This window comes from Hydractinia symbiolongicarpus, chromosome 5 (assembly GCF_029227915.1).
Source record: "Hydractinia symbiolongicarpus strain clone_291-10 chromosome 5, HSymV2.1, whole genome shotgun sequence".
Classification (NCBI taxonomy): domain Eukaryota; kingdom Metazoa; phylum Cnidaria; class Hydrozoa; order Anthoathecata; family Hydractiniidae; genus Hydractinia; species Hydractinia symbiolongicarpus.
Window position 1 is genome coordinate 19,356,978 of NC_079879.1, and position 144,179 is coordinate 19,501,156.

The 144,179-nt window shown below is 32.8% G+C and overlaps 9 protein-coding genes and 2 long non-coding RNA genes across 14 annotated transcripts; 6 read left to right on the forward strand and 5 right to left on the reverse strand.

Moving 5' to 3' along the window:
- The first annotated feature begins 14,856 nt into the window (after window positions 1–14,856).
- LOC130646289 (uncharacterized) lies at window positions 14,857–15,720 on the forward strand. Its single transcript, XR_008982773.1, has 2 exons — window positions 14,857–14,975; window positions 15,047–15,720. It is a non-coding gene; the product is annotated as an uncharacterized LOC130646289 (long non-coding RNA).
- A 3,721-nt stretch (window positions 15,721–19,441) lies between these two features.
- LOC130646315 (uncharacterized) lies at window positions 19,442–20,540 on the reverse strand. The gene is made up of 2 exons (XM_057452487.1): window positions 20,289–20,540; window positions 19,442–20,203 (listed from the first exon to the last, which is right to left on the reverse strand). Exons 1-2 carry the CDS (start codon window positions 20,295–20,297, stop codon window positions 19,721–19,723), a joined length of 492 nt encoding a protein of 163 aa, XP_057308470.1. The 5' UTR covers window positions 20,298–20,540; the 3' UTR covers window positions 19,442–19,720.
- Window positions 20,541–39,336: 18,796 nt separating this feature from the next.
- LOC130645160 (probable serine/threonine-protein kinase DDB_G0271682) lies at window positions 39,337–54,807 on the reverse strand. 2 transcript variants are annotated; one of them, XM_057451051.1, is made up of 3 exons: window positions 54,455–54,807; window positions 46,167–47,852; window positions 39,337–41,908 (listed from the first exon to the last, which is right to left on the reverse strand). In XM_057451051.1, exons 1-3 carry the CDS (start codon window positions 54,656–54,658, stop codon window positions 41,708–41,710), a joined length of 2,091 nt encoding a protein of 696 aa, XP_057307034.1. In that variant the 5' UTR covers window positions 54,659–54,807; the 3' UTR covers window positions 39,337–41,707. The 2 variants fall into 2 exon arrangements, with proteins under 2 accessions (XP_057307034.1, XP_057307035.1); XM_057451052.1 differs by lacking the exon at window positions 39,337–41,908 and adding an exon at window positions 41,937–45,988.
- LOC130645162 (uncharacterized) lies at window positions 48,323–54,448 on the reverse strand. Its single transcript, XR_008982685.1, has 2 exons — window positions 50,682–54,448; window positions 48,323–49,587 (listed from the first exon to the last, which is right to left on the reverse strand). It is a non-coding gene; the product is annotated as an uncharacterized LOC130645162 (long non-coding RNA).
- Window positions 54,808–54,946: 139 nt separating the features above from the next.
- LOC130645161 (uncharacterized) lies at window positions 54,947–78,843 on the reverse strand. Of its 3 annotated transcripts, none has more exons than XM_057451055.1 (4): window positions 77,720–77,919; window positions 76,019–76,563; window positions 74,752–74,789; window positions 54,947–57,944 (listed from the first exon to the last, which is right to left on the reverse strand). In XM_057451055.1, exons 2-4 carry the CDS (start codon window positions 76,512–76,514, stop codon window positions 57,660–57,662), a joined length of 819 nt encoding a protein of 272 aa, XP_057307038.1. In that variant the 5' UTR covers window positions 76,515–76,563; window positions 77,720–77,919; the 3' UTR covers window positions 54,947–57,659. The 3 variants fall into 3 exon arrangements, with proteins under 3 accessions (XP_057307038.1, XP_057307037.1, XP_057307036.1); XM_057451054.1 differs by lacking the exons at window positions 54,947–57,944; window positions 77,720–77,919 and adding exons at window positions 72,737–74,236; window positions 78,359–78,843; XM_057451053.1 differs by lacking the exon at window positions 54,947–57,944 and adding an exon at window positions 72,737–74,236 and having other exon boundaries at window positions 77,720–77,878.
- Window positions 78,844–82,163: 3,320 nt separating this feature from the next.
- On the forward strand, window positions 82,164–84,350 carry LOC130646033 (uncharacterized). Its single transcript, XM_057452166.1, has 3 exons — window positions 82,164–82,461; window positions 82,510–83,018; window positions 83,250–84,350. Exons 1-3 carry the CDS (start codon window positions 82,164–82,166, stop codon window positions 83,598–83,600), a joined length of 1,158 nt encoding a protein of 385 aa, XP_057308149.1. The 3' UTR covers window positions 83,601–84,350.
- Window positions 84,351–87,311: 2,961 nt separating this feature from the next.
- Window positions 87,312–88,430, forward strand: LOC130645164 (uncharacterized). The gene is made up of 2 exons (XM_057451057.1): window positions 87,312–87,693; window positions 87,789–88,430. The coding sequence occupies exons 1-2, from the start codon at window positions 87,392–87,394 to the stop codon at window positions 88,327–88,329; spliced, it is 843 nt and encodes a 280-aa protein (XP_057307040.1). The 5' UTR covers window positions 87,312–87,391; the 3' UTR covers window positions 88,330–88,430.
- Window positions 88,338–90,191, reverse strand: LOC130645163 (uncharacterized). Its single transcript, XM_057451056.1, has 2 exons — window positions 89,669–90,191; window positions 88,338–89,581 (listed from the first exon to the last, which is right to left on the reverse strand). The coding sequence occupies exons 1-2, from the start codon at window positions 89,803–89,805 to the stop codon at window positions 88,480–88,482; spliced, it is 1,239 nt and encodes a 412-aa protein (XP_057307039.1). The 5' UTR covers window positions 89,806–90,191; the 3' UTR covers window positions 88,338–88,479.
- Window positions 90,192–91,958: 1,767 nt separating this feature from the next.
- Window positions 91,959–94,534, forward strand: LOC130646290 (uncharacterized). The gene is made up of 3 exons (XM_057452465.1): window positions 91,959–92,116; window positions 92,266–92,492; window positions 92,771–94,534. The coding sequence occupies exons 1-3, from the start codon at window positions 92,062–92,064 to the stop codon at window positions 92,810–92,812; spliced, it is 324 nt and encodes a 107-aa protein (XP_057308448.1). The 5' UTR covers window positions 91,959–92,061; the 3' UTR covers window positions 92,813–94,534.
- A 4,998-nt stretch (window positions 94,535–99,532) lies between these two features.
- Window positions 99,533–106,180, forward strand: LOC130645165 (uncharacterized). The gene is made up of 9 exons (XM_057451058.1): window positions 99,533–100,026; window positions 100,907–101,118; window positions 101,299–101,417; window positions 102,041–102,140; window positions 102,998–103,218; window positions 104,302–104,486; window positions 104,662–104,827; window positions 105,036–105,195; window positions 105,597–106,180. The coding sequence occupies exons 1-9, from the start codon at window positions 99,548–99,550 to the stop codon at window positions 105,950–105,952; spliced, it is 1,998 nt and encodes a 665-aa protein (XP_057307041.1). The 5' UTR covers window positions 99,533–99,547; the 3' UTR covers window positions 105,953–106,180.
- Window positions 106,181–135,321: 29,141 nt separating this feature from the next.
- On the forward strand, window positions 135,322–137,090 carry LOC130646034 (cytochrome P450 1A4-like). The gene is made up of 2 exons (XM_057452168.1): window positions 135,322–135,442; window positions 135,699–137,090. The coding sequence occupies exons 1-2, from the start codon at window positions 135,322–135,324 to the stop codon at window positions 137,039–137,041; spliced, it is 1,464 nt and encodes a 487-aa protein (XP_057308151.1). The 3' UTR covers window positions 137,042–137,090.
- Window positions 137,091–144,179: the final 7,089 nt, after the last annotated feature.

Here is a 144,179-nt window from a genome sequence, read left to right on the forward strand (position 1 = left end):
ATACTTGCAGAGGACATTCTGCTCTCCAAAAAAACTGTATTTTGTAGATAGATAAGTGATGTTGTTGATGAAATTAGGTGAATTAAATGCGTTTTAGTCAACATATCAAGGGCTTGCTCTCAGGGTCTATACCAGCGTTTGACGGGGGTTTGGTAGGCGAAATAAATACTGATGTTCCCGAAATTGTAAACAGTCCACGGATACCACAAAGACATAAAATCATTTTAAATATTAATTCACACAGAACAACAATTACGTTCTAATTCAAAATAACCCAACCAACCCGAGTTTTAATTGCCCAAGCTGTATTTACAGATAAAAATAGTTGTTCCCTTGATTTTAATTTCGGGAACGTAGTGTCCAATTCATGAATCTGCAAATAAATAAATAAATAAATAAATAAATAAATAAATAAATAAATAAATAAATTTTTAAAATTTTTCTTTATTTAAACGTAATGACTTTTCGAGCTTTCGCCTGGGCTCCCTTGCAAGACTTTTTAACACATCTTAACTCACAGCCAGTACGGACAACACTATTTTTTAAAGCAAAACTTTTTGTCCCATTGTTCTTCTGCGTTAAATTAGGAATAAGCCTGCGTCCAGTTAACTGAGTACATTTAAAACCACGAGGTATCATCGCTTTGTTTTTACTCGGCTCGCAGACATATTCTAAAAAGACTTCTATTCCTTTAATTGCATACATTTTATTACATTTGCATGGGGCTTGTGGGTCGTTGCAGTACAAATCACTCGTTAAATTACTTATAGGTGATTTAGGAGTATATTGAAATATGATTTTTTCTTTTTTGTTTATCATTTTCTTTAATTCCAGCGATAATGTCTGGCGCAAGATCGATGCGTGATCAACGTTGCGTGGATTTATATTTGCTGTTGGTCTGCCTAAAACCACGTGTGTCATGAAAATAACAGTTAGCGTTGCCAAAACGCAAGTATTCTAAAAGAAAATTAGATTAACCGTCAAAAAAATATTTTGATAAATTTCGAAAATGAAACCGATGTAGATAAAAACAGCTATTTAACTACTCTCGCTTGGAAACAAAATTGGGAAATTTCCGCAAAGCTGGCTCGATATCACGTTAACGGTTCTTGATTGGCTCCAAACAATTGAAGCTTTTAGTTAACAAGTTTTTTTTTATCTGTAAACGGGTCATTGAGGACTTTACCGAACATTTTAAAATCGCTTATCTTTGCCACATTTTTTCTGCCTGAGTGGATTTTTCCACTGTCTTTACAACTAGTTTTCATATAAATAAGCAAATTCTGCGCGTCTCTGTGTCACAAGAAAAATGGATGTCTTCAATTTACCTGAAAAAAGCTGTGTGTCACACTTTTTAACCGATCATTTTAGTCTGTTTTTTTCCTTGTAAAAAGGTTCTTTACATTTTTTGTTTGACTTAAAACAGCCATATGGTAAAATAAATTCAATTCAATAGATGACAATCCTTTGTACTAGCGACTCGCATGCATCAAATATATGATAAAAAATTTACGAGCTATTGACCTTTGACATTGTTAGTTTGTTATTCACACCGTTTGACTGAAATTAACAAATCAATAAAAATTAAAAAAAGAAAAGAAAAAGCATTACTCTTGACTTAATACTTGGGATTTTTGACTAATAATGATCAAAGATAAACATTAATTGCTAAAGATATTTAGTTTTCTAATACTTTAGCGCGTAAAAGTAGATATTTGATAATTACAGGTTATTCTATTATACAGCAGGTACTTCAGAGAATATAGACCATCATATAGATCATACATTCACAAGTGGTGACACTGATTATTTTTATTTAAATTGTATAATTTGACCGGAATAATTAAAATATCATTTGTTTCTAAAATACTACAAAATCCATATATACCTACCATTGTTTTCTCTTTGCATAAACTCTGATGCATATGGCAAAAAGATCGTATCAAAGTACAGTAAATGATGTTACTCTGATAATTCATGCATGAAAAACTATATTTACGCACGAATGAGCAAAAATGATGTTTCTGATGATTTATTGTTATTTTACGCAAGAATACACAGAAATGATTTATCAAAACACAGCGATGGTATGATTATTTCCGTTTTGAACTAAGGTAAAGGACGTAACAAAGTAACCTATGACCCTGTTGTACATTTTAATACATGAACTACACGTTTGTTTCTCCTTTATATATTAACTAATGCTTTCAATTCCACCAATAAACACAAAATAATATATAAGACCAAACCACGAATTGCAATCTACCAACGAGTACAAAGCTAACAAGATTCCATTCTTAATTAGTTTTATACTTGTTTAAGTGAGTGAAATTATTCGGGTTTAAACATTCGAAAAAACTATTATCCGACAATAATCACGCGAGCAAAAAATAATAGAATTACCCAATCAAAAAACACGGTTAGTATTTTCACTCAGAAATTCGTTTGCGTAATTTTGCCTAACTATTCCAATTTTCTGGTGACAAGAGAGATTATGCTAGGTCTCCTGATTAAGCAGAAATATTGATTGTTTAAAAAATAAAAAAATATATACATAACCGGAGTCCAGTCACAAAAAGTTCTACGAGTTATTTTGATTTGGTGGTAATTTTTTACGTCTTATTTTACCGCAAAAGCTTAGCCAAACGAAAACAAAATTGACAATTGTTTATAAAAATATTCTCTGGTAAGTTGAACCATTTTTAAAGGAATGTGTATATTGACTATGTAACAACCTTTAGAAAACAAGTTTCACAAAACATGGATTACTGGCTGTTTTATACTTTTGATTGAATTTAACATTTGCAATATGTTTTGTGAATTTTGCTTCATGTTCTGGTTTAACAAAGAAAGTTAATGGTTAAAGATATTAACTTTTGATACTCTAGTGTCCAAAAGTGAATATTTGCTCATACAGCAAGTTATGTATTATTTGTAAAGCAGGTAGCTATATCAAAGAATACAGACCATCTCATTGCTCATACAGTTACAAAAGGTGACATTGATTTCCTATTAAAATTTGTAACTACCATGACAAATTACTACATCGCCCGAAATAATCCATGTATACCTACCATATTTGTTTCTTTGCAGCATAAACTTTTCTTGCATATGGCATATGGCAAAAATCGTATCAAGCACAATGAGTAATGTTATTCCGACAATTTACGCTTGAAAATTTATTATTTTGCACACGAATAAGCAAGAAGAAATAATTAATACACGATGCTGCAAGTGATATGACTATTCAGCTTTGACCTAACTAAGACAAAGGCTTTAGTAAAGTAAACTATTGCACTATTAACTGACATTCTTTATCACATGTAACCCATCTATGTTTCTTCTTTATAAATCAAGAAAAACGACGTCAATTTGGAGAGTAATTTTGCTTATTCAAAATCTTTTTACATATGAGTTATACTTTGGCTAGAATGTGATAGATATTACTGTGGCACTTTTAACTTTCGACTTCCCTTTTTTTACTTAGGGGCTGTTCATATGAGTCGAGCTGGCCCGGTTAACCACCGGGCTGATATTTTTCTACGTTCATGTGAGGCGAGCTGGCCCTGTTAGCGGGCTGAAGAAAGTCACGAATGTTTTTTTATATATTTTACATCGCGTTCTAAAGTAAATTTAAATTACAGGGATTCTTCAAAAAAAATGTAACCCATGAAAAAGCTACAAATAATGCTTAATTTGTTAAAACAACGATAAATACACAACAATAAAATTTGATGATACTGTTATTCTTCTGAAGTGTTTTTATACATTTATTGTTCCCATGCATATAATATAAATATTGTTTTCACCAATAGTTGCCAAAATATTGCTCTCATGCATATATTATAATATTAATTTAACCAATAGTTATATAAACTGACAAAAAAGAGTTAAATCTTCAATATTTTTGGCATTTTCGAACAAAAAAAATATGCTTTTTACAAAATAAAATAATCTTGATCATGGAATAAAATTAATCAGCCCGGCTGGCCGGGCTGGCCCGTTTATATAGAAAATGTTCATCTCACTTAGCCGAGATCTCGGCAAGGTGGGCTGGCTCGGTTCTCATTTGAACACATTTTTATTTTTGTATTTGTTTCTTAATAATAGCGAGATCCCGTCCAACAGAGCCAACCCGGTCAACTGAGTCAGCCCGCTTCCATATGAACAGCCCCTTAAAGTAAAAAAGTTGACAATAATAAAATCTAAGTATAAACGCGCTTACAAAATTAAAAATATTCCTTATCAAAAGTAGAATGAAATCCAATGTTAGCGCTTACTTTTAAGTAGAGGACAAAACGATTGCATGTTATTTTCTTACACAGTAATAATGTGTATATCAGCAAATATTGTTGATTTATTTTATTCCTTGAGGTTTACATGTCAACTGGCAAATACTTTCGCCTGAATGTCCCGAATCTCATGGTTTTTAAGCAACTAGGCCGATAACTCTAAAATTAGACGGGGAGTTTAAGCCTTGCCTTGAGTGACGACTGACGAAAATCAATAAGTTTGATTTCTTGTTAAAATCATGCGTAGATTTTAACTCTGTCATGCAACGTAGTAAGAAATTTCCGCGGAATAATCTCCAATATCGAAACCACGGTGTTCAAATTATAACCCGGAATTCTGAGATCGGGAAACAGCTTCCTTTCGCGAACCCGATCAACCGATGCTGCCCTAATCTGGTTTAGCTCAGGCAGTATTGACCTAGTAGTTTATAGCACATAAACCCTGTAAAGATCATTTCTAGGTATAACTATGATGCGTTCTTCCGTAAGAGTTTAACGGTGGGACTAGTAAATCATAACACACAAACCCGTCGGCTTGGTCTTCAAAATCAAAACTGTCATCTTGAACTTTTATTCAGCAGCCTTGAGCAGTTCGCCTCAGTTCGCCTTTTAATAATTTTTTCTTGCTATGTTATACAACAGATAAGCATCTGATGACGTCACAAAAAAGTGGTGACATAGGCAAATCCCTATTGCCACTGTTCTTTTTATTTTTTTTTGACACATGAAAACTATGCAAGTTTGATTCGATTCGGTAAGACCTATCAAAATGTTTTTAAAAGTGCGTAAGTGGGGGAAGATAATGGATCCCCTAGTCATCAACCCTTGACCGAATAGGGTTAAATAAAAAAATATAAACTATTTGATTAAATTCATTATATAATTTACTTGCAAGATTCTTTAACACATCTTAACCCACACCCAATATGGACAACAGCAGTTTTTAAGACAAAACTTTTCTTCCGGTTTTTCTTCTGTTTTAAACGGGGAAGAAGCCTGTGTTCAATTAATTGAGTACATTTAAAACCATGCAGCATCTTCGCTTTATTTCGACTAGTATCGCATACATTGTGTAGACTATTGTGTAGACCTTTCTACATTTGCATAGTGCTTGTGGATCATTGCAGTACAAATCAGTAGGCTTGTTATTTGATTTAGTTGATTCAGGAGTATACTCAAAAATGACTTTTTCTTTATTGTTCATTACATTCTTTAATTCAAACGTCAATGTCTGGCGCAGCATCAATGCGTGATCTACTTTCAGTGGATTTCTTGTAGGTCTACCTAAAACCACGTGTGTCATAAAAAGAACAGCTAACATGGACAAGACGCAAATATTCTAAAATAAAAGTAGAGTATGACATTAAGAAGTATTTTTGCAAAAATTTTCAAAATGCACTAGGACTTGTATTTTAATAATGTACCTACCAACGCCTTTAACCATTCATTTTAAATAAGCAGATCAATTTTTTCATGTTCCTTATGGACGAATAACGCAATTAACTGCAGACACATGAACAATCCAGCAGTTTTTTGTATTTGTTTTAGAAAAAGTAAACACGGGCTAGCTTATTCTAGGTTGAATATGGAAAGGTTATTTATTATATTTTCTTTCTTGTTATAAGTACTATGAAAATATATTTTTCTTTTTATAAACGCTTTATTTACAATTTTTGCAGTGTGCGTATTGCAGTAGCTATTAATTTGCAAAATTTCAATGAGTAACAGAGGTTACAATAGATAGTTAAAATAACTTTATTTCTTGTTTTTCATTTAATTGAAAGTTAACGCAGCAACTCTGTTGTCTGATGATGTATTTTTTTTCTTTATTTGTTTGTTTTTTATTGCCAGAGGATTAGATTTCAAGTTTTGAAAATGTTCAGCATTTGAAGTATTAGTAGAATGGTTTCACGCATGAGTAAAAATAGGGAATTTCCAAACGACTTAAAAAGCAAAAGATATGACGCAAATTTCAGTGTGTAAACGTTTTCTCTCATCAGGCCTGAGCATGCCCCTGCTACAACGAATAGTTAAATATCGATTGTTTATGTTATTATTCGTCTAATTAGTTTTGTAATGCTGGATAATGTTGACAGTTACACAGTAATTGCGGACCTAAATTAAATTTGATGACAAGATTTTTAGATGTCATGGCCAACATTTTTCTACGAGATGTATTTTTATCCTGTACACTAATAAGATTCATATGATTTTTTTTCCTAAAATATCAATCTACAGTTGTTTTTTTAACAAATACCTACCACTATTAAGATCTTATAATTGCAAAAGATGACATTAGTTTCTTATTTGCATCTTCTTTGTATTTGCATCGTGAAAAGACGTTTATTCGCCAGATATTAATAATAATAAAAAAAAAACTTTATTGCACTACAAAGGCCATATATGCTTACCAATGCTTGTTCCATTGAATTTCTTGAACTTCCATCTTCTGTATTGACAAAAAAAAGGTGTTAGCTACTGCGCAGTAAATGATCCGCATGAGTTATTTTGTCAATATGTGCATACATGAAATTTTATTGTTTTACGCACAAATAAGCCGCAAAAAATCAATGCGCAATAAAGCCGCAAATGATCATCTTTGACCCTACTTATGGTAACGGTTTTAGTAAACTAACCTTTTATTGTTGTAAAATGTAAAATGTTAACTGAACCATAGAGCTGGTTGCATGTCTTATAAAAAATTGTGTGACCAGCTAGCAATGTCGAAATTATAAACAGAGAAGCAACAGCTTGACATGATTTGCCTGAAAATTCTTTCTTTATTTTTACACGCTAGTAAAATAACAACAACAACGAATAACAAATGTCCATATTTGAAAATAGCTTTTGTAGCTACTTTTGCACTCCTGACACCAGTTAAATTCACATTTAGTCCCAAGGTATCTTTACTTTTTTATCTACCACAGGGCTCCATATATGCCTCCCTTTTCAAATCCAAGACTAATATAATTTTTTAACCTATTCAATTCATTATAAACAATTAAATTCAATTCGTTAGTATATCATCAAAAAACTAGAGGCCCTTAGGCCTTGAGGTCAGCGCGACTGAGAACTTTAAAGGTGTGAGTGAGAATTGTTTATCCACGAAAGTAAAAAAGAAAATTTTCTTCCGCTTCAAGATAGTAAAATTTACCCACTTTCCTCTGTTCAAATATCGTCTCACTTCTTATGCATGGTTTCCACTGCAAGATAGCGTGAGGTCATTGGCATATTACTGGGCACGGAGAAAGGAAGTACTATTTCTCGAAAGTTCAAATAAATAGCAATCTGACTTTTCAATTTGAATATTCCCGTTTTCAGTTGCAATTGAATTGGGCAGTTCGTCAAAGCAAGATATTTACTGGTGTAACCTAAAGGCTGACGTAAAGATCATTCCCTAGTGTCAAAAGACGATCGAGATCCCATTCAGTCCAGTAACGCACAGACACAATAGAAGGGTAACAGATGGCCCACAAAGCATTGCACACGCATTGGCTACCCGCTGATTCTCCAAATCTAGAGTGACCTTGATGAAATGAGCCCATTACTATTTTATCTGGGTTGACAGGCCCGGGATTGGACTAAACGTCACTAGCCATTAGAAAAGCCAAAGTAATATTTACACAAAAATTAAACAGAATGGAGCTGGCCTTAATAAGAGCGAGATAATTTCTTCAGAAACAGTAGTTCTGAACTGAGCTGAGTGGTTGAACCGAAAGTTCCAATAGCAATGCGATATGCCTAGATCGTAGAAATACAACAAAGTAGAACAGTAAAATTATATAGCTAGCTATATATATATTTTATATATATTACTTTTTATTGTAAAAAAATCTATTCTATAAGTTATATATATGTAAAAGTATATTGTAAGATCAAGATAGTGTCCAAGTCTGACAAGAGATTAAATAGTAACAAAGCAAACGTGCGTAAACAAGTATCCAAGTAAACCGTTGTTCTTTCGCTTGACCTATAAGAAAAGAAGAAAAAAAATTACACAATATTTTGTAAACAAAGGGAAGAAACTTTTGCAAGAAGGAAAATTTGCGAAAATTAGGGACCATCAAACGCTCCATTTTCGATTTCACAATCCAAATTAATGCCCCATAAAGTAAATTATGAGGATAATGCTACTGAATATATCAAGACCATATTAAAGAGAAAAATTAGTCATATTGAAGAAGAACTACTTTGTTCATCACTAACATACTGCGAAGCGGCTCCCAGTTCTGGGGACCGCGGATCGAATCCCGCTCACTGCTTTCACCAAGAACTTCATTATTTTGAATATGACAGACGAAAAGTCTGATGGCTGATAATGTATTTTTACCGATAAATTCTACGGTCCTGTACCAAAATTTTAAATCGGCTATGAAAAACTGTGTTTTTAAAATATTCACCATCTTTGAAAGTCTTTTTGTAAATTGGGACAAAAACTCGAAATTGGCAAATAATATTTAAAACCTTCAAAATGGAATTATTTTCATGATTATTTAGTGATGAACAAATTGTACTTCTTCAATATGACTTACACGCATTATACATTGCATTAGGAGTGAAGCAGATTTTCACCAAGAACTTCATTATTTTGAATATGGCAGACGAAAAGTCAGATGGCTGATAATGTATTTTTACCGATAAATTCAACGATCCAGTACCAAAATTTTAAATCGGCTATGAAAAACTGTGTTTTTGAAATATCCACCATCTTTGAAAATTGGGACAAAAACTCGAAATTGGCACATAATATTTAAAATCTTAAAAATGGAATTATTTTCGCCAAAGGCCAATTTTCAAATTTTTGACAGAAATGAATTTTTGCGGATCGGTCACTTTTAGATTCTAAAGTTGCAAAATCCGCCAAAATTTATTCCTGCGGTAATTGCAGGAAACATGCCCAGTTATTTCAGCGTGAATTATATATATATATATATATATATATATATTGTGCAATATTATGCAATTTTTACATCTATGGCAACAGGGGCACGAAGGCATGGAGAATTATTGTCTACTGAATCAAAATGTATTCATGTGTGCACTACTAAGAGCTTTGAAAGCAGTTTCACAAATAAAATAAATAATCACAAATGCCAAACATGCTACACAAATATCGGGGTGCGAAATTGCCCAGACGACTTCGATTTTAACTGTAAAATACGATCGTTTTATCGAATGTAACTCTCCTGTCTCTGGATCCAAAGCGATATTTTTTTCTGCCATGGATATTAACGTCAAAAAGATCAACCCACACCCTCCTAACGTCGAATCGATACAGGAGAGATATATTTGATAAAGCGATCGTATTTTACAGTGCCGGATCTTGTCTGTTTACGAGCGGAAGAGAGGGGGACCTTCCATGTAGCATCAAACAAACTACATTTGGTCAGAATGTACTTCTGTCATCATGATGGCAGAGCGTGCTGGTGGGGGTGGGGGGTTTTTAAAGTAACGTTGAATCAATGCTTAGTTTGGCAATGTGAGCATATGGGTGCCTAACCTAAACGAAGATGGCAAGTTTTTTTGCCCGCCCATCACATTTTCATATGCAAAAATGACACGAACCGAACATTTTATTGATGTCGGCTTTAGCAGTTAGGACAGTAAGTCATTAACTAGCTATATTTCAGTTAATATATAGCTAGCTAGCTAGCTAGCTTATTATATGCAGTGCGACTGGCAAAAATTAGAAACCTGTTGAGGTTTGGGAATACTTAAATGCATTAACGGTAGCTACCTAATAGCTAGCTAGCTATAAAACAATAAATAGATAAGTAGAATAACTTGCCTTGAAAGTGGTCAAAGAACAATAAAACCAGTGAGATCCTCAGTGTACGGAGACGTAACTACCAGTCGGACAGCCAAAACCGCCAAAACCGGAAATATATTTCGTTTTATTTATATTTTAGCTGTATTTCAGATCTGATCAGATCAGTTTCTTTCTTTTAAAATGTCGTTTGGTTCTGGAAACTCATGATTCCTCAACCTCGTCCCCAGGGCATCTTGTATCTTTTCTGACCCCGGGACGGCGATACGAACATGGCCCTGGAGGAGGCCTCGTCACGTGACCCTCCAATACACAGTATTTCTGTGTGTAATATTTAATGAGATTTGTCTCAATGTACCAAAGTTTTAATATAACCTTGCAGAGCTAAGCGAGATCGGCCTTTTACGTCACAGATGCGTGCGGCGAGTTTGTTTTGATTCCTCTCATCGCAACACACAAACTTCTCGCATATTGCCCTTGATTGTTTTGTGTAAATGTATAAATATACAATAATGTTATTTAGGCTGCTGTTTACTTGAAGAAATTCAAGCAATTTAGTTATGTGTATTTCACTGAATTGGTTGACTAGCAAGCACTGGGTTGCAAAACTTGTAGCTAGGGGAAACTTGGAAATTAGTAAATGATTTGCCCATCTGAACATAGCACTTCGTTGGTTCTCTAAGGTGCAGATATGGCTACATAATTTTCAAATGTTCGTATCATTCTAGGTGCCCGACTGAAAGTAGCTAGGCAGAAATTTAACCTCATATTAACATTTACATTTTTTATTCATTTTGGCTGAACTTTAGAATTCTCATTTACCGTGAGTTCATATCTGTGTCTGCATTACTGCTTTTATATGATGACAAAGATTTTGCTGTATTTAAACAATACTTAGCTGAAACTGAATTCAACTATGGTGGACTCACTGCTTGCAGTTATATTGGGTGAAAAAGGCTTCAGAAGAGTATTTACTTTAGAAGTATTTTTTTCTTTTACATTTGTGGCCTTAACATTTCCAAAAAGCCACCCATTACTGATAAATTCTGCTTTTTCTTTTCTTAATGACATGTTTTAAAACGCTAAAAAAATGTTTCGGGAATAATTTTTTGAGGAAATTATTTTGGGGATTTTGGACCAAAATTAGTTTCATAAATTCGCACTTTTTAGAGCTCATCAAAATTCTGCTGCTGTTCAAAAATCGATTTTTATTGATATATACATCTATTTATTGTTATCATTCTGCTTGGAAAATATTTAAAATGCCAAACTAGTTAACCGTGAAGATTAATTCAGTATTCTCAAAAGAGCATCCTATCACAAAAAGATGTCAGCAAAGAGACATTCCTTGCAACTAAATTTTTTGTTTACTAGCATAATTTTAGGTTGAATCTTATCTGACATTTCTGAGGTTAGAATAGCTTTTAAAATTTTCTGAATCTGTATCTTGGTCAAAATTGATATGCTGTCAAAACGGCTTATCGGCGTCTTTGAAAAGGGCTAAATTCTGAAACTCAGAATGTATGATGATAATAGAACTATTTTTTGGCTCAATTTCATCAAACCAATCTAAAACCATATCATACCAAATCTCAAGTCAATATTTTAATTTTTACTGAAGTTATGGGACGCTTTATAAACTATATACTCGGTTTAGACTTTTTTTGTGATTTTTTATGTTCACTGCTTTGTAATTTGTATTAAAACTCTTGAGATAATATATCACAGTGGTGAGCTGTTAAATATCTACCACCATCTTCAATACATCCTGGATTTAACCATATGCCTAATTGAGCGCTCAATAAAATTTGATTGAGTTCGATTTTCTGAAATTTCTTCATAGCGTGTTAAAAAAGGCCTAGCAAGAATCAGTTTAAGAAAATCTTACCTTTTTCTCTTCCTCAAAATGGCTTTTTAAATTTTTCATGCCTGGTGTAATTTTATATTTTATCAGATAGGTTTAAAGGTACTCCTTAACAAGTTTCAAGTCAATAACTTTATTTTTTTACTGAAGCTTTTGCAATTTGAATTTTCTTGAATTAGGCCGGATAAATGTGCATTCAATGATAAAATGGCTCCGACGGTTAACCTATTGGCTTTTTATATCTTTTATAGTAACCAAAGCATATAAGGTAATAAAACATGCCCACTAATAACAACCTGATATAATTTAAAACGTAATGTATATATATTTTGTAAAAAAAAAACATTTTCGATACTTTGTGCAAAATTATTTTGTCTATAAAGGACATGGGCGGCAATTTTATGCAACGTCAGTCTTTGCAAAAAGCTGCAAATCAAACCTGGCCATTTGGAAACAAATTGAGTTTCTTTCTTTTGTTCTTACCTTGATAGTGTGTTAGGTATAGTGTGCTAGCTAACAACTTTTCTAGCTTTATTAAACATTCCCAGCTATTGAAATATTGTCATGTAAGCAGTATTACTTTATGATTTTTATACTCTCATTGCTTAGTAATGCTTTTTATTAAATTTTTCACTTTAAAAAAAACTTGATACTGCTGATACACCTCCGCCATTTTAAAACGAACAGCTTCCTCCTGTTGGTCACAGACTCGCCGCCTCGCCAAAATGTTTTGTATGACGCAATAATTATTTGACATATCCGCGCCAATCAGGTTTCATATCGGACCAGCCTCCTCCAGGGCCATGTTCGTATCGCCGTCCCGGGGTCAGAAAAGATACAAGATGCCCTGGGGACGAGGTTGATGATTCCTGCATCCTGATAGGTTGATGAGTGGAAAACGGCCTTTGGATTAAGTAGGCGGTAATAAGGTGGTCGGGAAGCTGACTAGGGACGGACAGAATAACACACGAACACAAAAAGGCAAACTGAAATGAAGGATCACCTGACGCCGCTGACCAAAGAATTGCCATTTCAATTTTTTATAGTAATATATAGTTGTAACACCAGTGGAAAGGCTCACTTGCTGACAATGGAGAAAATTGTTATGCACTTTATTATCCTGTTGGTTTAATTTAGTAGACAACCGAACTGATCAAAGAATAAAAGCGAAATTAACCACCTCCTGCATATAGGTTTCACACTTTTAAATATCAGCATTTGTAATGAAAAACACGTAATTGTTGTTTTGCTGCATAATTTTAACTTGTGTTTCCTATCACGATGTGATTTGTTGTCAATTTCATTTAAAAGACACGAACAATCAAATGAAACCTTCGAACGAAATAGACAACAATAATATCAACGTTAATTGCCGTGACTTTACCCGCAGAATAAGTTATAGCAAAGCAAACGTCACGGTAAATTTAAATTAGCATGCAATAAAACTCCCAACCGATGAAATCATTTTGTTTATCAAATGATTTGTTCTAGTCAATTAAACACGTGCACAAAACTTTTGTAAAATACAGAACAATTTTATAGCGGATGTCTTATAGTCCACAAATTTTGTCTCCTGTAGACAGATTTTAGATTTTTATTGCACCCAAATTGCACCTAAAGAGTTTCTCTTATTTAATTTCTTTATTCTTTCTAATAGCTACACGACAATGCACTCTGTAATCAATGGTGGAAATAATCATGAATTTTCAAAAAATTTTAAGTGTTAAGAAAAAGTCAGACCGATCCGAATTATTTCCGTGTGTCAGAAATTTAAGGTTCTTATGGTCATGGTGTGTCAGAAATTTATTTATTTATTTATTACATATCACCCTTTTTATCAAATTATTGACAAAGCTTGAAAAAAGATTTAAAATGCAGGAAATGTCAGTAACTATCACTCTTTCTTTTAGATTTCAAAGTAAAATTTTGTTAAAGAAAAACACTAATTAAAACTTGTGGGAACTACTTGCACTTTACAAAATTTAGCTAGAGAGCTACAAGTCTGTTAGAAAAGGATATTTATGTCATTCGTAAAAATGGTAAACAACAATAATTTCTTTAGCAAATACGTAGATATAATAAGCAAGTTTTCTCCTTGCACCTTAATATTTGTTTTACATCATCATGTCAAATTATCGCAGTCACTTCTGTTACCTTACAGTAGAATTATTTTGTAATGTGCTTCTAAAAAAGAATTTGCTATACTAAATAAAAAAAAACGCTGTTCGTACTAACGGTTTAAAGGGACTCATAATCATGAAACATTGGTCACTTACTTACGCAGCACATTTCTGATGTATGACGTAGCCGAAACTATGTCAACATTGTTACGCGTTTTAGAGATTACTTACATATCATTAACATGACGTCGACTGGGGAAGTGTATTTCTTTAAAGGATTATATAGTAACATAAATCATAAAATATTTACGGTATTTTTAATCATTTGACATTTTGAACATTATTGGTTAAACAAGCAAAACATTTTTGCTATGTACAACCAACATCCCAGAGTAAACGAACCCCTGTGCACCATAACCCTCTTAGTAGGTGCACCATTTAAAAGTCAAACCGTTTATACGAGCTCCGGTTCATTTTACAACTTGAAGTGCAATGCGCTTCTTGTAAAACACGATATAAATCTTTAACCTTAAGTTACTGCGCTACGTTTATGATTTATCAACTGTTTTTAGTTACCAATGTTGCATAAAGTTACCTTAAAAAATTAAGAAACGTCTAATTTCTTCTTATTACAGGTATATTACTAATTGGTTTAGCCTTTGGATATGCTCACATAGCAAGTTATAAGATAATTCATTTTAAACTTAGAAATATTAATTCCATCCTTACAAGTACTTTTTAATTGTTGATAAAACATTTTTGAAATTTTAACTTAAAACATGCAATAAACTAATACAATTTTTTTAAATAACACGAAGTATTCAGCATTGTCTGAGGCATCATGAACGTGATAGAATTCTGATAACATCGATTTTAGAAGCGAGCTGAGTTGTGTCAAGGCAGAAATAAAAAATTTACTTGGGGAAGCATTGGTAAGATTATATTTAGGACAAACCACATTTTAGCACATACTGATCAAAATGCAATACGTACAATTTTTTAGGATGTTATAACCAGATGCTCAGCAAGGTTTAACGGGAAATCCGATATTATTAGTCGAACATGTGATATCCGACCACACGCAGTGAAATCAAATCTCAACAAATCGCGACCCTGGTATACTATTTAGCCTCCAATATTGCAAGTTTGAGTTCACGAAACGTTTCTAGGTCAAGTTATATTTTTAAAAGCATTATTTTTTGTTATTTCTTTAAAGAATGTTTATTTCTACTGCAAATTGCCTATTTCAATTATAAGTAATGTATACGGTATGTTTTCAGACCATTTCTACCTTTATTTTTAACAGAGTTGAATTTGTGCGATCATTGTTTAAAAATATTACACCTTCAATAAAAATAAAAGTCCAAATGTGTGCCGACTGATTTTGTGTGTTCCTTTTTGAACGAGAAAAATCATTTTTTCATATTATTTTCCTGTTTTTGCCGCTTTAAAGTTTTTTTATGTAAAAAGTGACGACACTTCAATAATTGATGGTGTGGTCATGGTTAATTAATAAAGATTATATTGTTTACACATCAGAAGAATTTCGTTTATTATTTTGTTTATATGTGGTAGGTCATTGGTGTTGATTTTATTGTTTGCGTTGACATGTTCTTGACTTCCTGTTATTGCATATTTTTTTCTTTAACAGCATGAACATTCGCTGGCAGAAACTTTCTCGATTCTCGTTTTTTTCGTTAAGTTATGGAGGCTCTTGCTAGCCTTTTTCGCGAGAGTAGATTTACGACGAGGTATTATGTAGGGTATTAGCACCATTTACTACTGGATGTCAAAATGTAACCGATAATGAGGTTAAGGAACGTATTGAAATTATGATCTCAAAATATCATAACAGCCCTATTGCCATGTGTATAATAGAACTAAAAAAAATCATTGTACCAAAATCGTTTTATTTTTTGTTATTAATTGCTTAAAATTTATAATTTTTGTTCAAAAAATCTCTACACTTTACATTTTACTCAACCTATCATACCGATCTAAAAACATATAACACGAATCAATATTTTTATTCTTTTTAAATCAGCTTTTTACACATAGGATGGTTGAAAAGACGTAATTATGACTAAAGGGCTATTAAAGTTAGAGCAGTTGCATTTTCTCAATCTTTTATGTGCCCACCGATTAAGGGAAACAATAAAAATCATAAAGCATCAGATCTAACAAATATGGCTAATTTTCAAATGACTCCACTGTATGATATTATGTGAGCTATAATCGAGCAGAGAAATATCATATGAGTGGAAATACGTTTAACATAATTCTCATTTCTTATTGGTTTAGTTTGATCTATCTGGTTTACAGCGGGTTTAAGGCTTCGGTTCTTAGACATATTAGTTAGATACAAGCCCTTAAAATGTGCTGACAATCGCCGACGTCAGCAAGATTTATTTTTAGGAAACTTCCTGGCACCAGTAATACTGCCTCATAGTTATTGATTTTTATAGGGAAGATAAACTATAACCTGTGTCATGCGTCTGCAAAAACAGTGGTCTTTCGGCCGTAGAATATTGGCCAGTTAATCCTTGTTTATCACTGAAAGATACCTATTTCATTGGAAAATTGACAAAAATATTGTTCACCTTTGATAAAAGTCATACAATTCCAAGATACTTTCGTATACGTGTCTGAGAGCTTTGGTAATATATAAAAATAACTTTTTGATTAATAACTAACAAGGATGATATTTTGCATGTCTGCAAGAGTATACTAGTGATTTTGTCTCTTTTTTTATTCTGTTGTTTGAAAACACTTCTATTGCAAAATCGTTTTGAAAAAACAAACAAATAAAACAAAATCAAATATTAAAGTGTTGTGCACGAGTTTTATATCCATGCAAAATTCAAAACCGATATGATAAAATTTATTTTTTTGTCAAGAATTTAAATAAAGATCTGTCAACACACGTGCCCAACACAATACACGGTTCGTTTATTGTCTCATTGCCACAATGATGTCAACCAAATCGATGTCATCTTGATCGTGCAAACAAGTCTACATTTGTTTTGTGATAAACATAATGTATTCACCATACATAGAGTAGAAGTTACCCGCGTATTTGTTATTATGAAAGCGAAAACTTAATTAATCCAAAATTTCTGTTAGATATGCTAATCTCTGATTGATTAAAGAAACACACACATGACTTTCTATCAAAGACTTACCCCCCTTGTCGGTGTACTTTTAATGTTTCAAGCATATCTATTTCACTTTCAACAGGAGTTTCCTGATCATAAGGTCAAGCACTTATTCAAGAGACAGTAAATAGTTAAATTTACAATGTATAGCGTCAAGCAAAAATAACTTCACTGATTTCTAAATATGTTATTCTTATATATGATTTTATCGCGGAAACTGCCTCTATAAGAAAGAAAACAAAATCAGTATCGTAGGCTTCAACAAATTATGCCAAACAACTCAGCATCTTTCCTTTATTTTAACGGTTGTATTTCCTTCTGGTGACTGGTAGCATTCGTATATTACCTAAGGAATTTCTGACTCCCTCCTATCACAGATATATTACTGATTGGTTTAGCCTTTGGGTATGTTCACAAAATTAGTTATCAGATAATTCATTTTTAATTTTTTTCCATCTTTGCAACTACTTTTTAATTGTCGATGAAATATTTTCGAAAAACAGTTTACCTTAAAATATGTAATAAACGAATACAATTTTTTTTAAATAACACAAGAAATATTCAGTGTCTGAAGTATTGACATCACTCATGATCGTGATAAAATTCTATTATAGTCGATTTTAAAAGCGAGAGGGGTTTTGTTAGGGAAAAATTGAAAAAGGTAGTTGTGGAAGTTTTGGATTTCTAATGGTGACAAGTAGCATTCATATGTTACCACACAATACCTCTGAATATTGCGCTACTCTCAGCTGTCCGTTACAAATTAACCATCTTTAATTCATATTCAGTAGACCAATGAGATGTACGGTTTATCATGGCTCCCAGTGTAATCATGCTCAATTATAAAACTGGTTCACCTAATTAGAACTCTATTGTGAATGAAATTAAAACTGAAACATTGCTACATGGCAAATACAGCTAAAGGAAATGAGTTTGCAGGAACGTTTTTTCGCGAATTTTTATCTATCTAAAGCCCCGCAACGTATTTCAGGGCATTTAATTTGCGAACATCTCGATATTTTTTGATGGACACAAAATTTATTTATGTTGCTTTATATTTTTCAATTTTTAAAATATGTTTTTTAAATCAAACGACCGTTGGTATTACTTTACGCGAAATACATTTTTTACTCGCAAAATTAGAAGATATCGACTGCAGATTGAATTCTATTTACTTCTAAGCAAGATGTTAACAACGCCCAACTGTTATCACGCGTTAGTATTTACAAATCTATGTCAGATGAAACAATTTGTGCATATTCTAAAGCTGTAAAAAAATATAAACTGGTATAATAACCAATTCTCAAATATAGTGAAAGAGAGAGAAAATTGCAATCTAGAAATCCGTTTCGCGAAATATAATTAAATGGAAATTAAGTATATACCATACATATATTATCTATACCATATTATAATACCCGTATACGTCTGTCACGCAAAATGGTAGATATGCTGTGCAAGCAGCGAGAAGCACGCAATGCGGTATAAAAAGGACTGGCGAACCCGTGGATTTTTCCACAGGCTAACGACTAGTGTATAAGGATGAGGGTTAAGGGTACTGTTATTATGTATAATAACCTGTTCATTTGCAAAATTCTTGAATTTATCACAATCCCCGTAACATATCCATATTGATTCGTGTTTCAGATTTAATCAGACGTAGATACAAACAATGCTTACTAATGGCTTTGTAAAGATGTACCGATAATCCAAAGGGTCAATCTAACGAAACGATTGTAGCCTTATAAAAATATTTGCTGTTTATTATATCGACGCGTTAAACCTCTTAATCTAACCCATCACAGCACTGAGCTTTTTTAAATGTTGTATACCTATTGAGAGAGTCTTGAACGGATACATTTGCGACTGTGTCAATCGGGATATTGGCGGGTATAATGAAAGATGTTTGTGTGGGAAAGTCCCTTTTGATAGCTTTTATAAGAAGCTTTTGTAAATTCTCTAAGTTTCCGTTATTTACAAAATTGAAGACAGGGCAAGTGCAGGCTATGCTAATTACTTGTTAATGTAAACATCCGTTGTGGTTTGAACATAAATCTTAAAATTGTTTAAGAAAACAATAAATATGTCATATAATATATGCAGTTTTTTAATTACAATGTTTAATATTTCAAGTATCCTTTGAATTCTATTCAGAGGTTACTTTAACTCACTAAAAAGTCTAAAAAGAAATTCTGCTTTATTTTTTGTACGACAAAACATTAATTTACCTGTTTTTCGCCATAAGTTGTATCTTTCATTTATTAGAATAGCTAGCTGTACAAAATATTTTTATATAAATAAAACTGTTAATACTACAAAACATTTTTGTTGAAATTTACAAATCAGAAATAAATACTTGAAATTTCGCATCCAGCACGAAAATTTATATATGTTAGGCCAACATCCCTTTGTTTCATTTCTTTAAACCATTCTCAACATTTGCTCTCAATAAATAAATAAATAAATTAAACTGCTATCGATTGCATTGTATCTTTTAGATCTTTGACGTTAACTTTTATCGCCTACTTGCAAGCTTTCCCTACGCATCTCAGCTCGCAACCAGTGTCTACGATTAACCTTTTCAACCCAAATCGTTGTACTCCATTTTCGCTTTTCTTCAAAAATGGAACAAGCTTTCTCCCAGTTAGCTGGATACATTGAAACCCACGTGGTACATTTTCATTGGCCTTGTTTTTACTCGCGTCGCATGTATATTCTACAAAATCAGCTGTTCCATATATTGCATAGACCTTTCTACATTTACATGGTGCTTGTGGATCATTGCAGTACATATCGCCAGTTTTGCTATCCGATTTAGTTGATTCAGGAGTATACTCAAAAATAACTTTTTCTTTTTTGTTCATTACTTTCTTTATTTCCAACGATAAAGCCTGACGCAGCAGTAATGCGTGATCTACTTTCACTGGATGTGATTTTCTTGTGGGTTTACATAAAACCACGTGCGTCATAAGAAGGACAGCGAACATGGACAAGATGAAATTATTCTAAAATAAAAGTTTGTTGTTGAATAGTCATGCTACATAATATAAATATCTCAACGAGAATTTAACAATTTGGTAGTAAGCTCACCCGATCCATACTGCACTTGACATAAGGAGATAAAATGTCAATTGTTTTATTATGTGCGAGACATAAGACTACATATAACCTGAGGTGGCTAATTTGATAAGTGTGTAGTCTTACCAGTATTTAGTTAATCCAAGTTTCATTCAAGGAGGCACAAAAATAAAATGTCGGCTCGAGCTGTTAAAAGATACCTTTATTGACTAAGCAATCGGCTTTTTTCTTACAAATTTTACTAACCGTATTATGTTATATGAGCAATTTTTTGAAGACATTTTTTTGTTTGTTTTGTGTCATTCAATTATTTTATTGACATTGTAAATTAAGTTCATTGATGTGTCCGAATGAAATTTAGACAAAATAAGCTATAAGCAAAACATATATATCAGTATTTATTAGTTTTTTTGAAATTTGATCTTCAATAGTTAACACACAAATACAATGAATATAGTGGCGCGTGCGATAACGGAATTTTACAAATTTCTTATTTCTAAATTTTTTTTTAAACTAAAATTAATTTGTAGATAATTGCATACGCTAATTCCAGTGTTGTGTCAAATAAGATCTTAACTGGCATTAATTAAAGAAACCACATAGTGTTCCTGAAAAACTATTGTAAATTCATATTCTCCAGTCTAGATAATAGGAATATATCCTAAAGAATCACTTTTTAAAGTTGCAAAATTTAAAAATTTTTCTGAGTTAACAATAAAGATATTTTCAATAAAACACTGTAATCTTCATTATTCTGTCAACATTTTCACGACGCCCGTGATGCATTATGTTTTACTAGACATATTTCCGATCGCTTTATTCTAAAAACTGTTGTGCGGCTCCTGAGTTTGGCAACTTTCAAATAAGAATAGTTAGCTATGTATACTATATGCAATATTTTGATTTCATAACCATTATAAGATATAAATAAGTTGTTTCGTTTTTCATGTTTCTTTTCCATTGGTTAACGTAACTTATTTTCATATTATTCGAGGCAAGATACGCATGTGCCTGGTTAGTTGAATACAACTTCCTACTCATTTCTACTCAAAAGTCAATTCTATTTGTACGGTTCCGACGACCGCCAAGATGTTGTTACTCAAAAAGTGATATTAAGATTGGCTGAGTGACATAGAATCTGATGCCTATCTATAAGGTTTCTTCTTGAAAAATAGACGAAGTCAATTCCCGGGGAGATATTGCATCAAATCTTTTTAAGTCATCTTTTGTAATCTCAAAACAATAATTAATACTTTTGTATACCAGAACCTTAAAATAATAACCAGGAGTTGATATAAAAGCCCACCTCTTTTAAATAACAACTTACCACAAAAACAATAATTCAACCTGTGTACGTAATGCTTTATTGAGTCATTGGTAAAAAAGAAAAATTCCAGTTTTAGTTTTATGCTACAGAGGCCTAAACTAGAAAGAAATCCGTTTGCGTAATCTTATTACCAAGCCATTGCTGAACCACTCTGTGTTTCTTGCTTGTAAATTCCTGCCTGTATTCATTTTCAATATACAGCAAAATATACTCACCATTGTTATGACTGGTTTGGAGACTTCTTAAAATTTAACTCTTTAGGTTCTGTTGACTTAGAAGCTGGTAAGTGATGACTTTAGGTGACGAGTGAAACAATTTATACACCTTGCATCGAAATTTCTCCATTGTTATATGCAGCCAATCAGAACTGATAGTAAAATGTCACACCTCACTAGCAACGTTCGTTTCCTTCAAATTAAACAAAGCTGTTACTAACACATATCAGGTCTTAATGTCACGGAAAAGAAAAGAAAGAAATTGTTTGTTTGTTTGTGTTTTGTTTGTGTTTTATTTATAAAACATCTGATTTGGTGATGATAGTAAATTTTCAGAAATTCTAAGAAAAGACGTAGTGGCTAAGTGCAGAATAATGCATGAAACTCATTCATTGCAACCTTCTCAGATTTTTAGCCCAATTTCCGGTCCTCTTAATAGCACAATAACATTCTTTCCCAATTTATGCATGGTTGTAAGAATTGAAAAATTTCTAGAATGTGGTAAATTTGCTGGTTAAGATTTGAATTTCCACCTACTCAATTCACCACAAATCCTGAAGCTTCTTTATTTCATGTACAATATGTTGTAATATATATATATATATTGAAGGTGTACACAGGTATCGAACTTAGAATAATAGTTACATGTGTAGGTAGATTAGTATCATTGACCAAGAAATGATAAAAATATTGTTAACGAGCAAATTCTGCCACGGGACTTCCGCAAATATGTTCACGTCTAAATTTTCACATAACATCAATACAAAATAAGAAAAAAAAATCGTCGAAGTTTTAATACTAATGCTTAGTACAGTTTGAATATCTTAACAAGATAAAACCTTGGCAAATTTTGTTGGAAATTGCGAATCCAAATATGCCTTATTACAAATATTTTAATCCTCATTTTCTGCCTTATTTAGCAGATCGTAGCAGCTAGGATCTATCAATGCGTGAACAGTTAACAACAAAGGCGCGATAATAAAAGCGTTGTGTACATTAAGAGGCGGTACTGGCTTTATTTTACCTTTGTGCATGCTTTAATTTATCATGAATTATCATAACAGAAGCCTTGGAGTATGGTAGCAGAGCAAAATGTTTTTCAATACTTCTGCATGCTTTATCATAGGAGAGATACACTGAGAATGGATCAACGACATGCTCCAGAACACTTTACGACAGAAAAATTTCTTTAACAGCAATACGCTATCGCTTTGAAATCGCTTTGAGTTTTAAATGCACCTCCAGAAAAAAAAATGTTTCATTCCACTAACAACAGCAACACGGTAAGAACAACTAAACCGATACACTCTTCCGTAAACGGACGTGTGTCAAAATTAGGCGAACTGTTTTGTATTTTAATTAATTACTTCTGGTAAGGTTTCACCAAAGCTTTTTAGGCACTAGTCCTAACAAGATAATGAAAAGCAGTAGGTTGAATTGCTGACATTTTATGTATTGTTAATTCCCATTCTTATATTCTGAGACTGTGTTTGCTTTTAAGATTGTTTCACAATTGTTTGTTTTTACTTAACAGAACTGAAAATATGTTTTTAAAGTCAACACGTGGATTGTTTTATGTTCTAACGGAATAGCCATAGCGCTACGCATAACACTATTAGCTAGCTGTTTCAATGCGAATTTTAGTTAAGCATAATTGTTTGTTTCTCGTGTGGTGGTGATTACTCAATCTAATAGTACTAATTGTAATAGTACCGACAAATATTGGCTGGCGTTTTCCTTATTTCTAAATCAAGAGGGTTTGTTTCAACTTTATTTCTTTAAGAAAGACGTGGAAAAATGAAAGTTGAAATTTTGTACGAAGTTTGTTTGCTAATTTGTTGAAAGATGAATCATCAATCTTATCATCAGCATCATGACCCAGAACGTCATTAGCAGGAGAATTAATTAAATTGATTGGTAAAACAAGTTACAGGTCAAGCACTTGGTAAACTTTCTTTTAAGTGAAATAAATCGAATGGATTTACATGCTAAAGCAATGAGTTAATCGTCTTAAAAAACAAAGAAGCCACAAAGAATAAAGTGCATAGGAACTGATTTTGTTTACCTAAACATAAGTAGACCATTAGCTAGCTGTGTGTGGCCTGTGGGCAAGCCAGGCAAGTTTATGTAACATGATGCAAGATCTATGCAGTTTTAAAATCATGCAATTTGAGATTTTGTGTAAAATCTTGTCTTAATTAAAGAGAATTGGTTTCAAGTGTTTCAGTGAAACCTCTTTAAAATAAACACGGGTAAAAATGTTTTTTCCTTTTTAGGTATTTTTGATCTTAAATGTTTCCAAATTTAGCTTTCGTCAGGTCGGTTTTTTATGCGTTTCTGGAAGGCTGGGGCGGGTAAAATTTCCCTGTAAACAACAACCTCTTAGGGTGTTTTCCCTTTTCAACGAGTTTGGTAGCAGCGAGAAAGCTCTGACACAGGCTGGTAACATGATTGGTGATAATTTATGAAAAATTATGCCTACAAAATAATATATTCAGACTAATTGCTCTGCAAAAATTTTAAATTTGGCTGGGTGGGATTTATTTTCTAAACAGAAGAAGAAAAGTGGTGGTGATTTATGCAGGTTTGGGATGATTCATTCGAAACATATATTGAAAAAAGATAGTATTTTTGGTTTTATATGCTATTGCAAATTTAGTTAATAGTTTAATGGACTAACATAATTGAGTTGTTTTACCTGTCTCTGCGACATTGTAACTAGCTGACGAACTAGCTAACGAGCAGCCGTATATTGATTATTGCTCTGTTATTGTTCTTCCTATAGGGGTACACAGCTTATTTTTTGCAAGTAAATGTTTGAGTTTATTTTCGTGAAGGCTTTGGTCACAAACTAGCTGTTTTCACTTCAAATCTTATTTTAGTGAGCTAACAAATTTATCAATTTATGTTTAAGAAATAATTTATTGGTTAAAAACGAAGTAAATGCTTATTTATGTAAACACAATGAACTTATTTGATGTATTAGCCAGGCCGATGGATTGTATTGCATTGTGTATGTAACATTAAAACGAAAACTAGATTGCACGTTTTATGACACATCCATTGCCTTTTCAACGATACAAGATCATACAGATTTGTCATCACAAATTTTTGATACTATTTGTTGTAATCGCATTTAAAGGAAGGGCTAAACAATAGAGGTGGAAATTCGTATCTAATTTAATTCAAGAATTAAATGAATGGTAAGCATTTTCTTTCTTTCTTCTCAAAATTCATTTATTAACATCGAATTATAATTTCCAAGTTTTTTTTAACTATGATACACAAAACAATTTTTGAACAATAAATAATTTTTATTAATACTGCACAATGTAACTCTGCCAATAGAACGAGCATAAGATATTTGTATATTTCCTATAGACTTTGTTAGTTTTTTAAAATTTAGACCCAGCAGATCCTGCATTGTGTGCCGAATGTAGCGCTTGTGTAGGCTGGTGAAAATCACTTTTATTTTTGGGTGATTTCCAATCGTTAAGTGGAGAGCGAAAAGTAAAAATGGATGTTTGTTGGGGAGGTAGTTAAAAACCGTACATTCGCCACCCACGCCAATAGGACCCTTCTTTCAGATAAGCCCTCTATCAAAATTGAACAAGAAGATCTTCATCTTGACCATCTGTGCAACAAAAAACTCACACTGTAGTAGTTCCTAGTACTCCTATTCCTCAATTAATTACTTAAAAAATTTTATCAATCGCAAAAACAATATCGTCTCGCCTTGCCCTCCGGTCAATTTCCCTACTGCGAAATTGTTAACTTCGCACCCAGCACAGTTAATATCTTACCGGATAAGACTAAAAGTTTACCTCGCCGTCGTCATTTTAAAAATAGTCAAATGTTCCTGGGATTGAGGTTGGAAAATCGCGGTAGAAGTTGTTGTTTAAAATGGGTCCTTTGTCTCTCTTCTCTTCTTTATAAAATCCCTTTCTCTTCTTAGTGAAAACGTTTTCATTCTTTCCTCCGAAATCAGCTTTTCCCGAAACACGTCTCTTCCAAAGTGCGAAACATTTCATGAACTGAATGAGAGCGCATTCCATAGCAATTTTGATCCGCAGCTTAAATATATGCTAGAGTACAGTATGCTTTGAATATGAAATGAAAAGTCCTTGCACGCTAAAAGATTTTGGATTCTTCTTTGCGTGTAATTTTGTTCCTTACACCTTTGAAAATTCGCCAAAGTAGCCTGTTTCGTACAGAACATTACAATGTTGTTCCGTCATTTCTAATGAAAAGATATTATCCTATAGTATTATCTTGAACCTGCGAAATGTTTTATTTAGCGCGTGAAATACAGGCTAGAACAAACCAACGCGTTACTGCTAGCGCATAAAGCAAGGGGCATAATTTTAAGTAGGGCCCAAAGCGATGAAAAAATGCAAGCCAATCAGACTTCAGAATCAGATATTCGTGGGAACATTTCGTCGAATTGAAAGGCCGCTTCTCCACTTCGCATCGACCAGGCGAAAGATTAGGATCCAATCCTATTTCCACGCCGTTCTCCAGGTGCCAAAGAAACAAATTGCTTGAACATTTTTTTAGGTTTTGACTATTGATTTTACAAGTTTTGTTCCTACATGTGACGAAAAGCTGACACACCCAGTACTTAATACACGGGTTCGAAGAAAAACTTCGAATCAGGCGGGACTCAAACTTTTGATTTATTTAATCTGTTTTTAAAATTAATTTTTATGTGTCTTTAAACATCTATAGTGTATTTGATTGTTTCATAGTATCATCATCAATAATTTTTAATTAAAAAAAAGTGTTAGAAAGCAATAATTTGACTTGTTACGAGAAGCCTGAAAATACACTTATAATCACTTTTCGGATTTGCCCATGCGTATTCCGTCGTTCTTTGAGAAACCTTAGCATTTAGAAATGAGGAAGTGAATCAGGGTGTGGAGAAGAAAACAGTGTGTTAGAAGCAAGAGTCGAGAGTCATAGCTCCTGCACTTGTAAAACAAAACTCTAAACGAGTGACATAGCCTTCTTCTCGCAACGAGAGTCATAACACTCGTTACCCTCACACTCGTAAAGACGCGTTAGCCAACTTTTTTTGAAATAAGAGTCGGGTTAGAGGGTCAGGGAAGATATATTTTTTATGGTCCGAATAGGGAATATTAACGTCCTCCGAGGCTTTTATCAGCCACAATACTTTAGTTTGTGATTTTCACCTCAGACTATAAAGCTGCTAAGTCTTAAGTCTAATTAATAAATGTCCGGCTAGTAAACTTTTATGGCAACCTCTTCCCTAGGGCATATTAAGACTTTTTTACGGTGGGACGGTGTTTCGAATATAGATATTTGAAACGCTGTCACAACGTAAAAAAGTACTATCCAAAGGAAAACCATGCTAAAAACTAAATTCTTCTCACACGCTCTATAACATTCTTTCCATGTAGGGTAATTTTTAAATGAACATGTACCATGTGACAATATGAAAACAAGCTTTGTGATGTATGATGTGATAAAAATGTCACTGGTGCTCAGGTTAAATTATATTTACCGTCAACTCAGGGTTGATAAGATGGAAAATAATGATTGATAGAATTTCGAAATACGCCTAAATTAAACCATACTGTGTAAACACAGATGGAATAAAAAATTTTAATTCAAGCCTCCACTTGTTCTTTTAATGTGGAAAATACTCGGAATGTTTTATCCAGTCCATAAAAATTAAACTTACAATAATCATGCCAGTATAAATAGGGTAGCAGTCAACAGTTAACATTTGTACTGACTAAACTTTCATGAATGATGGTTCTTAAAAGTTTTGCAAGACAAATTTTACGTAAAAATCTAGGTTCAGATTTTTTCAGGGAGAATCACATGCATTACCGAAAGTACTAATTCTAGTAGAAAAGGTTGTTTTTATATAAACTAAATATAAACTATATAACTATATATAAAGGCCAGCGATGTTTGTGATCTTCAAAATTACCTGATTTTTGTTGATTTACAGTTTTTAATTGATTATTGAAAAATCTGGAATGTTGTTTGATTAGAAAGAAATCTGGTAGAAACAGTAACATTTTTTTCAATAGTCGTTAAATGTAGTTTAAAATATCTGTGTAGCTAATGTGAAAGTACAGAGAGATAACTGGCGCAATAATAGCTAGCTACTAGCTTACACAATATATTTAGAGATGTTTAAAATTTTATGTACCAAAAATCTCTAGGATATCGATAAACTGTATTAGACATCATGCTAATTTTATACTTATGTTCAACCTATCTGGCTGAAAAAAATGCTACTTCAGTCATCACAAATGTAAATACAACACTTCCTGAGATTGTAAAAGTTTGCTAGTCTCATCCAGTTACGTCCATTCATTATTACGGCTAATATTTTGGATAGAATCGTTCTTCCAGCATTTATGCGGGGTATGTTCGTGAACTACTTTACTCTCCGCGCTCCATCACCTTGTTTTAAAATCAAACAATTTCCACTTCACTCTTTGTGATAAAAATCCGTAAATCATCAGCCTGTATCAGGGTTAGGACGTTAGCTATATTTCGTTGAGACTGGAAGGACAACGCCGATGGTAACTTTTCTGGGCGCGTGGAACCACGTGATTTAGGTGTAATAGCCTTCCAAGATAATGGACGCACAAAATGTATTTGAAGCTGCTGATACAATTTTACATCTGTCCAAATCCATACAGAAACGTAAGATCGATTGTTTAGATGAGAAAATAGTAGTTACGGTTAGTATTGAATTCAAAGTAGTTAAAAATGTGACATCCGACGATGTTTTGCGATAATGATTTAAAAATGGAGGAAAAGTTGCAGAATTTTAAATCCGATATCCTTTAGCAGGTAACCACTTGTTTTTTATATTGTGATACAAAGAATGTCAAACAATCAAATTTCTTCTCACTGCAACGAGCAAATTAGAATTTTATCGGAATGTGATATTCAGTAGGACATTTTACCAATATACAATCAGCAGTGGTTTTTCTAACTAAATCATCATTTCTCTTAAAAGACACACAAAAAAAAAGATTTTTGACCAATTAAAAACGGTGCATGCAGAGCGCAACTCTCAGCATCTACATAGTAATGTGCGACAAAACGTAACCAAAGACCCATCAAAAAAGAGTAGAAGCTTAAACGAACAAGTAACATTATTTAGACACATCATCCATCCATCCAACATCCATCCATCCAACATCCATCCAAAAAGTCTCTTTTAATAAAAATCGACAATGAAAATCTTTAAAAGATAACCTTGTACATTGTCAGATTACCAGACACTTTCAGTATCGGTGACAAAGGATGCTCAAAAGTCTCAGTGAAATCTTTTTCTGGCACCAAAGACTCGTGCATGAAAATGCACATAAAAGCCCTTCTCGATTTCAGCCCAAGGCAGATAATTCTCCATGTTTGTACCAACGAGCTATCATTAAGCATCCTCATCCCACAAAATAAGTGATTGGACATATAAACATAAATTCACTCAAAAGCAATGTATTATTTTTGCAGGAGACCGAAAGGATTATCTAGCCACTCTGTTGATATCTAAATCAAAGCCTGATCAAACCTTTACCGATGCTTTAATTGTATTGAATGGTGTTAAATCTCCTTATCGAGGAGACAGAAACAAAAAAGGAGGCGGATTTGTTTTGTATGTTAATGACGAAATAGTAGGTAATACTATAAATTTTCACCCCCCCCTCCCCCACCCGTTACAACCCTATGATAACTGCTTATGAGGGCAACACCGGAGAATATTGGCCGACGCCAAAACGTGACAGAGGTCAATATTTGAAAGTAGATTCTATGGAATGTATTCATTTGCAATATTGCAGAAAATTACTAAAAGAGGTTCACAAAACGATATTGATATTGAATCCTTCTTTCAAGGATTGTGTATTCCAGTTTAGAAATGACACTGGGTACAAATTAAGGTCATGAAGTGCTTTAGTGAGATCTAGAGTACATTCTACAAAATGTAAGCTACAAACATTTGGGCACAAATCCTTGCAATTATGGCATTCCGCAGAGTTTTAGATCAAGTTCTGCAGAGATTTAAACTGATATTCTCATCTTCAATATAAATGTAGTAATTTACGTTTATAACTTACGATTTTAATTAGTGTTAATTTGATAGACTAGATTTTATTTAGTCTTAAAAGACTAACCAGCTTCCTTAGTAGAATCATTCATGATTTAATCATACTTACCACCGTGAATCATTCTTTTAGAGACATCTGATTTTATTAGTTCATTTTAACGCACATTTGCACTTTGTCGACTATAAATGCAGCATATCTATCTAGGGCTACTACGGAGCCATCCCGTCAGATTATCTTAGGCGTTTCGGAGACCTGGAGACCAGTTGCCCCACCTCCTCCCAATTACTCAAGTGGGATTGACTAGTTATTGACTGCGATGGCTTTACTAAGCTTATTAAACGTATCGACGTCATTCCAATGAATCGCTTCTAAGTGGTATAAGTGATTTATTCAATATTGGCTTAAAAATATATTAACGTCAGAATAAGCTAATTGTTAAGACAAGGTACTTCAATCACATGATGAAAATGTCTTAAAATCCGCTAGCGGGTTTGATGAAGAAAGCTAAAACGGGACGCCGGTCCTATACCTAACAAAATATAAATTGGTAAATGATCATAGAGAACAAAAAATATACTTTCATTTCGGCAGATATCTTTTGTCAATTTTATAATTCACATAATTTTATATATTTTCTTGGTGTAAGCCCACGGGATGGTGACGTCACCTGAATATGTCCTTAGCATTTCGTGAAAAGCACCCGAGTCATATATGATTTTGTATATATACAGATAAATAATGTCGGTATTAAGACATATCTTTTAAGATGATTATGTCAAAAAATCAAGGGCTATTCAACTAGTTATACAAGAACAGCTTAACCCGAACGGTGGTTTATATACAAACAGTCTTTTGTAACCCAACCGAAGACACAAGTAGTCAGAGAATTTTACAAAGATACAGGTTTCACCCTGTCGTTATCTTATTTAGCTAACACATTTACCCAGTATTTTGATTTCAGGATAAATTTAATTTTTAACTTTTTCGAGGGTTTAACCTTAAAACTACATTCATATTCATAGTGAAGAGAAAATATTTTTCTCATAAATAACATACTTCCTGGCAGCGAGCGAGATTCGATCCGCAGTTCCCAGAACTGAAAGCCGGAGACGAACCCACTACACGTTTTAATAAAAAAGCTTATTTTGTAAACAAAGGCTAACGCGTTTGTACTAATAAGCTCTTTCGAAATAAAGAAGCTGGTGCTTTTTGTAGTAAAAATGGCTCATTGGTATTAAAGGTGAATTAGTTTAGCAAATCTCAAGCATTGAAATTTTGTGATAGCTATTGTAAGTTTGGTACATTGAGATAAAAATTTTTTTTGCACAATTCTGCAAATTAAGAACTGAAAAATTTTGACGAAAATAGTTAAAAATCACAAAATTTGTTGAAAAAGTTATTTTCCATTTATTTGTTTATTTTAACAACAATGTATTATTTTATTTTATTTTTCACAGCGGTTGAAACTTTGTCTTTTTCTCATGCAAAATTTAGGCGTAGCAATTTTTGAGATAGGTTGGTGTTCAAACTGTTTTATGTTTCTTAAAGTTGAGTGATATTAGAAACGAGTTTTTATGATCCTATTTTTGGCATCTAGACACTTGGCTACCTATGTAGCTATCTGATTACTGTACGAATCAGGCTAAAAAATTAAAAGGCGATATATATATGAGTGACTCAGTGTGACCCCTAGCTATGAAAAATCGAGACAGATACAGCTAGGTTTGACAAGTTTTAATTTAGTGTATGAAAAATGTAGGTAGCCCAGCCCTGGTTAGTTAAATAAAGTTTCTGGTAAACACAAAATAAGAACTTTTGGAATTGTTTTTTAATATTATAGGAATTTGTTTAATGAGCTAGCTACATAATTTTTTTGCTGTGCTAGTAGTTTTATAAATCTTGCATGATATACTAGCAGTTCCTCTTTGATCAGCACTGTGATATCTTTAAGACAATAGCAAAAACCTGCGATGTAAACTGGCTACCAAAAATAAGGTTTCTTTCTCTTTTGACTACTAACTTTTCATGATGAGTGTACCCACAACTTGAAGCAATTAATAACTAAGTTTAGGTCTTGAAATTTCATAATATACACTCTTATGTCAGTACTTCTACGATTATGTACAGTAATTCTACGATTATTTAAAGTAAGGATACTTACTTTAAATAATCGTAAAATTAATATATCGCAACACTTTAAAAAGTGAAAATACAAAGGAAAAAGTGACTAATTCTCTCCGTGCTGCATGTTTTCCCTAGCAAATGCCTTACGCTTTGCAGGGGTATAAAAATTTGTTCCTGCAAGCGCTTCGCTAGTGCCCAGACCTGCGCGGTACGAAAATCCGTAATGGTGCGGTTGAATACTAACTTTCTAGAGCTATAGGATACATCTGAAAATTGCAAAAGTAAAGTTTTTTTAATTTTGTGCTTTTAATTGCGCAGATCACATGAATATCCATTAAGGAAGAGAATTAAATTCCATATTCTGTAGTGCTCACGTTTATCAACCTTGAGGTAACATGCGACCAGAAAATCGAATTAAAATCGAAAAAACAATAGAAAGTTTGGGTTCCTTGAAAAATTGATGCAGAGTTTTGCGCCGAATTCTTAGTTGGTTTAAAATAGATCCTAAAATAGGCACTCACAATAACTCGAACAATTTATTTTAAGATTAACAATACTCCGCCCGTGTGAATTAACTTTCTTTATTCTAAATGTAAAAAGTTTCTGCTCCTATCTATGAGTCCAATTTTGGTAATGTTTTGTTTAAGTGTTAAACTTCACGGAAACAAACACATAAAAAACCTACTTTACATGAAGAACGAAAAAATTATTTTCTTACCATAACTACCCACTCACTGATATGACATACAACATTAAATGTGTTTTATTTTCAATATCAGTTTCTATGGAAAAAGAAGTATGAAGAAGTATTAAATAGTAAGCGTTTAAACTTTTAAAAATCTACGAAAGTGAAAAGAATCTCTGCGATAGAGTGCTACATTAGATTTAATAGCGGTAGGGAAAATGTAGTTAGTTGTCGAACACGGTATATATATTTTTTCTAGCGTGAAAGAAAATATTTGGTAATGGACAAACATTGTGTGCATAACACATTCCCTTAGTGGTTTTTATTGTTTCTAATAAGTCCAAAATATCTTAACTTATTAGAAATAGCGTATTTTAAAATAGACCTATTTCCATATCCATTTTCCTTCCGCGGAATACAAATACCAAAATACCGAATGACATGAACACGAGATTAGTTATGAGCAAATATTTATCAGCGAAGTAGTGCAGACATGGTTTGTTTACTTGCAATACTTGCAAAATTAATTTGTCATACAGATTGTTATTAACATTTGATGATAATATATGGGATAATAGCATGTATCATTGGACCGTTCTAATGCTTTTGTTAATTATTCTTGGTGTTAAATGAGCTAGGTATTAGATTAGCTAGCTTTGAATATAATGATATGACTAGCTAGCTAGTTGGCTGGCTGACTTGTTCCAGGCAAACATGAAATTGGTGATTTTGCTGGTATATATCCTGTGTCTCCAGTTATTGAGTGTATCTTATTTTTTAATAAACATTTGTGAAAAAAACTCGCATTTTACATATTTGTGATTTCAGAATTAAGATACTAATTTGACTTAGTGGGGAAAGTTGGACTTTAAAATTTCCTTGGAATGTTCTTACTTTTTTGTGCCACATTTTAAGCCTCTATCGTAGATTGTATTTTGTAAAAAAAATTATTTAAAATTCCAAAATATAAAGTTGACAAAAGTGATGATACCCTAATTTTTAAATTTTGTATTTAGAGAGTTACCATCTTGGTATTTTTTCAGGCAAATAAAATTGTCCAGTGATTTCGCTCGGTCAAAAACAACTTTTTCCCTGAGAGGATCACTTCGCAAAACAATCAAAAAATTTTTACTTGAAAAAAAACACATAATGTTTACTAACGTACTGCCTAGAAAAAAAGAAATTTCTGTAAAATTTTGTCCACGAATTGCTTGTCATGTCAAACCTTTTCTTTAATAAGTACAAACAAATCTTTTTGTCAAAAACAAAATTCTTGGTTTTAAATTTTGACAAATCGACACTTTGAAAAAATTTCATCGAGTTTATTTTCTGCAAATAAACAAATTGAACAATTCTGCAAGGTTAATTTTCAAGGTTTCATGCAAGCAAGAAAACAAAATACATAAGGACCTGATTTTAAAAAACATTGACACTGACATTTTGCTAAAAAATATGGCACGTTTACAGCTGAAATTCTTATAAGAAAAAGTATATTATTTTTTTTCCTTTTTTTGGATAAAAACCTAAAAAGTAGGGTGCCATGTAAAAAAAAGACTTATGGGAATTTATGATAAGCTCTATGCTCTATCAATTCATATTACTTACAAATGTAAGTATTAAGGTTAACCATCACAATGCTTGATACAAATGTACGATTATTCACACAGTCAGTAAGAGAGAGAGAGAGTAGTGACAGAGGGAGTGCGACAGTTACATAATCACAACAGCCAAAAGTTTGAAAATATTAATTTTATATATTTTACGCAACAAATTTTGAAAATGATTTGTTGATTTTCAACCCTGGAAAAATACTTGTGAGAATGCTAAAAGAAAATCCAGCCTTTTTATTATTCTTGATGCTGAAATCACTTCACTGTCCATTCCCCTTTCCCCAAAAGTCAATGTTACTTTTTTCTAGTACTCCACGTTTCTGGAGTACTTCTGTTAGCATCAGTCAAGCATATTCAATATTCAACATTGATTTTTGGGGAATGTTTTCCAGAGTTGTAGCTTAGCCGCTGGCTACTTTGGCTACTTTGGCCCAGCTTACTAAGCTAACTTTAATTTTTTGAACTAATCAGAGTACTACGTTAGTAAACTGTATATTAAGTTTTAGTTCTAAACTTACTTAGAAACAGTAAAATGAAATTTTATTCACATCAGTCTAAAAACGTGGTAGGTTTTAGAGGTTTAGCTAGCTAGCTAACATATATCAAAAGATACGCCCTTAAAATCTTCAATATTTTAACTTTTTAGTCACACTACCACTACCAACACCCTCTTTATAACTGTGTTAACTACGATTATGTGAAACTGCCAGTTAAAAGCTGTAAAAGTCAACATTTTGTTGATACAATCTTTAAACTTGCATGTAAAGAACCAGCATCCCGAAATTTTCTCATAACTAATTTCGTTTTCATGTTATTCTGCATTTTTGAATTTATATTTCACGGAACCAAACGATATTGAAATAGGTCTATTGTTTTATTTATTACGTTAATATGCAGTTTCGATAACGTGACGAATTTCTGTTTCTTATGAAAGCAAACATAACGAATAAAAAAATCCCTATTCCATGCCTTGCAATCTCGATTTTTTGGGAGAATATTTAAAAGTCAGGTCAGAAATGAAAGAAGTATGCTGTAGTACAAAATTCATGCTTTAGCAAAATAGAATTTAAATCATTTGAAAACTTCTCGAATGAAAACAAACCATATCAATCTAAACATATGAAGTAAGGCAACAACCTGTGGGATATGCAGTTTCGAAAACACTCACAAATTTATAGAGTTTCACTCGATAATAATAGAACGTTCCAATTTTTAAAAGTCTAGAAAGTAAAATAATGAATCAACATGGTAGTTTATGCTTCAATGTTGATTCCACAACTCCCATACAGTGCTACAATTAAAATGAGATAATGGATTTTGATTGCTTGTCTGGGGGAAAAGGGAAAGTACAAGTAAGGGCTAAGGTAATATAAAAGTTGCTCTGTTTATAATCCTTCTTATGAATTGATTCATAAGTATTATACCCCCCAAAAAAGAAAGACAAAGGAAAGAATATTAATATGGTAAGTCCATTTGCAAATTTGGAACTGTTAAATCGAAATATTTTATTGATTTTTCTTAACAAGAATTTATTTCTTTAATAATAGCCGTCGTCTGTCTGTGTGTTCGCAAAAGCGGTGTCCCGTAACGGAAACACAAAATTTTCAAAATGCGCACGAATGTCAAATGCGATATATTTCTGTCCACTTTGTTGCGACGGGTTAATTTAAAGGACGGGCGACCCCGTGGATTTTTCCACGGACTAACGACTTCTATATTGTAATGCACGTATACGCCTGTCCGTCCGTCTGTCTGTCACGCAAAATGGTAGCTTAGCTGCGCAAGTAGCAAGAAGCACGAAATGCAGTATAAAAAGGATAGGCGAACCCGTGCATTTTTCACGGGGTAACGACTAGTAATCACAATATTTATATCATATTTCACTTTTTTAGGGAAAAATTATTGTATTACTGGCAACATTTGCAATTGTTTTCATTGTGGTAAATAATAAACATCTGCCTTAAAAAAATATACAATGTTTTGATCCTCACGCTTCCTGCAAATGCAATAAAAAATACACAATAAACAATTCAAATAGTTCCAGTAGTTATGTTCAATTTACATGCGACAAGGCGGCGAATGATTTTAGTAACTATATTCCCGCTGGATTTCAATGCAGACAACTTACTCGGGAAGAACATCTAAACGATTCGAAACAAACAAAGGTGTTTAGAAACATTGGTTGTGAACTCAGATGCACAGGTAGATCTTGTAAAGAAACTGGTTTAATAATAAGGCAATGATAAATTGATTTTTTCAATATTTGGTACGAATTTATACACATCTGCATTGCCATTGAAAACATCAAGTCCTTAAACGTTTGAATGGTTGACAAAAGAGAAAGAATCTTTAGGACCTTTTAAACCGCATGTAAATTTTTATTTATACAGATATTATATATTTAACTATATATTTGTAACAGAATAGTTTTAAAATACTCTAAATATATCACTTATGTGTAAATATTTATATGTTTATTATTATTTAAATTCTCATTTTAAAATTCAACCTAAACGTGTATAAAGTCCATTTTTTGTTATAAAAAACAAACTACTATAGTTCTTTTTGAATTTGCAGTTGCGTGTAGAATGATGTCTGCATAATCATTTCCTGATGAATAATAAATAACCATTCGGTACGGCTTTCGGCTAATTTACTAGACATTTTATGACAGCATATCAGCTCGTTTTTGAAGCCATTGTTAATATAATACAATAGTAACCAATTAAAAATAAAGAAAGAAAAAGGAAAAAGAAGAAAGCAAACACTTAACTATTTGCAGAAAAATAGAATAAATTGTGTTTCGCAAAACGCTTTCAGTTTTTTTTATTAATTTTATCTTTTTTTATTATGCAGATTAAGTTCTGGTATAGTGCCAAAATTATTCGTTAGCAAGAAGCAGTTGCATACGATCTACAAATGGTAACATAAAAACTGACACAACGACGGTTTTGGGGGCATTTTTAAAGCTGGCAAAAGAAATCGAAATTTGGCTGCGAAAATGCAATTTTTGTATGTGCGTATTCTATTTACCGTCCATGTCAGCTGCAACGAATATTTACAAAATATCTGGAAAAAGAGGCAAGCTGACGTCAGCAAGAGCTTAAAAGGGAGGCGAATATGTTAAATTATTATCTTTAGCGAAGCCTCTGAAACGTAAATCACGTTCTCTGCCAAGGTCACATGCATTTACTTGCAACATTCTGGTAGCTCAATCCACTACACGCACCTAACTTGTTTTTTTATCAACGAAATATAATAAAACACGTTTACTATCCGAAATGGACTTAAATTTCTTAGTTTTTTCCTTCATTCTTATTATCTCTTGTTCATTTCATTTCTTTTCTAGACTAGAAAGTCTAGGATAACTACCTTGTTCCAGGAATTAACGGGGCACAAATTAACGTTAACACGATTTAGCTCAACTGACTTACAAAAAGTATTAAAATAACGCGAATCAGGAAATATTTTCATTTTAGAAAAGGGTTTCTTTGACCACTAGCTTCTCTTCTTTTCTTCAGAACTCTTACAATATGAGCTGCCCTAATGCCTGCCTTAAAGGAGAATGAACAGCATCAGGACGATACTAATTTCATTTTTGCGTCAATTCAGCAATTAGAACAAATTATGTGTGTGCGTGTGAGCTTTGTATTGCGATTGTTTGGAAAATGAAATTCTGAAACTTTAATTTCAGATTTTAAATTAACTAGTCATTTTTTTATATCTTCCCGGATGTTTACATTACACTCTAATAAGAGTCATTTAATTACCGCGAATTTTTAAAATATGCGCTAATTTTGTGCCATGTTAATTTACTAGAATAAGGTATCTACCCTGGGCCTTAGAAATTGTTATTTTTGGAAAAGACAATAAGAAAGCTTCGTTTCATCTTCAACGTAAAGACAATTTCACTTTCAATTTCACTTTAGGAAAGAATCCGACATTCATTCATTGCTTGCAAAGTATTTTATCGAAGCATTCAGTTACCGTTGCTCTTGCTGTTTGAAACTCCAGAATAATTATTTGCAATATAATGTTTGGCCACCAGGACATCGTAAGTAAAAATTGACCTATGCTCGTCAGCTAGCTAGCTAGTCAGTGTATTGATTGTTTGCTTGTATATTTTTCGCGCTGAAATTGAGCCATTCGTAATGCATGGTTGTGAAATATGAACATTTTCAAAACAACAATCACGACAAATTAATGTGCGTTACTTGAAAATGCTAGGCAGGGTAAAAAGACTTTTTGCTTGGAAAGAATATTACAAACCAGGAACTGTACAATGGTCTATCATCAATATCCGCAAAGATTAGGAAACAAAGATTCAGTCTGGCTAGGCATTGTGTCCGTCACAATGAAACTCATCGAGAGGAAGAAACGAGAGAGGAAGACATCGAGATGTTAATTTCTGACACGAGATTACACTTGACTATGGAACTTCGAGTATCGAAATCGTAAAGTTCGACGTAAAATTGTGGAGTCGATTCGGGACAAAATTTGGCCAAGGTGACATGAGGTGAGGTGATTTTTTTATTTGTTTGTTTGTTTACTAAGTAAAAGCTGGATATATGAATGGTGGTTTGCTAACCTCACTAATTGCTAGGACTACATAAAGCTAGCTGGATACCCAGTTGTTTGTTTTTAGGAGCCTCAAGGGCAATTCTCTGGAATTTTTGTTCATCTAGTAAAGAGCATCATACAGGGATTAAGGCCTTAATGTTTTTCAAATGAGAGGAAAACACTTTATAAGCCAGCTTTAGATCACTTAACATAAAAAAACTATGCTTGCCTTCATTCACAATAAATTCAATCTACAAGTTGATAAGAACAGCATGACGATAAGGACTATCTTCACCGAAATGTTAGATGTTTAAAAACGCATGAAATTTTTTTTATATTTCATAGAGGGTTTTAAAGTGACTTTATATCATACTATGTATGATATTCTTATTTATCTTCGCGGTCAAACACCTTACAAAATTTTTTGACAAAGAAAAAATCAGTTCGATATTTTCAGGATTTATTCGCAGAAACCATATGCATTAAATAATTCTACTTGTGCACTAATATAAAAAAAAGTTACCTAGGACAGGTGGTGAACTACAAGAGAGGACATTTCACGATAACAATAAAATATCAAGTCGTTTTTAAATTATCTTTTTAAATAAACCTTTGGGCTGTGTAGTAGCTGCAATGCTGCTAATTTTTGAAAAATTAACCGATATTTGCAAGTTAGGGCTTTCGAACATCTTTAAATTTCTCCCGTAACTGGCAAGTCTGTAGAAAGTACCCAGTTTTTCTACTATCAAAGAACATCTTTTATTTCTGCGTTTTGTCCTCCTTTTATGATTTTAGTGTTATCACATCAGCTCCAAATAATTTTCTTTCAAAAATCAAGATGATTTTGACGATATATAGGGAGAAACCCGAACTTAATAAGAACATTACGTCATGTCTGTTATATCTTTTTGATTACCATAGGTGGTTAGTTTTTTATATCTCATTGTAATGTAGTATATAAACTGTCTTTTGGAATATTCTTGCATTGCTGATGTTGGCCGCGCTTACTACCGAAAACTTTAATAAAATAAAAATAAAAAAGAATTAATTATTAATTAAAACCGACTTGATTTTTTCAAAAAAAATATTACCCCATTTTAGCCATTATTAGCCGTTATTGCATAACATAGATCGATGACAGTTGTAGCTGTTGAAACGTAGCCTAGAATAAACTTTTTTCATACCTGGTAAATGTCTATATATTCATTAATTTTTCTTCTTATTTTTCTTCCTACGTTTATGTCGTTTTCCGTTATACTTATAATAAAAAGTCCTAAAACATTTAATAAACTACAAACTACACTATAAAATACAAAGACATTGACATTTTTTACCAGTTATGCAAAAGTATAAAAAGGTGCAATTGCAACTTAAGTGATGAATATTTTTAAATAATTAAACGAGCATTATGTAATTAATTATGACAGAAGTTGGCAAGTTTCGTTGAGTTATCTTGCAGCACTGATTTTAACAAAATTTATTTAGCACTCACGATTCCGTTTATATAAAGTATTAAAAAAGAAATTAGCGTGAGAAAGACTTATTAGCTATGCTTCCTAAATAAACCAATCTAAGATTTTGTCAAGTTTTATGTAAACGACGCATGGAATATTTGTTTATATAATGAAGAAAATAGACAGTCAGCAAGAAAAATATACAATTTGAGTATATTGTACCAAAATGCGATTGAATCTTTGATAGCTAGTTCACTGTTATAAATTTTTAAAGAAAGGTAATTTTGAGGTTTCTTGCCTTCTTGACAATTCCAGAAATCAAATTTTGTGAAAACTTTTAAAATCCTTAGAAGGCAAAGTTTTATTCCGCAAAAGCGTTAAAACGTTAAGCCGTGGAATTAAATTCCGCAATATTGTAGATCAAAGGTAAAATTCTTGGAAATCAGCGTTGTAGTTCAAAGTACTTTTAAAAATCTTTGTCACATGTGTAAAAGACTGCCAGTATATTTGATCACCAATTACGAAATTAAAAGAGGTGTTACAACTATAGCTAAACTAAATTCGTCTCAATGAGTATAAAACTAGTAAAAGCAAATAAATGGTTTTAAATAGATAGTAAAAAAATAAGTTTTAACATCTCATTACTCAGTAAAAAACAGTCATAACACTTCATATAAGATAATAAAGTACTTTTGCTCACTCTACAAGCTCGCCCGGTAGTGTGTTTCTCTTGCCTAAAACAATCATGGATAAAATTAAAGAAACAAAGTTAGTTTCGTCATTTTCCTTTAAGTACGCACACGTAGGCCAGGTAGAGAACGTATTAAATTCACTAGTAGCATTCGTTAGCACCTTACAACGAAATAATTCACGTCGTGGCCCACGACAGATCACCAAACCAAACCAAATAACTTAAGGTCCGAAGTTTAATTCTGCTGTAAACATTGACAAGTTTAAAATACACGACTCTAATATAGAACAACCAATGTAATCACTTGTGGCGGGTAAATTCAAAAATTAGCCGTGCTGTTTCATTATATTTTATCCATGATTGTAGTAATCAAGAAAACACCGCGCATATTTTGCTGTGTTTGGGATTGGCTGGTTCGTCTCGCCGCCCTGGTTTAAAAGAAGGGAATAGACGTTGCATATTTGTGCACTCGTAATTTAAAAAATGCAATTGTGCAAATCAACACTTCCTATAAAACAGAAAAAACACTAATGGGGAAGTAATTTTACAGTACACTAGCAGCATGGATAAAGCAATGTCATTGGAATTGCAGCAACGCAATTGGGAGCAATTTACAGAATACCAGCTGTGCCAATAAAACATTCCATGTGAGTAAATTTAAGGGAACATTCAAGCTAACCATCTCTCAAAATAGGATAAAACGGTCTGGCTGTCTAACCTGCCATCAACATTTTCCTTCAAGCACTGTATAATAAGAACCTTGTAGTCATTGTTTTTTACCATATCGACTTGCTGTTCACGTAAATCTGGTACTGGTTGTTGCCTTATGCACATTTCACAAAACAGTACACCGAAGCTGTATACATCAAGCTGAAAGAATTGAAATAATAAAAAGTCTGACTTTTACTTGGTTTTTCTTACATTAGAAGATTGACCATTCTTACCCACAATAGGTATCTCCATTTCTGAAAACCTTTGCTATTATTAAATTTGTTTAAGTCAAGGAACCTGACACTATGAAACTTTAATTTTATCTATATGATGCTTGCCACGCATTTTTGCACTTTACGTATTAAAACAGGGTAGCCACTAATAAATATATTTTTATCACAGTATATTACAGCACTCTTTTATGTATATTGTTTCCGTTTTTAAGTATTTTGTAATGAAAGATTTTAGTGCATAAATCGAACATGAAGTATCTTTTGGGAAGAAATATCCAATATATCCAAGCACAAAGACATGTCCAAGTACTATGTTTTCTTAAGCATTTATTTTTTTTATTTTTCATTTATATGTTTCCTTAATTCTGAAGTTCAATGACTGAAGAAAGAAAACGAGAAAGATAATATTTTGAGAAAAACTTATTCCAAACATTCACTTCCCCTATATCTGTTTTCAATTCCAATTTATCAAACCGGTATAAATTGTTTACAAGCCTCTTTGAACCGTTTACTTAGTCAACCATTCAATATTTGTCAAATTTAGCTGTTGCAGTTAACAAATGTGCATGTGAGGCGAAAAAAGTTTAACATAATATGTAGATTAATTGAGACAAGCTTTCCACAAGTTAAACACATAACGCGATTACAAACGTAGAAAAATATACCAACTAAGAAACTTAAAAATATCAAAATATGAACAATATCATAGTAAAATACATCTTACTGGAAAAAGACCAATAACAAGTTCAGTTCCTTATTCAGGTATCACTTAGGCAAACGTTATGTTTCAGATTTTTACTTGAAGGAACTTTTGTCAGTAAAGATAACAACGAATGCTGACATAATCAAAAAACTTGTAGTTTACAGTCCAGATTATTACAGGGAAACTCGCAATTGGCATTTCGTTGGTTTTAAAATGTTCATTATGGTGTGCAAATCAGCTGTGCAATTTTTTTATCTCTGCTTTGTCACAAATCTAAATTTATTTTACCCTTTATTTGTGCACAGCTTGAAACACTCACCAATATGGTATACAGAATCATCAGCTTTTGAGAAATAGTTGAAGAGATATTGGGTTAAAAAGGCTTTTAATAATGTCAGGTGGGTTAATCCAGCTTTAGAAGTTAGTTCTAATTATCAACGGAGAAGAATTTAGTTATTTTTCGCCATTTCCAAGTTACAATGCCTCAAGCTTGCAGCGCGAAATGCACCAACATGTATTGATGTCAATCTAAGTGCCTTGACGTCGTGCCATAACGTTTAAAAAGTTAGCATATACGTCATACTTTTTTAGGCTAGTTCAAAGAGAAATTAACATATATAGTTTGCCTGCTACAGACAAACACGCACAACTTACGCAATCGTATATTAGATTCGTGGAAAAATCCACTAAGGCAGAGGGACAATGGAAAAAAGTGTTATTTAATTTTGATAACGTCACTATTAACCTGTCGATACACTAAAAAATATTTTTAACAGTGTATTTATCCTTTGCCTATCTGGGTAGAGCTTGAAGCTGTGTTCAAGAAAAATTTTAGGATCATGTGTTAACGGAACGTTATTAGTGTATTGTGATGACTTCATTAATTAAAATCAATGAACCTTTTAGACATGCATTTGTCGGCGACTTCAAAGTAAACTGAACACAACCACTTTGCATGTAACAGACATAATCAACGTAATATCGCATAAAAGTCGGCAAATCCGTGAAAAAGTTTATTAGGCAGAAGAACAATGGAAAAGACAGGAGGAAATATCAATTTTGATGACGTCTGACCGTAAAATAATAATGTTAAATTACTTTGTGAAGATAATAGGTTTTAGTACCTTGTCAGACAGGGTAGTTTTGTTATTAGCACTCAAAATCTAGTAAAATCTAGTAATTTATGTACCGCTACACTAGCCTGGCACCCTTCGGTGCTTTACTAGGTCGGTAATAAAAACGGCGAGAAAAAAGTGCCTAATTAAAGTTCTACCGGCTTAAAATAAGCCGTAGAACAATAACACAGACTAAGCATGTTAATACAATAGACTGGTCGATAATCAATTAAGTTTTCATGATGTTTATTTTTAGAAAAATGTTTACCTGTTGCATTTACTATGAAGAGCTTAAAGCTTGAATCAAAATATTGTTATAGAAACATGTGTTTCAACAAAAGTGCAAGGAGTTGAAAGGCTTTAAAGATTTTGCTGATGTTAGCAAAGACACACAAATATAAGCAAACTTTTTTTAAAACAATTCGTCATCCCGTTGTGTGGAGCTTAAAATACTGATTAAGGGAAATGATAGGATAATGTGATTTTCAAAAACGGTTAAGAAGATAATAGAATTTTAAATTATTTTGATAACGTCATCAATCAGTTTTTTTTGAAATTTTAAAAGTATTTTTGACGCCAGTCTTATTTTGATAACGTCATCAATCAGGTTGTTTTGAAACTTTAAATGTGTGTTTGAAGTCAGTCTTGAGGATTGTTCGATATCGCTAGAAATTCTCGTAGTTATAACTAACTAGAATTTGTCGGCGAAAGTAAATTATATTAAAAGATTTTTGCTGAAGTTAAGGAAGTTTGAAACTCAAAGAGAACTCTTTAAGGAATAGTTGCCTTGCATTTATCCTTCATCACATTCAGATACCACCCTGCGCTGCGAATAAAAGTTCATGATAAATGTTGATTTTAAAGACCAGACTGACTGGCTTGGTCGTTTGCTTTATAAGAAAGTCCCCACAATAAATCAATTTTGTTTATGTCTTTGTAAGTGATGAACTATTTATAATTGAGAATGTTTTCACATTTGCCAAACAGGTAGCTGAATCAAAAAACAATGGAATATATTTCTCTTTATTGTAATGGCCACGTACACAAAGTAATTAGAAGAAGTTCAAGATCAAAATAGAATGTTGAACAACATGTAAAAAACATTATTTTCATTATTTTATATTGCTGAACTTCCCCCCAAAAAGATAAAGAAAGTAAAGATGCAAGAAATAAAGATGAAGCCACCACATTAAGCATTCGATTTGACATGAATGTTTTCGATCTGTATATTTATTCAAATTTACCGCCATCTCATCATAACAAACTTTCGTTCGAATTTAATAGTATGTTGAGGAAAAGGGACTTTAAACTAAACAAAATATTGTTGCTGGTCATGACAGATATCTCTTTACTTCAAAGAGGTTTAAACGAAGCTCTTAAAATGCTTTTAATACAATAAAATATTCTTGGTTATCTCGAGTTATAGATTTTATTCTTGATGTTTACCAGTAGGTAAATCCAAAACCCACTTATTTTCACCCCATACAGCCATGAAGATTCTTAAAAACCGTTCCTAGGAAAATACCTGGATACTTAGTTGTGAAGTATAGTTATTTATTTGTTATTATAGTAGTTATCTTAATAGATTTTAGGATTTAGAAATCAATAATTTTTTTAATAATTATCACCTTCCACCTGTAACTGCCTTGGATAAGTTTGCAAAGATGGATTACCCAATACGTTTGGGTTGATAACGCCATAAAAAATACTTACATCCCGTTATCTCTGTAATCGTTCATCAAAAGGACCTGATTCTATATATTTTCTTGATGATCATTTCACACCTCTACACATTAGAGGCAACGGCTTAACGAAATTTTTCGCATATCAACAGGCTGATGACGTCATCAAAATTCCTTCTTGCATATCTCAGCGACACCACTTAATGGTATGCATTATTTTAATAAGGGTTGCGAATGTTACATAATAGAAAGAACAGGCTAGAAATTTTTATTTCATTGTAATGACAAATTTAAGGCAAAATAAATTGAAAAAGGATTGGAATGGTCTACGCCATCTCCCTTATGGGTAACTAGGAGCAACCAGGGCACAAAATTGGGCCAACACATACATTTTCTTTATCAGTATTTCAGGCTCTACAAACTAATTCTTTGCATCTCCATTGTTGACGTTATCGTATTTCAAATGACAGATCTTCCTCATTGTTCCTCCGCCTAAGCTGATTTTTCTAGTGGAAATATATAATTGTTGCTTCCTTAATGATGTGGATTATTCCACACCCATTCAACTAGAACTGAATATTTTATTAACTTTTTTTATTACTATAAATAGATGTCCTGTAAGTATAAATAAAAGATAAGAAAATCTGAATTTGCTGCTGTGAAATAAAAATATAAGACACTCACTTTCGTGTTCTGAGTATTAGTACATGCTTCAGGTGCGGAATATAATGAAGCACCAGGATAGGGCGTTTTTGAATGGTGAATAAGGTTAGCTGCACCAAAATCTGAGAGTTTTCCTCTCCATCCGTCTTTGCCACGGTACAATAGAACATTAGCACTACTAACATCGCGGTGGATAATAGGGGCAGGCTTGGACAGGTGAAGATAATTCAAAGCACGAATTGTATCGAAGGCTATCTGTAAACATTCTTGATCCACCAAATTTCTTTCCGTTATCAATGCGCGCAAGTCAGTTTCAAGGAGTTCCATTATAAATAATGGACAACCGTTATCGTTTGTTGCGCCGATAAATTGAACAAGGCATGGATGTCGACACCTGGATGCTATTGTCATTTCACGTTCAAATAGCCCACGACTGTAATCAGATATTATTAAGTTGTGAATTTTCTTAACAGCAACTTCAGTTCCACGAAACTTTCCAACTTCTACAGTTCCCCAACCACCATCACCTATTTTCTTCTTCATTAGATCTATTTCTTCACGCTTCAGTATCCAATCTAGTCCTTCATTTTTCTGGACTTCTCGATTTTGGCTTCTTCGTGTTAGAACTTGTGCATGAGATGACCTCAATCGTTCAGCCATTGCTTGATTTTGATTTCTTGTTTCTGCTAACTGTGCACGAAGGGACGTTAATTCTTCATCCTTTGCTTGAAGTTGCACACGAAGAAAAACCGATTGTTCAACCATTGCTTGATTTTCTTTCAATTGTGCACGAAGGAACGTTAATTCTTCATCTTTTGCTTCATTTTGATTGCTTGTTTCTACTAACTGTGCACGAAATGACCTCAATGGTTCAACCATTGCTTGATTTTGATTTCTTGCTTCTGCTAACTGGTCACGAAGGGACGTTAATTCTTCATCCTTTGTATCATTTTGATTTCTTGTTTCTGCTAACTGTGCACGAAGGGACGTTAATTCTTCATCCTTTGCTTGAAGTTGCACACGAAGAAAAACCGATTGTTCAACCATTGCTTGATTTTCTTTCAATTGTGCACGAAGGAACGTTAATTCTTCATCTTTTGCTTCATTTTGATTGCTTGTTTCTACTAACTGTGCACGAAATGACCTCAATGGTTCAACCATTGCTTGATTTTGATTTCTTGCTTCTGCTAACTGGTCACGAAGGGACGTTAATTCTTCATCCTTTGTATCATTTTGATTTCTTGTTTCTGCTAACTGTGCACGAAGGAATGTTAATTCTTCATCCTTTGCTTGATCTTGATCTCTTGTCTCTTCTAGTTGCGCACAAAGAAAAACCGATTGTTCAGCCATTGCTTGATTTTCATTCAATTGTGCACGAAGGAACGTTAATTCTTCATCTTTTGCTTCATTTTGATTCCTTGTGTGTACTAGTTGTGCGTGAAAGAATCCTACTTGTTCATCTTTTGCTTTATTCTGATTTCTAGTTTCTGCTAGTTGTCCACGAAGGGACGTTAATTCTTCATCTTTTGCTTGATCTTGATTTCTTCTTTCCACTACCGGTTTAAACGTTACTTTTTCAAATTTTCTTTCGAATTTTTGATAGATTGACGGGAGTTCTCCTTGAAATGCAAAATCTCTCATCTGATTACCTAATTTTTTTTCCATTGCCGGTAATTGATTTCTTTCCACGTTAAACCCTTCGTTCACCTTAAATAGAAAAATACTTAAATATTAATTCACTACAATCTTCTTAAAAATATATTTAGACAAGGACGTTTTTAATGACTTTGCTACATTTTTTTTTTAAATTATGAAATGGAAATACAGTATGGGTCAAGTTAAATGAAATAGTTTCTGTAAAAGTGTGTTTACTGTAATTATTGGGAAGGTAATGCTATTAATGATGCATTCACATAAAGAATTGAGCAAGTGATGGATCCAGATTTCTTTCAGGAAGGTGACTAGTTTAACTGAAGGAATTGCAGGTAGTAGGGTATCCAAACTACTTAGGTACATTGCTATGTCAAAATTATCAGTTGCATATATCTAGGCACTTTCGGGAGTTTTAAAGCTTTGTGTAGGAGTCTATAATGTTCTTGTTTTCAGAATGGCTGGGCCATTTGAAATTCAACGAGGGGTCAAACTTCCTTCTACGATAAATAGTTCAAAAGTTATGGCTATTTTAGTATGCGTAATTGGTAGCAAAAATTAGAAAAAATAAGTGCATTCCAAGTAGAACATTTTTGGCACCAAAACGACTGTTTTTAAACTCATTTTGAGACCTTTGCTACGTGTACAATAACTTTGGTATAACTAAACATTATAGAATGAAAATTTTAGGGTTGGTAAAATTTATGCTAAGAAAGACATTTGCAATTTTTTTTTCATATCTGACGTCATTATGCCGCCATTTTTACTTTTTCCATATATGGTAAAATATACATAACATTGGTAAAATAACTGTAAAAACTAACATAAAAATGAAAAGTAATCCTATCACGTAACTAGAAATAAGTAACTATAAACGTCACTAGAACTTAAAAGAAGAAAACCTATAAAATTATCACGTGATATGATGTGTATTTTACAGGCCAGACTGTTAACAGAGAAAGACGGGGGTAAAACTAAAAAGAAACCAGTAATAAATAAGCCATTGGCGAAGTTGCATCAAATTAATAAAAAAAAAAAAACTGTGATAAAACAGTATATAGTTCAAATTACAAAAAATATCATGTGATAATATGTGTATTTTACAGACCAGACAGTTAAATAGAGAAAGACGGGGGTAAAACAAAAAAGAAACCAGTTATAAATAAGTCATTGGCGAAGTTGCATTAAATTGCTGTGATAAAACAGTAATTAAAACTACAAAAAATATCACGTGATAAGGTGTGTATTTTACAGACCAGACAGTTAAATAGAGAAAGACGGGGGTAAAACTAAAAAGAAACCAGTTTTAAATAAGCCATTGTTGGCGAAGTTGCATTAAATTAAAAAGAACAGAACCATGGTAAAACAGTAATTAAAACTACAAAAAATATCATGTGATAAATATGTGTAATTTACAGACCAGACTGTTAAATTTAAAAAAGACGGGGGTAAGAACTAAAAAGGAAACCAGGTATATAAGCCATTTGCGAAGTTTGTATAGGTTAATTAACAGAATTGTGATAAAAACAGTAAATTAAACTATAAAAAATTATTGATGTTTTGCAGACCAGGCTGTTAAATACTGTAGAGAGATGGGCAAAAATCCAGAAAGAAACAAATATCAAAATCATAAAATTAAGCTAAATAAAAACTTTAATATAAAGTCATTGACATAATATAAGCATTTTATAGTCATGCCAGAAATACCATTTTTTATACAAAGTATATAAACACGTTTAACTGTACAACCACTGCATTCAGATGTTTGGCCAAGATATCTTGAAGTCAAATTCTAGTTAGTAATAAAAAAAGCATATAGGATAGGCAGAGCGGCATATTTCAAAGAACAAAATCTCAGAACAAAATCTCATACAGTCTACAAATGCCAATACAAAACTTGTATATACTAAAATTAAATGGACTAAAATAGACGACTTTTTCCCATTAAAATATTATATATCAACAAAACTAATGTATACCATGTGAACATAAACTATTATTATATACCAAATTAACGACATAATAAGCGAACTACAGCAATATCAAATCTCCCTTTTCAAAATCCAAAAGCAATGGAAATTTCCAAACGTTATCAGGTTCAGAAGCGTACAGCACACAATACTCGGATCTTTTAACATTCTTAGCAATCTTACTTAAGCTCATAACTTTTCCCTGTTTCCAATTTACCTCATCACTTCCCTCCTCTCTAACTCGATGACGAATATCCTTTCCAACAAGTAGGTTTGGATCTGCTAGAAATTCTTTCAGAAAATTACGTTATTTGCGACATTCTCGCTTCTCTAATGTTGAACATAAGTTCACTTTTCTGAACAGCAACAACATTGTCACGAACATCTTTTTTTAATAAAAAATTTTAATCTATAAAAAACACTAAACAAGCTGTGAAAACTAGCTAGACATACCTTATGCCTTAGCATCCATACTAGAGGTAATTATAGTGATAAAATAACAAACACAAAGCTTAACTAGCTAGCTAGAATATAACCCCAAATACCACCTAGCTATATAGTCGCTTAAATCTTTGTTTTACTATCTCTCACTATCTAGCTAAACTATAAATATATGTAACTATAAACATTGAACATCTCTTATTGTGAACAGTCTCTTATTAATATACAAAAGTGAACTAGTAGCTATAACCCCATAAACTTATTTTTGAGATTTAGTCCGCCATGTTTGTAGCTGTTGTTAGCTCTGTCTGCAAGGGGTGATCCAAAAGTGTCAACAAAAAAATGTGAAATCCGACAGCTTTTCCTTTTTCTAACTAACTATTAATTTGATAAGAACAATTCTACATACTTTAAACTTTACTACTTGATATGATAGAAGTTTAAATAACACATACAATACAAAAATAATCGCAACCTTAAAATTCAAAATCCTGTAACTCTTCAACGTTAACAGCTACAAACTTCTATCATCAATCAAAACAAACCTCGGCCTATTCTGTGCAAAGAGGTGTCTATCGAAAAATGCCTAATAAGGAAAAACATAGTCGGAAAATAGCTTTGGATGGGCACATACGTATAAAATCTCGGGAAAATCTGTCTACGGTATGCGAGTTCGCTACGGCAAAAAAAATTCTACGGCTTTTGATCACGTGACTAAACAGCCTAATATATCAGACTATCCTTTCCAGCTTTAAAAAATGGAGAAGAATTTCTTAAAAGAAGGATCACAAAGTGTAGTTAAATGGCCTCATTAATATGCCTTTAAAGATCAAGAAGAAAATGGTACCGGGATCGATCCTTCGTAACTATTCTCTTCTCTTGTTACGAGCAAGCTGCACTAATTTAAGTTGTTTTAGGTCTAAGTAGGTTTAACCCTATTCGATCCGGGGTTTTTCAAACATATTTTGACTCCGGGTATCCGCCCCCCAAATTGAATCGAACTTAGCACACTTGAATCAAACTTAGCACACTTATAGTACGTCCAAAAAGGAACAAAATCACAGCAATTAATTTTTTCTTGCGTCAGCATATTTTCTGTGACGTCATTAAAAGCTTTAAATTTGTTTAAAATGCCACTAGTAACGCAGATGTGCTGTTTTTTTCTTGAAACAACGGCATTTAAAATGTCACCTTTTTTGTCTTTAGTACTGATACAAAAGTCACGGGTCATCTTTTATTGTTGCATCAATGCATTTGCTTTGTTCACAATGAATTCACTGACAAAGTTACCGGTAATTAATGGATGGTTGGGCATGTCGTTTATATTGTCTTAATTTTTCGCGCTTTTAGTCAAAAAATAATTTAACGATCAGAAAAACACTAAATGTCAATCTTGCGACCTTTTTCGTTTATTGTCTATTTTATTTCTATGGCTTTTATGGAGTTTAGAAAATAGATTTTTAATATGCCAAACATGTATGTTTATACAGTTTATCAACAACAAGTCTCTTAAAATAATACGCTAACTGTGTGTTTTCGTACGTAAAAGGCAAAGTGAATGTGTTTGTTTACTTTAAAAAAAAGCCACAGTAATATGTCACAAAAAATTAAACTAAAATCGTTGAAACTTTCTCTGAAAAAGAAAATACAATACTTTACAAAAATCAATTCCAGTGCTTTTTGTTTTTCTAAAAACTTACTAATTTTTTTTCTTCAAAAGTGAACAAAAATAGTTTAACGATGAAAAGAGTATCTGTTTCAATTTAACGGATTCTTTGTTGTTGTTTATTTTATTCAAGACTTTTGCTGAAATTTAAAAATATATTTTCAATACTTAGTGTCTGTAAGTGAATTTCTTCACGGATTAGACAAATAGTCTTTTATAATAACATGCTAACTGCTTGTGTCCGTATGTAACAGGCAGAGTAGATATGCAGGTTTTTCTTTGAAAATAGCCACAATATTATTTTATATTTTTGTACTTTCTTTTTAATGCTCCTTCTTTATTTATAAAATAGTCAGAATAACTTCTTCAGTTCACTATAATTAACTTTTATTACTCCCTTAAGCATGCGTGTATTTCCAACTATTGTCTCTTTTCTTTCCACGGTACTAATATGTAGCTTCTGATATCAATCTTCTGTTTCCGTATGTCTGTAATAAGAAAAGTAGAAGAGTGGCTTCTTCTTAAAAATAGCGCAATAATATATCACATTTGCTAAACGAACATTTTCATTGTCTGTTTAATGCTGTTTTCATAACAAAAATTAAAAGAGTTTGTCGCACAAAAGTCACGAATAATTACTTTTCATTGTTTTCTTAAAGCATTACTTTTGTTGTATAAATATGTTTTATTAAAATTATTATTATTATTATTTATTAAAAAATGTTTTTTGGCTATTTCGTTTCAAACGTTTGAATTGTTCTAGTTTTTTCAACGAAATTAAAAAACAAAAAAATAGATAAGGCGTACAATAAATTTAAAGAAGTTTGTGTAAATAGATATTCTATTTTCTGTCTTTTTTGTTCTCAAAGAAAGTATTACATAATGTACGATCTGTGAAATTTATTTCATGAATTTTATTTTACATTCCCGAGTCTATAGTGGGGGCATGAAACTTTCCACGAATCTTTATCACACAAGAAAAGGAATTTGTGAGGGAGACACGCTCAAATGCCACGTGATTGCCGACTTTCAGCATTTTTCAACTTTCCTAAACTTGGATATATTATACACTAATTGAAATTAAATTTAGTGGTGATTAACTTAATTTGGTGATTCATAGAAAACACGGAGTAAAAATGACCTGGAAACGAGTTATATACAATATAACTCATTGACAGGACTCTTTTTGAAAAATATATACCGTATTTACACTACTTAAAAATTGACTCACGGGGTACTCCATTAATTAGAGAGCGGCGCTAATAAGAGGACGTCGCTAATGAAATAATTTTCACAATGACTAATGGAAGAACTTGTTAAAAAGGAGGAATCATTATAACCTTTTTCCAATGTCTAAAATAATATTTTACAACAAATAAAAACTTTCTAAATCTTCATACACTGGTCCTTCTTTATCTGTACCATATTTGACATAACTATGCTGCTGTTGTGGATGAAGGGGAGGGGGGATTAATGAATTTCCATAGTACATATGCCTTGTGTACCGTTTGTTGAACAATGGGCTGCTGGCCAGGTATTGTAACCATGCGTACCAAAAGAGTTATAAATCGGTCATGACCTTGTTGCTGCTCTTTTTTCTTTCTTCTTTTGGTTTCGCTACCACTTGACTCATCAGCTTGCAACTGTCTATAGATGTTTTGACTGCAAATACTTTGCCATGTGCCATATTGTTTGTATTCTTGAAATACTTTTATTCCAGAAGCAGCTTCCATGCAGGTTGTTATGTAGAATTTAAACGTTAGGCTTGTTTGATTAGTGTCGATGGAAAATTCGATTCCTCTGGACTCACACCTTCCTTTCAGCTTTTCAATTACTGACTTATAATATTCGGTCTCTTTTTAACGTTTTAAACATTGGTTAATAGCAGCTTTTTGTCATCTTTTTATTTTCAAGAATAATCACTAAGTTGTTAACCATATTTCTTGGCCAATGTAATTCCCTTCCAGTTTTATTTCTTTTTTTCTTCGTGCCTTTTTTCATTAAAACTTCAAAACGATTCTCCTCCTCTTTACTCTCATCAGATGACATTGGATTGTCATGTGTTATTGTTGATAAAAATATCAAATTCTATTCAATAAACAAAAAAATATATATAATAATGATTAGGTTTGTAACGCGTTATCACCAATTATAAATTTTAACTTACCACTTATGCAGGCAGGTTGGTTTGTTTGCGCCTTTAAAGCTTGCGCTTTATGTGTTTAAAACAAACTTGCGGGGGGCGTTCAAAATCACGTCGAGTATTGTATTACTGCCCATTCGTATTTCTGCCCCGAAAAACAAAATCCGATTTTATTTAGTTTCCCTTGACAAAAAGTAGACGTCTAATGCCGTGCCTCACTATTGGCGATTGTATCAGCACATTCTCCTGTAACTTTTGAATAACGTCGACATTAATTAATTATGTCAATGTAGACGTCATCTTTTTGTCAAACATATTAGACTAAATTAAGTTTAAAACGGCAAAAATAATGCATCTAATCTAGGCTTTAGACAACCTAAATTGAAGTAAGTATTAGTGCCTATAATGAAGATTTGAAAATAAGCCAAAATTGTCTAACCTGAGAATGTTCTTGTTTCACACGTACAAGGTCAGCTTTAGTGTCAGTTACTTCTACTTGGTCTTGTTGATTTTGGATTGTATTTTCTAATAACTGCACAAAAGAATTTTTTTCATCGCTTTTTAAGAACATTTGGAATTGTCTTTGAAATGGAGCATTTTCCGCCCTTTCTAATTGCATCTGATTGTCTCCTTGATTTTCCATCGCTGATAGTTGACTTTTTTCCGCATTATTCCCTTCGTTCACCTTAAATAGAAGATTACTATTACTACTATCACTAAATTAGTATTAATTGACTTCAATTTTTTAAGATCATATTGAGACAAGGACGTTCTTATTGATAGTGCTAAAAAACTTAAATTTTTAAATGGCAATGCAGTATGGGTCAAGGTATGTGGAGTATTTTCAGAACAAGTCATTTACAGTAATTGGATAAGTAATGTTCCTAATGGTGCATTTACAGGAAAAGTTAAAAAAGAGGTGGATTGTTTCTTGAGGGTAGGTAGTATTTGTTAGCTAAGAAATGAGGGTCCCATAAAAAAGGAACTAGTTTAACTGAGGGGAAATGTCCTAATTACTAAGCTTTACTTGAATTACGAGAAAGTGAAGACACAGGAGTTGATTTTTCCTAACTATTCTTTTCTCTTCTCCTCTTGAGAGCAAAACTGTGTAAATCATTCGTTCATGATTTGTAATAATTACATTAATTACAAAATTACAAAATTACAAAATTAAAAAAATAACAAGAAGCCCTGGGGGCTCTAAGAATTTCCGCGCGCTACCAAAATAATTGATGAAAACCTGCTAATTCGTTGTGTTATTGTGCCAAACATTCGAAGGGGTTTGGTGCATGAACCTCTGAAGATAAAGCACACCAGTGACATTATATCTTACAACAAACGCAAACAAAACGAAACGTGTCATTAAACTCACATTTTAAAAGAAATTGCTAACAAAAAATACAGCCTATCATTCATGGTTGAAAGTCTTGTGACTGAAACGTTTATGGTCTTAATTATTTTTTAGGCATTAGTTGACAAAAAATTAAAATTTTGATGTGACCATCATTTTCAGCATACTTTTTTATTAACTGTGTCAATTTTTGTCGAAAATAAAGCAGTTTTAATTTTTGGATAAATTTTGGCCTGAAATAACATTTAGGTGACAAAAATCAAAATTTTGATGTCACCATTATGTTCAGCATACTTTTTTTGTTAACTTTGCCAATTTTTGTTGAAAATGAAGTAGTTTTAATTTTTGGACCAATTTTGGCCTAAAATGGCATTTAGGTGACAAAAATCAAAATTTTGATGTCACCATTATGTTCAACATACTTTTTTTGTTAACTTTGCCAATTTTTGTTGAAAATGAAGTGGTTTTAATTTTTGGACCAATTTTGGCCTAAAATGACAGTTAAGGTGGCAAAAAACCAAAATTTTGATGTCATCATCATGTTCAGCATACTTTATTTGTTAACTGTGCCAAATTTTGTTCAAAATAAAGTAGTTCTAATTTTTCGACTAATTTTGGCCTAAAATGACATTTAGGTGACAAACCTCAAAATTATTATGTCACCATTATGCTCAGCATACTTTTTTTGTTAACTGTGCCAAATTTTGTCGAAAACAAATACCAATTTTGGCCTGAAACGTCAATACGAGACTTCCCAGTAGTTAAGGAGCTTGGGTACGAAATTTACATCTGTGACGGAGCAACGTGAAATCCCAGGGTCGATTTTTTCTCAAAAAATGCTCCGAAAGAAAAAAACGACGGTTTTAAAGAATTTCCTACGCCTTCGGGCGCGGAAATTCAAAAATAAAAATGATAATAATCACGTCGAGTATTGTATTACTGCCCATTCGTATTTCTGCCCCGAAAAACAAAATCCGATTTTATTTAGTTTCCCTTGACAAAAAGTAGACGTCTAATGCCGTGCCTCACTATTGGCGATTGTATCAGCACATTCTCCTGTAACTTTTGAATAACGTCGACATTAATTAATTATGTCAATGTAGACGTCATCTTTTTGTCAAACATATTAGACTAAATTAAGTTTAAAACGGCAAAAATAATGCATCTAATCTAGGCTTTAGACAACCTAAATTGAAGTAAGTATTAGTGCCTATAATGAAGATTTGAAAATAAGCCAAAATTGTCTAACCTGAGAATGTTCTTGTTCCACACGTACAAGGTCACCTTTAGTGTCAGTTACTTCTACTTGGTCTTGTTGATTTTGGATTGTATTTTCTAATAACTGCACAAAAGAATTTTTTTCATCGCTTTTTAAGAACATTTGGAATTGTCTTTGAAATGGAGCATTTTCCGCCCTTTCTAATTGCATCTGATTGTCTCCTTGATTTTCCATCGCTGATAGTTGACTTTTTTCCGCATTATTCCCTTCGTTCACCTTAAATAGAAGATTACTATTACTACTATCACTAAATTAGTATTAATTGACTTCAATTTTTTAAGATCATATTGAGACAAGGACGTTCTTATTGATAGTGCTAAAAAACTTAAATTTTTAAATGGCAATGCAGTATGGGTCAAGGTATGTGGAGTATTTTCAGAACAAGTCATTTACAGTAATTGGATAAGTAATGTTCCTAATGGTGCATTTACAGGAAAAGTTAAAAAAGAGGTGGATTGTTTCTTGAGGGTAGGTAGTATTTGTTAGCTAAGAAATGAGGGTCCCATAAAAAAGGAACTAGTTTAACTGAGGGGAAATGTCCTAATTACTAAGCTTTACTTGAATTACGAGAAAGTGAAGACACAGGAGTTGATTTTTCCTAACTATTCTTTTCTCTTCTCCTCTTGAGAGCAAAACTGTGTAAATCATTCGTTCATGATTTGTAATAATTACATTAATTACAAAATTACAAAATTAAAAAAATAAAAATAAAAATGATAATAATCACGTCGAGTATTGTATTACTGCCCATTCGTATTTCTGCCCCGAAAAACAAAATCCGATTTTATTTAGTTTCCCTTGACAAAAAGTAGACGTCTAATGCCGTGCCTCACTATTGGCGATTGTATCAGCACATTCTCCTGTAACTTTTGAATAACGTCGACATTAATTAATTATGTCAATGTAGACGTCATCTTTTTGTCAAACATATTAGACTAAATTAAGTTTAAAACGGCAAAAATAATGCATCTAATCTAGGCCTTAGACAACCTAAATTGAAGTAAGTATTAGTGCCTATAATGAAGATTTGAAAATAAGCCAAAATTGTCTAACCTGAGAATGTTCTTGTTCCACACGTACAAGGTCAGCTTTAGTGTCAGTTACTTCTACTTGGTCTTGTTGATTTTGGATTGTATTTTCTAATAACTGCACAAAAGAATTTTTTTCATCGCTTTTTAAGAACATTTGGAATTGTCTTTGAAATGGAGCATTTTCCGCCCTTTCTAATTGCATCTGATTGCCTCCTTGATTTTCCATCGCTGATAGTTGACTTTTTTCCGCATTATTCCCTTCGTTCACCTTAAATAGAAGATTACTATTACTACTATCACTAAATTAGTATTAATTGACTTCAATTTTTTAAGATCATATTGAGACAAGGACGTTCTTATTGATAGTGCTAAAAAACTTAAATTTTTAAATGGCAATGCAGTATGGGTCAAGGTATGTGGAGTATTTTCAGAACAAGTCATTTACAGTAATTGGATAAGTAATGTTCCTAATGGTGCATTTACAGGAAAAGTTAAAAAAGAGGTGGATTGTTTCTTGAGGGTAGGTAGTATTTGTTAGCTAAGAAATGAGGGTCCCATAAAAAAGGAACTAGTTTAACTGAGGGGAAATGTCCTAATTACTAAGCTTTACTTGAATTACGAGAAAGTGAAGACACAGGAGTTGATTTTTCCTAACTATTCTTTTCTCTTCTCCTCTTGAGAGCAAAACTGTGTAAATCATTCGTTCATGATTTGTAATAATTACATTAATTACAAAATTACAAAATTACAAAATTAAAAAAATAAAAATAAAAATGATAATAATCACGTCCAGTATTGTATTACTGCCCATTCGTATTTCTGCCCCGAAAAACAAAATCCGATTTTATTTAGTTTCCCTTGACAAAAAGTAGACGTCTAATGCCGTGCCTCACTATTGGCGATTGTATCAGCACATTCTCCTGTAACTTTTGAATAACGTCGACATTAATTAATTATGTCAATGTAGACGTCATCTTTTTGTCAAACATATTAGACTAAATTAAGTTTAAAACGGCAAAAATAATGCATCTAATCTAGGCTTTAGACAACCTAAATTGAAGTAAGTATTAGTGCCTATAATGAAGATTTGAAAATAAGTCAAAATTGTCTAACCTGAGAATGTTCTTGTTCCACACGTACAAGGTCAGCTTTAGTGTCAGTTACTTCTACTTGGTCTTGTTGATTTTGGATTGTATTTTCTAATAACTGCACAAAAGAATTTTTTTCATCGCTTTTTAAGAACATTTGGAATTGTCTTTGAAATGGAGCATTTTCCGCCCTTTCTAATTGCATCTGATTGTCTCCTTGATTTTCCATCGCTGATAGTTGACTTTTTTCCGCATTATTCCCTTCGTTCACCTTAAATAGAAGATTACTATTACTACTATCACTAAATTAGTATTAATTGACTTCAATTTTTTAAGATCATATTGAGACAAGGACGTTCTTATTGATAGTGCTAAAAAACTTAAATTTTTAAATGGCAATGCAGTATGGGTCAAGGTATGTGGAGTATTTTCAGAACAAGTCATTTACAGTAATTGGATAAGTAATGTTCCTAATGGTGCATTTACAGGAAAAGTTAAAAAAGAGGTGGATTGTTTCTTGAGGGTAGGTAGTATTTGTTAGCTAAGAAATGAGGGTCCCATAAAAAAGGAACTAGTTTAACTGAGGGGAAATGTCCTAATTACTAAGCTTTACTTGAATTACGAGAAAGTGAAGACACAGGAGTTGATTTTTCCTAACTATTCTTTTCTCTTCTCCTCTTGAGAGCAAAACTGTGTAAATCATTCGTTCATGATTTGTAATAATTACATTAATTACAAAATTACAAAATTACAAAATAAAAAAAATAAAAATAAAAATGATAATAATCACGTCCAGTATTGTATTACTGCCCATTCGTATTTCTGCCCCGAAAAACAAAATCCGATTTTATTTAGTTTCCCTTGACAAAAAGTAGACGTCTAATGCCGTGCCTCACTATTGGCGATTGTATCAGCACATTCTCCTGTAACTTTTGAATAACGTCGACATTAATTAATTATGTCAATGTAGACGTCATCTTTTTGTCAAACATATTAGACTAAATTAAGTTTAAAACGGCAAAAATAATGCATCTAATCTAGGCTTTAGACAACCTAAATTGAAGTAAGTATTAGTGCCTATAATGAAGATTTGAAAATAAGTCAAAATTGTCTAACCTGAGAATGTTCTTGTTCCACACGTACAAGGTCAGCTTTAGTGTCAGTTACTTCTACTTGGTCTTGTTGATTTTGGATTGTATTTTCTAATAACTGCACAAAAGAATTTTTTTCATCGCTTTTTAAGAACATTTGGAATTGTCTTTGAAATGGAGCATTTTCCGCCCTTTCTAATTGCATCTGATTGTCTCCTTGATTTTCCATCGCTGATAGTTGACTTTTTTCCGCATTATTCCCTTCGTTCACCTTAAATAGAAGATTACTATTACTACTATCACTAAATTAGTATTAATTGACTTCAATTTTTTAAGATCATATTGAGACAAGGACGTTCTTATTGATAGTGCTAAAAAACTTAAATTTTTAAATGGCAATGCAGTATGGGTCAAGGTATGTGGAGTATTTTCAGAACAAGTCATTTACAGTAATTGGATAAGTAATGTTCCTAATGGCGCATTTACAGGAAAAGTTAAAAAAGAGGTGGATTGTTTCTTGAGGGTAGGTAGTATTTGTTAGCTAAGAAATGAGGGTCCCATAAAAAAGGAACTAGTTTAACTGAGGGGAAATGTCCTAATTACTAAGCTTTACTTGAATTACGAGAAAGTGAAGACACAGGAGTTGATTTTTCCTAACTATTCTTTTCTCTTCTCCTCTTGAGAGCAAAACTGTGTAAATCATTCGTTCATGATTTGTAATAATTACATTAATTACAAAATTACAAAATTAAAAAAATAAAAATAAAAATGATAATAATCACGTCGAGTATTGTATTACTGCCCATTCGTATTTCTGCCCCGAAAAACAAAATCCGATTTTATTTAGTTTCCCTTGACAAAAAGTAGACGTCTAATGCCGTGCCTCACTATTGGCGATTGTATCAGCACATTCTCCTGTAACTTTTGAATAACGTCGACATTAATTAATTATGTCAATGTAGACGTCATCTTTTTGTCAAACATATTAGACTAAATTAAGTTTAAAACGGCAAAAATAATGCATCTAATCTAGGCTTTAGACAACCTAAATTGAAGTAAGTATTAGTGCCTATAATGAAGATTTGAAAATAAGCCAAAATTGTCTAACCTGAGAATGTTCTTGTTCCACACGTACAAGGTCAGCTTTAGTGTCAGTTACTTCTACTTGGTCTTGTTGATTTTGGATTGTATTTTCTAATAACTGCACAAAAGAATTTTTTTCATCGCTTTTTAAGAACATTTGGAATTGTCTTTGAAATGGAGCATTTGCCGCCCTTTCTAATTGCATCTGATTGTCTCCTTGATTTTCCATCGCTGATAGTTGACTTTTTTCCGCATTATTCCCTTCGTTCACCTTAAATAGAAGATTACTATTACTACTATCACTAAATTAGTATTAATTGACTTCAATTTTTTAAGATCATATTGAGACAAGGACGTTCTTATTGATAGTGCTAAAAAACTTAAATTTTTAAATGGCAATGCAGTATGGGTCAAGGTATGTGGAGTATTTTCAGAACAAGTCATTTACAGTAATTGGATAAGTAATGTTCCTAATGGTGCATTTACAGGAAAAGTTAAAAAAGAGGTGGATTGTTTCTTGAGGGTAGGTAGTATTTGTTAGCTAAGAAATGAGGGTCCCATAAAAAAGGAACTAGTTTAACTGAGGGGAAATGTCCTAATTACTAAGCTTTACTTGAATTACGAGAAAGTGAAGACACAGGAGTTGATTTTTCCTAACTATTCTTTTCTCTTCTCCTCTTGAGAGCAAAACTGTGTAAATCATTCGTTCATGATTTGTAATAATTACATTAATTACAAAATTACAAAATTAAAAAAATAAAAATAAAAATGATAATAATCACGTCGAGTATTGTATTACTGCCCATTCGTATTTCTGCCCCGAAAAACAAAATCCGATTTTATTTAGTTTCCCTTGACAAAAAGTAGACGTCTAATGCCGTGCCTCACTATTGGCGATTGTATCAGCACATTCTCCTGTAACTTTTGAATAACGTCGACATTAATTAATTATGTCAATGTAGACGTCATCTTTTTGTCAAACATATTAGACTAAATTAAGTTTAAAACGGCAAAAATAATGCATCTAATCTAGGCTTTAGACAACCTAAATTGAAGTAAGTATAAGTGCCTATAATGAAGATTTGAAAATAAGCCAAAATTGTCTAACCTGAGAATGTTCTTGTTCCACACGTACAAGGTCAGCTTTAGTGTCAGTTACTTCTACTTGGTCTTGTTGATTTTGGATTGTATTTTCTAATAACTGCACAAAAGAATTTTTTTCATCGCTTTTTAAGAACATTTGGAATTGTCTTTGAAATGGAGCATTTTCCGCCCTTTCTAATTGCATCTGATTGTCTCCTTGATTTTCCATCGCTGATAGTTGACTTTTTTCCGCATTATTCCCTTCGTTCACCTTAAATAGAAGATTACTATTACTACTATCACTAAATTAGTATTAATTGACTTCAATTTTTTAAGATCATATTGAGACAAGGACGTTCTTATTGATAGTGCTAAAAAACTTAAATTTTTAAATGGCAATGCAGTATGGGTCAAGGTATGTGGAGTATTTTCAGAACAAGTCATTTACAGTAATTGGATAAGTAATGTTCCTAATGGTGCATTTACAGGAAAAGTTAAAAAAGAGGTGGATTGTTTCTTGAGGGTAGGTAGTATTTGTTAGCTAAGAAATGAGGGTCCCATAAAAAAGGAACTAGTTTAACTGAGGGGAAATGTCCTAATTACTAAGCTTTACTTGAATTACGAGAAAGTGAAGACACAGGAGTTGATTTTTCCTAACTATTCTTTTCTCTTCTCCTCTTGAGAGCAAAACTGTGTAAATCATTCGTTCATGATTTGTAATAATTACATTAATTACAAAATTACAAAATTAAAAAAATAAAAATAAAAATGATAATAATCACGTCGAGTATTGTATTACTGCCCATTCGTATTTCTGCCCCGAAAAACAAAATCCGATTTTATTTAGTTTCCCTTGACAAAAAGTAGACGTCTAATGCCGTGCCTCACTATTGGCGATTGTATCAGCACATTCTCCTGTAACTTTTGAATAACGTCGACATTAATTAATTATGTCAATGTAGACGTCATCTTTTTGTCAAACATATTAGACTAAATTAAGTTTAAAACGGCAAAAATAATGCATCTAATCTAGGCTTTAGACAACCTAAATTGAAGTAAGTATTAGTGCCTATAATGAAGATTTGAAAATAAGCCAAAATTGTCTAACCTGAGAATGTTCTTGTTCCACACGTACAAGGTCAGCTTTAGTGTCAGTTACTTCTACTTGGTCTTGTTGATTTTGGATTGTATTTTCTAATAACTGCACAAAAGAATTTTTTTCATCGCTTTTTAAGAACATTTGGAATTGTCTTTGAAATGGAGCATTTTCCGCCCTTTCTAATTGCATCTGATTGTCTCCTTGATTTTCCATCGCTGATAGTTGACTTTTTTCCGCATTATTCCCTTCGTTCACCTTAAATAGAAGATTACTATTACTACTATCACTAAATTAGTATTAATTGACTTCAATTTTTTAAGATCATATTGAGACAAGGACGTTCTTATTGATAGTGCTAAAAAACTTAAATTTTTAAATGGCAATGCAGTATGGGTCAAGGTATGTGGAGTATTTTCAGAACAAGTCATTTACAGTAATTGGATAAGTAATGTTCCTAATGGTGCATTTACAGGAAAAGTTAAAAAAGAGGTGGATTGTTTCTTGAGGGTAGGTAGTATTTGTTAGCTAAGAAATGAGGGTCCCATAAAAAAGGAACTAGTTTAACTGAGGGGAAATGTCCTAATTACTAAGCTTTACTTGAATTACGAGAAAGTGAAGACACAGGAGTTGATTTTTCCTAACTATTCTTTTCTCTTCTCCTCTTGAGAGCAAAACTGTGTAAATCATTCGTTCATGATTTGTAATAATTACATTAATTACAAAATTACAAAATTAAAAAAATAAAAATAAAAATGATAATAATCACGTCGAGTATTGTATTACTGCCCATTCGTATTTCTGCCCCGAAAAACAAAATCCGATTTTATTTAGTTTCCCTTGACAAAAAGTAGACGTCTAATGCCGTGCCTCACTATTGGCGATTGTATCAGCACATTCTCCTGTAACTTTTGAATAACGTCGACATTAATTAATTATGTCAATGTAGACGTCATCTTTTTGTCAAACATATTAGACTAAATTAAGTTTAAAACGGCAAAAATAATGCATCTAATCTAGGCTTTAGACAACCTAAATTGAAGTAAGTATAAGTGCCTATAATGAAGATTTGAAAATAAGCCAAAATTGTCTAACCTGAGAATGTTCTTGTTCCACACGTACAAGGTCAGCTTTAGTGTCAGTTACTTCTACTTGGTCTTGTTGATTTTGGATTGTATTTTCTAATAACTGCACAAAAGAATTTTTTTCATCGCTTTTTAAGAACATTTGGAATTGTCTTTGAAATGGAGCATTTTCCGCCCTTTCTAATTGCATCTGATTGTCTCCTTGATTTTCCATCGCTGATAGTTGACTTTTTTCCGCATTATTCCCTTCGTTCACCTTAAATAGAAGATTACTATTACTACTATCACTAAATTAGTATTAATTGACTTCAATTTTTTAAGATCATATTGAGACAAGGACGTTCTTATTGATAGTGCTAAAAAACTTAAATTTTTAAATGGCAATGCAGTATGGGTCAAGGTATGTGGAGTATTTTCAGAACAAGTCATTTACAGTAATTGGATAAGTAATGTTCCTAATGGTGCATTTACAGGAAAAGTTAAAAAAGAGGTGGATTGTTTCTTGAGGGTAGGTAGTATTTGTTAGCTAAGAAATGAGGGTCCCATAAAAAAGGAACTAGTTTAACTGAGGGGAAATGTCCTAATTACTAAGCTTTACTTGAATTACGAGAAAGTGAAGACACAGGAGTTGATTTTTCCTAACTATTCTTTCTCTTCTCCTCTTGAGAGCAAAACTGTGTAAATCATTCGTTCATGATTTGTAATAATTACATTAATTACAAAATTACAAAATTACAAAATAAAAAAAATAAAAATAAAAATGATAATAATCACGTCCAGTATTGTATTACTGCCCATTCGTATTTCTGCCCCGAAAAACAAAATCCGATTTTATTTAGTTTCCCTTGACAAAAAGTAGACGTCTAATGCCGTGCCTCACTATTGGCGATTGTATCAGCACATTCTCCTGTAACTTTTGAATAACGTCGACATTAATTAATTATGTCAATGTAGACGTCATCTTTTTGTCAAACATATTAGACTAAATTAAGTTTAAAACGGCAAAAATAATGCATCTAATCTAGGCTTTAGACAACCTAAATTGAAGTAAGTATTAGTGCCTATAATGAAGATTTGAAAATAAGTCAAAATTGTCTAACCTGAGAATGTTCTTGTTCCACACGTACAAGGTCAGCTTTAGTGTCAGTTACTTCTACTTGGTCTTGTTGATTTTGGATTGTATTTTCTAATAACTGCACAAAAGAATTTTTTTCATCGCTTTTTAAGAACATTTGGAATTGTCTTTGAAATGGAGCATTTTCCGCCCTTTCTAATTGCATCTGATTGTCTCCTTGATTTTCCATCGCTGATAGTTGACTTTTTTCCGCATTATTCCCTTCGTTCACCTTAAATAGAAGATTACTATTACTACTATCACTAAATTAGTATTAATTGACTTCAATTTTTTAAGATCATATTGAGACAAGGACGTTCTTATTGATAGTGCTAAAAAACTTAAATTTTTAAATGGCAATGCAGTATGGGTCAAGGTATGTGGAGTATTTTCAGAACAAGTCATTTACAGTAATTGGATAAGTAATGTTCCTAATGGTGCATTTACAGGAAAAGTTAAAAAAGAGGTGGATTGTTTCTTGAGGGTAGGTAGTATTTGTTAGCTAAGAAATGAGGGTCCCATAAAAAAGGAACTAGTTTAACTGAGGGGAAATGTCCTAATTACTAAGCTTTACTTGAATTACGAGAAAGTGAAGACACAGGAGTTGATTTTTCCTAACTATTCTTTTCTCTTCTCCTCTTGAGAGCAAAACTGTGTAAATCATTCGTTCATGATTTGTAATAATTACATTAATTACAAAATTACAAAATTACAAAATAAAAAAAATAAAAATAAAAATGATAATAATCACGTCCAGTATTGTATTACTGCCCATTCGTATTTCTGCCCCGAAAAACAAAATCCGATTTTATTTAGTTTCCCTTGACAAAAAGTAGACGTCTAATGCCGTGCCTCACTATTGGCGATTGTATCAGCACATTCTCCTGTAACTTTTGAATAACGTCGACATTAATTAATTATGTCAATGTAGACGTCATCTTTTTGTCAAACATATTAGACTAAATTAAGTTTAAAACGGCAAAAATAATGCATCTAATCTAGGCTTTAGACAACCTAAATTGAAGTAAGTATTAGTGCCTATAATGAAGATTTGAAAATAAGTCAAAATTGTCTAACCTGAGAATGTTCTTGTTCCACACGTACAAGGTCAGCTTTAGTGTCAGTTACTTCTACTTGGTCTTGTTGATTTTGGATTGTATTTTCTAATAACTGCACAAAAGAATTTTTTTCATCGCTTTTTAAGAACATTTGGAATTGTCTTTGAAATGGAGCATTTTCCGCCCTTTCTAATTGCATCTGATTGTCTCCTTGATTTTCCATCGCTGATAGTTGACTTTTTTCCGCATTATTCCCTTCGTTCACCTTAAATAGAAGATTACTATTACTACTATCACTAAATTAGTATTAATTGACTTCAATTTTTTAAGATCATATTGAGACAAGGACGTTCTTATTGATAGTGCTAAAAAACTTAAATTTTTAAATGGCAATGCAGTATGGGTCAAGGTATGTGGAGTATTTTCAGAACAAGTCATTTACAGTAATTGGATAAGTAATGTTCCTAATGGCGCATTTACAGGAAAAGTTAAAAAAGAGGTGGATTGTTTCTTGAGGGTAGGTAGTATTTGTTAGCTAAGAAATGAGGGTCCCATAAAAAAGGAACTAGTTTAACTGAGGGGAAATGTCCTAATTACTAAGCTTTACTTGAATTACGAGAAAGTGAAGACACAGGAGTTGATTTTTCCTAACTATTCTTTTCTCTTCTCCTCTTGAGAGCAAAACTGTGTAAATCATTCGTTCATGATTTGTAATAATTACATTAATTACAAAATTACAAAATTAAAAAAATAAAAATAAAAATGATAATAATCACGTCGAGTATTGTATTACTGCCCATTCGTATTTCTGCCCCGAAAAACAAAATCCGATTTTATTTAGTTTCCCTTGACAAAAAGTAGACGTCTAATGCCGTGCCTCACTATTGGCGATTGTATCAGCACATTCTCCTGTAACTTTTGAATAACGTCGACATTAATTAATTATGTCAATGTAGACGTCATCTTTTTGTCAAACATATTAGACTAAATTAAGTTTAAAACGGCAAAAATAATGCATCTAATCTAGGCTTTAGACAACCTAAATTGAAGTAAGTATTAGTGCCTATAATGAAGATTTGAAAATAAGTCAAAATTGTCTAACCTGAGAATGTTCTTGTTCCACACGTACAAGGTCAGCTTTAGTGTCAGTTACTTCTACTTGGTCTTGTTGATTTTGGATTGTATTTTCTAATAACTGCACAAAAGAATTTTTTTCATCGCTTTTTAAGAACATTTGGAATTGTCTTTGAAATGGAGCATTTTCCGCCCTTTCTAATTGCATCTGATTGTCTCCTTGATTTTCCATCGCTGATAGTTGACTTTTTTCCGCATTATTCCCTTCGTTCACCTTAAATAGAAGATTACTATTACTACTATCACTAAATTAGTATTAATTGACTTCAATTTTTTAAGATCATATTGAGACAAGGACGTTCTTATTGATAGTGCTAAAAAACTTAAATTTTTAAATGGCAATGCAGTATGGGTCAAGGTATGTGGAGTATTTTCAGAACAAGTCATTTACAGTAATTGGATAAGTAATGTTCCTAATGGTGCATTTACAGGAAAAGTTAAAAAAGAGGTGGATTGTTTCTTGAGGGTAGGTAGTATTTGTTAGCTAAGAAATGAGGGTCCCATAAAAAAGGAACTAGTTTAACTGAGGGGAAATGTCCTAATTACTAAGCTTTACTTGAATTACGAGAAAGTGAAGACACAGGAGTTGATTTTTCCTAACTATTCTTTTCTCTTCTCCTCTTGAGAGCAAAACTGTGTAAATCATTCGTTCATGATTTGTAATAATTACATTAATTACAAAATTACAAAATTAAAAAAATAAAAATAAAAATGATAATAATCACGTCGAGTATTGTATTACTGCCCATTCGTATTTCTGCCCCGAAAAACAAAATCCGATTTTATTTAGTTTCCCTTGACAAAAAGTAGACGTCTAATGCCGTGCCTCACTATTGGCGATTGTATCAGCACATTCTCCTGTAACTTTTGAATAACGTCGACATTAATTAATTATGTCAATGTAGACGTCATCTTTTTGTCAAACATATTAGACTAAATTAAGTTTAAAACGGCAAAAATAATGCATCTAATCTAGGCTTTAGACAACCTAAATTGAAGTAAGTATAAGTGCCTATAATGAAGATTTGAAAATAAGCAAAAATTGTCTAACCTGAGAATGTTCTTGTTCCACACGTACAAGGTCAGCTTTAGTGTCAGTTACTTCTACTTGGTCTTGTTGATTTTGGATTGTATTTTCTAATAACTGCACAAAAGAATTTTTTTCATCGCTTTTTAAGAACATTTGGAATTGTCTTTGAAATGGAGCATTTTCCGCCCTTTCTAATTGCATCTGATTGTCTCCTTGATTTTCCATCGCTGATAGTTGACTTTTTTCCGCATTATTCCCTTCGTTCACCTTAAATAGAAGATTACTATTACTACTATCACTAAATTAGTATTAATTGACTTCAATTTTTTAAGATCATATTGAGACAAGGACGTTCTTATTGATAGTGCTAAAAAACTTAAATTTTTAAATGGCAATGCAGTATGGGTCAAGGTATGTGGAGTATTTTCAGAACAAGTCATTTACAGTAATTGGATAAGTAATGTTCCTAATGGTGCATTTACAGGAAAAGTTAAAAAAGAGGTGGATTGTTTCTTGAGGGTAGGTAGTATTTGTTAGCTAAGAAATGAGGGTCCCATAAAAAAGGAACTAGTTTAACTGAGGGGAAATGTCCTAATTACTAAGCTTTACTTGAATTACGAGAAAGTGAAGACACAGGAGTTGATTTTTCCTAACTATTCTTTTCTCTTCTCCTCTTGAGAGCAAAACTGTGTAAATCATTCGTTCATGATTTGTAATAATTACATTAATTACAAAATTACAAAATTAAAAAAATAAAAATAAAAATGATAATAATCACGTCGAGTATTGTATTACTGCCCATTCGTATTTCTGCCCCGAAAAACAAAATCCGATTTTATTTAGTTTCCCTTGACAAAAAGTAGACGTCTAATGCCGTGCCTCACTATTGGCGATTGTATCAGCACATTCTCCTGTAACTTTTGAATAACGTCGACATTAATTAATTATGTCAATGTAGACGTCATCTTTTTGTCAAACATATTAGACTAAATTAAGTTTAAAACGGCAAAAATAATGCATCTAATCTAGGCTTTAGACAACCTAAATTGAAGTAAGTATTAGTGCCTATAATGAAGATTTGAAAATAAGCCAAAATTGTCTAACCTGAGAATGTTCTTGTTCCACACGTACAAGGTCAGCTTTAGTGTCAGTTACTTCTACTTGGTCTTGTTGATTTTGGATTGTATTTTCTAATAACTGCACAAAAGAATTTTTTTCATCGCTTTTTAAGAACATTTGGAATTGTCTTTGAAATGGAGCATTTTCCGCCCTTTCTAATTGCATCTGATTGTCTCCTTGATTTTCCATCGCTGATAGTTGACTTTTTTCCGCATTATTCCCTTCGTTCACCTTAAATAGAAGATTACTATTACTACTATCACTAAATTAGTATTAATTGACTTCAATTTTTTAAGATCATATTGAGACAAGGACGTTCTTATTGATAGTGCTAAAAAACTTAAATTTTTAAATGGCAATGCAGTATGGGTCAAGGTATGTGGAGTATTTTCAGAACAAGTCATTTACAGTAATTGGATAAGTAATGTTCCTAATGGTGCATTTACAGGAAAAGTTAAAAAAGAGGTGGATTGTTTCTTGAGGGTAGGTAGTATTTGTTAGCTAAGAAATGAGGGTCCCATAAAAAAGGAACTAGTTTAACTGAGGGGAAATGTCCTAATTACTAAGCTTTACTTGAATTACGAGAAAGTGAAGACACAGGAGTTGATTTTTCCTAACTATTCTTTTCTCTTCTCCTCTTGAGAGCAAAACTGTGTAAATCATTCGTTCATGATTTGTAATAATTACATTAATTACAAAATTACAAAATTAAAAAAATAAAAATAAAAATGATAATAATCACGTCGAGTATTGTATTACTGCCCATTCGTATTTCTGCCCCGAAAAACAAAATCCGATTTTATTTAGTTTCCCTTGACAAAAAGTAGACGTCTAATGCCGTGCCTCACTATCGGCGATTGTATCAGCACATTCTCCTGTAAATTTTGAATAACGTCGACATTAATTAATTATGTCAATGTAGACGTCATCTTTTTGTCAAACATATTAGACTAAATTAAGTTTAAAACGGCAAAAATAATGCATCTAATCTAGGCTTTAGACAACCTAAATTGAAGTAAGTATTAGTGCCTATAATGAAGATTTGAAAATAAGCCAAAATTGTCTAACCTGAGAATGTTCTTGTTCCACACGTACAAGGTCAGCTTTAGTGTCAGTTACTTCTACTTGGTCTTGTTGATTTTGGATTGTATTTTCTAATAACTGCACAAAAGAATTTTTTTCATCGCTTTTTAAGAACATTTGGAATTGTCTTTGAAATGGAGCATTTTCCGCCCTTTCTAATTGCATCTGATTGTCTCCTTGATTTTCCATCGCTGATAGTTGACTTTTTTCCGCATTATTCCCTTCGTTCACCTTAAATAGAAGATTACTATTACTACTATCACTAAATTAGTATTAATTGACTTCAATTTTTTAAGATCATATTGAGACAAGGACGTTCTTATTGATAGTGCTAAAAAACTTAAATTTTTAAATGGCAATGCAGTATGGGTCAAGGTATGTGGAGTATTTTCAGAACAAGTCATTTACAGTAATTGGATAAGTAATGTTCCTAATGGTGCATTTACAGGAAAAGTTAAAAAAGAGGTGGATTGTTTCTTGAGGGTAGGTAGTATTTGTTAGCTAAGAAATGAGGGTCCCATAAAAAAGGAACTAGTTTAACTGAGGGGAAATGTCCTAATTACTAAGCTTTACTTGAATTACGAGAAAGTGAAGACACAGGAGTTGATTTTTCCTAACTATTCTTTTCTCTTCTCCTCTTGAGAGCAAAACTGTGTAAATCATTCGTTCATGATTTGTAATAATTACATTAATTACAAAATTACAAAATTACAAAATAAAAAAAATAAAAATAAAAATGATAATAATCACGTCGAGTATTGTATTACTGCCCATTCGTATTTCTGCCCCGAAAAACAAAATCCGATTTTATTTAGTTTCCCTTGACAAAAAGTAGACGTCTAATGCCGTGCCTCACTATTGGCGATTGTATCAGCACATTCTCCTGTAACTTTTGAATAACGTCGACATTAATTAATTATGTCAATGTAGACGTCATCTTTTTGTCAAACATATTAGACTAAATTAAGTTTAAAACGGCAAAAATAATGCATCTAATCTAGGCTTTAGACAACCTAAATTGAAGTAAGTATTAGTGCCTATAATGAAGATTTGAAAATAAGTCAAAATTGTCTAACCTGAGAATGTTCTTGTTCCACACGTACAAGGTCAGCTTTAGTGTCAGTTACTTCTACTTGGTCTTGTTGATTTTGGATTGTATTTTCTAATAACTGCACAAAAGAATTTTTTTCATCGCTTTTTAAGAACATTTGGAATTGTCTTTGAAATGGAGCATTTTCCGCCCTTTCTAATTGCATCTGATTGTCTCCTTGATTTTCCATCGCTGATAGTTGACTTTTTTCCGCATTATTCCCTTCGTTCACCTTAAATAGAAGATTACTATTACTACTATCACTAAATTAGTATTAATTGACTTCAATTTTTTAAGATCATATTGAGACAAGGACGTTCTTATTGATAGTGCTAAAAAACTTAAATTTTTAAATGGCAATGCAGTATGGGTCAAGGTATGTGGAGTATTTTCAGAACAAGTCATTTACAGTAATTGGATAAGTAATGTTCCTAATGGTGCATTTACAGGAAAAGTTAAAAAAGAGGTGGATTGTTTCTTGAGGGTAGGTAGTATTTGTTAGCTAAGAAATGAGGGTCCCATAAAAAAGGAACTAGTTTAACTGAGGGGAAATGTCCTAATTACTAAGCTTTACTTGAATTACGAGAAAGTGAAGACACAGGAGTTGATTTTTCCTAACTATTCTTTTCTCTTCTCCTCTTGAGAGCAAAACTGTGTAAATCATTCGTTCATGATTTGTAATAATTACATTAATTACAAAATTACAAAATTAAAAAAATAAAAATAAAAATGATAATAATCACGTCGAGTATTGTATTACTGCCCATTCGTATTTCTGCCCCGAAAAACAAAATCCGATTTTATTTAGTTTCCCTTGACAAAAAGTAGACGTCTAATGCCGTGCCTCACTATTGGCGATTGTATCAGCACATTCTCCTGTAACTTTGGAATAACGTCGACATTAATTAATTATGTCAATGTAGACGTCATCTTTTTGTCAAACATATTAGACTAAATTAAGTTTAAAACGGCAAAAATAATGCATCTAATCTAGGCTTTAGACAACCTAAATTGAAGTAAGTATTAGTGCCTATAATGAAGATTTGAAAATAAGTCAAAATTGTCTAACCTGAGAATGTTCTTGTTCCACACGTACAAGGTCAGCTTTAGTGTCAGTTACTTCTACTTGGTCTTGTTGATTTTGGATTGTATTTTCTAATAACTGCACAAAAGAATTTTTTTCATCGCTTTTTAAGAACATTTGGAATTGTCTTTGAAATGGAGCATTTTCCGCCCTTTCTAATTGCATCTGATTGTCTCCTTGATTTTCCATCGCTGATAGTTGACTTTTTTCCGCATTATTCCCTTCGTTCACCTTAAATAGAAGATTACTATTACTACTATCACTAAATTAGTATTAATTGACTTCAATTTTTTAAGATCATATTGAGACAAGGACGTTCTTATTGATAGTGCTAAAAAACTTAAATTTTTAAATGGCAATGCAGTATGGGTCAAGGTATGTGGAGTATTTTCAGAACAAGTCATTTACAGTAATTGGATAAGTAATGTTCCTAATGGTGCATTTACAGGAAAAGTTAAAAAAGAGGTGGATTGTTTCTTGAGGGTAGGTAGTATTTGTTAGCTAAGAAATGAGGGTCCCATAAAAAAGGAACTAGTTTAACTGAGGGGAAATGTCCTAATTACTAAGCTTTACTTGAATTACGAGAAAGTGAAGACACAGGAGTTGATTTTTCCTAACTATTCTTTTCTCTTCTCCTCTTGAGAGCAAAACTGTGTAAATCATTCGTTCATGATTTGTAATAATTACATTAATTACAAAATTACAAAATTACAAAATAAAAAAAATAAAAATAAAAATGATAATAATCACGTCCAGTATTGTATTACTGCCCATTCGTATTTCTGCCCCGAAAAACAAAATCCGATTTTATTTAGTTTCCCTTGACAAAAAGTAGACGTCTAATGCCGTGCCTCACTATTGGCGATTGTATCAGCACATTCTCCTGTAACTTTTGAATAACGTCGACATTAATTAATTATGTCAATGTAGACGTCATCTTTTTGTCAAACATATTAGACTAAATTAAGTTTAAAACGGCAAAAATAATGCATCTAATCTAGGCTTTAGACAACCTAAATTGAAGTAAGTATTAGTGCCTATAATGAAGATTTGAAAATAAGCCAAAATTGTCTAACCTGAGAATGTTCTTGTTCCACACGTACAAGGTCAGCTTTAGTGTCAGTTACTTCTACTTGGTCTTGTTGATTTTGGATTGTATTTTCTAATAACTGCACAAAAGAATTTTTTTCATCGCTTTTTAAGAACATTTGGAATTGTCTTTGAAATGGAGCATTTTCCGCCCTTTCTAATTGCATCTGATTGTCTCCTTGATTTTCCATCGCTGATAGTTGACTTTTTTCCGCATTATTCCCTTCGTTCACCTTAAATAGAAGATTACTATTACTACTATCACTAAATTAGTATTAATTGACTTCAATTTTTTAAGATCATATTGAGACAAGGACGTTCTTATTGATAGTGCTAAAAAACTTAAATTTTTAAATGGCAATGCAGTATGGGTCAAGGTATGTGGAGTATTTTCAGAACAAGTCATTTACAGTAATTGGATAAGTAATGTTCCTAATGGTGCATTTACAGGAAAAGTTAAAAAAGAGGTGGATTGTTTCTTGAGGGTAGGTAGTATTTGTTAGCTAAGAAATGAGGGTCCCATAAAAAAGGAACTAGTTTAACTGAGGGGAAATGTCCTAATTACTAAGCTTTACTTGAATTACGAGAAAGTGAAGACACAGGAGTTGATTTTTCCTAACTATTCTTTTCTCTTCTCCTCTTGAGAGCAAAACTGTGTAAATCATTCGTTCATGATTTGTAATAATTACATTAATTACAAAATTACAAAATTAAAAAAATAAAAATAAAAATGATAATAACACCTTACCATCTGTGCTTGTGATGTGCTTTTTTTGACAGAAGTATCTACGGGTACGTAAAACATAAATTTAAACTGTCGTGGCTACAACGCCATAGAACTAAAAACAGGACAATTTCAATCATTTTCTAATCACCAACCTACGTTTAGCTCTAGACAGCACTTCTCTATTAACAATAAGGCTGAAATGTGAATTGGTTAAACTTGAAACTCGCGCTTCAGCTTGTGTGAATAAGCATATCAAGAAGGGATTTCCTACATAACCTAAAGTAAGTGTCTCTCATGAAAGATAAAAACGTCATGACCACTAAGTGATGTGTTTCTCTCATTAGAACAACTTATTAGATTAGAATATGCGTAGCATCATGGAAGTGTCGCACAAACGGTTTGTGATATAGGAATTTGGGGAAACTTAAAGGAACTTGGAAAGTAGAGGAGAAGATTCTCAGCCTAACAAAAAATCGGAACCAGCCAAGCATTCAATGCGAAACGTTGAGTACAGCATCAAAATGCGCTAACATTTTATATTCTGAATATATTGTTTCTTTTATATTATGAGATTTACCTGGTATTCACGGAAGGGAGTCTATCCATCATTGTTAACGTTCAAGCAGCTATTTCTCTTACGCACAATGCATTAAGAATCGAGATGTATTTAAGTCAGTTTTCAGTAAATATTCTCCAAGGTCAAAATAGAATAGTTAAAGATGCAGCCAGCAATTCAGAGATGCTTACAGCACTAAATACAGATGACTGGCATAAAGACTCTATGAAAGAAAAAGGTAGAATAAAGATGGTTACTGTTTGCCATAAACAGGCAAGTAAGTAGGAGTCGTCTTATTGAGTTAATGATTGGGATGGTGCAAAGTTGTGCATGGTTAATGATGAAAGGTAGTATATTGTAAGACAGTATCCAGTTAGAAAGACCAAAAATACAAGCAGATAGGAAAGTCATATACGTAATTTCAATGATTTCAAAGATAGATTTGGCTATACTACAATGATGTAGAAAGACAAGATAACTGTTCGAATGCAGCAGAAATGAATGTAAATAAATATAAGATTCATTAGACACTTGAAGATGGATTTTTCATATACAGGAAGGCTGTAACAGACAATGTCATGCATGAAACTTGAATAATTTACCACTGATAGAAAAGAAAGAAGTTTCCGTGATATGGATGTATCAAGAGTAGCTTCACAACTTGAAAAGATGTAAAGATTGTCACATTAACACATAATGAATTAACTGAAGTCTGAAAAAAACATAACTTACTTTCTCTGCTGTTGGTTTGTACAAGTGAAGATTGTAGGTGAAGTGGCTGTATTTTTCGTGGTTTTTGTTTCGTAGGAGGTGGTACTTTTTTCACTTTGTCCATATTGACCTTTGGCACAGTCCTGTTAATTAGTGGCAACTCTGGTTTTGCTGTCGCGGGTAGTAGTTCTTTTTTCACTTCGTTTATATCGACCATTGACAAAGTCCTGTGAATTGATTGCCACTTTGATTTTGCTTTTGTAGGTGGAGGTTCTGTTTCCAATATCTTTATATCAAGCATTGACACAGTCTTTTTGATTGGTTTCCACTCTGGTTTTGGTTTAGTAGGTGGTCCATTTACTCTCCCTGTGTCGCCCATTGACATTGTCCTTCGGAAAGCTTGCTGTTCTGGTAATATCGCTTCTGCAAGGGCCTGTAATTGCTTCGGTAACCTCTGGTTAGGATTTTCTTCCATCGTTCCATGTTGCAGATGTCTTTCTTTAGTATCTTCCTCCATTTATTTTTGTTACTCCAGTGCAGATATGGTATTTTTGCCAGCTAACAACCTATATAAATATGGAGTGATGGATTGTTTTTAACTTTTATTTGGAGATTTATTGGGTGGTGCAGTACAATTTTCTTCATTGCATATAAGTTTCGTTTTGTGTGCTGCTAACGTAAAAAAACAAAGGCATATAAAGTTTGTTACTTTATGACCGGGAGGTGCACCAAAAACAAGTGTAATTTTAACTTACTCTACAGTGCAAAAACCTGATATTTTTTCTCTGATTGGCTGAAATAGCGTGCAAAAAGCTGATATTTTTTCTCCTAATTGGTTAATAACTTGCTGAGTAAAGTTATCGTTTTCTTGAAAAACGAGAACTTGTCGGTAAATTTGTTCCAAAAACTAACAATCAATGATAAATCTTCACAGTTCAATTATTTTTTTGTTTCAACATATCATTAAAGAGAAGTGCGCTCTCTGACTTTAGGTTAGTGAGGTTAATACCTATAGCCCATTGAAGGAGTTTTGTGTTTAATTCGATTGTTTAACTTAACCTCAACTAATTTGTATTGAATTAACATAAATATATTACTCTAAAATTTATTTTCATTTAATTTCATTGGGGTGTAACATGAACAAGCTTTTTTCTTTTGAAATAATTACCATCACGAGCATAATTTATCATAAATTAAAAAACTTATTATGAATTAAAAGATACGATCACATATATTATCTTGCCATAAATTATTTCGCTGTTGAACCTCATAAACCGTGATTGAAGTTGAGCAAAAATCTTCCGAGTATGTCAAATTACAGTGATTTATGCTCGGTTTATATGATTAATTGTTCCCGAAAAATATCGACTGATATTTTTTTCGTTTTTTAGTTCTCGTATATTTCACTCGGCTAAAGACTCGTGGACATGTAAACGAGAACATAAGAAACTCAAAAAAATATTTCCGATATTTTACTCGGCACTGTGCGACATATTATAACTTTGCAATAAACTTTGAAGAGACTGGTCATTTTTCTGCTAGTATATTTGTATCAATTATAACCTCATCTGTAGTTGTTGTTTTTTTACGCTGTGACGTCGCCGTTCCCGTTCACGTTGTCGTATCGTAATTTCGTTAATAGCATGAACGTAACAAAACGGTGGCAATACCACACTATACTTTATGACGCACGAATATACTACAGAACAGAGAATAATTTACCTTTACTGAATGCTCCTGTTAAAAACATGAGACATCAAGAAGCATATGATGTGAATAAATAATAAGGCGATATGAACTCATACAAACTTTCTGTTTGCAAGGATCCTGTTAATTAATAGCTTGACTGAAAATAACTTTCTCTCTTTTATATCTTTTATATTGGAAATATCTTAATCTAATTCAATTACCCTATTGCTGAAATAGAATGTTTAAACGGTGAGTAATGTCGAAAGGGATCTGAGTATTAACATGATTTTTACATCGTAAAAATTGTAACCATGTTCCTTCTTTATGCAGTTATAACTTTGAAGACAAATAACTAGGGAACAGATTGAAAAAACTGACTTCAACAAATACTTATAAAACTCAATCGTTGAGGAGATCTGGTCAAAAACACATGATCCTATATATTTTTTTCATCAGACTTTTAACCTTTGTAGCTACAAAGGAAGCAGTATAAAAACAAATTTCTAAGAAAAAAAATTGTATTGTATTGAGAAATTGTTTCTTGGCAAGGCAAGTCGCCTTCTAAATGATCTTCCTAAAGCTATCAGGGAAGAACCTGATCACAAAAAACTTTACTTTTTTGAAAAAATATTTATTAGACCATAGTCTTGCGATTTTTATTATGCAACATACCTAGTTTTTTTTTTGTTTTTTTTTTAATCGACAATTTCTCAATATCCTAACTTAACATCTATTGACCGATTGATAACCAATCCATTACATCCAATACTTTATGCTTTGATTGATTCCTTCTGCTCTACTTTTATTTCTTAAGCCCGTCGATTAATAAATATATTTAATGTATGTATATTTTTATATTATATATTTTAGTGCATTATTTTCATTTTCATATGTTCTGGTCTTAATTCTCCGTCAGAATCTATTATATCGATGTCTTTCAATCCTTCACCACTTTGACCCCTGCTAATCTTGTCTACAGTTTACAGTGTCTTTTTTATAGAATAACTTATTTCTTTATTTAATTATTATTATTACTAGTATTTAGTCTAAAGGGAATAACAAAAATTAATTACCCATGACGTTTGTGTAACTAAGTCAATAGATAAAGGTTTTAATAAGAACAATAAAATAAATTAACCGTGACTTTTTTTAAAAGAAAAATTTTAAATCAGTTTGAAAAATCACACAAAAGACATAATAAACATAAAAGTTTAGCAAAAGTGACATGTTACCGCGGCTGCTTCTTTAGAAAAAACAACACATCCACTTTGCCTGTTACAGACACACGGAACTGGCGTATTATTATATAGACTAGTATTTAGTCCCGTGGAAAAATCTACTATAGATATCGAATAAAAAACAACGAAATTCATTGTTCTTTTCGTCAAAACGTTTTGCTGTTAATTTCATTCAAGCTGGAATAAATAAAATCAATATGTTTTTTATATAACAGTAGACAATAGACACGTGCTTAAGGGAATAATAAAAATTAATTACCCGTGACTTTTGTGTAATAAAGTTTACATAGTTACACAAAGGTTTTTATGAGAACAATAAAATAAATTAACCGTGACTTTTTTATAACAAAAATTTTAAATCAATTTGAAAAAGCACACAAAAGACAGAATGAAAATAAAAGTTTAGCAAAAGTGACATGTTACCGCGGCTGTTTCTTTAGAAAAAACAACACATCCACTTTGCCTGTTACAGACACACGGAACTGGCGTATTATTATATAGATTTTAATAGGACGAATAGCCATTGTAAAATATGGAAGTGCCTGAAAGACAGTTAAAAATAAAAAAATAAAATAAATAATAATTGTATATTAGTGGGCTTTTTCTGACGTCAGCAGTGTTTTTAAGCCTCTCTTAACAATAAATATTTTTTGAGTAACGACGGATCATTGTTGACGTCATCAAAATTCAAATGACGGATATCCTCTGCCTAAGTGGATATTTCCAGTGGATATCTAATCGACTAGTTATGATACTAATTATTGTGCCTAGACGAAGCCACATTGTTTTGTTACACTCTGCATACGATAAAACATTCAAAAGAAGTAACGATTACTAACAATTGGTGATAATACCACAATACCCTTATTCCTACCATCGTATTTCAAAATGAACCCCAAGAGTATAATCATTTTTTTTACTTACCTTTTTTTTTACTCTGTATACCAATTTGCTCTCAACCATTGGTCTTTTATAATATGGACTTAGTGGAAGACCGTAATAGACTTCTGAATTCTCCATTAATCAAGTTTTGAGGTTTCATCTTGTTGCGCGCAGTTAAAATGATATTCTTAAGGAAAATTGCTAACTATTGTAGACAAATAAATGTCAAGAAGTGACTTTCCAAAGCGCTCCCAACAGCTGTTTTTATCTAGCTTGTAGGGACCAGATGTTGATAAGGAGCTGAGGTTTCTGCCCCATAATGGGATTTATCACTGATTTTGAGTGAGTCCAGTTGACATAGGTTCAAACCCCACCTGGGTCAAATTTTTTCTTCTTATTGTTAGGACTTTATCGGAAAGACTTAGCTAACAATTTGTTTCCTAAAACAATGAGAAAAAGATTAAAAAAATTTTTCTGTCACTTTTTTTTTTCTGTCATATTACCAAATTTACAACGTTTTGGCACTACTTTGGTGTGTATTGGTTGATTTTTACTTCTTATATAGCTTGAGCCGTAAAAGGGTGCAAAGTTGGGTTTAAGAGTAGCACGCGCTAGTCAAGAGAATTTCGTAGCATGGCCTTGTGATCTAACCCAACTGAACTACACCTAACTTTTTTCGATACGCAAAGAATTAGTTCATCTAATTGTAATAGTTGAAGATTAAAAGAGTCTGACCAGCTGCATGCATAGAAAGGTCCGTACAAACATATGGGGAAATACAGCTTTCCAAGCGGGACGGTTACCACTTAGCTAATTATATACATGGTAATGAAACTATTGAGCCGGATTCGATACCTGCGGGACTTGCAGTCCAAAGTATCAGCGGAACCGAAGTGAAAAATGTTTCAATTTGGATAAAAATTTGATACACTGATCGAAAAGGACATGCTGACTATGCTGGTTTCGAAATTTTAACATCTGAAGTACTCTAATTTCATTTCATTATGACTGTCAACGTCTGTGTTTTGTGAGCTAGTAGCCTATAATTGTAATGCAAGTACAGTGACATGATAAACTTTTCTTCATCATTTTTGGGTTAGGTGGGAGGAACCTTAAAGATTTGAAAGTTAATTGCCTGCGATAACTGTGAGTAAATACGACGAAAAGCATTTCGTATTTTATTTTTTAGCCTAATAGTAATAACTTTCCAACTAGTTTCCAGCGCCTGTTGCCTCTTTTTCATATCTTGCCGGCGAGATGTTTGTCTTTCAGGCAAGCCTAAAAATTAGAATTGGAAAACAATATTGTCGTAATAGAATCAAAAAGTACTTAAAATGTTATATCCATTGCTTGTTAAATTTAGCGATGTTATCTTCTTGTGTTAAAATTTTTGGTGGATTTTTCCACGACTTTATCGACTAGTTGTTTTTAATATATATCTTTGAATACAAAAGCAGTACAAATTCGAACATTAAGTTTACAAAAGAAGCAGAGTTGTCTACTGATTGATACTTTCCTTTTTTTAGACGTCAAGATCTCCAAACATGGAAATTAATTTAAAACCAAAACATACTGGAAATGGGATTATAAGTAAACTGTTATAATAAGACTGCTACAAAATACAAAATAAATCTTGTAAAAACATTACATTTTGGAGCATATATTCGGAAAAAGCATTGTTCAATAAAGTGTGTGCTACTATAAAACGCAATATGTTGGAAAATCAATATTTATTACACTTTCAATTTTCTCACAAAGCAAAAAGAAATCGAGACTAATAAGCCTCTTTGCTTGTAATAAAAATAGAAATAATCCTTGTGTATTATTTGAAACCTAATTTTTGTACAACATATAGACTTGCAGATCCGTTTAAATTTAAAAATATAATACTTAAGGGTTTAACTGTCATTTAGTGTCCGGAATGCACTGCACAGAGTGTTTGTTCTTTCATGTTCAAAAGACAAAAGTTATCTTTAAACTCGTTTCAAAGAACATTTGAATGTCTGAAAACTACGATGGCACTGAAGGGTCACACTTCCATACAAAAAAATTGAGACTTCTATTCAAAAAATTTAGACTTCTGTTTAAAAAAACAAAAACTTCTATACAAATAATTGAAGTAACTATTATTAAAAAAAAATGCAAACTTCTATTCATAATAATAAAAGCTTTCATTGAAAAATTCAAAAAACTTCTGTAAAAAAAAATTGCGAACTTCTATGAAAAACTTTGGAACTTCTATAACTTTTTTTGCAAGGTTCTATCGGCTACCGTAAAATTAATGATACTAAATTATAAACAAACATGGACGCCGTGCTGGAGCAAATTGTACGCAGCCAGGTAGAGAATCGTTCATGATGAATACTTCAAAGTCAACAGCAAGTAGTTATTGTAATGCAAACAACCCCGATGACGGTTCTTCAAGTTCTTCGAGCACTATTAGTGCTAACAGAAAACGGAAAACAGAAACTCGTCTTGGCAATTTATTGTCAAGAGTTCGTCAAAAGGCCTCATCATCCTTCAAGTTATATTTTGACCAAAATGACTGTAATAGTTACATGGAGGCAGAATCAGAGTGCATGAAGTCGTTATGTGGTCCAAATGGGGAAACATTAGATGAAGATGAAGACCTTTGGGCATACATTGAAAGGAAAGGTCTATTTTTATCGAAGTGTTGGTTTGTTTGATCAACTAAATCTGTAGCATATGACCATGATAACGAGTATGAAGAAGCTGGTCAGGAAACTTTGAATAAACAAAATGATTACATTGAAACTTTCACTGAGAACTTTTGCCATGCAATAACAGAACCAAAGGAAATTAGCAGACGACGTATATGTTCTGATTGTAATTGCAGCTATATCGGAAACCAATGTAATATTTGCATCCAAAAAAAAGAGTATAGTGCTTCTTGTATTGCAGATAGCAACTTGAACTTGTTTGGCAATTTGTTTGAACCTTCTTGTGTTGATGATGACTCTCAACTTTCAAATGAAAACGAAGAAGAAAGGCCATCTTTAAATCAATTGAGAGAAAGAAGGATTCAAACTTTAGCTGGAGCTTCAATAGCTATAGCAACCGGTGGAAAGGAGCCTTTGAATTTGGATAATGCAAGCGCAAGTTCTGATGTTACAGACGTAGCACAGCACATTGCTAAAATACACCACATGACGATAAAGAAAGATTTGATGGATTTATTTATTACTAAGCAGGTGAGACCATTTTGTATTTTACAATAATTAAGACCCTCTCTGAATACAATAAAACAATAAAAACACATGTCTTATTGAATTAGTTACTTTCTATAAAGTCCAGGTATCCTAAGTCATAAAGTCTAATGTATTCAGTTTATTATTTTATGTTGCTCTTCTATAATAACAGTTATCTTGTTGCATATATAGAATATAACACAATGACACAATGTACTTTGGTTTTCATCTTAGATCAATGTGACAGATGACATCCGATATATATGGATTGATCCTCGTGGCCAAGAAGAAAGTGGTGCAAGGTCAGGTGTTTCTCGGGATATTTATTCTTCATTCTGGAATGAAGTATACAATGCATACTTGTATGGCGAGCAAGAAAGAGTGCCACAAGTTCGGCATGATTTGTACAAACAAGAGTGGCGTGCAATTGACATGATCATTTTAAAGGGGTATGTTGACACTGGTTACTTTCCAATCAGTTTGAGTCGAGCATTTTTATGTTTTTGTTTCTTCGGAGAAGAAGAAGAGAAGAAGAAGAGAAGAGCTGCTGATATCTTCATTCCTGAAATACTTGTCATCAGATGAAAGTCAGTTGGTGACAAAAGCCATTGGTAAAAACGAAGGTGAGAATGTTATTCACAGTGATGAATTTGCTGAAATTTTGGAACAATTCAAATGTAAAACGGTAGTAACAGAATCAAATGTGAAATCAGTTATCATTGAATTAGCTCGCCAGGGACTTGTACAGAAAAGTCACGTTATAGCCTCATTTTTGAAAGTTGCCTTTTTAGAGCTTAAAAAGAAGCCAGAATTTTCATCCATGGAGAATATTGTGAAGTTTTATGAAAGATTGGAACCAACCACAAAAAAGGTTGTATCCTTGTTCAAAAATGTCCATACAAGTAGCAGTGCTGAACAAGACTCATTCAATTATTTAAAGCGGTATGTGAGAGGTTTGGAAACCATTATGTTGAAAAAATTTATGAAGTTCATAACAGGCTCAGATAACATGGTTGTTGATACAGTAGAAATAATTTTCACGCGACCGGAATCGAATTTTAGTCGTAGACCAGTAGCTCACACATGCACACCAAGCTTAGAACTTCCTTCAACTTATAATAATTATTGCGAACTCCGTGAAGAATTCAGCAATATATTGCAGTCATCTGAATGGGAGCTGGACATCATTTAAACTGATTTTGGATCCTTTTTTGTTTTGTTGTTATGTTTGAACTGACAGACAATAGAGTTTCCAGTATTCTGTTTTGTTAACACTTTTTTTATACAATTTTTAAGGGGTTTTTTAGGTCCAATAAAAAACTTTGTTTCGATTTATTTTTATTGTGTTTTTTTTAGCAATTGTATAAATATCTGGGAAAATTGAAGAATGCCTGAAAATTACTACTAAATACTACTAATTACTACTAATTACTACTAAACTTGGATTAAAAAAGAGTTTAAACAGTTAACTATGTTCTATGAATACTGTTCTATCTTGATAGCAAGTACATGTACAGACGTAACGCATCTGAAACAACATTAGGAAAGTCCCATTTATTTTGCTGCATCAAAGTTTGTGCGAACTCCTTAAACTCGGGGGAAACATCTTAACTGTGTTGTGGGTAACGCATGGATAAAATTGCTCAATTTCATCAGCATCTACGTTTATTAGGCAATCAGTGGAGTGATACAAATGTGGCAAGTAATACATTACATCCGGTATTCCACGAGGGCCAGAGTTCCTACTCTTAGAAATAATGTGTGAATTCCACTCATCCCGAACAGTCTGTAACTCCTTGCGGATTAACGGCATAAAGCAAAAACGTATGCAATCGACTAACACAGGATCCGAACTCGTAAAAACATTTAGGTCGGTCATATCTCTGAAAAATGATTTCCACCAACCAATGCGATCACGCTGTAAGGTACACCAGTATGACTCAATTCTTTGATTTTCCGGGGAAGAGATAATACTAAAAGAACCCAAGCTGTTTTGACTGTCAGTTGAACTATGTAAATAAACATGAATTGGCTCAATCAAAGAATGTTCGGTGCCGTCATCTGCCTTGATCTGACTGGGTATGCCTCCCAATTTCTTGATCGAGTCTAAATAAAAATTTGCTACGATTTCCGGGAGTTTATTGGAGGATCCCACTTCAAGCCAGATTAATTTTCTCGAGAAGCCATCAATACAACCGTGGATCGAAAAACCAAAGGGTTTCAATTTGTCATGACCGTCAATGTGCCATGCGTAATTAGGCCCTCGCGAAACATATTTGCGTCTGTGAAGTCGTCTGTTTTTTCGAAGAATTACTCCTTCGGGGTTTAACGATTTTATTATCAATCTTACGTCTTCGTGACGACAAGTAATTGACCTAGACATCATTGCTGCTCGCATTCTACGATAACCTAAGATGGAACCACTACCATTCATCTCCTGCTGGATTGCTTGAACAAGTTCCTGATTTGAATTACGATTTCCCTCTACAGCTCTATGTTTCAAGCCATGCTGTCTGAGTCTTCCTTTAAGAGTCGATAAACTAATTTCAATCCCATGAACATGTTTCAATAACCCAATTATTTCAGAATATGAAAAGCCTTTTACAAAATAGTCTCGGATGACATCCATCGTTCCTCTTCAGCTCTTCCTCAGATCATCTCTATTTGGCTTGATCAAGAATTTTCAAGTTTTAAAAGCTGTGGAGAGTTTCAAATATTTATGAAAAAAATAAAATGTGTTATAAAAGTTTCAAAAACAATTTGTAGAAATTTTATAAATTTTTATAGAAGTTTCAAAAATTTTTGTAGAAGTTCCAAAAACGTTTCTAAAACCTTGAGAGATTTTATAAAAGTTTCAGTTTTTTGTATGGAAGTTTCAATTTTTTGGATGGAAGTTTCAATTTTTTGTATAGAAGTTTCAATTTTTTATATGGAAGTGTGACCCTTCAGTGCCATCGTAGAAAACCCTCTGCTCTTACCGAAACTCTCACGAACAGAAACCATACATTGAGATAGTTGTGAGATATAACAACAGGGCAAGCTGTTATGCTGAAACTAGTCTAAAGGTCCTTCTGGATTTGAATTTGTAGAGATTTCACTCTCTAATGAATGAGAAGCGGTGCAAGATCTCCCTTTTTGCAAGGATAGTCTGCAAACTCATGGTAACTGACAAAAAAAACAACCCTCTACACCTTACAAAACAAAACAACTAACGATTACTACAATACACACGCAAAACATTAAAACAAAGAATTCCAGTGCGGGAGGTCTTGGACTCAAACCCCGGCCGAGTCATGCAAGAGACTATAAAAGTGTGAATCTATCCTTTCTGCTTAGCGTTTAACATGAGAAGAGGATTGATATCTTAGGCGGTTGTCTATTTAAGCAATTGCTGTGCTTGCACGACTTTCGTAGCTCAAATGGGAGCTTTAAATGCGCTAGGACCCCATAAGGTCAATAATGATAATAATAATAACAATAATAATAATAACAATAATAATAACTAATTAAAAACCTGGGAATGTTAAGGTTTGTAAATAACTTTCTCGTCATTGTGTCTTTGCAAAGAATTACTGCAATAACTGGGAGAGTTACGGAAATAAAATGGAAATGCAGCAATCAAATCCTTTCCTTTGGGTTCCACAGACTTAATTTAATTGCATGTCAATAACGCCATATGCTTGCAGGATTTTAAATCATTCTGTGATAGCAATATAATTACACATCTTTCAACATGTTGCAATTTTAGTTTAGAAAACGTCATCATGCCGAAAAGGAGGCACTGCCAGATACGTTGAAATAATTGATAAGTAATACAGTTATTGCTTAAGCACAGGTACTCTTTTCCTTTTGAGAAGGTCTAGTATTTAGAGTAACCATAGCTAGCTAGTAACTCTCGCGCGAAAATTTATTTAAAGTATCTTACGTGCTGCGATAGTCGAATGGTTAAGACTCAAAATTAAATGAAATATCCCGCAAAGGTTTAAAGAGAGCACTGAAAAATGATTACTGTCACAGGACAATTTTGTTTATACTCAGCGGAATCCTGGAAAACGCAGAACGAAACTTAAAAATACAGCAAGTGATAAAGCAGTGTATATGTCTTATTACAGGCGATGCAACCTACAACAAATATGGATACTAACGTTCAAAAACAATTTTCGCCCTACAGCAACCGAGAATCTTCACATAAAGATAGAGAGAAATGCTACAATCAAATATTTAATTTTGGCTACTACTGATTTTTCTAAATTAATTTTATGTTCATTATGCAGACTTTCAGGGGTAAAAAAATTAAGGCAGCGTTTACATGGAGCCCGTAATGAGTTCAAACCGGTTTGACTTTCACCCCGGTTTGAAATAGCCCTTCTGTTTACATGAACAATTTCGGTACGGCTTGGCGAAGTAATAAAATTCGTCAAATCTTTTTTCTAGTTCCAGTCTTTTCCGCGCGTATTTTTAGGATTATTTTCAAGATGGCGACGAGCAAGACATATGCTATGAAAAACTTCTCTATGCTTATATCATTTTTTTTAAGTTCGCTGGGTTCATTGGTTGCTGTGTTTACGAGAAATGTTGAATATCTACTATCACTTCGTAGGCAACAGCAACGACATCTGTTTAATGCTGTGGAAGATCACAATGCTGTGCTAAGAAAAATGCAGAATTTAAAACATAGGTAGGTTGCTTTTTGCTTCCCTGTCCTGTGCTTTACTAGCTTAATATCCAGAAAGAAAAATTATTGTCTTTACGACTGAAGTTTTTTTTATTTAGGGTAAACAAAAGACGAAAAAGAAGAAGATGGATCAACCCAGGACGTACTGATCTTTGGTGGCAAAATTTATACTCTGGAGCGTTGCTGGAACAGGAATGGTGTCAGAACTTAAGAATGGACTACCCTACATTTATGAATTTAGTTGATAAAATCTGTGTAGAAGTTGAACCGGCACACAATTCATTTCGAATAGACACTCTTTCTGCTGAGAAAAGAACAGCAATGGTCCTATATTACTTGAAGGATCAAGGCTCTTTACGGATGACGTGTAATACATTTGGTGTATCATTAGCCACTCTTTCCAAATCGTTAAGATCAGTGTGTGGGGCAATTAATGATATTCTTGGTCCAGAGTTAATAAAATTTCCTCGTACAGAGGCTGAACTGAAACATGCTGCAACGCTCTTCGAAAGCAAGTTTGGATTCCCTCAAGCCATCGGTTGTGTTGATGGCACTCATATTCCTATAAAAAGGCCAACTGAAAATGCACAGGAATACTTCTGCTACAAGATGAAGTACTCACTGAATATACAAAGATAATATAATAACTATGAAAAAGTCTAAATAATAAAAATAATGTTTTAAAATATATATATAAAGTTTTTTCAACATTTTTTTTAAAAATATATCAAGCTTTTTATACAAATATGTACAAAAAATATTACAAAAAATATATACAATAACTAAAGTCTATTTTTCTTCAGTTCTCCTTGGTGTTTGAGGTGGAGACATAAACGGTTGTTGATATTGTGGTGCGTGAAAACCTTGATTGTAATAAGGATATGGAGGATGAGGAGCTGGTTGTGCTTGAGATTGTAAAAATGCATTGGCCAAAAGTCCTAGGCCGTCCTTTATTCCATTTCCAATAGAATTTATTGATTCGGTCATTGCTTTTATTGCCTGCTCTGTCCCTTCCAGTGATTTTCGCAACAATTCAGTGTTTTGACGTTTTATCTCTAGCTCTTCCCGTGTTAAGTCAACTAACACCATATCTCGTTGATGCGCAGATAATTTTTTTTGCATGTTTTTATATTTTCCTTTATCCTCCGGTATTACACGTGCTTCCTCTGGTGCTTCACGTCCCTCCTCCGGTATCACAGGTGCTTCCGACTCCTCATCCTCCGAAACGATGTTGTCTTCTTCAATATTCAGTGAAACTTTACCTTGCGGTATAGCTGTCACTGAAGGACAACCACCCCAAATTTCCTTCAAAATGTTGTAATGTTCAGCAACAAGTCTTCCCGAACCAGAACGAGTACCTTTATCTACAGCATGTTTGTACCCACGTCTCAGTTCTCTAATTTTGTTTTTTATGCGGGCGTACCCTTCTTTTTTTGATTTATCCAACTGCTCAACTCGTTTTTTGTATTCCATATTTGTTTCGGTCTCTTCTTTTGCTGGAATTGATTCGGGGCCAAAATCAGAGACCGGGTACATTCTACTCATCATGGACCTTAAATCTCCATACATTTTAATGAAATCAGCCTCAAAGTCAAGCCCCTCAAATGTTTTTGAACTCTTATACTCATTTAGGTTGAGTAAAAGAGATTCGACCATCTCACTACTCCATGTCCATCTTCTGGTGGAAACGTCTGCTTGCTTTCTTTTTTGTCCAGCAATATTTTTTCTGTGCTGTGGTTGTGGTGGTGGTGGTGGTGGTGGCTCATCCGGAAAATCGTCATGAATATCTCTGATATTGATTGTTTCTAACTGATTTTCTGAATGGCTGTAAAAATTTGAAACATCACTCTCTAGATCCTCTGACATCGTCGCTGAGGAAACTGATTTTTTGCTAAAAACAAGATGAAAAATACGAATAGGTAACTTGCTCCACTTGTACAACAAATCAAAAATATGATAACTAATCAGTAAGGCTCACCTTAAGCCTAATCTTCGTTTCTTGAAGTTGTTTGAATTTAAAAATGACGAAGAACACGAAGCACTTGCGTTGTTGTTGTCCATTTCGAAAAGAAAGACAGCCAGCATGCGGCAACAAGATTTATCAAATTCGCGCATGTGTATAATATAATTGACGCATGCGTAGATACATCGATACAGCCAAACCGGTCCGCGGTCCTGTTTACATGAGCTTTTCAAACCGGTTTTAAATCTCAAACCTATTTCTCACTCCGTAGTTAATTTCAAACCGGTTTGACTTTGAGTACGGGTGTACTCATGTAAACGCTATTAGAAACTTGACCGTCAACCGTATTGAAAATCGCAGCCGTAGTGAAATCTCAAACCGGTTTGAACTCACTACGGGCTCTATGTAAACGCTGCCTAAGTAAGCATCTTTTAACAATTTTGGCTTAGACAAAATCAATAATGCCGAAAAGCCAGTGCTAACAGATTCGTCGTGTTCAAATAATTGATAATTACGAACTTGATACAGTTATAATCTAACCCTGAAAAATAAAAAATAAAATAGTCAAAAATCTAATTTGTCTGATGTTTTCAGTGCCAGATCGTCGGCGAAAGTAAACTTCTTTAAAAGGATTATATAATTATTACTGAGGTATATTGCGTCTAATGAAAAATGCTGTGTGAGCATTTTAGCTACGGCCGGGCAACAACAGGCTGTGCACTGTAAGCCAAAGTTACGGAATATATGTTACTTATCAAGCGCTCCCCAAGATGTTTGCGTAGTTAACTACCTGAGTTAAAGGACTCTCCTTGACGTGTGGCATGTTTTGTAAGATCTGTACCTTATGTACGACATAGAAGTTATTTGAAAGCACTACACATTTTCTGTAGAGCAGAGACAATTGAGCAAGCCACAGAAGGAAAATGTCTTCTGTCACCAAATAGTTAAGGCGTTTTATTGGAAATCAAACGAAATATGACGCACATATTCAAACGATATATACAGTAACTACTGCAATGGAAGCGAACGTTCATCCTTGTTAAATGCAAGATTTTCGAAAATATTGGTTTGAATTTCACATAATAATGGATTTTCATTGGCGAAAACAGTAACGTATCTATATTATAATGCCCGTATACGTCTGTCCGTCCGTCTGTCTGTCACGCAAAATGGTAGCATAGCTGCGAGAAGCACGCAATGCGGTATAAAAAGGACGCGAGAACCCGTGGATTTTCCACGGGCTAACGACTAGTTTGCTAGAAATTACCAGTATCACCTAAAATTAAGTTTTAAATATGAATGTTTGCAAAAAGTTTATTTGTGGCTTTGCGCATGGCAAGTTGCAAGACACTTATTGTTAATACTCACGAGGAAAAACAAGCAACACAACAAAAGTTCCAGTGAAGTGGCGTGATAAATCTTTATCTTTAAAGAACTATTTCATGTTTAAAAGGAATGACAGTGTATTGATTAGAAAGACTATTGTTCTCCCAAAAGATGTGCGTGCGCTTGCATCTTTGTTATTTTTAAATGTTGGTTTTATAGAAAAAAATCATTGAAATAAAAAACGTATTTCAACATTTGTTTCCAGTCTTATTTACATTTATCTTTGTGTTTATTAAAGAAGTTAACGTCTTTTTAAAATGACACGAAAATTGCCCTGTTACTTTTATGAGCTGAAATTAAAAATCTTTTCTTACAGGATTCGGTTGCTGGGTGATATCCTTCACCTGGAACATAGCAAAAAATATCAAGAGAAACAAAGCTATGACGGCTATCATATCAAGACTGATATGATTACCGCCACAGTCGCTTCGTCGTATTTCAACATGATGAGGTTTTACCCCCGACTTTATCTAACTGTTTGATGAGGCTACTTTATTTGTCACTCTCACCATGGCCTGAACAACTTCGACCGTCCTTTGTGGTTCTCAGGACTGTATATACTTGAAGGCACTAAATGTAAACTATACGTTCTCATAAAAAAACATTTAATTACATGCGTGACTGAGAGAACTACATAAAAATAGGAAAAAAAATCGTCAATATTTATTGATGTGTAATTTTACTTGCAACAAATAAACATTTCTGACGTCAGTACGTTTTGAAAAGGTAACGGTTTTTGCAAACAACAAAAGCGAACGTGCGTTGATATTGTTGTTATTTTAAAACGTGTTTGTTTTTCAAAAGGACGCCTTTCAATGACTTTTAAACTCTTATTTATATTATTATTGTATGTTAAAGACGCCGACTATTTCTACTTTAAGAAAACATCACAATTACCGGATTAAAGCCAACATTTTCCTATTCATCTCGACAAAGCATTACAATACACAACACATTCATTACATCTCTCACTTATAAGAAAAAAAATACGAGTAACAAAGAAGCAATAAAGTGTTATAACTATGTCATACTTTTTATTAATCTCCTTCTGTGCACTTGTGGCAGCAATCCATCAAGGTATTTTGTTTCATCCTTATACCGCTTACTATTTTGCGGTTGCTGTAAGTTCTGAAATGTATTCGTTTACAGCTTGCGGGCAAGAGTGACCGTTATAAAAATAAAAGCGCTAGTGATTTTTGATTCTACGTTTTGAATCTTTCTACTAGGTGAAGGGCTGGAATGTTACAACTATCCACCGATAAATAAGCAACGCACAACAACATGTGGGAATCTTCAGTCATGCGGAAATATAAAACAAATGATGTACTTCAACGGGACGATATACAAAAAAGACATTACTGGCTGCTTTCCAACCATGTACTGCACAGGTATTTGTGAGAACTTAAGAAGAATAGCTCAACGATTGCCACGATATACATTGCTGCAATGTCGAGTGAGTAAACATTACTTTTCAGCTTATTTCTTGCAAAAATTTCCGTATATTATTTAAAGGAGAAATTAGATTATGCTTTGTACCATTCCCTCACTTGTGCAACATTAGATTTCACATTTTAAATAATCAGATCTTTCTTTTTTTTATTTTATTCTTACTATAGCTTACTATCGCTCGAAGCTCTAAATATGGTAATGCGTCACACCATTGAGAAAAAAGTTGACTTGCGAAGAGGCTCGCCTAATAACGCAAGTAAATCATATATTTCTATTGTTTAGGTTTCCTGTTGCCATGACAACCTCTGCAATGTACCTACGTAATTAAGAGCTCTGTCTAGTAAGCTGTGCTTGACACTCTGTGACGTAACTTTAAAAGCAATATACAACGTTTATAAGACGGTCTCCTACAGCAACACCACACATAGAAAGTGGAGAAGTGCTTTGCGCATGCAGCTGTATCGTATACCCAGATTCAAATATAAGGAAGGATAAAAAAAAACAGATTCTTATGTGTAACCTTTATTTATTACTTTGTAAATATAGTATTTTAATAAAAAGTCATTTTATTATGTTTGAGCTTGGAAGTCTGGCTCAAAGGTTGTTAGCTATATTCAATGTTTTTTTTATAAGACTTAAGGCGATAAGAATCACGAGGCTAATATCTCTACAAATCTTTTTTCAGACTGAATCTGTTTCTTGATCTCGTATATAATTAAAATCAAGTGTGTTTCGCATGTAATTTAACATCAAATGCCCACAAATCTCTTTTAAAAGGGCTACAAAATGGGCTGCTGATTTAGACTCTAGTGACTCACATGAACAAAATTTTGTAATTTTTGACATCGGGAAGAGAATATAAACATAGCCCTGCGTAAAATAATCCAGATAAAAGTGAATTTCCAATCAAAAAAGAAAATGAACGAATCGATAAGAATTATCGTACTTTCCGGAATCTGATTGGTTGATGACCTTCTCCGTAAGGATCCGTTTCGATCCAAACGAAAAGTTGAAATCATTTCAACTTTTATTGCGGACAGGAACGAAAAAATTATAAAAACAAAAAACAATTAGCAGATAGTCAAGCAAATTTAAGCATTTTCTTATTCCGTTCCGTTCCGTTTTGTTGTTGAGTGGAAATTCATTTCAAAGTAGGAAATAAATGCCAGATTAAAACCTGTATCACACAATAGGTATTTACAATCTTGAATAAATACATTTTTTTCATGTACTTATAATTTAATTAGTGCGACCGAGGTATACTTGAAACCCTGAGTCAAAATTTCTTGCGGTTTGACCCCTATCACTTTTAAACTACTACCCTTTGTTGAGAAAAACTTGATACCGTTTATATTTATATATTTGGTCACGTGATTAGTGGCTTTACGTTAGCAATTAAAGTAAAACTGTATTTAAGGTGTAGAGATATTAGTTACTGAAGACTTGTGTTAATCCAAATATCTACATTATGAGTGGTTAATCCAGGTAATTATTTATAGAGCTCCAAAATAAACACATTTTTTGTCGCCATAATGCTGTTCCTTCACAACAAAGTAGTAGGAGACATGATAAGTCTTCTAAAACATCGCAGCTCACGTACTCTGGACTCATAAAAAATTACAGAGTGATGGCAGAAAAAATAAGTAAATACGTAGCTTTAAATTATTATATGTAAACCAGAACTTTGAATTAATTTAGGCAGTATCCTTAGAACAGAATGGCGCTGTAAGATAAACAAATGAATACATTATTACAGTTGGCTAGAGATCAAAGGGATAGCAGTGAGTTCATTATAACTTCAGCAGGAAAAAAGTGTCAACATATTCAGTGTGTGACCGACATATTTCCTAGCTATATGAAGAAGCTTACAGATTGTTAACGAAACGATCGGTGATCAACGAATAGTAGTATGAAACTAGTCGTTAACCCGTGGAAAAATCCGCAGGATCGCCCGTCCTTTGAGTTTCACAGTATTCGTGTGCGGGTAGCACGACTATTTTTTCATGCCGACAAGCGTACAGAATACGCCTATTATTAATATTAAAAATGTTAGATGTTCAATTAGATTAGCTAATGATCAATTTAAGGACATGAATATGATTACACTCATCACAAAGATCATCATCACCATTTTATCAAAAGTTATACGAGCGTTGGCTAGATAGGAGGCACCAAGAAAGGTTTACACAGCTAATAGCCCTTGTTTCTTTTCAATTACATTCCAGTTTAGTCAATATATATAAATAAAGGCATACAAATTTGGTATATTTTACTCGATTATGTAAAACATGTTGTCGCCTTGAAACTGTTTCTGTTTATTCCGTCATTTTTACCAATATCGTGGAGGAATGACTCAGGTTTTATCAGATATATACATTTTTTAAGAGATATTAATAACTTGGTTAATGGATTTGATATTAGCAGCTGGATTCCAAATGTAGTGTCGTGAAGCGAAGTTTCTGCTTTTTTTTAGAATTACCAGTTCAATTTCTTTCTTTTGTTTTCTATCTTCTCAATGGTCACGCTATTGGCATTTTGAAAGAAAAAAACATGTTTATTTTTATTGGCTACGAAAAATAAACAAAAAAACTGCAGTGTCTGGCACGTGTTTACAGCACAGCCTTTGCCAAGACAATGTAAAAGGATATGAAATTTGTTTGATCCAAATTAGAGTCTGGTAGGCGAGTCCATGTTCATCATAGATTTGGTTTAAACCTACAAACTAATCAATGATTTAAATATTTTAGATAACTCACTAACCGTTTCAGATTATTGTTTATTTCTCTATAATAATATTTTTGTATTTTCATATTTTGTCTGTCCGTCCGCAAGAAAAGTTTCGTGCAACAGGCACACGAAATAGCGTGTAATTTAAAGACGGAGGACCCCCGTGTTTTTTTTCACGGGTAACGACTAGTCTTTCCTATATTATTAATAGCCGTATACTATTTGTCTGTCCGCAAGAAAAACTTCGTGCTACGGACACACACAATGCGCTATATAATGGACCTGTGTTTTTATAATATACCTGCATCATGAATCAAATCCGAAACAGTTCGGTAACATTCTCTGAAGTAAGTTAAACGCATATTAATAAATAATTGACATAAGAGAACCGACCTGCTACACTTGCAAAGCCATTGAAACGTTAATTAAAGATGACCGACCATTCTTTATACATTTTAAATTTTTATGATTAACAAATTCACGGTAGATAATCCTCATTACAGGAAAAGCACATTTTCTTAACAAGCACTGCTACATATTTCTTAAATTGCTACTCGACTTTATTGTCCTGCTTTAGCGTGGTTTATGTTGCACTAACGTAAGGTTTTACAACCCAGCCAAAAAGCACGTCTGAAGTCATTATGAAGTGATAAAATTTATGAATTGTGATCGAGTTGCTCTCCTTTAATTACACTCCACCGTCAGTATTTACTAGAAGAAAATGTAAACCGCTGGAAGGAAGCCTAAAGTTTTAATAACGCATGCAATTAAAAAAAAAGTTAAAAGTTGTTGGTTGCAAGCACGTTTGCTATGGTAGTATATATTCTCTTGTTGAGTGTAATATCTGAAACATCTTTTTTATGCGTTTGAGGAATATAAAAAATACAAGTGAAAATTATTAGGTTGCTTTAATTATTTGTGGTGACATATAAAGAACTGCTATAGTAACGCTAGCAGGAGGTAGAAGTAACTGGAAGAAGCAAAATACTTTGTAGTCCTATCATCTTATGTCTTTATATACCAAAAATTAACAAAAGAAGGCTGAGTACACAAATATAATTATTATGTTACTTATGACGTCATATTTGTAAAAGTTATGTATACAAAGATGAATGAAAGCTAGAAATGTTCATAGCTAGCTAAATACAATTTAGTTCTGATAGGCATCTTTTGGCCCATTTTGTTCTATTTATTATTTTTATTTAATCACGGGTAAATTCCTGTGGTATGACAATTTCTGATACTTCGTAATTACTCCATGCTGGCTCATCATACCAAATGTAGTTGCACCTGCTTTCTTAATACTTGGGTACAGTGCATTTTATATTTCATTTTTAGAAGATATAAATATTGCTGCGTCCCACATCTCGAATCACAGCGAATTTTGTCCGTAGCCGCGAAAATTTATCTTTCTAAATTTTACAGAAAGGCCAGTTCGCAAAAATAAATTCTCGCGCAATTACTAAAAATGGCTGAAATGCTAAATTCACTTTTGCGATGCTTTTGGAAAAAAAAGAAGATTTTTTTTCTTCCCTAGCTTTTCTTGGTAAATCTTCTTTTTGGAAGTTGATAAATATGACGTGGTAAATACTAAAATGGTGAAAATAATACTTTGCGAGAAACCGTAAAATGGTTTATTCGCAGAAAAAATTTGCGAAATATCTCGACCCGAGTCGTAAGCCCGTGAAAAAATCCACGGGAATTCACCCGTCGGAAAAAACCCAGGGAATTTCTCCGTTGCTACTTGCAGAAAGATATCCATCGCACTTCCTTGGCGATTGTAATCGCCCTTTTAGAAATCTTGACGTTTTCAGAAAGTTCTTACATTATTGTGTTTTCATGTTGTGATTACTGTAACACCTCTAGGTATGATCCCTGATTACCTTTTAACTTCATTATAAAAATTGTAGTGCACAGAATGAAGATGGTAGTGATGAAAATAGTATTTTAACATGACTTATCTTAAAAAAGATTTCGGATTTAAAAAGATACATCTTCAATTTCAAAAGACTTTCACAACTAATTATTTTATTTTTTAAGAAAGGTGTCGTGAATGTTTCAAGAGCATATTCGTTGGTTATGCTGTAAGAAATCGGTTTTGATGGGTTCTCCCGTCCTTTACATACTGCATTTCGTGTGTTTCGCTACTTGCGGTATCATTTTGCGCAGAGACAGACGACGGCTATTATTATAGAGATTCGCGAAAATTAATCTTCGCGAAATACGTATTTTTAGACCTTGACGGAAATTAAATTTAGGTAGATTCACACACACAACCCAGTTTCAAAGCATCCAAGTGGAATATGTTTCCAAATATACATCCAACCAACCTCGATTCCAGGTTTTTTTCTCTTTTTGGGATATTGGAGCCGTCCCAGTTTAAAAAAGAGTCCTGTGGTAGACGTTGCTGTCTCACTTTATCTTTTTTTGTTGAAAATGTCCATGAGATATTGATGGTATAAATTTAACTTCGCCAACACGAACAGCCATAAGAAAAGGCTTTTTATAAAAGAACCGAATGACCAAATCTCTTAAACAAAGTAGAAGTGTTTACTTGATGAGACTTATTGGCAGTGGCATCTGGTGTGTGGGGCCAACATGGTTTAAAAGGGATTCTAAGAATCTGCTTTTAATAAACAAAAATTACAAAAAAAAAATTAATCCATAGGGGAAGCAATTAGATCTTAATTAGTTTATTCAGGGCGTGTTTATTAAAAGGATTCCTTTTTATGTTTAAATGGAGCTTTACGGAGGAGAACATTTTTTTATAATTGGTTTATATGCTGTTCTGCTTTTGAATTGCAGCTAAAAAGAAGAAGAATGTTTTAGCATAAGCTGCTGTTTATTTTTATGTCCATATATATAAATGTTAAGTAAAAGTACGGTTAGTTATAGTTTAATTTGCATTAGCAATGATTGTAAATAGTCACCTAAACAGAAATGTCGTATAGGTTAACCTTCACGCTTTATTATCACACAACAACCACAAATGCGTCTGTTTTTATGATAATGCTATAATGGCGCTTACAGTGCATAGAATAAATCTTTATGCTATGCACTTTAATGATAAGGAATTAGAGTTAATTCTTTGTTATTCAAAATATTACGTTGCTGAGGTTGATATTAATTTTACTTACTTTGTTGATCCTTGGTTGCAAGTAGTTTGAGGAAAAGTTTAATGTGATGGCTTTATTACGTGACCGAGAAGTTGTAGTAAAAATTGTTGTGACTGGAACAAGTAAAGATATGGTATCGTAGAAGATATGTATAGCATGCGAGTCTTGACTTTTCAGGGTTATCTAGTCCTTATTTCCATTAACAATATAGAAAAGTAATCCGTAGGAAACAAGCAAAGGTGTCCATTGTTTTTTATCTTTTCTCAGCGTCATAAATACATGATATATTTCTAATTACTCATCTTACCTCTTCGTGAACAATTAACATTCATTGATTTTTGGAACAACAGCTTAATACGTTTTCTTCCAGAACGTAACTCGCTCAGCCTGTCATGGTATAAATTATCTGTGTTGTTGGTATTTCGTTATGCAAGGTAAAACGTAAGAGATGTTTGTATGGAGAATGGGTGGCTCGGCAATTCGAACTGGCTCACTTACTGGACTGGTTGTTGCCACAAAATTCACTTCAGGCGGAGTGGTTTTAAACAGCAAAAACGTTAAACAATACAGAACAAAAGAAATTGATTACGTTGGCATAATTTTTTTTCCCTACCCAGCTTGGCTTGGTAGCATATTTCTACAAGAGAAAAATTTATCCCACCCCACAAGGATTCTGAGCAAATTTAACTTGGATCTCAGCAAGGCGGGCTGGATCACCTCTCATTTAAACACGTTTTATTTTTAAAGAAATAATAACAGAGAAGCTAAGATCCCGGCTAGTTAAGCTAACCTCATCGACGGGTCACTAACTGAGAAAATTATGCTGCGCTGGCCTTAGTATTTACGTCACAAGGAAACTTTGTATTATCTAGCTGATACTCATATTTAAATGCACATTGGAATCCTGTCATTTGAACAGATTATCCTTCGAACTTTTTTTAAATGTCTCTTTATTACTTATCTTCATATAGGGTTATTTAAAAATAATTTAAGGAACTTGGGTACATGATAAACTTTTTGTTTTTAAATGAGACTTTATGTAAAAGGTTGGAACTTTGCTTATAGGGTTTTTTAATGTTTTGCGAAATTCTATCCATGTTTTTGGCTTTTCCCATTAGCTCTTAAACAGTCTCCTACAACGAACGAACTAGAAATGATAGCTTCTGATTACGTGTCAGTTTTGATATAATCTTGCAAATAAACGTTGCTCAAGAAAATGTCGTTTACATTTAGATTAGTTACAACAATGAGATCGATGTATGTTTTCATTTCGATCGTCGTGCTCTACAGCACTTTTGTGAAAGCCCAGTATACAAATTGTACACAGTTTAACGTTACTAATAACAGCAGCGCGAGGCTTCCACAACTTGCAATGAGCTTCGTAACAACAATTGAATGCAAGATTTTAAATAAAAATCGAAGTATAACCTTGAACGAATACTTTAACTACAATGCTAGAAAATACGCAATTGAAACGGAAAACATCAAACAGATTGTTGATTATGACTTGAAAGAAAAACGCTTAATCAATACAACCAATGGTATTAATAAGTGTATTAGAGTTAGTAAGTTACCCGAGCGGAACCATCCGGGTATCGTATTTGGCGAACATATTCCAAGTACTTCAGATATCTTGCACTTCGGAAAGAAGTATGGAGAGAAGTATATGGGTCAAGCTACCGTTCGCAATATAAGGTAGGTATTGTGTTCTGCAGCTGTTTTTTTTCAAATCTTTTTAAAGTAACTATGACATTTCTGTACGATCATATGATATGGTAAAACGTATTATGTGGGGCCATTTGAACTGCTGGCGACTGTGTTAAGGTTCTACAAGTGATAAAAATTTTAACCGATAGCTACCCTCCGGATTAACCCTATAAGGTCCACTGAAATAGAGTTTTAGTATAATTTTATTTCATAGGTTTGTAGCTACCACTTTTTATCCAGGATCCTTAAAGAGCAAAGGTATTGGCTAATGCTCAAAACCTCATAGAAATCCTTAACAAAAAAAAAAAAAAAAAAAACAGATTGCATTAAGAATTTAGTTTAGTCACATCACCATTCCGATATCTCAAATTTTTACCTTATCTTGAAAAAAAGAAATTGTTGAAGAACCGTGTGATAGGTTAAATTTAATATGTTTCATTGATCTTTTTTAAACTTAACTAAGAACTTTCTGGAATTAATTTTTTCAGCGAAATCAGCCATTTTTAGAAAATTAATAAACAGGAGCTAATTTTGATAACAACACCAAAAAATTGCTGACGTCAGCTAAAAAAAAAGGGGAAACTGGTTTTCCCATAGTTTTCTATAATTAATTTTTATATAAAAATATCTGCGCCTTTTTAATATGGAAGCGCTCTTTAATGGTGCCCCATCCTAGTCCTAAACAGCCCCAAATCTATAGATCAAATGGGCTTACAACAATATTAAAAGTACGCTGAACATTACAGAATATACTTACATGTATTGAGTCTACTTTGTGCTAAAACATCTTGACATCCATTACCATATTGCTGTCGGTTCAAAGCGTTATATTGAACAGGCGTAAACTTTTCTGTTTTGCTTATATTAGATGCATCCGATGGCAATCTTGCTTAGTGACGAATCATTCAAATTATTTGATCGACTACTACTTCAAGGAAGACGCAAGAAACATACCAGTACGGTGTGAAGTCAGAGGGTTTCATGTAAGAAACGAAACCAAAAGAAATGTGCATAATGTTTACGATTTTTTCAACTTTCGAATTGGTTCACCACCTGGACATGCATTTCGCTCGCCACCAGGTTAAAATTGCTTTGCTTATGTGACTGTTTTATGTGCATTTCGTTTTTATTATTTGATTTTCAGGTATAGTATTTTTATTCTTTTTAAACTAACACGAAAAAAAAGTAGCAAAGAAAGTAAAGTATAAGCACTAAGGACATTATTAGAATGGTTTAATTACCCTACGCATAATATTTTAGGGACATACTGTAAAAATGTTGTGAAGCAGGCATCTATGCCTGAAATACCTGATCTTTTCTCATATTCATTGGAATTCCATACTATACAGAAATCAAATCTCGAAGTCAGTAATTCAAAGGTAAGCAGCTGTCACTTTAGTGAATAAAAAACACAATCCTTGTTACGACAAGTTTTAGCTACTTGTATATGCGTTTTTAAAATATTTAAAAAATTGAATTTAGTGATAATTTAAATTCCCGTAAAAACATATTTTTGTAATAGCGAAAGTGGCAAAAATATGAAAAAGTACAAAAATTGCGGAAACCGCGAAATTGTATTATTGTGAAAATTTATTCCATTAGCTAATCGCAGTATGGAAATCTATCTTGTTGAGCAGCTTTAGAAAACCAGTCGTTAGCCCGTGGAAAAATCCACGGGTTCGCCCGTCATTCTTATACCGCATTGTGTGCGTCTCGCTACTTGCGCAGCTAAGCTACCATTTTGCGTGACAGACGGACAGACCTATACGGGTATTTTAATATAGATTAAATATCAAAGTGCGTTAAAATTACTTTAACAACTGACTTAATCGCTGATGGAGTTGTTTGTAACTTGAAAAAAAACCTCATAAAAATGTGTTTAAAGAAGACTTTTATTCCATTCACGCAAAACATCTTGTTAGAGTAACATCTCACTTAAATGTAAGTGAAAGTTAAAAGTTACATTCGTTGAAAGAATGATATTTTTATTGTTACTTCATAGATATATTACGACTTTCGGAATGAAATCTTTCGATATGACCACACCGTTCAATCCGAAGGTCAATGGAGGCACGTGAAGGAAATACACAACAAAAAACAAGGTATTTCTGATTTTCGTAACTCAGTATCATGAAATTCCTTTAAATAATTTTCGCGGATTGTTGCAAAACACGCAAAAATAAGTTCTGGCGAAAAGTCTAAATACCTCTGTTTCGCAAAAAAAAATTCCCCTCAAATTTTCTTCATTTTTCGATATCTTTAAAAAAACTTACGAAAATGATTTACGCAAAACCTGGATAATTTTATTACAAGAGACAACGATGTACACTTTTTTATATTCCATATATTTTAATTTTATATATGTACTATTTTGGAGGATGATATAAACTAATGTACCTACAATTTATATACAATATCATTCATCTTGTTTTTATTTTAACTTTATATTTGTCTGAAAATTGCGAGCCGCGAAAATAAATTCCCCTTTTTCCCCGTGAAATTCCAGAGAGAAAAAATCCGCGAAAATAAATTTCTGCGAAAATTATATATTTGTCTGAAAATTGCGAGCCGCGAAAATAAGTTCCCTTTTTCCCCGTAAAATTCCAGAGAGAAAATATCCGCGAAAATAAATTTCTGCGAAAATTATATATTTGTCTGAAAATTGCGAGCCGCGAAAATAAGTTCCCCTTTTTTCCCGTGAAATTCTAGAGAGAAAAAATTCGCGAAAATAAGTTCCTGCGAAAATTAATTCCCTTAAGGTATTACCTTAACAAGTTATACATTTGAATTACTGTGAAAACTAATACTATAGTCGGCAAAAACGAACAAATGAACAAACAACAAAATCATTTTTCCAAAACCTTTTCTTTTGTAATGAGGTTTTCAAATTTAGAAATTCTGATGATTCATATCTTTCAAATTGTTTTTTTTTTCGGTTGTTAACACTATTTCTTCGTAGGTGCCAAATTTATGATTTACTCACCGTTTGAATGTAACATCACTCCTCTAAGCTCGAATGAAGATGTTGAAACCAAAGAATATGTCGACAATCATATCAACATGAAACTAGCTGTAAATCACGTCAAAACACAGGGGGCTCAATATTCGTATGAAGGGACTGATATTGTAAGAAACATGAATGCTGATGTGTGGATATACATACGAAATGTCACATCTAAGGTCGGTCCTTAGCATTATCTAAATTGATTCATAATAGTTCGAAACTAAGGTCAGTTCTTAGCTTTATCTACATTGAATCATAATAATTCGAAATTTCTTCTTTTTTTCTTTGCGAAGGTATTGTATTGTAGGGAAAAGGAACAAGAAAATTAATGATTTAGTCATAGTTACTTCTTATTCTTAACAGCGATTTAAGCTCAAGAGTTGTAATAAAAAACCCAGTGGTCACTTCAACTTGAAAAAACGTTAAAAGAAGTTGCATGTGACGCTAAATAGACATTAATTTTATGTTGAAAATGAAAGCTTTTTTCACATCATTTTCCGTCGGCCATCGACGTCTCACTGACGTCTCGCAACGTCTACTCAACGTCGTTCTACGTTGTTTTTGCGTGGTTCAAATATGTTCCCGTAACCGTTATTGAACTTGTTTTCAACGGTTAAGAAACAGACTTAAAGATTTAGCATATCAATTCATATGTGTACGTATCCTCTACCCAGCATGATCCCAACGTGTTTGTTGCCTTATTTCTACATTAATCTTTCAAATAAAAATAAAACCATTTGCACTGTACGCTATTTTTTATCATAAACGTCAGCAATATAGCTCTGCAAATTCTCCAATAAAAATATCTTTAATGAAACATGCTTTTAAAATATAACAAAATATAAGAATAAAACAATGTGTTAGATATATACAATCACTACTATGTAGTAAACTATAGTCCTAGCCCGATGTAAGGTTAAGGCAGTCTAGGGATGAGGTTGTCAAAATTTATAGCTACCATGTGCCAGGCAATTCTTCTGATAAGTCAGCCAGCCTATCAGTAAGCTATAATCATTTACAGTGTCAAGCAAAGCTGTTGCACTCAAGACTTTAATATAAGGTCGTTTGTTACGAATACGAGTTGCAAATACGATTATTTTATACTGTAAATACAGGATTAACACTCAGGGGTTTATTTGTGAGAATTAAATTTTAGTTGTTAGCCCGGTATTTTCCACGGGTTAACAACTAGTCCATTTTATAATAGAAACGTTCCGCCAAAGATGGTAGCGTTTTACATTGTTCTTATCTTCTCATAGTCGCATTTAAACCGGATTGAGTGGTATTTTTTAAAAGAAGATCCTGCTAAACGTCGGCCCAAGCAAGCTGCTGTTCCCCTTAAAGTCGTTGGATACTATGGAAATGAAGCTAACATGCAATTTACCGTACATATATTCAAATTCAATACAGAATGGAATACAGAAAGCATTATCAACCCAATTCGGTAAGTTAAAAACAGTGTTAAATAAAAGGGGAGAAATATTAAATGATTTTAGTGCCGTGTTATGTGTTACTGTCTAATTTTAAAAGGACCACATCTTTCTGGTCTCATAAATCAATTTATGTATGTGTTCTATGTCATTATGACTTTCAATTGTTATGTATTCTTCTTTTTATAGACATTGTCTTGAACTTTCTTCATCGCTGTATGTCATTACATTTTTTATTTCTGGACTACCAAAGGACAGATCAGATGCTATTACGAGGCCTCAAGACTTAGTCGGAGATTTGCTTCTTTTGTTTGCAAAAGCCGCCAACGTTACAGCAGACAGACTGGCTATTGAGGTAATATCTATTCTTTGTGATCACCCTGAGGGCTTATAATGAAATCTTTTTAAGGCAATGCTAGAGCAAATATGATTGTTTCCGCAACTAGATTACTTTATTTCGCCTCTTGACTATAAAGAAGATTTAAAAAAAAACCTTACATAGAATCCTACTGTCTTCTTTCGAAATCCTAAATTTCCCTTTAAATATTAATGTTTGCATGTAGCTTGTGGTAGCTTCCCAGATCGATGTTCGCCTGAGTATTCTTGGTTGGCCGCTAAAAAACGATGCACCACCAAAGAATTTTAAGCCCGCTGTTGATGTAGCAGCTAAAGTAGAAGATTTTATTGTTAACGGAGATGTTTCTGTTACATTTTCTAATAAAGGTAAGTTCAATCAGACAGTACTTCATGTATGCCGCAAACAAATGAAAATGCCGAGACAGCTGTTATGATATCTTTAGAATTTTTCCAAACTGGTGTTTCTTTCCATCAAAATAAGTCTTGAAAATGTAAAGTAAAAAATTCGCATTAAAGAACGCCTTGTTGGATTATAGTAATGATATAAAAGAATTTTGGAATATTGATTATTCCAGTTGAGGCGAGGGAGGGTTGTTATTGTTATCTTTTGTAGACCTTACAAATAGGGAAGGTATATACAGGAAACAACATGTAACAAAACTTATCTTAGTGTTAGTATGGCAGTACTGTAGAAAGTGCGTATGGATCGTAATATATGTATCATTGTTAACACTTGTACTGATAAGGATAGAGATTTATCTTTTTAGAAACCGGGAAGAATTACACCGGCAACTTTACTAAAACATACTTTGATGGAAAGTCAATGAAGTATTTTTCCGGGGATAAAGTGCCTCGAAAGTGCGAGGAAAAAGTGCCTCGAAAGTGCAAAAGTTTTAAACGAGAAAGAACTGGCTGGGGAATGGGAGTAATGTTTTCCTTCCTAACTGGCTTGTTTGTCATGTTTCTTGTTTTGCATTTGATACTGAGACGAAACGGTCATTCTCTGAAGAGATTGATGAAAGAGTACGGAAAGTTTGGAAAGGATAATGAAGGCAATGCAACTGCCACCGAAATGTCCAACAAAACTGCTTCATCTCCCACTGATGTTGAAAACGAATCGTAGACAACATGCAACCTGGGGAGAAAAAGCTTATGCCGTGGAAATAGCACCCTCAAAAACATCTCTTTGATTTAAATAAATAATGTTTCAGTAAAGTACTTCTGCACTATCGTACACATACACAAGAATAAACAGTTTCCTTTTTTTTAAATTAACATAAGATTGTAAATTAATCTTTGTATCAGTTGGTAATGTCTCGGAAACTTAAATGCACAACGATATGTCGAAGAATGATCATTTGTTTTCGTATTTGCAAATTTTCTCGTCGTAAACAAGGTCACATTGCAGTACTTCGCCATCTCTGAGAAGAAGACAGTCACATTGCCTTTTTTCTAAACCAATCAGATAAAATTCAATAAAACTGAAGAAATAAGACGTGTGAGATATAAAGGAAAAGTTACAGCAAAAAATAATGAATAAATCTTTGGCAATTTTTATTGGAACATGCAGAATTATTTAGAGGAAGCATAGATAAATATTGACAATGCAACATTTCCTATTTAAATCCTTTGAATACAACCATACATTTGATATTTTTTAAAATCAATCAAATTAGCTTGGTAGCCAACTAGCTACCATTGAGTACCCACTACTAAAACACTGCTTGGGATTAAATTTATTGCTGAAAAACTTCAACTTTAGTTAAACCTTTCCTAACAACGTGGACTTAAGGTAAAAAGACTTTACCCGAAGAAATATTTAAAAAACAGGATGAGATAGATATTTAAAAGAAACAGGATGAAATTAAAAGTTAGAAAAAGCTGTATTTCATACAACAAGGTATAAATCCTACAGGCAAGCAAAAATCTATAAACTAGGCTCGTTTAATAATAAAAGCGACAACATGACTAACTAGTGATAAAAATAAAATGAAAAAAAAAGATAAAAAGTCAGAGGCTTTCAGCTGTTCCGTAATTAAAGATTAGTTCCTGTTTTTGTAATATAGAATCCCTCAATCAATGAAAAATGTTCCATATATCTGAAGTGTCAATGACCGATGTGTTTTTTTTCAACACAATTAACTTTGTATTTCTTATTTTCGAATTTTTTGAGTCGTGGTAGACCATAATGCATCATTTTGTTGATGACGTTGTCAAAGGGTCCATTGGTACTTTGGACTTGTTTACTTTTAAACACCTTTTTCGAAAATAAAGGGGAGGGGAGGGGTTCCGTAGGGTTTTTCACAGAATCCTATTTTGCTACGGCACTGGATAATCCAAATTATGAGAACTGCTAAATTTCGTATTTTATGCTATTCGTAGCTAAAGAAAAAGTACCGGCTATAGTGTCAAGCAACGTTGGTATGATGCACAAGATATACAACTTCGTACTGTTTTCAACCAAAACGCAAAGTAGCTACGTGAAATAGACAGACAAACACCGATTCGACATTGAAAAGTATGGCGCTGGAAATTGCAATGTTCATATAGTAAAGAAATTCAAAGGGGAGTTTGCCACACTGACTGAAAACACGGTCCGCACTTTTAAGAAAAAGTATTACCAAAAACCCACTGGCTAAAGCTACCAAGGAGCAACGCCAGCCTTCGCAAAAGTTAATGGGGTACTCTCAATGGACTGGTAGACCACGAATCATGGTGGAAATTGATGAATTGGTGCAAAACAACTTAATGGTATTGAGTAAACGTTGGTTTTGTCAATAGTACTGTTGCAAACACAACGCCGAAGGCATTGATGAGCAATTACCCAAATGTTGTCGGCAACATTGACATCGAATATGCCCGCTGAGTAAAATCTCTTTCCATCAGAATGCATTTTGTAAGAAGAAGAAAAATGTCATCAAAGACATACATTCTAGAAGAAACCCGAGAAGAAATTGATTTTTTTTTGTTCATGTTGTCGTATCAAAAGTTTAAAGTATAGGATTCCACCCGCCCTCATAATAAATTTTGATCAAACATCACTCAAATACGTACCTGTTCAGAACGAAAACCTTGCCAAAGAAGATTTGCATTCAGTCACTATTGGTGGAAGCTCAGATAAAACAAGGGAAAACGGCGACCATACCACTTACCGGATATTTCCTCCCGATGCAATTAATTTACGGAGGCAAAACGACACTATGTTTTCCCAAACACAAATTAAAGAATAAAATCCAGTGTGGCCCCACCGGATGACACATAATTGTACTTATCGAACAGAACAAGATCGTTAAAATAAACGCCAATTAAAAATTGATTCGCCGGACAGTGCGTAACCTCGGAATATTCTGAGCACCATTTAACCCAATTGGGCCAAGCTCTTTGGTATTTTTCCAGAGTACCTTCAAAAAACCTGCTTTAAACAAGATTGACAGTTTCGCGGCTCTGTAAAAACGTTTTTGATCTGGATAAAGGTCAGCGAATTTCAAAAAACATGACCGTACGGCGCATTTCATACCTGTGCGGCTAAATGTAACTACAAATTCATAGAAAGTCAATGTATTTACCCCCTGAAAAATTTAAAATATAATAACCTAATAATAAAAAAAAAAACTTTTTCAAAGTGATGTGCATTGTTTGTAAGTAATGTACAAAAGTACGATGATTCCAACATGGGCACTAATAAAAATCGACACTCGCGACAATAAATTAATTGTTTTGAAACGTATTGAACCAAACTAATAAGGTAACACAACCAATTCAAACACCTGCCCAGTTATAAGTAAAAGCATTAACACGGAAAGTATTTCAGCAATAATCCAAAAAAGGTGTCAACTCTATGCTAAATTAAAAACACAATTCAAAGATATCAATAGCCATGTGTTGTAAAATGGGCTTTGAACTGCTAACTTCAATTACTGTAGATACATTGGTATTATCTGAAAACCACTTGACTGTTTGCCAATTGGGAAGTTAGAGATTATAGAATAAGATTGATAGCTAAAAGTTCATATCGAGTGAGCCCCTGATTGTTTTTACCCTAGGCGATTAATTTGCCAAGTTTTTGCGCCACATAACTAGCATACCGTTTTTCACTAGCCTTGGATTATCAGAATACAGGAATTTTTGACATCAGATTGGTATGTTTTATGTGATTTGGTGTTGTTGTTATATATCAAAATTGTATTTCAAGATGGCTTGACGTCCCTACCGCATGGACATAAATATTTACGCTCAATTTACGAATCGAATTAAAAATTCGAAAGTTTATGGTAAGGCCTGCTTTTGCTAAATCGCTCTTAGTGATTTCTGCATTAATTGATGCTGACAAAAAGAGGAGGGGGGGGGAGCACATATGTTGAAATTTGGTTACTTTTCCTAACTTTTATTATAATTTCATTTCCTGGAATTTGCCGCCAATTTTGAGCACACGGGCTGTTTTTTTAGAATTTTTTTCAGAAAGTTAATATAATTTCAGTTTTGCTGCGTTGCTGTGTTCTATAAAAGTTTTTTATAAATGCTAATGAATGTTTTTGTGTTACCAAGGATGCATAACACAACGCGTATATAATGCAGACTAGAATTTTTATATTATCAGGACCAAAAATTTTTATTTTTTTAGAAAAATTTTTTTTTTCAGAATATTATCAAAAAGTTTTAGATTATTAGAGTTTCATCCTTTGACTTCTGCTGGAAATTGTTAAAGTTATTGGTCGTCCCGTTCATACAATCAACGTCATTGAATGGACTCCAAAAGAGCTATACCAGTTGTAAATTGAAATTGTGACAGGTAAAGACTTTTTAATTTTACATTATGTCATATTCTGCTTCTATATTAGACTATTAGAAAGATTTATGGCTGATAATTGATAATTTATTCAAATTTACCCAAAAACGGTTAATTACTCATATATATGACGTCATTTCTGATCCCTATTACGTCATCAAGTTTCTTTTTTACCTGGAATGAGTTTGTACTAGGACATTCTACAACTGTGCCAAGTTTCATCACTTAAGCATAATTGGTTCAGGATTTATGAACAAAAATGACCATATCGACCGAATCCCCAGCAGAAATTTTGGTCTTTGTCATCGTTCTTTATTGCATTCAAGGCACTTTTCCTTTTTCCTGTAACATCTTCACAGAACTTGTATTGGTGTTAGTTACCTCTGTTTTTAGAAGAAGTTGCTGTAGATTTGCACTTTATTTCTTCTTCAATTTAGTCTGTTGCTTCTCCATGAATTTCCCAGCTATCTTCTCAACATTAGTTGATGTAGCGTTTCATTTTGCGTTTTCTTTAATACTTGGTATGGAACACGTTCAATCTTTGATTCGAGATCGTTCGAAGATTCGCTGGCAACCATAGTTAACGCATATCAGTCCAGAAAGTCAAACAAGAGAGAGCATTTACAACTGTAACATCATCTTTATATTCTGTTTCATGCGCATGCGCATGTATTCTAAAACTCGTTTGCAGTGCAAAATGCGAAAAGAAACTTCGTTTCCTAATCAGTTCATTGGAAAAACCGCATTCCGCACAGGACACGCATTGACAACGGTGTTTTCAACACTGGAGTGCCATTATCCTGTATAAATAAAGATGCGCGGATATATTTTGAACACATGGAATACAGCTATTAATAAATAGACTAGCCGGGGGTAAAAGACAAAATAGAAAGCTTTCAGAAGACAAAAAAGTACCTTAAGGGAATTAATTTAATTAATTAGTTTTAATTAATTAGGAATTAATTAGTTAAAGAAAAGATATATTAAGAGTATTTCTTACTTTTAAAATTTTACAAAATTTGGATCCGCGAAATTAAATTCCCGCAAAATTTTTGGATACATTTTATCCGCGAAATTAAATTCCCGCGAAATTTCCAAATCATGTTGATCTGCGAAATAAATTCCCTTTTTTTTCGCGAAATTTCCTAAAAAAAACTCCGCGAAATTAAGTTCCCGCGAAAATTATTCCCTTAAGGTAAGGAAAAACACACTTACCAACTTCAACGCCACAGCTTTTAAAATGGCCGTAGTCACGCTAGTTCAGATTGTTTCATATTCTTTGTACGTAAAAATCGAGTTCTGCGGGGATTTGCCAGGATTTTCCAAAAAAGCTGCGCGTAACAATTTTGTGAAAATGTGGCTACTATTATAGAGAGTAGCCAATAAACCTGTAAAAAACACAATGGTAATAATCCTTCATTTGAATTTCGATTACCTCTGTTGCGTAAAGCTTGATCAGAGAATATATACGATATTATACATTCTATTAACGGGAGGAAAATAAATTAACAATTTTGATGACAAAATGACGGCTGCAAAAACCCACGAACGTGCAAAAATATTTTTTTCAAAATTCCTTAACCCGTTGGATCTATTATGTAGAGCTGGAAATGTATAGCATCATGTCCTTCTGATAAACGGTTACCTTATTTTGATGACATCGTTAACTCGTCTGTTCCAAAAACGGATGAGCTTACCCAGCTTCAGGAAATTGGTTCCATTTTGGTCTAAGATGGTCCCTAGTTACCCCCGTCAGTTTTTTCCATTCATTTTCTAATTATTAAGCCTTCAAGTTATGAGTGCATTACGATGGCGTCACATATCATAGTAAGTCATTGGCGTCAAACTAATCTATTAACATCAATAGATAGCTAATTCGTCGGAAAACAAATGAGATATTATTATAAAAGTTATAAGCGCAATGCAAGACTTTACTTTACTTATTCACGCATTGACGGCAGTCTAATGCTTTAACATCGTGCTGGTAGACGCTTTTGACTTTTTTGCACTTTTTTTTTTAAAAGTACGCAAGGAAATGTACTTAATAAAAGGGCTTTTCAATTATATTATAAAATATCTATTGATAAAATGTATAAAAATCCGAATCTATTATAAAAGATTCACCAGGAAATTTATAATTGTTTTTCTACATTTAATTAATTTCTTTGTGACTGTGGGTTCACACATTTTTCACCTTGCTTCCATTTTATTGAACCAGTTGGTTGACGACGAATACAAATTTTAATAAACCTTGCGTTAGCATTTTGATATCTGTAGCCTCTTGTTTTACGAAACTCTAGAATAACATGAAAACTAACAAAAAAAGTAGTACTAACCAAATTTTAAGAGCAAGTACGATAACTTGTTTATCAATAACTGACAGATTCGTTTCCACTGTAGTTCATTGTATTAATTCGTATAAATTATCCACTCTGAACTTTAAAATACTTGTAGTAGCAACCTCGTTCCTTGTATCTTTTCTGATCCCGGAACGGCGATACAAACATGGCCCTGGAGAAAGCTGGTTCAATATAAAACCTGATTGGCGCGGATATTGCGCATACAAAACATTTTAGCGAGGCAGCGAGTCTGTGACGAAAATGAGGTGCTGTATCAGTATCATGTTTTTTACAAAGTGAAAAATTTAATAAAAAGCATTACTAAGCAATGAGAGTATAAAATAAGAAATCATAAAGTAATACTGCTTACATGGAAATATTTTAATAGCTGGGGAAGTTTAATAACTAGAAAAGTAGCTAGCTAGCAGACTGTACCTAGCAAACTATCAAGATAAGAACAAAAGAAAGAAAGTCAACTTGTTTCCAAGTGGCCAGGTTTAATTTGTGAGCTTTATGAGACCTAGTGCCGCCCAAGTCCTTTATAGACAAAACAATGTTTTTTTTTTACAAAATATATGTATTATTACGTCTTTAGTTTACACAGCCAGTTTGAGGAAGCGAAAAGGGAGGAAGATTTTCTTAAACTGATTCTAGCTAGGCCTTTTTTAATACGTCATGAAGAAATTTCAGAAAATCGAAATCAATCAAATGTTAAGTCACACTTTGATTGAGCGCTCAATCTGGCAGCTCACCATTGTAGTATATTATCTCAAGAGTTTTAATACTACAGCATACTCCTGTTAACTCGAACCTCAAAGTACAAGGAAAATTAGTTCGACCGAAGAACGTAATAGGGAATGTTCAAGGGACTGGACAATATAGATCGAGATAATAAAAGTTCGAGTTATCCGGTGTTCGAGTTACCGGGAGTCTACTGTAATTACAAAGCAGTGAACATAAAAATATAACAAAAAAAACACTAAACCGAGTATATAGTATATATAGCTTCCCACAACTTCAGTAAAAATTAAAATATTGACTTGAGATTTGGTATGATATGGTTTTAGATTGGTTCAAAAAATTATTCCCAAAACGTTTTTTCCTTTTAAGGTAGCAACACTTTGCTGTTGGTAAAGTCGTATACCAATATCAAGGCAGTGATACATTGAATCGACAAAACTGATCACACATGGACTTTTCGATTTCAATTTTCAAACCAGCATCTTTTGATAACATTTTGGATTATTTATGTTTTATACAAAAAAACTTGCTTTTGTATATCTGTGTGTGCAATAAAATGTGAGCTTGTTGAGTAAAAATAAAAAGCTGTAAGGCGTTTTAAAAACATATTATTAGGAACAAAAGGCAGAATTTATAAGTAATGGGTGACTGTTTTGAAATGTTAAGGCCACAAAATGTAAAAGCAAAGAAGACTTCTAAACTAAATACTTTTTTGAAGCCTTTTTCACCTAAAATAACTGCAAGCAGTGAGTCCACCATGTACGAATTCAGTTTCAGTTAACCATTGTTTAAATAAATTTTGTGCAAAAAAATAACTAAAAAGCAACTTTGGGATTCGTACAGCAAAATCTTGGTCCTCATATAAAAGTAGTAATACAGACACAAATATGAACTTACAATTAATGAGAATTCTTAAGTTCGGCCAAAAGGAATAAAAAATGTAAATGTTAATATGAAGTTAAATTTCTGCCTAGCTACTTTCGGTCAGACATCTAGAATGACCCTACCATTTGAAAATTATGTAGCCATATTTGCACCTTAGAGGACCAACAAAGTGCTGTGGTCAGGTGGAAAAATCATTTACCAATTTCCAATTTTCCCCTAGCTACAAGTTTTGCAACCCAGTGCTTGCTAGCCAACCAATTCAGTATTATACACTTTGCTAAATTGCTTGAATTTCTTCAAGTAAACTTAAAAAGTACAACATAATGTGTAATAATTTTAGCTAGCACACGAAATTTACGATAAACAAATAAAAAAATGATATTGACAAATTTTTGCGCTAAAATAAGAAAGTTTTCTTGCTTTATGTCTCATTTTCACAGTATGTACAGGACGACATCAGCTTTCTCTTTATGCAAAGCTATCGTTGTGAATGTGCAGTAAAGACTCCCGCTGCAATGAAAGGGTAAACTAACACTACTCCTTATTTGTGATTTAAAAGAGAAGTGAAAATAAATTTTAAGCGAGGGAAAAAAAAGTGTAGCTAGATAATTATTTTGATGACAAATAATCAACTATATTTCACAACTAAGTATCTATATATATCCTTCTAGCAACAATTTGACAGAATTTTCCACGGATTCTTTGTTTTCTAAATATAAACCTGTCATATTGTATAGTTTCAGGTGAGTTTTTTTTAGTTTAGGTTTATTTTAATTCAGATACTTGTACTTCTTGTTTAATTAAAATTTCTCTTGTGAGAGTTTGACCGTAAAACAACCGTGTTTTCTCTCAACCACAAATTGTACACGTCACAATCCGAAGTTTGTAAAAGCAGAACCATGTAGCGTAAATTCCTTCTTTATAGATTATTTTTATAACACTGAATTTAATTTTTTACTTTTCTCTTGCTTTCAAAAGCAATTTTTCCGATTTAAATGTAGATTTTTTTTAAATGGACTTCTTTAATCTGGTGGGTGATACGTTGTTTTTATTTTATTTTTGTGCTAACGTAGGCAATTGGTATATGCCTATAAATCCATTAAAGTAAAGCTTGAGTAGTTCTTATACAGTGATGTGAAATGCTGTGACCTTTACAAATATAAATGTAGAAATTAACTTCCGTAGTTTTATAAGGCAGTGATGTGAAATGCTGTCAGCTTTACAATTATAAATGTAGAAATTAACTTCTGTAATTTTATAAGCTATTTGACTATTTTACAATATGTACCTTTTTACCACACAAATGTCTAAAACTTAGGCCATAATGCTCAATGCGAGAATGCATGAAATGAACAGCTTATTTATTTCTATTATATATGTTATGATGAGAAAAAATGTTGTCTTTATTATAGTGTGTTAACAATTGTTTATTTTATCAAGTCTATTTCATATTCCTGTTCAAGTTTTTTTTCTTGCATCTACAGATTTTCATGACGATATTTTGGTTGATTTATGAAATTTGATTGTGTGCTCAAACGGTTTGGTTTTCTTGTTCAGTTTAGTATAAGAGCCTTTTATGCTAGCCAACATTATTTTTTTAGGACTAGCTATTTTTAGCTAACCATATTCGGTCCAGGGGTTTTCAAACATACTATGACCGCCGAAGGGGGGATTCCCCCTTTCCTTAATAACTTTTTATAGCTTTGTCCAAATTGAATCCACCTTAGCACACTTATAATACGTCATAAGGAAAGCAAAATGGCAGCAATGAATTTTTGCTTTTGCAGCACATTTTCTGTGACATCATCAAAATTACTTTAGTTCTAGAGCGAATTTGTGCATTTTGTTTCAATTTGATGACAGGTAAAGAAAAGTTAAATAAAAGTTATTTATCATATTTTCCGGTTTTTACATAGATCGCAATAAAAATTCTCAGAAATTTTCAAAAAATCCGTTTTTTCTCATTTTTGGATAAAATCCAAAAAAAATCGGGAAATCGGATTAATTACGCGTCCAAAACGTGCAAAATTCTTCTTTTTTAAAGAAAAAAAGTTGTGTTGTAAGTTTCAAGTTCTAAGGATAATCATAACAAGAGTTATTATATTTTCCCTATTAAAAGGGTTTATAAAGATTTTTGGAGTAGTTTCTAGTAATGGTATGAGACCTAAAAATTTGATATGCAGGGTCTAATAGATAAATAATGAAACTCAGTAAGTATCGTGTAAAATGCAGATGTAAATCATAACTTTTTAATAGATATTTACAATAGCAATTTGAATAAAATTTTAATGAGCACCAAGATGAGTTCAATCTCCGTCTCTATTTCTACCTCTATGATTAAAACAAGGTTTTGTAAACATTCTTGGTACAGGGAATGTAATACACATCATTCAACATGTAACAAATTTAATTGTGGAAGCCAAAAAACACGGACTTGACTAGAAGCTTTAAAGCAGCTAGCTAGCTAACAAACTCTTTGGAAAAAATATTGGAGTCTGCGAAAATAATTTTAAAATGTTTGCCATGCAACGACAGCAACAGGAACGTCGATGGAGAATCTGGGACTTTTTTTAATGTTGCCCACACATACCTATTTGATTTGCAATAAGGGGAAACTGCTAACTAAGCAGGCGCTACTAATTCGCTGAATTTCTTTAACTTAAGACAAAGTAATATTTAGACTATGTATAATATTTTTTTAAATCCAAGTTCACCCCCTTTTGATACATTAGCACGAAATCTATCATTCTACCTTCGTAAATATAAGGCTATGCTGTGTAGTAGCTATGCACATAATTTGGAAAAGGCATGGAAGAGATTGGTTCTTTCTTACTTACTTAAGCAATTCTTTGTGCGTTATTCAAGCCACGTACACTTTAAACATGGTGAAAACAAATGATGTGATTCGCCAAATTAGGATTCCATGATTTTGAATTTGTTAGCTTAATTAGGCATTCGTCATTCCAATTAGGCTAGATTATTCTGTTAATTAGGTGCAGTACGTCTAATTAGCAGTGTTTGTTTGTAAGTTTTCTCCTTAACCAGACGCTCAGCATGTATCCCGTGTTTGCAGATCAAGCACTGATTTTTATTTTTTTTTTGCATTAACTTTTACATTATAGCCGGCTATAAATGCGTAACTCAAAAAGTTAACAACATCTAGCGAGCTAGCCTGTAGCTAGCTAGCTACAGCAGAGCTAACTAGGCTAAGTGAATATAGTTCACACACACGAGCTAGCTAGGCTAGCTAGCTACTAAAAATACAAAAACATTTCACTGGTTTAACAAAATATATGTAAACAATATATTTTTGCTAACTAGTTTTACAAAAAATCACCTCACCTCACCTGTCTTGTCTTTTCGACTTTCTTCAAGTTTTTTGTCCATTTTCGAACAAAACCTGAACCCGCAGTAGACGATACTTAGCCAGTCAATGTGAATAAAAATTTTTGGGGAAGTTACTTCAGGGGAATAAAAACTATGCCAAGAACTTCACGTATGAACGCATCAGAGCTTGCTTCGCGTTATGAATGTACAAATGTGCTAAATGTTTTTTAGGAGACGATGAAGAAAGGCTAGACCAAACGCACATTCCTGCAGATTGTGTGAATAAAAACTCTAAATAATAGAAATGATTGTGGCTAACTGTAGCTTACTTTTAAGCAGGATGTTGCCTTAAAATCTACATTTGTAGCCAGAATCGTGAAATAGGGCTTGAAATAAGATTTACATATGGCTAGAAAACGTGACAATATATTTATCTTAACCCATAAAAACGTATAAAAAAGCTTAAGACTTGTATATTTATCTTTACCAGTGAAAACATATAAAAAGTATATTAAAACAAGTACAAAACTTTTAGAAGACAAAAAGTTAAAACAGATCTACACAAATTTTCAAAAACCGGGCTCTGTGATTAGTGCAAACTCAAACCCAGGGCCTGTAGCATTTTTTTATATGAGGATGAAACGCGTTCATCTTTATAACAAAAAACGCTACAGGCCCTGGGTTTGAGGTTCGATTAGTGCGCAAGCGGTCAAAACAAAGTCAGTAAAAGTATGTCGCATTTGATTTTTGTGGCTCGTGACCATAATCGGCGATTAGGAACACATTTATTTTAATTAGTTAGTAAATTAAAGTATTAAATGAATTAAAGAAATAATTGAATTTATTAAATTCATTTTAATCAATAATGATTTCGATTAAACAACCCCTAGGTTCTATAAAATCGCGGAAAGAACAAAGGAATGTTGGTAACCTTTTTAAGCATGAAGGTAGAAATAGAGAAGCACTTAATAAACACTTAATTAAGCCGTAAACTGTGCCATACATCTTGGTGGAGCGCTTTAGTACAGGTATACAGTATGTCGCAAACAAAGAAAACAATATTTTTCAAAAATAATTTTATCCCACAATTACCTAAAATAAACACACAGTGTAGAAACGTTTTTTATCCCGTCATAGCAAGAACAATCGGGCGATAATGTTATATTTAACGAAATAAGTTTACTGAAATTTAAGAAATTAATCGTGACAGCGGGCTGAGCGGTTAGTACAGTTAAACCGTGTTTTGTACATCCGTACAGGTGTAATACCCTTTTCAAAAAAACTTATCACCTCTTTGGTTTAAATAGAAACACATTAAACAGTCCGTTATTTACATAGGGGGTGCTTAGTGCAGTTCAACAATGTTGCACAGGCGTATAAGCGTAATAACCTTTGCCAAAACATATTTACCGCAGCTTCGGTTTAAATAAAAGCACAGGAAACAGCACGGCGTTACCCCGTCCAACTAAAAAAAAAGATTACTCAGCATTTTTATTTTTTAGAATAAGTTTTCATGGCAGTAATAAAATGTATCGCTTACCCAACTGCATTCAGCGTAAGAATTATTGATTAAGAATTTTGTTGTAGCCAAACTGCTACGGCTACTTCCACTTTTTAGCCAGAGTAGTATTAGTAGTATTAGTATTACTATTATTTACCCAGGATAGCTTCTTCAGTTCCTATTGGTACTGCTATCAACGAGGGTCCTGCTAAGGTGGTCCTAGCGCATTTAAAGCTCCCATTTGAGCTACGAAAGTCGTGGAAGCACAGCAATCGCTCAACTAGACAACCGCCTAAGATATCAATCCTATTCTCATGCTAAGCGCTAAGCAGAAAGGATAGATTCACACTTTTATAGTCTCTGGCATGACTCGGACGGGGTTTGAACCCAAGACCTCCCGCACTGAAAGCGAAAGCTCTACCACAAGGCTATCAGTCGGATGGAGAAAGATTAAAAAATACGCATTTTGATAAAGGTTAAGAGAGGGGGGATAGGATTCAGGGAATTTTCTTTTGTCTGTGAATTTATAAGGGAAGCAAAACCCATGCATTTTTTTATCATAAAAATAGCCGATTGGAAAGCATTGTAAGTACTGTGCGGTCGCATATTCACCCATCTCAGTATGTTTAAAATGCAGTAACATTCCTGTGTGCAAAATAATAAAGGAATGACGATTCTGTTGTGCAGAAAACAGAAACAACGATCTGGGCAGACTAGCAAATAAAGACTTTCAAGTTAACGTGCAGGACGTATTTTAAAACGTATCAATTTAAAAAATATTATTGAAGATGAACTACTTTGTTCATCACTAACATACTGCCAAGCAGTGAGGGGGATTCGATCCGCAGTCCCCAGAACTGGGAGCCGCAGACGAACCCACTACACTACTTTAATTAGAGATAAAGGAAAGCCATATTCGTTCTTTGGTGCAAAAAATATTGACCGTTAATTAGAGTGTCCGATAATGAAGTGTCCACTTTTTGGATGAGACTTTGAATAGAAAACGGCCTGTGTATGACCAAAGTGTCCGCTAAACTGAGATGTCTGCCTTTTAGAATGTCCCTTAATTGGAGAGAATACTGTATAACTAATTGTGGGAAAAAATATACTGTAAACAACATTATGTTTTTGTTGATTAATGCTCGCAGTGTCTGAAAAAAAATATTTCTTTTCCTTAAAATACTGAACATAAAGTCAAGTTTTTTGACCAGATTCATTAGAGTCCTAAATTTTCCAGCATTCCATCTTTATACCAATATAAGGCATAACCGAAGTGAACCAACTCGGCGGTATATATTTTATTTGAAATCTATTACATGCTTTTATGCATAAGAATATCAAAATTGTAACCAGGCTGGTCATTATTCTTTATTTCTTTGTTTTTTAAACTATAGACCTATTGTGTTTAACCCAAAATCTAAGCCTGCTATTCTTATAAAGCATATTCTTATTAAAAAAATGCATGTATACTATTCTCACTTTATTTATGGCTTCCGAACCCAACCGTTTTCCTCGTTTTGCTTTTTTTAGCAACATTTAACACTTGTCCGGATAACCACCGCCTCCCATTTGTTTGTTGTAGTTATAATGTATCACGCTTTTATAAGAATCTGATATATTGCTGTTCTGTTCTATTGTTTTTCAATTAGATAAATGAAAAAGAATAGATAAATAAGAGTAATGACCAGCCCGTTTTGAATTTTGATATTCTTGTAAAAAAACCGACTGTAGTGTGAACCATCACATATTTTAAGTCGTTTCTTTAAAAAATCATTTTTTAAAGTCACTTGTCGCCCCTTGTAGCTGCTTTGAATGTGTGCAAACGTAGTGGCCAAATCTATGTGTCCAAAATTTTCATTTAGCAACTAACCAAAGTCCTATATAATAGGCTTTAAAACCTAGCATGGTTTGTGGTCACAGGCCAAGTAGCATACACCACTTTGGTTTTGCCAAATGTAAATTAAACAACAAAATTGAGTGTATCACTATTTTGAATGTATTGTAGTGGCACCTTTTCAAAAGCAAGATAGTTTATGCAGCTTCTATATCTTGTTCAAATCCAGCAGCTTCAGTAACATTTCTTTTTTTTAAATGTCATCCACATGTTGGTTCTCTTTCCGTGCAATTTTTCTGCAGTGGAAACTATGCATAATCATTTAGATATTGCAAAATAAGAAAATACAGTGGATTCTCTATCACTCGAACCCCTATAACTCCAATCTCTCCTTAACTCGAACGATTTCGCTGGCACTTTGGAAATTTCCTATTAAACTCTCATAAAAACCTCTCTTTTACTCGAACCCCTATAACTCGGTCTGTTCGGGTATTTTCTCTCTATAACTTAAACGTCACAACATGTATCTAGAACCTTATATGACACAAGCAGTTTTTTATTTTTTATAAATTATTATGGATTTTTTATTTTTTCAGTCCGCTCTTAGCCTACAAGGTCGAGATTTTATCCAGGACAAAGAAAGATTTCGTTCCCATTCCATGTAAAGGAGAAAAATTACATTTATAAGAATTTATACAAAAACTTGAAAAAACTCCCAACTCTCTATTACCCGAACCTTTCCATAACTCGAACGGTTTCCCGTGGCTGTTTGAGTTATAGAGAGTCCACTGTATGTTTAAACAAAATTATTTCACGTACTTTTATCTTAGTCACCAATGGCAACATAGCTTAAGGGAACCTGAAATAAAATTCGAACAAAAATAATGACGTCGGAAAATATAATAACCTCAGCATTAATTCAGTTTGAAGCATTCTTTTAATTACAGTCTGTTTTTTAAGTTATAACAGTTGTTCCCTGATTTCTATTGAGAGGGGAACAAAATTACCACCTTCATAAAAACGAAATACAAAATCTCCTTTTCTCTAAAACAGGACTAAAGTGTTTTGCTTTGCTTTCTTTCGGAATGTAGAGAACAAATGCTTTGTACATTTTTTATCAAGCAAGTAAAATTTAACGTTGTATCTCCTCTTTGCTCGCAGTCGTCACTTAAAATGCAACTAGAATTGTGTAGTTCAATGTGGATAAATTTAATCAATTCAGCTTAACGAAGTGTAGCTAAATCAATAAATAACAGTATTCTTTTAATACTAATATATTTTATTTTTCTAAAGATAGCTAGCTACTCCTTAAAGTGGCTGTTGATCTAGCTAATGCCTCTGTGGTTAAATCCTCAAACCAGCGATGAGCCACATCAGTTTAACAGTGATAAAAGTTAAAGAAATGTCTATTAAAGTTTTAATTAGGTCAACGAGTATATAAAACGGTTGCAAATGATTCTCATTAGAAAATGTCTGTGGAAAGTATTAAGTTAGAAATGAATTAGAGGCCTTACAAATCGGTTATGACGTTGACACAATTACTCTCGTTAACATGTCTGATGATAGTGTTAAGACCAATACAGCTTTTTGTTATTAAAAACAATTACGTTAAGCTCCGTACTTGTGACTTATGAATGACTGTCTCATTTTCAATTTTAATTTTCATCTACGATGCCTAACACAAAATCTTTTCCACCCTAAAGCTTTTCTAATATCGAGCGTAGTATTGTGCGGAGGTAAAAAGCGTGGGAAAAGGGCGCAAATCCAAAGAAAAGACTTGCAAAGTACATTAAACCGTAGTATAGCAAAAATTGTATCCGTTAAGCACAATCAAGAAAAATTTTTTTTTTACTTTCGCCCGGCTTACACGAAAGGGAGCGAATTTAATTTTTTTGTCCATGAATCAACCATATAGATGAAAACCCGGCAATTGTAAGAGAAAATAAAGTCCCGAAACCTCAGTAGAGTCTTTCTAAATTTAGAAATTACACCAAAACTATACAAAGGTAATATTGTGGAGTGTGGTTAAAAATTAGCGCTTTGCAAAGTCAAAGACACCTGGTTAGATTAGTTCACAAGAAAGCTCGCTCGATTTTTCAATGAGTTCCAGGTATTTTCGGCATAATTTAACAATAAACTTTAACAACCCCTAATTCTGGAATTAGTTACGCTGTTGACTAGAACTTGTTTTATTATATTCATTTTTTATGTATGGTATGTTGGATAATTTTAAAGCTTTCGATGACGTTATAGGGAACGTGCTGACATAAGCAAACATTTAGTGCCGCTATTTGTTCCTTTTATGACGTAATATTAGTGTGCCAAGTTTGATTCAATTTGAAAAGGCCTATCCAAGGTTTTTTGGATTCCTCTTCCACCTGGTCATAATATGTTTCAAAATCCATGGACCGAATAGGGTAAGGTATGTAGGTACATATTTTACAATAAATTGGTTATTTTTATTGGCTTAATTGTTGAAGCTTTTAAGAAAGGAAAATAAATTGTCAAAAGAATGTAAGAAAAACAAGAAAAGAAGGGAAAATATATAGTCAACGCACTTCTTTCTGTAAAGCGAGGAGTTTTGGTATTACAAAAGCGATGTAGAAATATGATGAAACATGGCAGTCGTTGAATCATAATTGAAATGAGTTGTGAACTGAGATACTTTTAAAGTCATGTCAATCATTAAAGGCGTACAAAACGTCTTATATACAGCTCATGAGGAAGTAAAATACATATACTTCGTTTAAACTAGAAGAAAGCTGTACTTACACCTACTGCTACCACTTGGAAAATGATTAAAAAAGCAAAACGAGAAGTTGTAATATAAGTTTTATAAAAGGTTTAAGCTACATAGAAGGTCTACATAAAAAAGATAAGTCACCATATTTACGCGGAATTCTATGATTATCCAACTACACTAAATTGTGAAGCACGAATATAGTCATCATTCCCCCAAAAAATCTTCGACGTCGATTCTGTGGTAATATGAAATAAAAATAGCTTAAATGCAAAAATATCACCGTTAGTGTTAGCTAATATATATCGTGTATTTTACAGACTTATTTCTGCAAATGTAATAACCCAACATGTTTTGCAATAATGCTGCGAACATTGATATAAATTTTCTTTTATGTTTAAAAAGTTTACCTTATCGATTTAAGTTCAAAATTGCTTTTACAAAAAAATTAATTTATGTTTGTATTATTTGTTTGTAGGCCCGTTATTACTGGTCATGTGATCGGACTTTTGTTTTTATTTGTTAACCAACTTCGTTCTTAAACTATTACTTGATTTATAAAGGAAACACAGAAGTGGTCACAAACGGCGTGTTAGAAAATCTGTCTTTCGAAGATCTTCTATTTCAGGAAACCTGACTATTTTTAAAAGCTCTGGTTTACAAAGAAGTCGCAATTTCCCAGCAACCTTGTAAGGTAGCTAGATAGCAAGTCAGAAGTTGACCCAGGTCCAGTTAATGACAAAGTTTAAATTTAATACAAAAAAGGTTAGCTAAGTTAAGTAAAAAATGTTTGGATCCTAATAAGTCGGCAGGTCGGGTGTATTCTTTTTCAGGATAATCCTATCCGCCACTTTCTCACAAAGAATTATTTGTGGCATACGGAAAAAATACAGAAATGTGTAACGTTCTGTTGTTTCTTTCCTAATTCTTTGCATTTTAACTAACGTTTAACTTTTAAATAACGTGTTGATATGGCCCTTCTAGTTCTCTCTGTGGTATATTAACTTCAATAAAACATTTCGACTAAGAACAACTTACAGTTACTAACTTACAAAGTTCAAAGTGATGGTAAAAGGGTATTTTTAGCTGTGGCTGCAGAGACAGTGAGCATGGACTAAAGTACTTATTAAAAAATACATGATACATCTTTCCCTTATAATCAACTTTTATGGTATAAATTAAATATAGCTAGATAGCTGAAATCAACAATGTAAAATGTATGTTTGGCTAGCTACCTCTAGAACAAGGACAACCAAACATGAATTAGAGCTATAGCTAATTGTAGCAAAAGTAGAAGAAATGGATAATCCAATATCAAACTGAAAGAATCAAGATATGGATAATCATCAAAGTCCATTGTCAAATTTGGACCAAAGGTTATTAAAAATGCTACAACAGCATATGTAGCTAGCTTATACTGTCTTAATTACGTGATTTTCTAAAAGCGAATATTTAACTCCACCGACTACATAACTTTATGGTTAAACGTCTCATAAAATAACTTTAAAAAAATTATGATTGAATGGGAAGTCATCGGATGAATTAGTAAAAACATTCAAATATCCTTATAGCTACTATAATTTTGTTGTTTCCATGCACAAAAGACGTGACAAAAAACATATTTTCAGATAATCTATCAGGGAATGATCTACAGATTCATTGTCAATCCTATTTAAATTTTAAAAGCTTTTTAAATTTTTAATTTCAACTTTTATGGCTGTCTTCTTTTTTTATGAGGAAAAGGTTTTGTGGACGCAGGTAATCTTTGGAAGAAGTATTCTTAACAGGAAGAAGTTTTCTTAATTTTTTTTCTCTAGTTGACAAGTTCACAACAAATTTTAGGAGTTAGTCTTGTGTTTACAACTTATTTGCTGAAATAAATTCTTGTGAATAAGTATAATGAGAACATTTTCTTATATTCATGTAATTTTGCTATGATTTCTTTCCAACCTTAACCTATCTCTGTGAGAAAGGTTTGACCTACCATCCCCCGTTTAATGCTAGTTTCCTAACCAATTTATATAAACAATAATAAATTTTGGCTAACCTGGCAATTTTAGAGTTTTTTTGTGAGAATTATTTTTTTTTATGTCTGGTGTATATGATTTTTCATTTGATGGACTCTTTTATGTTTTACGAAAATTTCTTCTCGGTATTTATACATCATTAACTAAAAGATTATATATGTCAAATTGTTGATGACGATTTTCGCATAAAACATTGATGTTTTATGCAAAAATCTTCATCAACAATTTGTGTTAGAAATTGTTGTAAATTTAGAGTTGGGAAGATGTAAATAACACCTAGCATAATGATGATATAACACTAAGGCTAACTGGCTTAAACTACACCTACCTTTCGTCAGCTACCTGGTTAGCCAGCGAGCTAACTGCACTTGCTTACTTTTGAAATATAATGGTAAAAATTATTGAGGACAGTACTTTTTAAAGATATCAATAAAAATTAGAAATGTGGTGCCAACAAAAACATTTCTTTCTGGTTGAACACGTCGGACACTTGACTTTTATTAGCTAGGCTAACCTACGACGGAATCAACAGTTTTTAATCTTTAATAACCTAAAATTCTGTGTTTTTTGGATAGAATACAGTCCACAAACCATTAACGAATACTCTTCTTTGATTTTAGTGTTATAATAGTAAAGCATGGAGGTATAAAAGCTATTTAATACCTCCATGGGTATAGATACAAGTTACATTTTCTGTTAATGTTGTTGTTTTCTTCTACTGTCCCTACAAGCGCTTTACTAGTGCCCAGACTGCGCTGTATGAAAGTCGGTAATGAAAATAAAAGTTCGTTAGGCATTATACGACTCTGCTTTTTAATGTCAATATTCTTATTACACAGAAAAATGAAAAATGAAAAAGAAACATATAATTTTTTAGTTCAGCGATGCAATATCAGCCTTGTGTTTCTTATAACCATGTTTCTTATATAAAAACTTTGGCTTGATGTCAGACAACAACTGTTTTTGTTTTTGTCTAGTAAAACAAAAGAGCGCTGCCCAGTGCGTAGTTTGCAGCAGCTAAATTTTATTGTTTCCACAATTTGTAGATAAAACGATTACTGTAACCGAAAAGAATTTCAGTGTGATCACGTGTTGAAATAATTTTTTGTCGTTTTCTTTCTATTTTGTGTTTTTTTTATCTATTTCGGTTATCTACCTATATCTCGGAAGGCTGGAAGTTTACATGTATAGACAAAATTTTAAACTAACTACGTGCGAGACGTGATATATAAAATACGTCTGTCTGTTTGTCACGCAAAATGGTAGCTTAGTTGCGCAAATAGCGAGACGCACGTGATGCGGTATAAAAAGGACGGGCCAACCGTGGATTTTTCCACGGGCTAACGACTATTTATAATAATTATGACTTCATCCGTTATAATTGTTTTGTGCTCATTAAATAAGAATATTCACATTCAAATAGAATATCAAATTATTATGACAAAACTAAAGTTTTTAGAGAAATATAATATTCTGGTTGGATTTTATTTAGATATAAAGAAAATTATTATTTTAAAAAAAAAGATATTCTTAGGAAGCTCGTCTATAAAAAGACTTTGACCGTGACTTTAAGCTGGCAGCTGAGACACTTAAGGAACAGAATTTTTAAGACATTAGGATATTTGTTCTACCTTTTGATAAGGAACTTGGGGATGAGAATTATATTTAGTGCCAACCTCTTTAATTGAGTTAGGCATAATTAGGAAATTCGGGAAAGGTCATGGATGTAGTCTTTTGTTTTTCTAAGTGTGGTACGACTCTCGAAAGTAATTTCTAGTATAGCAAAATTGTATTTCCAAATTGCCAAACAGCTGTAAATATTCCCATTCTTGGTTCTTACATGAACAAATTTTGCTCAAGAATGCTTTGCAACCTTTTCTTTAATTTCTGGTTTTGCTACCACGAATCAACAAAATAATTAGGCCAATTACAATCTACTTTTAAAAATGTACATTGAAATCGTAAACATCTTAGGTGCGCAAGTTATTGAGCACGTAGTGAAGGTTGGCATTAAACATTTTAAACGAACTTACGATAAACAAAAACACGTTTTAACACAATCTTAGACACATGTTCCTAGATAATGCTACGACTATTAGTAAAACGACAGTGTTTATCAATAGAGAGCATAACTCCGCCCAATGTTCTGGTTTTTAGATTATGCAAAACAACAGAAAATAGATTATCCACAATGTTTTTCACAAGGCTTTTTAACGATTCTCGCAATGTATAAGTTGTATTTTGACACTTTTAACGTCATTTGTCTGTAACGTTGTGATTTCCCTTTATTTTCCTTTCTCAGGGCAATTCGTTATAACAAAAAAACTATACTGTTAATCTATAGGACATTGATTTGTTGTTAGCATTTCTGATCAACAAAAAATAAAATTTGCGTTCATGAAATTGTTCATTTCAGTGCTTAAAAGGAATATTTTTTACTTCCAAGGAGTAAGCTATCTGTAACTGTACCACACGTTTTGTTAAGAAAATTTAAATATATTACTAAAAGGAACGCTAGCAGCAAACCCGAGCACATTTCAACATGTTTTGAAAAAGTTAATAGAATGAATTTAGAGAATTTAATCTGTTTGTAAAACACAAGAAAGTTTTAAAGGATTCGTAAATTTTAAAAAAAAGTCTTGATCGGTTCTTAATATTTTGGTCTTACAATGCCGTGTAGCGTTTTCACACTTGACGACATCATAATTATCCTCAAAGTAAGAAAACTTTAAGGATGTCCGCAAAGTTTCCGGCAAGACAGTGACATTACAATAACCGGCAGCTATTACAAAGTATTTTAATTTTTGGCTCTTCTGCTCCTCATATACTTTATTTAGACTCGCCCACATTGTTAAAATAAGTAATAAATCTTTTGTGGTGTCAATATGATTTACTTTCACTAGGTCTTGATCACGTATTTGTAACTTTATTACCCACGAAAAAATGTGTCATACAACAAAATTTTACCACATTACGGACTGGAGATTATATCATGCACAAAAAGCATTAAAATGTCACGTTAGCACATACCTGTGTCAATATATGACCTTGAAAACAATTTGACAATTAAAAAATGTCAGACTACAGACATGTTTTTATTCCTCTTGCCATCGCATAATAAAGAGGAATAAAATCGATAAAATAAGTCGATAAAAAATTCATTTAGAAAATTACATTTTACATTTTTAAAGCCATAGTTTCGATGACTAATTCTCCAAATTAAAAAATTGAAAGTTTATACCAGCAAACAACAGCCGGTGTTTATATTCATAGAAAATGGAGTATAATTTTCGGATTGGAAGAAAAATCGTAAAAATATACATGATGTATACTAGTACAGGAATGATAACAACTGTTTTTAAATAATTGTTTCTTGGCGATTCTAGACTTACATTCCTTTATTCTTATAATCTATAAAATAATTTAAGCTGAGTGTATGTCTAATATGTTCTCAATTTCTGGCAAAATTTCAGCCTATGATACCGATGATAAACTAGCTTCGTTAAAAAGTACATTCACAGTCAAACGTTGCCACAAAACATTGATTGTAAAAATCTAAACTCACAAGACATAACTGTTGAAAAGATTGATTATATAATCGAAATTCTAATAATACCGGTTTTTTAAACAAAATGGAATTCGAGGATGTTGCATGATCGAAACTAGGAAGTTCACATTTTGTATCCCTGCATGTTTTTTACGAAACTACATCAATCGTACGCCATTCTTTAGCAGCTGTTAAAAACGTGTATAAGCAATTCTGTGTGACTTCGCCTACCTAAGACCGACACAAACATGACTGGACAGCAAAAGACAGCTCTACTCTCTCAAGTCTCTCACTTTGGTGTTATGTTGCTTTCTTTTTGAGAATATATGAAAACAGTATATAAGTAGCAGTATTTAATATGTCCATGCGCAAAACTGTTTATGGTTAAATGCTCTCTACGTCAATGGAATAATATCGAACTGCTGGAACAAGAAGATTTTAACGTGAAATTTATTCGAATTATTCGGATAAGCGCCCCCTTTAGATCTAGTATAAATTAAAATAACCTTCCCTGGGGGCTTATTCAAGATTGGGCGCTAAATCAAAAGTATACAGTAATTCGTCACATATAATCTTTTTATTGACCTAGTAACCATCTTAGTCCAACTTAACTACATAAGTTTTAGCGCAGCCAAATTAAACCTAAGTTTGAATATTTTACCGTTTGTCAAATCAAGTACACACCCAATTTAAAACATTTTGCCACTCACCAAATTTAATGCACGACAAAGCTGACGGAAAACTACTTTATTTGCAGCCAATATTTTTTTAGCAAACAAATTACAAAAGGTGTAAATATATACAAGAAAATAGTTATATACTTTCAACTGTTACAATTACATGTAAAACAGCACGAGTTTTCGTTTATATTTAGTTAAAAACATCCAATAAAATTATGTATTTGTATATTTGTTATTTTTTGCCGAAACAACTCCACGCCGAATTTAAATTACTAGATCTAAACAATTTACGCATGTACCAAATTAAATCGATGCCGAAAATGCCATTTCAGACATTATATATAACTAGCCGTTAGCCCGTGGAAAAATCCACGGGGTCGCCCTTCTTTTAAATTAACCCGTTGCAACAAAGTGGACAGAAATATATCACATTTAATATTGACGCGCATTTTAAAATTTTCGTGTTTCCGTTACGGGCACGGCTTTCGCGGACACACAGACAGACAGACGACGGCTATTATTAAAGAGATGTTGTCCCCCCAAGGTAGTCTATTCGAAACTTATGCAAATTTTTAACCAAGAAGAAATTAAAAATGCATTCTAGCCAGGGAGCTGGCATTTTCACTGACGGTTGCTGAAATATTAATTATCTTCGATAATGTGTTACAAAATGCAAAAAAAAAAAGATTCCATGCAAATCGTTGAGCAGTTTTAATGAATAATGCTGAAATAGGCAAGCGTAAGTGTAAATAAAAACAAATGAAGATAGCAAATATAATAATGTTAACAATTCATAAAATGAGATATTGTTAGATGTCAAGGGTGCCAGGAAGTGGAACTAAAAAGTGTTAGATATTTCAAAGAGATAAATTTGGAAAAACAAGACTATCTTTAGCTGACATGTTAATATTATTAGTTTCTACATAGTAATTTTTAAACAGACGCGGAATCCTACTTAAGCTGGTATTTTAAGAAATAAAACAGTTTGGATTCTATTAACATTGCCAAAAAAAGAAAATTAAGATATGTTTTCTCTTTTAGTAAGGAATGTGTTATTATTTTAAGCATCTTCTAAGGTTTTTAATAATGTTTTAATAATTAAAAGTGTGCCATTAAGATTAAAATTAAAGTCTATGCACTCTTATCACATTGCGAAATGCTATAAAAACATTTCTGAAAATATCTTCACAGCACACACCTGTCTATGACGGACAGTTATCCTTCGTTACACTAATATCCGCTATAAATCAAATTCGTCGTAACAACTGCATGCAACTTTAACCTTACCAATCGTTATAATTTAATTAATGCGTCTGGATGAAAGCAAAACTCAAAAGTGTCCTAAAATCTGTGATGATTTATAAAGAACTATCTACTGCGGTCTCAACTGAGCATACAAAGTTTCATGACTTGCACTTTTTTTTCATTCTCTAATGTATGGAAAGTAATTAAACCAGTATTGACCTAAAGACTGGGAAATTAACGATGACGTTAGCAAACAAATGCTTCATCTTATTAGCGATGGTATAAAGAATTAGACTCACAAATTGTCCTAACAAGCTAATGTATCCGTGGGCAGTGTAAAAACCAACAATAAGAGTCTTTAATTAACGGTGACGCTAAAATGTAACTTCTAAAGCTTAATCTAAGCAATGATTATATATGTTTGCACCTTCGTCAACTATTTTTATCAGCTTGTCATCCTCTATAAAACAATATTCTTCGCATAAACCTAAGTTATACTGTTTTGTGAATAAACCATAAAAAACTCTAGCTTCAGTATGAGGCACATACTTTTAGTACAGGGGTTTGTTTCTGCTTATGTCACGTGATTAAAATAAATTGTACACAAAATTGAAGAAAATATGTAACTTCGAATAAAAGTTAACTTAGTGTATAAGTTAGAATGTCCTCAAGGTTAGCGTAACATAATGGAGATCAATAGTTAAAAAAAACCCGCGCAACACACAACCAGAGAATTTTGTGAAGTATTTCGGAGATTACATATCCGCTCAACACAAGGCTTTTTCCTTAAGTCAACCTCTCCTTTTTTAAAGCTTCGAAACATGGGTTTTTTCTTTAATTAAATCAATCACGCTATCCGAGATAATTTAAGTAAAAAAAATTGTGCTAAAAAATAAAACAACTCAGCGGAGACTATCATTATTGATAAAACATGATGTTCCGGAGATAATCATATCTCCCAAATAAGTCACAACAAGTTTTGTCGTGTTTTAAGCGCAATTTTGTTGATCTCCATTATGATACGATAACCTTTTTATCAAAACATGGCGTTTTAAATCAATACAACATTTTTTAAAGAATCTTTTAAAAAATATATATTTATCGTAAATGACCAAAATTGTAATTTTGATACTAACGTTGGTTGATTATAATTTATTTAAAAAGATTCTCTCGTTGGCAAGTACCTTTTCATTACAAGTACATCTATCTATCTGCATTCAGTTTGCATACAAGTACAGCTAGTTATTTATTTAATTATTGTTTTATTTATTTTTTGTTTTGGGGCATGAATTATAAAAATAGTCAAATGCTACTCAATTTCTTCTGTCAGGCTGGCAATATAGGCTACCTTTCGGTTACAAAATTTGTCAATTCACAAAAATTAAGAAAACCCAAAAAATCATTGGCCAAACTGTAGAAGTGTAATGATGCCTTAGTTAGAAGCAATAACTAATCAAAGCACTATATGAGGTTCTGTTTACCTGTATCTCTAACAAAATTTTTTTTACCTGTGCACAAATATTCTATGATTTCCATGTAGCAACTGTAGGTTTGATGCAAGAGTACAATTTGCACAATATCAAACCTGATAAATGATTTTACTATAAAAAAAATTCAGTTAGCTTTTCTTGTTTATATAATTAGCAACCTTTAGTAGTTCATCTATCAATAAGGCAGAGCTCTATCTCCTCTTTCCTAAATAAAATAAAGCAATATTTTGTAGATCAAAAAAAAAAATGTCTGAGGAAATTCAAGCTGTTTTTAAGGTAGATTCTTTAATCTCAGCCTCAACGTTTTTTTACACTAGATTTTTGAAAAATCATTTGATTTGTTTTATTTTTCCCAATACTGGACATTTTTTTCGCTACTTTGGACTAGTAAATAAAGTTGGCCATGTTTCAGCAATGTTCTAAATATTTCACTAAACGTTTATCAAATTTTTTTGTTAATTTAGGTTTTTAATAAAAACTGACATAGTTTTACTTGTTATGAACCTACAGAGTAAAATATCTTCGACATGTTGTTATAAACAAGATGTTTTAATGATTTAAATTCCTGTTAGATTTTGGCATTCTTGCGAGGAGCAAATTCAAATTTCCGAAGCACTGTCATTTAAGATAAGTTTGAAATACATGGATTTAAATCTACACTTTATGATGTAGAGCTACACGGGGTATTTTATGTAAATGCAATGCATGGTCAAATAAAAGAAGTGTCGATGGTTACCACGCTGCAGTTCATAAAGAAGAAAAAAAAATGCCTTCGGAAAGTTTTTTGTTTACATATTGAGAAAACTCATTTAGGTATATTTTTAATGGAAAACAAATGAATTTAAAGTATGCTTGGCCTAAAAGGCCTAAAGTAGCTGGACTAATCAACGTTAAGAATAATCCCAGCTTTAAGAACATCTAGATAAAAGTCAGACAAAAAAAATACATACCAATAATTATCACCAATAACTTGGGCATAATATTTTTCTTTCCCTAGCTGTAATATCTGTCAGCAACTATAAACAAACGGAATATGAATTACGTTTTCCTTCCTCTGCGGTTTAATATTTCCGATCAGACCCTCATGCTTGACGGAAAGAAGGGGGAGATGATTAAACGGAAATAACATACTTTATAGTGTTTTTCAAATTATTAAATTGATCCACTGATAAAAAAATTCGAGCTAATGTTTTTTCTCAGAAACATAGCTACAGTAGGCCAATGTTCAATTAAAAATACTTTGATATCCGAAACTTGAGTTGCCCGAAACCAAATCGGGTAGCCTGAATTTTTTCTTATCCTAGTCTGGATTTTCATTCAAAAACAAAACCGATTGTATGGAAACCCTCTGATAATACTTTGATAATAGAAATTTCAGTCAGATCCCAGAAAAAAACAATTTTACAATCTGGTACAATCCGGCGTGTTCAAATCGTTTTAGTATTGAGACAGCTCAAACTTTAAAGACAATTTTTTTGTAATTAATGCCCTGCATAAATGCCATTAAAAATAAATTTCTTAATAATTTGAAACGTTCTGGTTTAATTCCTAAGAGGTAAGTCCACTGCGGGAGAGAGTCATTTTAATTATATCTCTCTCGTATAGGTATGTGCGGCAACCGAAAAGCCGCAAGGCGGTGTGTTGAATAAAAATAACTAATCTTTGTTTCAATTATTTTCTTTTTGCATATTAGTAATAATGTTTTTGTTTACTTGAATTTCATACCTCGACGCAAGACACCGCGTCTGTTGGCTTATTAACAAAAATATGAATAACAAATACCAACGGAAAATCTTTAGAATAAGTATAAAAAGAAGCTATTTACTTTTGTATATAAAATAAACATAAAAGAGAGAATTTTGTGTGTGCACTGCTAAGGTAAATTCTAGCACGTTAAGATCTTGCCTCCGTGTCTGCTGGTAAAAAAAAGTCGTGAAAGGGATGCTCTATGTGTTGGCATATTCAATATTGTATCTGGCAATATCTTGCAGTATCATCCACTTCATGCCAACACGTAAAAACTTGAAGACAAAACTTCAAACCATAGTGTTATTACTCCTTTGCTTTGAATATGTATTTTCCCGAATAGCTGATTGAATGAAACATTTTTTAAAAACATTTCGCGCATACGTGGCAGAATTATAATTGTATTAATTTTACTGCAATATGTAACAAAAAGATTTTCGCGTCTACGTGGCAGAATTATAATTGTATCTATTCTCGTTTCAATATACGTCTACGTGGGGTGAATTTGATTTGTATTCATTTTGCTGAAATATCTAACACAAAGATTTTCGCGTTTACGTGACTGAATTAAAATTTTATTTATTTTGTTGCAATATGTAACGTCGCCAAATCGGAATTCATGTGTTTTGCTCTTCTTATTCTCTCTTTTATGTGATTTCAAATATTTGTCAGATTATGACCAACCAAACATGACACCTTATTGAGGATAAAAATGAGTTTAATCTCGTCTTTGATACTTCGTTACCGCGTTCTAAATTTTACTTTGCAAAAACAACTACGAATCATTCCCCGAGAAATAACAACTGTTTTTGGCTATTTTGTTACGGCTTTAAGTAAGTACGTACTGCCCCATTATATGCCACACCCTTATTGGCATGGTGTGTAAAAGGTATCCTTGAAACTCTGCAATATACCAAGATTAGGAAGAACTAAGAAAAGGGAAGACTAATAGACTAATTTACACTGTAAGTACATCCTCAAATTAAATAATTTTTTTAAAAGCGCTTCGGGTGTCTCTTTTTCGAAACAAAGCTACGCAAGCACATCTTCAGTTGATTGTTTTTTTTGTTTCCACACAAATTCTGAAAAATTACATTTTGCGAGATTATAAGAATTACTTTATATATGTATTTACCCTCGAATTAACACCTGTCAGTGTCGCAGACTTAGCTATAACACATCTAGAAATTGAATAAACAATAAATACATTGAGTTTGAAAAAGAATCTCATTATGCGCGTGGACTGAATAATAAATCCTCTTAAGTGGGATATCCTGTTTTTTTAACACTATTAATTCAAGTTATTTAGATAAATATGTTTTCACCTCTGACACGCGAGACATAAAAGGATGGTGTTACTGCTAGAGGTTTGGGTATTAGTGTACGTGATGGTATGTCTTGTCATTTAAATAAATAAGCATCTTATAGCAATTAGTGCTTTGCATGCATGTACAAACATTAATGAGCAGGAATTAAAGCTTTTACCAATTTAATGACTTATTAATGTTGCAGCTAAACTGCCTATAAATATCAGGTCACAATAAGAATTTTGCCAGTTGCTGTACCGTTCATACTGAGCCATTGGGGAGAATTCTGCTCGAACTATGGAAGCTGTATCAATGCTAGTAGCTGTTGTGTTCGTTGTATTGGCATGTTTTATGTGGAATCTTGTTAAAAGAAATATATCAAATAGACCACCTGGGCCGTTGGAATTGCCCATTATAGGTATGTCAAGAGTTCCGAGATAAATTTTTGCAACATTTTTTACATAACTGTTATTATCAGAAAGTATTATAAACGAAGTTCATGTTTCTCCCAGTCTTTGTTCTGTAAATAAAAACAGAAGTCAAATCAACTATTTAATGCACAATTAAGTGAAATTTCGGCCTAAAAATAACATAGGCGTTCTGCCCCTTTGTTTTCCTTAATACTTGTATTTCTTTTTAAAACAGCTTCAAAGAATTGTTGTTTCTTTTAATAGGTCATATGCACCTCATTGGTTCCCGGTCGCTTCATCTTCTATTAAAAGAACTATCCGAATCATATGGCGACATTTTTTCTTTAAAGTTAGGTTCTAGACAGTCCGTGGTTCTTGGAAGCAGGGAAGCTATACATGAGGCTTTTGTCAAAAAAGCCAAGGCGTTTGCAGGTCGTCCTGATTTGCCGACATTTAAGTTTACACGAAATGGACAAACAGGATTGTCCTTATGCGATTATAGTGATGAATATGTCAATAACAGAAAGATGACAATGAAATCGATTCATCACTTTGTAAACAACGCTGCCAATCTAAATAAGGTATTAGGGGAAGAAGCCCTAAAGATGATAACACTTTTTGATCAGTATGTTGGTAGCAATAAAAGCATTGCTCCCTTGCAGGAATTTCAAAAAGTCATTCCAAGTATCTTTTTAAACATGATGTTCGGGTTAACCTACGAATACAATAATGAACGTTTTCAGGAAGCCACGAAAATTTATAGGAAATGGTTTGAAGTAGCAGAAGCAGATAATCCTGCTGATTTCTTCCGTTTTCTGGAGAGGTTTCCCAATCAAAGGTTACAGGTCGCACAAGAATGCGGTGTTTACTTTGAGAAGTTTATCTTGTCTATGATGGATTTATCAGACTCATCTAAGCACTGCTTGTTCGATGAGTTTAAAACAGTGCATACTAACTCAAACGAGGAAAAATTGTCGGAACCATTCAGAAAGAGTCTAGCCAAAGTAATTTCTGATATTGTGGGAGGAGGTTTTGATACTGCCGCTGCAACGCTGGCATGGGCAGTATTATACTTAAATCAACATCAGGAAGTATTGAAGAAATGTCGAGAGGAAATAAACTCCGTTACAAACGATCGAATGATTTCTCCAGACCTTAAGTCACAGACACCGTACTTTTGTGCAACAGTTTACGACATACTCAGGTTATCAACTGTAGCTCCCTTAGGTCTAGTTCGAAAAGTGATGCATGATGTTAACTTGAGCTCATATCTAATCCAAAAAGACACTATGGTGTTAGCAAATCATTGGGCAGCTAATCATGATCCGCAGTTTTGGGAAAAGCCAGAAGCTCTACACCCGAATCACTTTTTGACAGAAAGTGGAGAGTTAGACACTTCCTTGGCAAGAGAGATCTCAACATTCTCGTCCGGTGTTCGTCGTTGTCCCGGAGATCAAATTGGAATATTAATGCTATTTGTCGTGCTGGGAACACTAATTAAAAATTACGACATCTCACTTACCCAACCACCAAAGGATTTGATTCCATTGAGAGGCGTAACACTAAAGCCAAAACATTACGAAATCACCTTGAAATTAGTATCATAAATAAACAATTATTTCTTAGCATGCAAAAACAAAGAAAGCGAGCAGATATTTTATTAATCAAAGTGGTCATCCATTTTATAGTTTATCTATTGTTCGAAATAATAGATCTATTGTTAATAACCTAAAACCTTACCCTCATATTCCTCTAAATTTTCTTTCAAGAATGCAATTTTATTCAAAAAAATTTAAAACAATTAAATAATATTCTTCTTTAATTTTACTTTACAAAAGCTGGCGACCGCATCGTTTCCGAGCGTCCATTGTTAATAATAAAATTCTTTCGCCCTTTACTTTTGAAATTGTGTCGCCTGCTTGTTCAGGGTCATATAATGTACATTTTTTTGCACCGTTGACATGTAATCTATCGATATTTAATAAAATTAGAATCAATACTTCTGTTGTAATCTCTGACTTAAATTTGTTAAGGATCCACTTGGCGGCGTCTTTTTTGTTAATTTCTGTGATATCAACACCTAAATTCGCTCAACGTGTGAAGTCACGTACGAAATCTTAAAGAGATTAGTTACTATTATAACGCAAAGTGGTGTAATTAGCAGCTGTCCTATGCAAGTTTCCGAATTGGTACTGTTTTTTGTTTGTCTAAATTATTATCACTGTGGTGACATTGTCGAGGGGTGAAAAGGCTAGCCGGATTAATGATTACTTTATTGTTAATAAGTCAGCTTAAGACTTCCTAAGTATTAACATTTTTCTCCGTTTTACATTTGCTTTGCTTTTTTTGTGAACTATGCTAATTCATCAAAAAACTTCAGTGTAATTAACCCACGTGATAAGAATTTGCAAACAGCGTCAACAAACATATTATCCGATATGTAAGGTCCTTATAAGCGCGTACATTGTTTTGCGGAGATGCTTCAAAACAAAGCTGATTATGCTTCTCGGTGCTTCCTGAAAATACCACAGTATATTAAACCAATTATTGAAAATACTGTATTCTTGCTTACGAGTTTGTTATGTAAATATTGAACGAAACTTATCAATACTATCATACCCATATACGTATTTCTGTCTATCACACAAAATGGTACCGCAAGTAGCGGACACAATGCGGTATAAAAAGAACGGGCAAACCCGTGGATTTTTCCACGGCCACCGACCAGTAATTACTAAAATAACCCAAAAGAAATATTGTAAAAACCTATTTATATTGGACCTTTTATGTATGATACAATTGGTGGGGAAAAGAATAGGAGATATTAAAAGCAACTAAGCTTATTAAAGTAAAGTAAACCAAGGTTATTAAAGAAAAAAGTAAGTTAGTAGTAAACCCCCCTCTACGCTCTAGTCCATATACTAGCTAAAACTAGACATTATATATACTAATTTCATACCTAAAGCAATATATTACTAAAACATAACTGCATGCTTTTTTCTATGGCTTTTTCATTTTTTGATGTCGTTTTAGAAAGCGTTTAAGTTGAATAGGAAATTTATTTTGCACAGTAAAATAAGTCAAATAAAACAAAACAATGTTTTCATTAGGTGTACATTAGGACGAAAAGACAATTACTATAATCTTCCCATTACATTTAATCTCATATTTAGCATAGAAAAAGTTCTGTCTATAGATGGGTGCCTCCTAAGAAATTAGGCGCCAGTTAATTCACTACGTTTAAAGAATCAGTGTCGGTTATATTATATTGATTAAGGTATTTTCGTGTTCAGGACTTTCATCACGTGAAGAAAACAAAAGACAAGTTTCGGACAAATAAAATGGTAAAATGATGAAGCTTTCTGGCAAATTAGCTAGCTACAGGATAAAACTAAATGATTTTGTAAAAAGGTATTAAGTAGATTACCATCAACGAAATGTGATAAAGAATTACCTCTAGCTATTCAGTAAAAGGATAATGTGATCTGCAATTATAAATTGAAACATTCTAATTTAACGTTAGTTGCATTAAACGTATTTAAAGAGCGTTTAATTCTACAGTAGGTTATAAAGACTTTTAACCTGCATTCGAAAACATGACTAATATATTCATCCCCGAACGTAATGAAATAGTGAACTACTTTGTTCATTGGTCTTGATCAGAGTTATTGTATTTGAACTAGGTGGTCTTTTACAATGGCTGTTTCATATGTCTCGCTACTATGGTACTCAGAGGCAGTGAAATACAGGTAATATCATAGAGATTAGACAGAGGATTCAGCGTTGAAACGCTGCTTTAAGCCACAATTAACTCTGTGACCCAACTTTGACAGCCTCTTAATAAGAGCCTTAAACGATGACACACATTTAGTTGGAGCGCTTTAGTGCAGGTACACAGTGTTTCGTAAATCAATCGAAGCGCAAATAGGATTATATGTACTTTTTCACGCGTAATATTTTTTCGGCGGGATATATTTCCGTGAAAATTTTAGAATTAACAGTGACACCATGGTGATTGTTTAGTACAGATAAAACCGTGTTGTACATTCGTAAAGTCGTAATAACCTTTTAAAACAAATTTTTTTGCTGCTTCGATTTAAATAAAAACACAGGAAACAACCCGTCGTTACACTCTTCAGTTTAAACAATCACTCAGCTAGTTTAATTTGCGGAATAAGTGAAATTTGCAAAATTAATTTTCAGTTTAAATGAAAAACACATCCTAAACCATTGCAATGCATGGTATGACTGGGCAACTACATTAAGTATACAAAATATTATTTAAAAATTGTGTTGCAGCCAACGTTTATAGGCTTTGTTTTTAAGGAATAGGTAGCCAATTGCTAGCGAGGTAGCTGCAATCCTATGTGTAAAGTAAAAAACAGATTGGTGAAGTTGATACAATAATAAATGTTGGCTGGGATAAAAAACAAAATAAACTAAATAAAGATATTAAAAGAATAGCAATAAGAATATTCAGCTAGTCAGCAGCTAGCTGACTAACTTTAGGAATGCTCCCTTTTAAAATCTACGTTTGTAGTCAAAACCTCAAAATTGGTTTGTTTAAGATTTATGCATGGCTAAATGTATAAATCCCGTTGTTACCCTGTTATAACAAAAACTATTGTTTGATATTATTTCATCTTGCAAAGTAAGTTTGTAAAATTTAAAAAAATAATCGTCGCACCCGGCTGAGTACTCATTACAGGTAAACCATTTCGCACATATACAAAACATCGAGTTAGGCGCTTAGTACAGATATCTAAACAATGTTGCACATTTGTGTAAGGGCAACACCCTTTCCCAAAAAAACATTATCGCCACTTTATTTAAATAAGAAACAAAAACAGAATCATCCCGTTGTTAACACGGAGGTAAACGTTTATTACAGGTAAACCGTGGCGCACATGAGTATAGGCAAATACCATTTTCCAGAAAAACACAGGAAACAGTCCCTTGTTACACCGTCTATTTTTAAAAATCACTCAGCAATTTTGCTTTGCGGAATAAGTTTTAATGCCAGTGATAAAAGGTGTAGTTAATTAACTGTATTTAGCAACATAAGAATTTTTGATTAAAAAGTTTGTTGTAGACAAACTGCATTTGGCCACTTTCAATTTTTAGCCAGAAATAGCTGAAGAACTAGCTAGATAGCCACAACCGTTAAATAATAATAAATAATGATGTACTAGACTGAATAAAAACTCTTAAAAAAATAGGAATGAAAAAAGCTAGCTACAGCTAGCTGGCTGGTTTCAGTAGAATGGCTAAAAAACGTGATGATATATTTATTTTAGCACGTAAAACTTACAGAAAATAAATATTCTTCTATACCAAGTGTTTGGAAAAAAAAAAGGTACCGTGATTCTGAAATTAGCTGCGTGCAACCAAAACAAGGTCTGTAAGAATTGGATTCAGCTAGGATTTTCGAGAAATAAAGATGCAGCGCAATTCTTTTGAACAAAAAGTATTTTTTAGACCAATTTGCTAGACACTTTTAGTTTTAGCCAAATTATTGAGGTAACATGAGTAGAAACCGTAATAATTAGTTCTTGTAAAATTTTCAGTCTTTCGAAATATAATTCTCGCACAAAGTAATTCCCTTAAAATATCTCTTAATGGTTCTGGTCTTGTACAATAATTTAAAAACTTTTCTGAACTATCTGGAACTTTTGTAAACTCAATATTATCTCTTAAATTTTAGCTCATCACAAAGACTTAACTAATTATACCAATCATAAAAGCTCTTTGTCTACTTTATAAACAACATTTCTAATTGATTTATGACCAATAACTCCAATTAGGATAAATCTTGATTACAGAAAAGTACTTCAGTGGAATCGGATATCTAAGACAGGCTTTATAATCTATAGTTGTCCCTACATATATCCAGATGTTATTCTGCCCTTCACCTAGCTTTAGAACGCCGCAAAAACTTTAACAAACTGGATTAGAAATCTAACAATGAACCATCTCAGTTCAGCAAAAAAAATTCATTTTTGGGAACTATATACCTAGCTAGCTAAATTATAACAAAATCTTTTGTAACCTTCTAATAAAACAGCACAACCTTTCTTTCAAACTTTAAAGACGTTTATTGTAGTTACTAAGATAATTTTTCTTATATATTTTAGTCGTGAGACATTACAATATCTTAGTAGGTTTTCTATTTCTGGAACATAAAATTTCTGGCCGCTAAAGTTCCGTCATTGTTGGTCGTATAAATTAACGTATTACGTATAACGTGTTGAACAACCTGACCATATATTGGCCAAAAACACTTAACGATACAAGGGTTTTTTCGTTGTCTTCTCAAGAATGGTAACAAGATTTTTTTCTCGCACAAACACACACAAACAGACTAACGGGATTTGCCTATTACTAAAGAGACTAGTCGGTGACTCCTGGAAAATTCACGGGGATTCCCCCTTTGCAGCAAAGTTGATTAAATATATCGCTTTTGTTATTTGCAGCTGGAAAATTTTGTGCATGCTTAACATAAATTGCTTTTGGCCGACAAAAAAATTCAGCTATTATTTTTGACATTACCAATTTTACATAGCAAGATTTCCATTATAGAATTTACTACACTTCCTAAATAAGTATCCAATAAAATATTTCACTTTCTATGAGAATACTTTTACAAAAGCTTTTTTTTTATTTTATTCAATTGTATTGTATGTAATAAAAGTTATTGGGAACCTTGGGTTGTTAACGGCAAAACATCTTCCAGCCGCAGATTGTTTTGACCCTCTTTTGATCACTTTTATCCATATTACCCTGTTTTACATAGTGGCTGGTGCATTAAAAGGCAAAAAACAAATGTAGGATAACACTTGTTACCTTATATAGTGCAGTGCTTCAGTACTTATTAAAAAAAGATTGAACCCTTCCCAATTTCACTTCACTATTTTTTGTTGAATACACAAATTTTCAAACAAGAATATGATGCACCCATATCCTGACGATTAGAACAGATCCGACAGGTTATATACAGCCCATAGTGCTTTCTAATGATGATTTGTAGATTTTTTAGCTATTATTTTACTCCTATCAGGCTTTTTTCTCCCATAGTAAAAAAAAACTTTGTTACTAAATCCACAATAAACTTTTGCAGAAAAAATCTGGATGAAGAGTTGTGGTAATTTATTTACGTAGGAAAATTTCATCATATTTTACGCAAAACTGCTAAGAACAGATCCATTTTATTGGATTTAGAAACAATAGAGAAATCAATTTGTCTCAACAGCATCTCATTTAGTTAAAAAACAATCCAAAAAGCGTAAAGCTCTGATTAACGGACAGATTTCATAACACCGGCTGAATTCTGATTAAAATCTTCATAGAAATAATTCCAAAACGCAGGCAATTAGCTTACCCTCAAATTAACTTTCTTTCTAATCAGCAGACACCTGAAGAAGATGATGCAACTGCTTTTTTGCAGAGAGATGACGAAAAGAAACATTGTTTTTCCTAGCATTTTTTAAATCGTTGCTATTTTGAACATTTGAAAAAATACATATTTCTGTCTGAAATAGTCCTTCAAGCTCTTTTAAAAAACCGAAAAGGGCGTAAAATGTACTTATAGTATCAAAAATAAACCTAAAACTTCTAAATAGCGGACACCAGTGGGCAGATTTTTTTGCACGAGGTGACTGTTAATTAGGAAGGCTACTGTATATCTATCACCATAGCTAGCGACATCAATATGTAATTAATTTTTTTCCACTCGTTATTCATCTTGGAAACACGCGTACCCCTAATATACCTTTAAAAAGAAAAATACCTTTATTTATAAATACAAAATGATGTGAGAAGCTTCATAGTAGAGCATCAAATAAATTTCTCCTTTCTTTCATCATGTGTCCAGCCGCGTCACTGGTTTAAATTTTCAGACCTTGACTTTGTCTACTTAGTTCTAAAATATCTTTTGTTGAGCAATGTCAGAATTGACGCTGTAATTCGAAGGAGTTTCTTGGCTTACGCAAAGAGCAATTAGAACTTATAATAGAACCACTTATAAATTATGTGGCGTATTTCATACTGTGAAATGATTCCAGTCTACCTTATTAGGCATCTGTTGGCTGTAATGACGTCTAAAAAGTATGACCTTGCATTCACCAACATTTTTTGTGCTAGCATGGATTATGGTAAAGTGTTATTGTGCTCAGTACAACCAATGATTTTAAAATTTTACCTGTCGTGATTATTCAAAAGATTCAAACTGTACACAATTACTGGCAAGTATTTTAAGAATTACTGTGGAATTTTATGAATGAGTCTCATTAATCCCAATGTCGTCCAGAAAGATTAATCCTATAATGAAAATGTCCAGAAAGATAAGTCCTAATGAAAATTAAGGATACTAAAAGGATGAGATACACATCATATTAAAAGAAATTTCCATATTTAGGTTAAAGTGATATGGCATTAAAAACTTCAATTAAATATTGAGTTTTACTATAGGAAAAAAAGAGAAATTACACAACAGAATGCCTCTTTTTAAGAATTATCAGTACTTTCACACACAATAGTGAGAAGGCACGTCGCTTGATACCAGTTCTTTTTATGCTTTCCTGAAAAGCGAGTATAACAATCATTTTTTTATATATAGAATACAAACAATTATTTTTGTGTGATGAAGGAAATAATTACATCCTACGTATGAACTCACGTGTTATTCAAGGAAGATCTGAGAGGTTTACAAAGAATAACATTAGGAAAGGGACTTAAACGACGCAGCGT

Bases quoted from the DNA above. Each gene is read 5' to 3' on its own strand.
- LOC130645160 (XM_057451051.1), bottom strand. From the start codon at position 54,658: ATGGAAAATCAAGGAGACAATCAGATGCAATTAGAAAGGGCGGAAAAT. The intron at 47,853-54,454 runs GTTAGACAATTT...TTTCTATTTAAG, and splicing joins TGAAACAAGAACATTCTCAG to GTGAACGAAGGGTTTAACGT. The intron at 41,909-46,166 runs GTGAGTGTCTTA...CAATTCTTTCAG, and splicing joins CTAATACTCAGAACACGAAA to CTTGATGTATACAGCTTCGG.
- LOC130645161 (XM_057451055.1), bottom strand. From the start codon at position 76,514: ATGGAGGAAGATACTAAAGAAAGACATCTGCAACATGGAACGATGGAA. The intron at 74,790-76,018 runs GTAAGTTATGTT...ACGTACCCGTAG, and splicing joins ACAAACCAACAGCAGAGAAA to ATACTTCTGTCAAAAAAAGC. The intron at 57,945-74,751 runs GTAAGGTGTTAT...CTTCTATTTAAG, and splicing joins GCACATCACAAGCACAGATG to GTGAACGAAGGGAATAATGC.
- LOC130646033 (XM_057452166.1), top strand. From the start codon at position 82,164: ATGAATACTTCAAAGTCAACAGCAAGTAGTTATTGTAATGCAAACAAC. The intron at 82,462-82,509 runs GTCTATTTTTAT...CTAAATCTGTAG, and splicing joins GGCATACATTGAAAGGAAAG to CATATGACCATGATAACGAG. The intron at 83,019-83,249 runs GTGAGACCATTT...TTTTCATCTTAG, and splicing joins ATTTATTTATTACTAAGCAG to ATCAATGTGACAGATGACAT.
- LOC130645164 (XM_057451057.1), top strand. From the start codon at position 87,392: ATGAACAATTTCGGTACGGCTTGGCGAAGTAATAAAATTCGTCAAATC. The intron at 87,694-87,788 runs GTAGGTTGCTTT...TTTTTTATTTAG, and splicing joins ATGCAGAATTTAAAACATAG to GGTAAACAAAAGACGAAAAA.
- LOC130645163 (XM_057451056.1), bottom strand. From the start codon at position 89,805: ATGCGCGAATTTGATAAATCTTGTTGCCGCATGCTGGCTGTCTTTCTT. The intron at 89,582-89,668 runs GTGAGCCTTACT...TCTTGTTTTTAG, and splicing joins AAACGAAGATTAGGCTTAAG to CAAAAAATCAGTTTCCTCAG.
- LOC130646290 (XM_057452465.1), top strand. From the start codon at position 92,062: ATGTCATACTTTTTATTAATCTCCTTCTGTGCACTTGTGGCAGCAATC. The intron at 92,117-92,265 runs GTATTTTGTTTC...TCTTTCTACTAG, and splicing joins TGTGGCAGCAATCCATCAAG to GTGAAGGGCTGGAATGTTAC. The intron at 92,493-92,770 runs GTGAGTAAACAT...TCTATTGTTTAG, and splicing joins ATACATTGCTGCAATGTCGA to GTTTCCTGTTGCCATGACAA.
- LOC130645165 (XM_057451058.1), top strand. From the start codon at position 99,548: ATGTCGTTTACATTTAGATTAGTTACAACAATGAGATCGATGTATGTT. The intron at 101,418-102,040 runs GTAAGCAGCTGT...GTTACTTCATAG, and splicing joins TCGAAGTCAGTAATTCAAAG to ATATATTACGACTTTCGGAA. The intron at 102,141-102,997 runs GTATTTCTGATT...ATTTCTTCGTAG, and splicing joins AATACACAACAAAAAACAAG to GTGCCAAATTTATGATTTAC.
- LOC130646034 (XM_057452168.1), top strand. From the start codon at position 135,322: ATGGAAGCTGTATCAATGCTAGTAGCTGTTGTGTTCGTTGTATTGGCA. The intron at 135,443-135,698 runs GTATGTCAAGAG...TTCTTTTAATAG, and splicing joins GTTGGAATTGCCCATTATAG to GTCATATGCACCTCATTGGT.